The sequence below is a fragment of the Oncorhynchus keta genome, chromosome 28 (genome assembly GCF_023373465.1).
Source record: "Oncorhynchus keta strain PuntledgeMale-10-30-2019 chromosome 28, Oket_V2, whole genome shotgun sequence".
NCBI classification, from domain to species: Eukaryota; Metazoa; Chordata; class Actinopteri; order Salmoniformes; family Salmonidae; genus Oncorhynchus; species Oncorhynchus keta.
The window spans coordinates 35230854-35350817 of NC_068448.1; the positions used below are offsets into that span (position 1 = coordinate 35230854).

Below are 119964 nucleotides of genomic sequence, written 5' to 3' on the forward strand. Positions count from 1 at the left end.
CAGGTTATGCTGATATAGAACTCGTTTTACTGTGGATATAGATACTTTTGTACCTGTTTCCTCCAGCATCTGTTGTTCTGGGATTGATTTGCACTTTTCGCACCAAAGTACGTTCATCTCTTGGAGACAGATTGTGTTTCCTTTCTGAGCGGTATGACAGCTGCGTGGTCCCATGGTGTTAATACTTGTGTACTATTGTTTGTACAGATCAACGTGGTACCTTCAGGCGTTTTGGAAATTGCTCCCAAGGATGAACCAAACTTGTGGAGGTCTACAATTTTTTTTCTGAGGTCTTGGCTGATTTCTTTTGATTTTCCCATGATGACAAAGAGGCGATGACTTTGAAGGTAGGCCTTGAAATACATCCACAGGTACACCTCTAATTGACTCAAATTATGTCAATTAGCCTATCAGAAGTTTCTAAAGCCATGACCTACTTTCTGGAATTCTCCAAGCTGTTTAAAGACAGTCAACTTAGTGTATGTAAAGTTCTGACCCACTGGAATTGTGATACAGTGAATTATAAATTAAATTATATGTCAAACAATTGTTGAAAAATAACTTTTGTCATGCACAAAGTAGATGTCCTAACCGATTTGCCAAAACTATAATTTAACAAGAAATGTGTGGAGTGGTTGAAAAACGAGTTTTGATGACTCCAACCTAAGTGTATGTAAACTTCCGACTTCAACTGTAAGTACTGTAACGACCCTGGGTTTATGTTACTGCTAATTGGTCAATGGAGTTAGTACTTCATATGATCAAGACCATTCTTCTTGCATGCTACATATTTAAAGTGCACTCAAACAGATATTTATCCTATTTCAGTCTTTGGGAGCTAATGTTAGTTCCTCTTAAAACACTGACAGCAGATCACGATTTCATGGTAGGCTGTGTTTAAATTTTAGATAGAAGCAGGCCATTGGCTGCCTTCATCACGAGGGGTATATACGGGAGTTCTGATTGGTTCCAAGTTTAGCAGTTTGCAAGTTTGCCTGAGCAGACAGTTGACATATACCTTTCTGATGAAATTTGCAAGAATTGAAGGTGCCAACAAACTTACAGTAATTATAATATTTAATTGTCATATAAAAAAGAAACAGCTCCTCCCTCGACGTAGGTCGATCAACTTCCTGATTTTTCAGCTTCAGCCCACCACCTACTAGATGTGTATTGCAACTTTTCAAGACGGTGCATTGTTTCACGATCTGATCCAAATACTTTTTTTCTTGTTACAGCACCGAATGGACTTCGGTCCACCAGAGGGAATGGTCCTCGCCTCAGAGGGAATGGGACTCGGATGAGAGGGAAGGGAATTGTGGAGCAGTGTTGCTTAAAGGCCTGTGACTTGCAGCATTTGGAGAGCTACTGCGCAAAGCCAAAGCGGAGCCGACGACACGCTCCCCTCACGCCTCAGCAAGTTACGGTAAGAGACCTCACTTGGGTATCAACCAGTGGCGGATTTAGGTATAAGCGGCATCTTGCCCGGGCCGCCCGCACATTTTTTGTAATGGTGTCATGTGCGCGATCGGTTTTCTATCGCTCATTTGCACGTTACGTCAATGATATCATGTCACAGTGTGGGACTGTTAGTCAATTAACCTTGTCGGATTGGGCGCCCTGATTCTAATTTGTGAGCTAGGCAGCCTGTGAAGGTCTCCCACTCAGAAGTACGAGGTGGGCGGGGGTTGACCTCAGGTCTCCCCACTGAATGCCTGAGGTAGTGGAAGTGGGGGAGTCTGTCAAATAGCGCACCTCTAACTTTGTACAGTACTAATGCAATTAGTAAAATCAGTCACACTACAAAATGCTACCAAATAAACCACAATTCATTCATAATACTGTGAATATATAGTTTCACAGACATGTTGTTGCCTTTTTTTTGTGTGAAATCGTTATTATATTATTAAAGAAAAATATAAAACCAGTCTGCACACCACCAGGGTGAATCGGTTTCGTCTTGACTCTTGGTTGACAGTGTTGGGGGGGGGGTTAAATGTATTGATGCTCCAGTGCCAAATCAACACGAATGTTTTTTGTTTGTTACTACTTTTTGATATTTATGAGTCTTTTTGTATATATTTGTATTTATGGTGTTCCAAATGTCTGAATAAAAAGGGGGGGGGGGGTTCGCCCAGGGTGCCGTACAAGCTAGAACCGCTGCTGGTATCAGTCCCATAGAAATGTTAAGTCAACCTCATTCTAAAGCTCTTACTTGGAAGGCCTTGGAATTGGTGTTTGAAAAGTTGAATCCAACCATCTGTCTAGCATGTCCATTAAGTTTAACACATGCACACACATACTAGAGGGGACAGCACATCCACAGGGTGTGGCTACAATTTGAAACCAGTAGCTTGAATGTAAAACAACCTGTTTTCTTTGAAATTTCTAGGAGGAGCAATTTCAGACTGTTTTTCGGAGGAGAATAATGAACCACTGGAAACTTGAGTCAAGTCATGATGAAGAGCGGCAGATCCACAGTGTGCATCATGAAAATAAAGTGCATTACGGACACCGGAGACCTCAAAGGGTTAGTGCTGAGGGGAACACAGCGAAAACGCCAGACACGGACTCCCTCAGACTCAAGAAATCCCTTCAAAGCAGCAGCAACAACACTGTGGCCATTGTGATCTTTGACCTTTTTTGAGTCCAGCATTTCAAGAAACTGAGATGAACAGTCTGAACTGGGCGCAAAATATCTCTGATCCTTTTATTATTGGCTGTGAGACTGACAAGTCAATCCAGTACACCCAATGCACTTTAAAACTCTAGGCAGAGGAACTGAGAGAAAAAAATGCAATGATCTAGTTCTGCTTTGTCATGTTATGAATTCAACATTATTTTGGGTATATAATAAATTTTGCTTAAGTTGCAGGACTTGTCCTGGAAATGTTCAGTACCCCTGATGTTCTTTAGCAGCATGCCAAATAGTGTACATTTGTTTAAATTCTTGCATTCTAACAATAGCACAATTATGTGAATGCTTTATAAATAAAGGGGAAGAAGTTATCGAAAATAACTTACATTCCAGAAGTAAAAGTTATTAACAATAAAATTGTGGTATCATACCTAGAATAATTCAACTCAATCAATAATTACAATATATAGTTCCTTTATGAAAGAAGCAAGTAATTCACAGGTTATTATAATGACAATTTCACCATGTAAGCCAAATAGCCCCATAATGTCAAAGATCCACCACCATATTTGACAGTAGCTATGGGGTTATTTTCTGCTCATGCGTTTTCATTTTGATGATAAACCCACCACTATTTTCATGTCATCTGACATCTGACAATCCAACTGCTGTTTCGCATGCTCCAGGTGTTTACATTTGTTGTATGATGTGAAAATAGAGCTCTTTGGCCACACACACCAGTGATGGGTTTGACATGTATGAGAATCAAAGAGCATAAAATAACCCTATACCTACTGTCAAATATGGTGCTGGATCTTTGATGTTTTGGGGCTATCTTGCTTCCACTGGTCCTGGGGCTCAACGGCATCATGAACTTTACCCAGGACATTTTTGCCAAAAGCTGGTTGCCTCTGCCAGGCGCCTGAAACTTGGCTGCAAATGGATCTTCCAGCAAGACTATGACCCCAAGCACACATTAAAATCCACAGAGAAATGGTTAATTGGCTGCAAAATCTCATTCTCTGGACTTGAAACCAGTTGAAAATGTGTGGTTTGTGTTGAGGGCTGTCTAAAAGCACAGATTAATATCAAGGATCTGGAAAGACTTTGTATGGAGGAATGGTCCAAGATCCCTCCCAATGTGTTCTACAATCTTAAACATTTTAGATAAGGCTCAGTGTCGTTATCCTCGCAAGGTGCTGTATTGAAAACGGGTGTCCATTTTTACCCCTAACTTTGAGAAAAAACTATTACTTAAAGTTTCTCTGATCAATTGTATTATAAAATGTAAATGTACAATATACAGTAGCTCAGTATTTAAATTATTTATTTTATACAATCATTTTTGCTCATTTAAGGGTGTCAATCATTTCAGACCCCACTATAAATCATAAATTAAAGCACTACCATTATATTTCATATGCATATGACTTTTGTATTGATAACCTCACTTTATACTAGTATCACCACAAGCACTGCAAATAGCAGCACTGGGTTCCAATTTAAACAGCATCAGTACACTTGATTTGCCTTTAACCTGTATTTTGTCTCACCATGTCTTTATCTTTGAATATGAATCGTATGTGCCTTATGTACAGGCCCCTTCTGTGACTTGATGACTTACTATAATTATTTACTGTTGCCATGCCTCAGGCCAGGGCTAATGTTTATGAATGGAGACAATCTTTTTTTTAACTATTTATTACAATATATCTGCTTTAATAGCCAGAGTGTTTATTGGATGAATGAAGAGTGAACCAGTATGCTGCTATGTATTTGAATGCTTTTTTTTTTGTTTACTTTTTTTTTTTACATGCCTTTTTCTCCCCAATTCCGTGGTGTCCAATTGGGAGTATAAAATAATGTCAATGTACAATTGTCTTGTCTCATCACTGCAACTCCCGCACAGACTCGGGAGAGGCGAAGGTCGAGAGCCTTGCGCCCTCCGAAACAACGCATTTGAGTGCTTGACGTATACAAAAAGTGTAGATTGCAATTTGTTCAACGCTTATTGTTTTGTACTTTGACTACATTGGAAGTGTTCACAATATTTGATGTAATACAATGTATTATTACATATTACATATATGCCACCACCTGACTTCTGGCTATTTGTGTCTTGTCATTCAAATCCTATTTTATATCATTTGCCAGAGGCTAGTACAATTCACAAGTGTCACAATAACTACATTCATTATTAATCTTTCCATTACCTTCCTCCTGTCTGAAGGCTGTGCAGGGCAGAGAACTGTAATTTGCTACAGTCAAGAGCCCGACCCCCAGTAGAACTCCATTGTACCATAAACAACTCCAAATGTTACTTTGAGTCAATTAGAATATAATCTCTTTAAGAAGCATCAATAATTGTGTCGAGTGGAATGTAGAGTAAATGTCCAAAATAGGTTTCTAAGGATCACAGGTCACCACACAGACAAGGATTAAATGTTTATTATTATTTACTTAAAATCTCAGAAGTACACAATCACAAACCAAAATCAAAGGTTTGTGCTACTGGAGGAGTGTCCAGGATGGCCACAGCCAACTCCCGTCGGTTGCTCGTCTGCCGTTGGTTAGTTTAACTGTTGTTAGTTTGGCAGTCGCTCCCTGTCATCTGTTGTCATCAAGCCTACACACTTCATCAAGCCTACACACTTCTCACACCTCAGAATCTCCCTTTAACATACTGCTGCAACAAAACCGTAAACTTGGTACCTGAAACATCATAGTGGGTTTGGCTACCACAGGATAACTTTTATTTATTTAACCATTATTTAACTAGGCAAGTCAGTTAAGAACAAATTCTTATTCACAATGACGGCCTACACAACTTGTATACCCTAGCATGACTTTATCCGGCAAACACTTTGCACCAAAACTCAGAAAGACAGACCTGGTCAGTCTCGGAAGCTTTCACCTCACCTGTTGGCGGTTTTTCCTCTTCATTTCTGTCAGGTTCAATTTCTGAGAGTTCACTGTCTGTCAACTGCTCAACATTTTCAGGAGTGGAACATGTAATTATCTCTCCTGTACTTGACTCAAAGGAGAAAGTACTCAGCTTGTATTTCACAGATTAACCTTTGAACCTTGCACCCTTCTTTCTGCCTTGTGTCATCTCACCAGCTGCCATCTTGCCCACTGGCACCTCCTCCAGCAGCAGCTCCAGAACTTTAAGTTAGTTGATCAGGCCCAGGTGTGACAGGCCTGAGCCAACTCCGGTCTCCAAGGAGACCAGCCAAGGGGGAGGTTTACAATAAATCAATTAGAAAGTTCATTTGGAGGGACCGACACAGCAAACCATGGAAGTTCATGCAAATTAGAATAAGGCACGCAAACTATGTTAAATAAAAGGTCACTGCAAACTCAAAATACTGACTGTCCAAACAGTAAGTTACAAGTGACCAAATCAGATGTGTGTGTTCAGACAGCAGTTATTTGCCGACATGTCTACGCTAGTTGTCATAGTAATGACGGGTGTGCACAGTGGTGTATGCTGATTGGTGGTGGTGCTCATGCTTTCTATCACTCAGCAGTTATGAGGCAAGCTAAGGTGACAACATTCCTGCCCATGGTCATTTATCAGTTGCTTTGAATGTTCAAAATCATAGTGTAAGTACACTTTTAAAGCCTCAAAGGATAAGATGATCCAATTTTCAAAAACAAGTCATTTTTGGCTAGCCACATCAGGCAACTAGCTAGCTAGGCACTGTAGCCGTTTATCTTTCGAGCACATTCACACAATTGTTTGTAAACAATTAACAAGCTAGTTAGCTACCATATGTTCTTGTCAAAGCTGTCAACAGAGTAGCTATCAAGCAGAAAGATATGACAAATAGTCTAAAAACCACTTGAGGGCAAATAAATCATATTTCACCATTTGAAGGTGGTTTTAAATGTGGCTTAAAATATCTGATTCCAAGTGCTGTTTGGTGTTCAGACTGCAAGAAAAAGAACAGATTCGAATCAGATATGCAAAAAAAATGATTTTTTGATTTGATTTGAGTCACTACACCCCACTACGCCAGGGTGAACAAGGCTTTAGCTGCGCTTGAGTTGGGAAGGTTTAGGGTTTACCCTGATCATTTTCCATAAAGAATAGGGTGCTATCTGGGGTTTCACATATGAATAAGCAAAACACTCTCCCTTCCTCCCAGAGCAAAATTGGTTGATCACTGGTGGCAAAAAGAGAGCCAGAGGAAGGGGATGCAGAGCGGAATGACACAAATGTGTCACATAGTGTAACTGTTACAAATCATTGTGTCTGTAAGGTTTTTGGTGCTATCTGCTTCATGGCAGTCCATTGTGGCAAATCTGGTCAAATTTGATGGCAGCGGGAAATTGACCTAAAATGAGGCAGAGATGGTTTAACTTGGATGCTTACAGCAGTCCAAAAGTGATCCATGTACACTTGAATAGATCAAATGTCACAATAATTGTATTTATTTTTTATACCTTTATTTAACTAGGCAAGTCAGTTTAGAACTAATTCTTATTTTCAATGACGGCCTAGGAACAGTGGGTTAACTGCCTTATTCAGGGGCAGAACAACAGATTTTTACCTTGCCGCAATCTTGCAACCTTTCGGTTACGCAGGTCCTAATCCAGGCACTTGTCATCTCCCGTCTTGATTACTGCAACTCGCTGTTGGCTGGGCTCCCTGCCTGTGCCATTAAACCCCTACAACTCATCCAGAACGCCGCAGCCCGTCTGGTGTTCAACCTTCCCAAGTTCTCTCACGTCACCCCGCTCCTCCGCTCTCTCCACTGGCTTCCAGTTGAAGCTCGCATCCGCTACAAGACCATGGTGCTTGCCTACGGCGCTGTGAGGGGAACGGCACCTCAGTACCTCCAGGCTCTGATCAGGCCCTACACCCAAACAAGGGCACTGCGTTCATCCACCTCTGGCCTGCTGCCTCCCTACCACTGAGGAAGTACAGTTCCCGCTCAGCCCAGTCAAAACTGTTCGCTGCTCTGGCCCCCAATGGTGGAACAAACTCCCTCACGACGCCAGGACAGCGGAGTCAATCACCACCTTCCGGAGACACCTGAAACCCCACCTCTTCAAGGAATACCTAGGATAGGGTAAGTAATCCTTCTCACCCCCCCTAAAAGATTTAGATGCACTATTGTAAAGTGGCTGTTCCACTGGATGTCATAAGGTGTATGCACCAATTTGTAAGTCGCTCTGGACAAGAGCGTCTGCTAAATGACTTAAATGTAAATGTAAATGGTTACTAGTCCAACCCTCTAACCACTAGGCTACCTGCCGCCCCACTAAACAATGACAGGGGATTTGTCCAAAATCGGTCCTGCCTACTACTTACTAAAACTACATACTGTACTAATAGTACTACATACTATTTGGAACGTACTGTTTAGTAAAAACATATGCAGTATGCATAGCTACAGGAAGGGGGTGGGAGATTTTTATTTTTTGCATGCTCTACAGATGGCTATGTCAGTCCACTCAGAAGGACTAGTAAAGGCCCAGTGCACTCCATTTGTGAAGAAAAACATATTTTTTATTCTTTATTTTTTTTAACTGATTTTTCAAGGGGTGCTGCAACACCCCGACTTCCCACGGATATGGAAGCATGCAAATAAATATCAACATACTACTCATCCATACTGAGAAGGCGTCATACAATACACAATCCCGCTTGTTCCTCGCCATTCATACATTTTTGTAGAGCTCGTCCCCTATTCGTATTAACAGCTGTTGTCAAAACACACGTGAGTGTGACAAGACAATTCTCTTCCTCAATAGTGTGCAGCGAATCATACTGGATGAAAAGCCTAAATCAGATAATGCATGTCAGCAAAGGATGCATGTCAGCACCAGATATAAACAGGGCTTATAAGACCTCTGCACCATGCTGGGTAGCATTGCGCCCTTTCTCCTCAGTAGGTTGTTGGTAATCTCAGTTGTTTCTGAGTTCCGGTTAGGAGTGCAAAGGGCAGTGAAGCTTTTCTCTAAGAATTTATGGTGCTTCTACTAGATGCACCTAGTGTGGAGAGTGGATTTTCTGCAGGATATTAGTAGGATTTTATGGGAATATTGTATGGGCTGGAGGGCAACATGTTGCACCTTAAAAGGCTGAAAGCAACAACAGCAGCCTGCAAAATACTTGGTTTATTTCAGAACTGCAGGTGCAGAGCAAGTTGAAATTATATGTTAAACATGTTCAATTCAACAGTGTTAGATTATTGTTGAGCACCCAGGTATTGCTTCCTTCTTTTACATAACTGTGACTACTGCATTTCACACACTGTCGCCAATGCAAACTGTCGTCTCACATAATATTCACTGAATTCCCTTCTCCTGACACCGACATGACACATCAACAAGACTGGTCCAAACCAGACTTCACCCTTTCATTCAGTTTGAAACATCCATTTCCAGCACAAGGAGATGGAACTGGCCTTTTTAATATAGCGACTGAGTAACAGCTGCTCAGGCACTTGATAACCGCTTAAGTAAAGAGCCTGTTTCCCTGTGCCTGCCTGCGTCATTAGGCTACTCCAGATAGGGCCGTTCACTCCCCTATTTCACTTCGGTCCTCTTCTCTGATAATGCCCACAGTTATATTTGATCTCCATAGCCAGGAATGAACCCAGGTTCCCAGGGCAAAAAACAAGAAGGGAAAGTGTGCACTGTCACCAATGGCTACATAGTAATAACTCTCTCTCAGTAACCTGTTGCACAACAGACAGTTGAGTTTTGCCAAGCTCAGCAAATCTAAGATCTGACATTTAGCAGTGAGGCAGAGTTTGTGAGACAGTGGGCTTGTGCAATGGAATAAGTCAATGCATGACTTTGATGGTGACATACAGTGCCTTGCAAAAGTATTCATCCTCCTTGGTGTTTTTCCTATTTTGTTGCATTTGGATTTTATGTAATGGACATACACAAAATATTCCAAATTGGTGAAGTGAAATGAATAAAATAACTTGTTTCAAAAAATAAAATAAAAAAACTTAAAAGTGGTGCGTGCATGTGAATTCACCCCCTTTGCTATAAAGCCCCTAAATAAGATCTGGTGCAACCAATTACCTTCAGAAGTCACATAATTAGTTAAATAAAGTCCACCTGTGTGCAATCTAAGTGTCACATGATCTCAGTATTGTTCTGAAAGGCCCCAGGGTCTGCAACACCACCAAGCAAGCGGCACCATGAAGACCAAGGAGCTCTCCAAACAGGTCAGGGACAAAGTTGTGGAGAAGTACAAAAGAAGTACAAAAAATACCAGAAACTTTGAACATCCCACGGAGCACCATTAAATCCATTATGGAAAATATAGAAAGAATATGGCACCACAATCAAAACTCACGGACCAGGCAAGGAGGGCATTAATCAGAGAAGCAACAAAGAGACCAACGATAACCCTGAAGGAGCTGCAAAGCTCCACAGAGGAGATTGGAGTATCTGTCCATTGGACCACTTTAAGCTGTACACTCCACAGAGCTGGGCTTTACTGAAGAGGGGCCAGAAAAAAGCCATTGCTTATTAAAGAAAAAAATAAGCAAACACATTTGCTGTTCAACAAAGGCATGTGGGAGACTCCCCAAACATATGGAAGAAGGCACTCTGGTCAGATGAGACAGAAATTGTTAGTAGTTACTCGGGAGAGATGAAGGTCGAAAGCCATGCGTCCTCCGAAACACAACCCAACCAAGCCGCACTGCTTCTTAACACAGCGCGCATCCAACCCGGAAGCCAGCCGCACCAATGTGTCAGAGGAAACACCGTGCGACCTGGTTAGCGTGCACTGCACCCGGCCCACCACAGGAGTCGCTAGTGCGCGATGGGAAAAGGATATCCCTACCGGCCAAACCCTCCCTAACCCGGACGGCGCTAGGCCAATTGTGCGTCGCCCCACGGACCTCCCGGTCGCGGCCGGCTGCGACAGAGCCTGGGCGCGAACCCAGAGTCTCTGGTGGCACAGCTAGCACTGCAATGCAGTGCCCTAGACCACTGCACCACCTGGGAGGCAAGAATGTAGCTTTTTGGCCATTAAGGAAAACACTATGTCTGACGCAAACACAACACCTCTCATCACCCCGAGAATATCATCCCCACAGTGAAGCATGGTGGTGACAGCATCATGCTGAGGGGATGTTTTTAGTCGGCAGGGACTGGGGAAACTAGTCAGAATTTAAGGAATGATGGATGGTGCAAAATACAGGGAAATTATTGAGGGAAACCTGTTTCAGTCTTCCAGAGATTTGAGACTGGGACAGAGGTTCACCTTCCAGCAGGACAATGACCCTACGCATACTGCTAAAGCAACACTCAACTGGTTGAAGGGGAAACATTTAAATGTCTTGGAATGGCCTAGTCAAAGCCCAGACCTCAATCCAATTGAAAATATGTGGTATGACCTAAAGACTGATGTACACCAACGGCACCCATCCAACTTGAAGGAGCTGGAGCAGTTGTGCCTTGAATGGGCAAAAATCCCAGTGGCTAGATGTGCCAAGCTTATAGACACATACCCCAAGAGACATGCAGCTGAAATTACTGCAAAAGGTGGCTCTACAAATTATTGACTTTACGGGGTGAATAGTTATGCACGCTCAAGTTCTGTTTTTTGTCTTATTTCTTGTATGTTTCACAAAATATATTTTGCATTTTCAAAGTGGTAGGCATGTTGTGTAAATCAAATGATTTTAATTCCAGGTTGTAAGGTAACAAAATAGGAAAAATGCCTAGGGGGATGAATACTTTCGCAAACCACTATCTACGTTGTGCTGCAAAGAGTATTTCAATGTGGTTGGAAAGAATCCTTTGGAAAAATTCAAAACAGAGGCACTGAGGACATGCCGCTCTCCCCTTCCTGCTACAATCTCAGCCTCACCTCAGTTATCAACCTGCAGACCAGCTGCACAGTGCACACACAGTTCGAATGGCCATGGGCCCTGCCTGCCAGTGCTGCCTTCAACAGATAATTTGTTCCTTACCCCTCTCCCTTAGTCCTAACCATTTGATGTTTACATACTTGTGTGTATGTATACACTTGTGTGTGTATATACACTTGTGTGTGTATATATATATATATATATATATATATATATATATACACTTGTGTGTGTATATATATATATATATATATATATATATATATATATATATATATATATATATATATATAAGTCTATGTGGACACCCCTTCAAATGAGTGGATTTGGCTATTTCAGCCACACTCGTTTCTGACAGGTGTATAAAATAGAGCACACAGCCATGCAATCTCCATAGACAAACATTGGTAGTAGAATGAGCTTACTGAAGAGCTCAGAGACTTTCAAAGTGGCACTGTCATGGCACCTTTCCAACAAGTCAGTTCGTCAAATTTCTGCTCTGCTAGAGCTGCCCCGGTCAACTGTAAGTGCTGTTATTGTGAAGTGGAAACGTCTAGGAGCAACAATGGCTTATCCACGAAGTGGTGGGTCACAACCTCACAGAACATGACCGCCAACTGCTGAAGTGTAAAAATGGTCTATTCTTCGGGAGCAACACTCACTATCGAGTTCAAAACTGCCTCTGGAAGCAACGTCAGCACAAGAACTGTTCGTCTGGAGCTTCAGCTGGCACTCCGAGCGATGAATCTGGGTTTGGCGGTTGCCAGGAGAACACTACCTGCCAAAATGCATAATGCCAACTGTAAAGTTTGGTGGAGGAGGAATAATGGTCTGGGGCTGTTTTTCATGGTTTGGGCTAGGCCCCTTACTTCCAGTAAAAGGAAATCTCAACGCTACAGCATACAATGACATTCTAGACGATTCTGTGCTCCCAACTTAGTGGCTACAGTTTGGGGAAGGCCCTTTCCTGTTTCAACATGACACTGCCCCCGTTCTTCCACACTGAAATGGTGTGGAAGAACTTGACTGGCCTGCACAGAGCCCTGACCTCAACTCCATCAAACACCTTTGGGAGGAATTGGAATGCCGACTGTGAACCAGGACTAATCGCCCAACATGAGTGCCCGTCCTCACTATGCTCTTGTGGCTGAATGGAAGCAAGTCCCTGCTGTAATGTTCTAACATCTAGTGGACAGCCTTCCCAGAAGAGTGGAGGCTGTTATATCAGCAAAGAGGGGACCAACTCCATATTAATACCCATGATTTTGGATGTAGATGTTTGACGAGTGGGTGTCCACATACACTACATGACCAAAAGTATCTTTAAGGTGGAAGAAAGATGGTGTAAGCTCCACCACTGCACGGATTTTACCCGACTGCTTCGATCTGCCAACATCCAAGGGTTTGAGCCAATGGCAAGGGCCAGAGAGCAATTTGGGACCAGCTGTCAGAATCCTCAAAGTCAATGGGCACGTTTAAGTACAAGTCCTGTGTCTGGTGTCTTTGCTGCTCCTATACTACACATCATTTATCTTCAAGCCCTTTTTCTTGTGTTTTTAACATGGTTTTTTTCTCCAATATAATGAAGTACTGTTTTTACATATCACTGTATTTCACCTATTGTAAGATGTGCACAGGAATGTCCAATGTATTTGTCAATGTGCAAGTTCTGAGATATCAGGATGTAAAGGTAAAAACATTTTCTTTATCTGGAAATTCCTGTGGATGACACTTTCAAAAACCCCATTCACGCGCACATCAAACGCAGTCCCAGAGAATACTGCCCGTGCTGCTGGTGGGTCATCAAGATGGCCACTACCACCACTTGACGATCCCTCCATTGGTTGGTTGGTTCATTCGTTCGTCAGTAGTCGGTTGCCAGTCTTTCTGCATCGTCCGTTGTCATCAAGTGTATATGGCACTCAGACCATGAGCCAGGCCCATGCAGGCGAAAGAAACATGCATGAGCAGGGAGTTAATCTGACCACAAGTATTCAACCACACGTTTGGTCCCCCTCTGGATGCAGGTCATTGGCAGCTGTGGTTCTGCATTGGTGTTATCCCTCCAGCAGCAGGCCGAGAATTAACTGGAAGCTCCATTTTAAGGAGCACAGCTGGCTCGTTAGTTGATTAATTCTCATCAGGAGTCTACAATAAATCAATTAAGAAAACAATGAAGAGAAACACAGCAAACCAAGGTAAATCATGGAAAGTAACAAGGTACTCAATTTCTAAATGAAAATTCACTGCAAACTCTCAATACATATGAAATTCACACAAAAAAGGTCTGGCCTGCAATACTAGGGAGGAACATATCATTCTACTGACTTAGAAATAGGCTTGCATGCTACAAACCATTATTTTTGCTATAGGATGGTACTATTTCACAGAGGAATTCAATTCTACCCATATGAATAATGCTTACTTGAGTCCACACAGGCACAATATAACATGAGTCGGAAATTGGATTTGAACAACTTGAGTGTGAACACAGCCATGGTCAACTGAAACCCACCTGGTCCTGATAAACGCACCTGCTGTGTCACACAGCTGTGCTTGTTGCAATGGGAGTTTTTGTCAACAACTTTCTAATTGACCCAGGACAGTGGGAAAAGCTGGCCATTCAAAACCAAAGACCAAGGGTCTCTATTCAATCTGTAAAGTGTTACAGATTCCGCTATATACATTTTAAGGTAATTTCCGATTGAGCCAACATATGCAGCATTTACCATGAATGCAGTCTCTGCTAAAGCTGAAACATTGCCTTTAAATTCCAGTCATGCTGTAAAGCTGAACTTCCACTTTGTCGATTGAATAGAGCCCCTAATCATCTTTGTATAGTGTGACAGGGCAAAACAACTACATGTCCTGAATAGGAACATACTGTAGGAATTCTTCAGGGGCATCTGATTGAAACATATTTGTTTGTTTTTCTGTCAGTCTGACTGTTGATATGTTTGTTTAACATCAAGTCCAAAACAAAACGTCTTGGTTGGTTTACCGGAGAAACATGACGAAATGCTTGAAAAAAGGACAAGGACCATTCGCTGTTGATTAGATGGCGGTTAAATTCCAAGTCTAGACATTGACCTTTTCTGGGGGGAATGACCAGACTTAGTGGCACTTGCAGAACGCACAGTGACAGACGTGGTATCTCTGTTATCTAAAACAGGGCCTGAAGGGTAAGGATGATATGAGTGACAGGATGAGCAAGACCATTGAGATTAATTAAAGGAGAGGGAATGAAATGAAGATCCTAAGGACAGAACAGACATGACTGTGGTCCTATATGTGTTTTCACCAGTCAATCTGGTCTCATTTAGTGCGTTTTAGGACATTTTTGTGCCACTAGTTTTTGCGGGATGTATGATTAAAGCTTGTTTGTGAAGAGCTCGATCTCCTTGAACAAGTAGAAAAGACAAACATGTCTGAGATATTATCAGACATGGACTAGGTGTGTGTGTGTGTGTGTGTGTGTGTGTGTGTGTGTGTGTGTGTGTGTGTGTGTGTGTGTGTGTGTGTGTGTGTGTGTGTGTGTGTGTGTGTGTGTGTGTGTGTGTGTGTGTGTGTGTGTGTGTGTGTGTGTAAGGATGTTGATGTCATTGTATATCTTCATTTCTGATTATTTCTAAACATTCATGCTGCAACAGATTTACCCTGAGCATCCGAGTGATGCACTTTGAAATTGTTGCGTTTATAGTTTTGTTCAGTATATTTTATTTTTTATCAGAGTGGTGGCTGTTTCCCTTTACATTGGTCTAAGATTTTACTGAGTTACGGTTCATAGAAGCGAATCAGTCAATTGAAATGAATGAATTAGGTCCTAATCAATGGATTTCACATGACTGGGCAGGGGCACACCCACTTCACATGTTTGCTTTTATATTTTTGTTCAGGATATATGGAACAGGTTAAGGGTTTATGGATGCTTTTTTTCTCTGTATAGATTTGATGGATTTATGCTGCAGTTGAGAAGAATATATAATGTTTTAACGTTTCTCTACTTCTAACAGGATGTAAGTTATATTCTATTCTGTTCTAATCTATTGATGAACTAGAATGAAATTAATGGCCTGGTTGCTTCAATTATCAAATGATACCATGAAAGACACATTGATAGGCTAGATTGAGACTATGCATCATGTACTGCAGCTTCTCCCGTTAGAGAACGTGCCACACATGTCCACTAGATGGGGGTCCTTGGCCATTAACTCCTGTTCATACGACAGAGTCGTTCATGAATTGTGGTGGCATTTGCATCTCTTGTCTTTGCAACCATGAAAAACACTTTAAAATAACAAAAATGTCCATGTTTTTGTTTATATTGAACTGTTTATCAATGATAAAACATAATGCAAGTCCTTTATACTGCAAAACTTTGTTTATGCATGGTGTAAAGTACTAAAGTTGTAGAGACATTTAGAGATATCTATTATTTTGAATGCTAGAAAGTGAACAAAAGTATTTGATATATTGCATAGTTCAATAAAAACAAAGACTTTTCAGATAAAATAAAAATACTGGTATGGCGCTCATTGAAAACCACTCACTACAAACATATACAACGACCTTGAGCATTTCCTCTGGGAAGAGGTCGATATCAAATTAAATCAAATTGAATTATTAGATAATCACACCTGTCATAAATTTGAGGATTCCATTGATAATTTGCTGTTACTCAATTTAAATGAAGGGAAATTATATTGTGGGCAAAATTATAAATCATTGTCACGCCTGCTCCCGCTCTTCCTCCACTGGCGCTCGGGGACGCTAGGATTCCCAGCATTGTGCAGTCAAAGCCATCATCAGTACGCACACCTGCCTTCCCCCCTGCCACGCGCATCAGCGATCATTGGACTCATGTGGACTCAATTATTTGTGTCATTACCTTCCCTATATCTGTCTGTTTCCTAGCTCTGTTCCCTGCTTCAGGATTAATTGTCTCATGTCCGTGTTACCTGTGTTCCGACACTGTTCCTGTCTTGTTTCCTTGTCTGTTCCCTTGTCTGTGCCCGAATAAATGTCTGACTCCCCTTACCTGCTTCTCCTGTCTGGCGTCGGTCCTTACAATCATATCACTTTAGTAAATTATTATTAAGGGTTAATGACCTTAGATGTGAGCATCTGTGACCTCATCAACAAACTAAAATGTCTCATTAGTGTTACCATCATTGGTGTTACTATTCCTACTGTTGGCACAATGTTTTCATAATGGTAAGAAATCAATAGTTGCTACAGACATTTTTGGACATATAAATTAATATGTACCTATTGGTTCTTGAAAAATATAACTTATAAATGCCTTATGACCTTAGTTGAACTGTCGTACCCCATCAGAACCCAAAATATGTGACCGGTTTCAGGAAACTTGGCCTGTGTCGCACGTCACCACCTCACAGGAGACACGTGAAGATAAAAAAACATTTTTTAATCAAAATGCATCTTTTGGCAGAAATTCCTTCTGGAATATGTGAACTTCATGTGCTTTAATAACAAACTTGTATGCTATCTGTAAATATGAATAAAATAAAAAAGGTCTAAGAAGAGTCTTGGTGGTTCTAAACTTCTTCCATTTAAGAATGATGGAGGCCACTGTGTTCTTGCGGACCTTCAATGTGGCAGACATTTTTTGGTACCATTCCCCAGATCTGTGCCTCGACACAATCCTGTCTCGGATTTCCACAGACAATTCCTTCGACCTCATGGCTTTGTTTTTGCTCTGACATGCACTGTCAGCAGTGGGACCTTATATAGATAGGTGTGTGCCATTCCAAATCATGTCCAATCAATAGAATTTACCACAGGTGGACTCCAATCAAGTTGTAGAAACATCTCAAGGATGATCAATGGAAACAGGATGCACCTGAGCTAAATTTCGAGTCTCATAGGAAAGGGTCTGAATACTTATGTAAATAAGGTATTTATGTTTTTTATTTTTTATAAATGTGCAAAAATGTCAAAAAACCTATTTTCGCTTTGTCATTATGGGCTATTGTGTGTAGATTGATGAGGGGGGAAATTATTTAGAATAAAGCTGTAACGCAGCAAAATATGGGAAAAGTCAAGGGGTCTGAATACTTTACTAAGGCACTGTAATCCTTTCTACCGCAGCTTTTTTTGAAAGATATCATGAAGAACTGAAAAAGGCTTGCTACTGCTCTCAACATTGCTGCGCTGAATTTAACAGGCACTATCGACAAAGATCAGTGGGAAAAAGTTGTGATGGACTACTTTCTGGAGGACGATCTTGCATAAAAAAATGTATCAGACGATGAGGAAATCCCTGGATTAGGTCAAAACATTATAATTGAACCAGACATTGTAGAGTCTTCTGTTGACAATGATGGGGAAGAAATGGCAATCAACAGTGTTGTTGTCACAGAAGAAGTTGACTGAGTTTTGAAATCAGTGGAATACAAGGTGGAAGCAGAGATATGATTGCCAAATGTGTAGAGTCGAAAAGAGAACAGAAGGCATTTTAATTTGTATTTATATTTAAATGGATCCCAATTAGCTGCTGCCAAGGCAGCACATACTCTCTCTGGGGTCCAGCAAAAATGAAGGCAGTAATATACATAATATACATTATAATAAAAAAGTAACATTAAAATACATTTTACAACAGATTTCCCAATACAATGTGCGCCTTCCAGCCACTACTCTACTACAACACACTCCATGTGTGTATAGAGTGTATGTTGTGTGTTTTTGTACCTGTGTGTGTGAGACTCTTCACAGTCCTGCTGTTATGTTCAGTGGTTCTTCCTTTAAAAGTTTTGAGCTTGTGCCGAGACCGTTTGTGGTAGATGGTGGAACATTGCGCAATTCTGGCAACAATGGCTGACACATGAGTCTCACTAGTGTTGAGTAATAAATTGTGTAGGTCTTATTTATTTAAAGAGCATATTGAAGTTAGAAGCAATAGCCTACAACTCTTTCAGACCGTTTCGCACTGCTCTGAGACAAGCATGGGGACTGGTCTTGATAATCAATAAGATTGTTATTTTCACTGAATCTCCTTTTGGGAATTGATTAGACTACAATTATACAATTAGTGTGTAGAAATGTTATGCTCTTCGTGTAACCTTTATTTAACGAGGCAATTCAGTTAAGAACAAATTCTTATTTACATGGACAGCCTACTCCTTCCTACCCAGTCTCACGCATGCCCACACAACACAGGGATTCTTTAGCTAAATTGCCCAGTACTGTCGCCTATTCCCGTTGTCACGTTTTCTGTTCCATCCTAATGGCAACCCAGAGGGTTTTTAGTTTTTATTGGAATAGAAACACCATAATATGAATCAAATTTATTTAGCAAAATTTCTTAAAATCAGTCCCATATACTATGTTCTTACAAATAAAGGTTTTAAATTCTCTAGTACAGCCACTATCGAAGGCTATCAAATGCTTCTCAAAGATGCCCGCCTCTGTAGTATGAGTTGGGATTATGGTTAATTGTTTAGCCAGCTAGCTACATGTCTAAACAAAATACTCCACTATGCAAGTAACCATTTTGATGTACTGTTTACACTTTCTGTATCCTGTGCATGTGACAAATAAACATACATTTTACTTGATATAGTGTGTGTTTACCAGAGACGGTAATGTGAAGAACAACATGACCTGCACCAAAGTCAGATTAGGATATAGGCCAAATCCTAGATAAAGTGTATTTTTTACAACTACTTTTTGCTACTACTTTCACCAGTTTTAGTTTTGAAATCTTTGCTGGTTTACTACACTACCACAGTGGTGACCCGTCATTCAGTCTTAAGCCCTACCTGTTTTGCATGTTATTTTGTCATTAATATGTGTCAGTTTGCAAACAATGTAATTAAAAAATTAAGTTAAGTTAATAAAGCTGCATACAAACATGATCTCTCTTTTGCTTTCTTGAGTAAGGCTGCTCCAAAATGCAGGGGTTTCAGCCTGGCTCAGTGCTTTCAATAGTGGTGTGGCAGCCACCGGAAAATGCGGAGCGGAGGGGTTGGTAATGTTCTTTAGTTGCGCCGTGATTGGCTCAGTCTTCTGTCACTCATGTGGACACTACATCACTGCAAAATCTATGGGTAGAGATAAAAAATTAAAGTCCCTTGTGTGCTGCCATAGAGTTGCATTACAAGTGCCCATCCAAGAAGGCTCAAGGTCATTGGCCACAGATAAAATTACATCAAATCACGTTATAGCTACAGTAGCTTTGATTGGACTGATCATGTCAACATCATACTTTCAAAATCTTAGCTAGCAAGCTAGCAGTCATCATCATGAATCAAGTCAACAATCTACTGACAAATCCTTTTCAATCCTTGTCATATGAAGAGAAATGTGCTCATCGGCCATTGGACATACACAATACACAACAAGTTGGAAATCACAAATTCAGCAATGAGTGGTTGGAAGGAATCATATTATATATATTGTACGAGCTTTCATTGTCTGCTTATATACCCCCTTTATTTATTCTATGGTTCTGACTTGGGAGAAATCTGTATGAACAGCCGATGTTCTGAATTCTGCCGCTGTACATTTCAAAAGTGCTGAACAAATAGTTATATTGTCTACGTCCTTCCTTGCTCGCTCATTAATGTCTTAAATCTAAATGACGGATTGCCTCTTTTCCGCTAGTCATCCCCTAATGCCATAGTTTGTACATCTCAATTGTCAGTAGAAACAACATTTATTTAAGCAAGTCAGCCATATCAGCTATGCTTTTTTAAAAGCAGTAAATTAAACTGAATTAACTTTTTTGCGGATAGCCAGGTGTAGCAGTGGTAAGGTGTTGGGACTCTGCTGTTGGGACAGCTTTATGTAGGCCTCAACAGTTTGTGGGCACCGTTTGTCACCGTTATAGTGCAATTAATGTATTGTTTAGTGTTGTGTTGTGGCTTTGCTGGCATTCATCTAAAACATTAAATTGTTCAGCTAGCTTCCGCCCTCTGGGTACATTGTCTTCAATACAAAACCTAGGACGCTCATCGTTCTCACCCCCTTCCGTAAACTTACACAGTAATTATGACTTCCGGAGGGACGTCCTCCAACCTATTTGCAGCATGAACTGACATGTTGTCCACCCAATCAAAGGATCAGAGAAGGAATCTAGTACTGAAAGCTTAAGCTACAGCTAGATAGCACTGCAGTGCATAACATTTTATGAGTAGTTGACTCAAAGAGAGAGAAAGACAATAGTTTAACAGTTTTGAACAAATTAATTTAAAATGAAGGAGAAGCAAGAGACAGTGAGATATTTTGTCATTTATTTTCACTTTCACCTGCTCAAACACCTGGCTCAAACAGAGGGATTCTATGTTAGCTAGCTGGCTATGACTATCCAACACAACACTGGAACTCTTCCAAGGTAAGCTTTTGGTTTTACTAATTTATTGCCACCAGGGCCCGTTTGTGTAACTGCTAAACTGCTTACTAACTGTACACTGCGCTGCATGATTGTAGCGGGTTTAATAATGCATTTGTTCTATTAGCTATATTGACTATGACGTTACCTTAGCTAATATTGTGACAACGATGTAGGCTGTGTGTTGCGGTTATGATATGGTTTGGCTTGGAAAAGTTTTTTCATCTGGTCATATACAGCTGGTGTGTTATGCATTGAAGTCCACAAGTGAAGGGAAAAGGTGAGAGGAGGAGAGTGTGCAGATGCGAGAAGGAATACAATGTGGCTGCTATGAAAGTGTCACGAATTCCACCGAAGGTAGTTCCTCTCCCTGTTCGGGTGTCGCTCGGTGGTCGGCGTCTCCGGCCTACTAGCCATCACCGATCCTTTTTTCCTTTTCTGTTTGTTTTGTCTTTGGTTCTTTCACACTTGGTTTCATTTGCCTTAATTTCTGTGTAGAATTAACCCTGTTGCCTGCCTAGGTTTGTGCAGGATTATGTATTGTGATGTTGCTCGTTTAGGTTGTGCCCATGTTGCTTCACATATTTTATACTGAGTGTGTATATATTTTGGAACTTTGTTTGTTCCTCCTTTCGTGAATAACGGGTTTATCTGTTGTCGAGGGCGTTTGATTTTGGTATTGTACATACCTTACCTGTATGTTGGTGGACTTGCCCATTCAAATTACGCATCTCGGACATCTCTGCTCTCCTGCGCCTGACTCCTTCACCCACCTTTAAACACAATCTTTCACAGAATCCCGCACCATCGATGGAGTCAGCAGGAGCTGACACGCTCCCAACGTCTATGGAGGAGCGTGTTCAACCCCACCGGTGCTACACCGGCTGGGGACCGCAATGGATCAGGTGATGGCGACGATGGAAAGATGAGAGAGAGGTGGCCTTTCTACACCTCCACCAGCCACACTCCAAACCAGTCCCACAACCCTCTCCTTCGTTGCCTGGTCCCAGTGTAATTTGACTCGCGCTCCCGAGGGAGTACGATGGGACCGCCGGGTGCCAGGGGTTCTTAATCCAGATGGAGCTATACCTGGCAACCGTTCATCCGGCTACTTTAGGAGGTGAGAGCGTGAACGCCCTCATCTCCTGCCTCTCAGGCAAAGCCCTGGAGTGGGCCAACGTGGCGTGGAAAGATACAAACTCTGCAAGGGACCACTACCCAGAGTTCACCCGCCGTTTTCGGGCCGAGTTGAACGTCTGTTCCATCTAAGGCAGGAGAAGAGGAGCGCACAGGACCCCAGAGTTCGGGACCTTGGCCACTGGCGCGGGATGAAACGACAGGGCCCCGATCAATCACTAAAGGTGCAGTTTGCGTCCGTAGGGAGCTAGCCTGTAGAGACACCACCCTCTCCTTGGACCAGCTGATAGACATGTCCATTCGGCTGGACAACTTTCTGGCGACCCGCGTACATCCGGATCGGGCCCTGTCAGTTTCATCCCCCAGCCCCTCCGCTCCAACGCCCATGGAGCTAGGAGGTGCTGCAGCGAGGGCGACCGGAGGAGGAGTCCTTTCCTGTACCAGCTGTGGTCGCAGAGGGCACACTGCTTACCGGTGCTGGGGGGGGGGGTCCTTCTGGGAGTCGAGACGCCAGGCCGAGCACTGCTCGGACACCCCAGGTGAGTCGGTACCTGGCTCACCCAGAGTCCCCTGTTGGTCACATGTATGTGTTCATTTATTTTCCCCTCATTCCCGGCATAAGGCGCTAGTAGATTCAGGCGCAGCAGGGAATTTTATTGACTGCGTTTATGCGCATAGTTTTGGGATCCCCCTGGTTCAGATTGATAAACCCTTCCCAAGTCCACGCCTTAGATAGCCGACCATTAGGGTCAGGGCTAGTCAGGGAGGCCATGGCTCCACTGGGCATGGTTACGCAGGAGGGTCATGAGGAGAGAATGTCTCTTCATCATTGATTCTCCTGCATTTCCGGTGGTGCTGGGGATCCCCTGGTTGGCCCATCACAACCCCAAGATTTCGTGGCAACAGAGGGCTCTAAAGGAGTGGTCCGAGGAGTGCTCAGGCAGGTGTGTAGGGTTTTCCATCGGTGCAACGACGGTGGAAAGTCCAGACCAAATCTCCACCGTGCGCATTCCCTCAGAATATGCCGATTTGGCTATCGCCTTCTGTAAAAGGAAGGCGACCCAATTACCACCTCATTGACGAGGGGAACTTCCCAGGAATCATGTGTATCCCCTGTCACAGGAGGAGACGGTAGCTATGGAGACATATGTCTCTGAGTCTCTGGGGCAGGGGTACATTCGGCCCTCCACATCACCTGCCTCCTCGAGTTTCTTTTTTGTGAAGAAGAAGGAATGAGGTCTGCGTCCGTGCATTGACTATAGAGGTCAAAATTCCATCACAGTGGGGTATAGTTACCCGCTACCTCTCATTGCCACGGCGATTGAGTCATTTCACGGGGGCACGCTTCTTCACAAAACTGGATCACAGGAGTGCATATAACTTGGTACGTATCCAGGAGGGAGATGAGCGGAAGACAGCGTTTAGTACCACATCCGGCCATTATGAGTACCTCGTCATGCCGTATGGGTTGAAGAATGCTCCAGCAGTCTTCCAATCCTTTGTAGACGAGATTCTCAGGGACCTGCATGGGCAGGGTGTGGTGGTGTATATCGATGACAATCTGCTCTACTCCGCTACACGCGCCGCGCATGTATCTCTGGTGCGCAAGGTACTTGGGTGACTGTTGGAGCATGACCTGTACTCAAGGCTGAGAAATGCTTGTTCTTCAAACAATGAATTCTGAGAGTCCTTACACATTGCAACTGAGATCCTTTATAGCAAAGACACACATAGCCAGACAGAATTGGCTATAAATTATCGTTCAGCTTTGTCTCCTAAACTATGTTCTTATCTCGCTCTCAGGACCATAAAAAACCTCAACAGGCATATCAAATACACCCCTCCTGGACAAGATCACAAAGACACAGTGACTGGCACACAGACATTGTGGAGCCAAGAGATAATTGGTTTAAAAGATATGTTTACATAAGACAAGCTTGACCTCTCCCCTCTCTTCGGCCCAAGTAACTGAAACCTGACAAAGAACTGCAACCGGCCAACAGTATTATCCAAAAGTAGACATTCTAATGACATATCTCACATAAGCATGCAATAAAAAATAATAAAACATATTATTTATAAATGTTACCCAAATAATTCTGATTCCGCCACGACAGGTGTGAGAAACAGTCACTTAGCAAACTGAGCCACTAATAGTCAGCAGAACCCAGGAGAGGAGGCAGACAAAGCAGTACTTGAGACGGTGTTTTAATAAAGTAAAAAGGAAAGTACTTCAAGCAAAAATATAAATCCACAACGTCAAAAGTAATTCCAAGAGAAAAAGGTAATCATCCAAGTGAAAAGGTAAATCTACAAGGTGGTAGGTACAGCAGGGAAAAAGCCTCAAAAGATAATCAAAAATAAATAAATGAGAACAAAAACAGTACCACAAGAGAGTCCAACTGGAGTAACAAATGTTCACAGCATCGCTGGGGCTGGGTGCTAACATTCAAACACAGAGCAAATAACTGAGGAAAACTAAGGGTTTAAATACATTCAAGGGAAACGAGGCACAGGTGCAAATAATAATCTGGAAACAGGGGAAAACAAATGGGTCAAAAAAGCACAATGGGGGCATCTAGTGGCAAAAACCCAGAACAATCCTGGCCAGATCCTGACAGAATCCCCCCCCTAGGAACGGCTCCTGGCGTTCCTACCAACTTTCTCGGGTTGGAGGGCCCTGAACTGTCGAATGAGATCAGGGTCCAGTATGTCTTTGGCAGGAACTCAGGAGTACTCCTCGGGACCGTAACCTTCCCAGTCCAACAGATACTGCCAGGGCCGCTGCACCCGGCGGGAATTCAGTATCCGATGGACGGTATAAGCCGGCTGTCCTCCGATGACACAGAGCGGAGGGGGAGGTCTGTCTGCCGGGACAAGGAGAGAAAAAACAACAGGTTTTAATAAGGAAATGTGAAACGTGGGATTAATCTTAAGGGATCTGGGTAAGTGCAGGTGATATGTAACGGGGTTCACTCTCCTGGCAACCTTAAAGGGACAGATGTATTTCTGGGACAGCTTGCAAGACTCCACCCGTAGTGGTAAGTTTTTGTGGAGAGCCAGACTCTCTGGCCGGGGCGCAGGGTAGGCCCGGGACGGCGACGTCTGTTGGCTTGTCGTTGGTACCGCTGTGAGGCACGCAAAAGATTAAGACGGGTCTTCCTCCACGTAAGCCGACAGCGTCTGATGGACTTCAAGGCTGAAGGCACTCTGACTTCTGCCTCCTGGTCCGGGAACAATGGAGGGGCATAGCCAAACTGACTCTCGTGCGGGGACATACCAGTGGAGGAGGAGCACATGGTGTTGTGTGCGTACTCGGCCCAAACAATGAAGGACGACCATGTGGACGGGTTGTTGGAGGCCATACATCTGAGGGCGGTTTCCAGCTCTTGATTCCTCCTCTCGGTTTGGCCGTTGGACTCCGGGTGGTACCCTGAAGATAGACTGGCAGTGGCCCCTGTGAGTTGGCAGAAGGCCTTCCAAAACCTTGAAGCGAACTAGGGACCTCTGTCGGAAACCATATCTTGAGGAATGCCGAAGACTCGGAACACATGGTTAATTACCAACTCAGCCATTTCCTTGGCAGAAGGTAACTTAGTTAAGGGAACGAACCTGGCCGCCTTAGAAAATCTGTCGATGATGACTAGGATAGTAGTATTGCCATGGGACGGAGGAAGGCCAGTAATAAAGTCCAACGAGATATGGGACCAGGGTCGGTGGGGAACAGGCAAAGTGTGAAGGAGTCCTTGAGGGCGGAGGTGAGAAGATTTTCCCTGGCAGCACACGGGACAGGCCTTGACGAAAGTGGTAACGTCTTCCTTTATGGTGGGCCACCAGAACGTTCGCTGGATGAACTCCAAGGTGCGACCTACGCCCGGGTGACAGGTGAGGCGAGAGGAGTGCCCCCACAGAAGGACCTGAGTCCTCGCTGCCTTGGGGACAAACAACCGATTGGCAGGACCTCCTTTCGGACCTGGTTCGATAGCTTGAGCTCGTCTCACGGTATCCTCAACTTGCCACGAGATCGGGGCCACGATCTTAGCGGCAGGAAGGGCAGGCATGTCAGTATCTTCTCGAATGGCAGGAGCGTAGACTCGGGACAAGGCGTCCGGTTTGAGATTCTTCGACCCGGGCCGATAGGGGAGGATAAACTGGAATCGATTGAAGAAAAGAGACCATTGAGCTTGTCTGGAGTTCAACCGCTTCGCCTGCTGGATATACTCCAGATTTTTGTGGTCCGTAAGCACTTGAAACGGTTGAGAAGCCCCCTCGAGCCAGTGTCTCCATTCCTTCAATGCCATCTTAACCGCTAGGAGTTCACGATCCCCCACATCGTAGTTCCTCTCGGCCGGGGTAAGCCGATGTGAGAAGAAGGCACAAGGGTGGAGCTTCTTGTCTTCACCCCTCTGAGACAGGACAGCTCCAACACAAACCTCTGATGTGTCTACCTCCACCACAAAAGGTTCATCCGCAGTCGGTAGTGTCAGGATGGGAGCAGAGAGGATGTGCTGCTTGAGTCCTTGGAAGGCCGTCTCAGCTTATTTTCCCCACAGAAACCTTGCGTTGCCACCCTTGGTTAAGGCTGAAAGAGGGGCTGCCACCAAGCTGAAGTTCTTGATGAACTTGCGGTAAAAGTTTGTGAAGCCCAGGAAACGCTGAACTTCCTTAACGGACTTGGGGGTGGGCCAATCCACTACCTTCCTGGAATCCATTTGGACTCGACCGTGTTCCACTACAAATCGCAGGAATTGTACTCGGGAGGAATGGAATTCACATTTTTCCGGCTTAACGTACAAATGGCTGTCTAGGAGGCGTTTGAGTACTTGTCTGACATGCTTTGTGTGTTCTTGAAGGGAGCTCGAAAAGATGATGTCATCCAAGTAAACGAACACGAAGATGTTAAGCATGTCCCTAAGCACATCGTTTATGAGCGCTTGGAACACAGCCAGGGCGTTGGTCAGGCCGAAGGGCATCACCAAGTATTAGTAGTGACCAGTAGGCGTGTTGAAAGTAGTCTTCCACTCGTCACCGTGTCTGGCCCGCACAAGATGGTATGCGTTCTGCAGGTCAAGCTTAGTGAAGACAACTGCTTCATGAAGCAGCTCAAATGCTGTGGCCATAAGGGGTAGCGGGTAGCAGTTACGGACGGTTATGGCATTGAGTCCCCGGTAGTCGAAAACCCTGCTCCCGCGGGCGAGGTGGACGGACGAATGAGGCCTGCTGCCAGAGCATCCTTGATGTAGGTATCCATAGCAGCTCGTTCGGGAGGAGATAAGGAAAAGATCTGACCCCTGGGGGGGCAGGTGCCCGGAAACAGGTCGACGGGGCAATCGTAAGGTCTATGGGGTGGTAGCATGGTGGCCCTCTGTTTGCTAAATACCAGTTTGAGGTCATGGTAACATTCGGGAACTCGGGACAGGTCGATGGATTCTAGAGACTCGGGAGGAGAACTCGGGGAACTCGGGAAGATACAAGTGGCTTGGCACGTAGGTCCCCACTGCTTAATGATGCCCACAGACCAGTCGATGTGAGGGTTATGGCTGTGAAGCCAGGGGTAGCAAAGGACGAGAGTGAACTCGGAACAGGGGATCAGATGAAAGTTCATCACTTCCTGGTGTTGGGAAACTGAAAGTCGCAAGGGGGTAGTGACGCGAGTGACAAGTCCAGATCCAAGAGGGCTTCCATCCAACATAGTAACCCTCATGGGGTCCCTTAGAGGTTCAGAGGGGACGCCATTCTCCTTCGCCCAGATACCATCCATGAAGTTTCCTGCGGCTCCAGAGTCTACCAGTGCTTGAAGGGGAAGCTCGCGGTTGTCCCAGGAAAGGATGACTGGAATGAGCAGCCGGGAGTTGGACGGATGGAAGGAGGTTATGTTTCCCGTTACAGTCCCCCCAGGCCTGCACGGGACAGTGCGTTTCCCTGAAGCCCGGGACACGTGGAGCAGAAATGGCCCGGTTTGCCGCAATATAGACAGCATCGCTCCCTCATCCGGCGGTCTCACTCAGCCTGGGAGATGCGTCCAATCTGCATGGGTTCCAGTGGAGCCAGCGAGGATAAAGGTGGGGACGGAGCTGGGACCGTTAGGAGCTAGGGCGAGAGGTCTACGGTTGATTTCTGTCTCTCAGACGCTGGTCTATTCGTGAGGCCAACTTGATCAGGGACTCGAGGTTGTCCGGTGGTTCCTGAGTGGCCAGTTGATCTTGGATGGTGTCGGAAAAACCCTTCAGAAAGCACACTGTGAGCGCCTCGTCGTTCCAGCCACTCGTTGTTGCCACCGTGCGGAACTGGATGGCATAGTCTGTCACGCTGTGCCGACCTTGGCGGAGAGTCAGGAGCTGTTTGGCTGAGTCAGGCCGCTGGTTGGACATTGAAACACTCGCTTGAATTCCTCAGCAAAGGCAGAGTAGCTGGCACAGCAGGGACTTTGGGCATCCCACACAGCAGTAGCCCAGGCCAGGGCTTTTTCCGACAGCAGGGTGATGATATATGCGATCTTGGGGGTGGGAAACGAGGGAGGGTTGCAGCTCGAAGGAGAGAGAACATTGGGTGAAAAAACCCTTACAAGCACTCGGATCACCTGAGAACCGTTGGGGAGGTGGAAGATGAGGTTCAGCCAGGGGGTTAACTGCCACGGGCACTTGAATCTGAGGTACTGGGGTGGGAGCGGTTGCCGGGGGAAGTCGATCAGATATCTGCTTTATGGAAGTCAGCATCTCCGACAGAAGTTGAGAATGTCTAGCCATTTTAAGGCCTCTTGCTGAACCAGAGGGGCTTCGTGGCGTTGGACAGTCCCCTCGTGAAGAACAGCGTGGCAAAAATGTCCTGAGAACTGGCTGCCTCTGGGTTCATTTTGGCTCTGTGTTTGTGTCAGGACCCGGTTACGAACTCGGGTCTCCGGTGTGAGAAACAGTCACTTAGCAAACTAAAAGTCGGCAGACAAGTAAAAAGGAAAGTACTTCAGGCAAAAATATAAATCCACAACGTCAAAAGTAATTCCAAGAGAAAAAGGTAATCCTCCAAGTGAAAAGGTAAATCCACAAGGTGGTAGGTACAGCAGGGGAAAAGCCTCAAAACGTAATCAAAAATAAATAAATGAGAACAAAAACAGAATACCACAAGAGAGTCCAACTGGAGTAACAAATGTTCACAGCATCGCTGGGGCTGGGTGCTAACATTCAAACACAGAGCAAAGAACTGAGGAAAACTAAGGGTTTAAATACATTTAAGGGAAACGAGGCACAGGTGCAAATAATAATCTGGAAACAGGGGAAAACAAAAGGGTCAAAAAAGCACAATGGGGGCATCTAGTGGCCAAAACCAGAACAATCCTGGTCAAATCCTGACAGTTAAATCACATTATCTGGTGTAATAATCTGTAGCTATGAGAACTGGTGATCAGCAGATGATGGGAGAGGTAGTCATGATGAAATTGCCATTCACAAAGAAAACAGAGTAAGAAAATACAGTATGATCAGTGCAGTAGAGTTCAGGGAATGCTTGTACAGCTGTGGCAGGAGTGTTGTCATGATCAAACTGTCATTCAGCTCCTCGAGTCATCTTCTACCTGAAATCCAGAATAATGTTCAATCCATCGAGAGGGATACAGTTCATGGAATACAGCTACAATGACACATGCAGGCAAAGGAATTCTCCATCTAAAACCCACTCCACGAAAAAAACCCAGGCACCAAACAGTATTGTCTGCAAGATAAAAAAATATATAATAAATTATACTCTATTGTACAGTTTGAACGACAGTTGAACTGTGCCAGCATAACATCAACATTAGGGTAGAACAGTTGAACATGCATAAATGTGCACAGACATTTAAAACAATGTCTAGCCTAATAGAAAGAAATATGGCGTAACCCTCAACCTTTGCACAGTGACCAAACCGTACAAATGTACCTAGGTACACTACATGAGCAAAAGCTTGTCGAACATCCCATTCCAAAATCATGGGCATTAATATGGAATTGGTACCCTCTTTGCTGAAATAACAGCCTCCAATCTTCTGTGAAGGCTTTCCACAAGATGTTGGAACATTGCTGAGTGTAGTTGCTTCCACTCAGCCACAAGAGCATTAGTGAGGTTGTGCACTGAGGTTAGACAATTATTCATTTATTTCTAAAGCCCTTCAGTCAATGTCAAGGCTCTGTGCAGGCCAGTCAAGTTCCTCCACACCGATCTCGACAAACATTTCTGTATGGACCTCGCTTTGTGCATGGTGCATTGTCATGCTAAAACAGGAAAAGGCCTTCCCCAAACTGTTTTGGGAATAGAATCATCTAAAATGTCATTGTGTGGGCCCACTGTTGTTCATTTTGTATATCAACAACATTGGGGATCTTATTGAAACAGCGGATGTTAATTTTTATGCAGATGATACTGTTCTTTATTCAAGTGGTATTAGTTTATCTTCAGCTTTTGAAAATGCCCAAAGAGGATTTAACATTTAGCTGGTTCTAAACTCAGGTAAAACAAAATGCATGGTATTTTCAAATGCCAGGCATGTTACTAATCATGTCATTGCTACATTGGCTGGACATACTATAGAGCAAGTTTATGTGCAAAAATATTTGGGTGTCTGGGTTGATGATTAGCTGAACTTCACTGTGCATGTAGAGAACTTGATAAGGAGGCTCAAGCTGAGAATAGGTTTTTATTACCGGCATAAGACTTGTTTTTCTTTTGAGGCCAGGAAGGAGCTGGTACGATGTACATTACTGGTGGTTTTAGATTTTAGTGATGTTATATATATGTATGCCTCAGCCACTACCCTGAGAGCACTTGATTCAGTGTATCATGCAGCCCTCAAAAACGTCTAACACGTCATTGGGATCTCTACAGTGCTGTTGGCTGGTCGTCATTGACCTTAAACACTGGTATACACTGATTTATAAGGCCATTGGGTAAAATGCCATTTTATCTCTGTTCTTTTTTAGTCAGGTTGGTAAATGAATAGCAATTACGGTCCCATTCTCATTTGCTTCTAACAGTACCAACAATTAGAACAGGTCATGGTAGAAATAGTCTGGCTACTTTTTTTTTTACTATCTAGCTACAGCCATGTCTACCAGGCATGCTTAGGCAAATATTTTTATAGTTAAACCAGCTTATCAGTTTCAGATTTAAACAGTAAATTGTTGTATTATTGTTTCTCATCACTGTTACCTAGTAAGCCAATAATTGTTATTTACATCTGTTTGGAATCCTAGCTTGCCTAATGCCTATAATTATGTGAGATTGAAATGCATTCACAGTCATAATCATAACCAATGTCAACCCTCGTCAATTATGTTACACATTTTCTAACAAGTTACAAACACGAGGCGTGGCGCATAACAAGTTACCCTGGCGCCTGCTAACTAGCTAGCCAACTCCAGTCAGGTGCTAATGTTTGCTGGTAAACCTAGCTTTAGGTGTCTGGTTGTAATGTTGTAGCTTGCTGTTTAGTAGTCATATCTAAAAAGAGAAGATGTTTTTTAATCAACATTCAATAGATCTCAGATTGTAAAACCTCTTCTATTTTAGTCATAGATATAGTTAAACAACCTGTAGTTGTTTAGCTAACTTAGCTAGCAAGTTAGCTACCTAAGTTGCAAACAGAAAAAAATAATTAGATTTCCCCCCCACTGTAACACAGTAGTATGTTAGCCAGCAATACACAATGTGGGGTTCAGTAAATAAACTGAAGTTAGCTAGCTAGCTAGCTAGGTGGCTTGCAGGAAATACGACTTAGCTAGCCACCATATTTTTCATACAGCATCGGCTGTAGCTGAGCTTCTAGCTAAATCCAACTCGGTTTCGAATCCTCTTCGCTATATTCCAGTTGAAACATGTATGGTTGAATGTCACCACGTAGCTAATAGAGCATCCAAAAATGCTCTATTATCAAATTCGTGTTGATGAGAGGATTGACTCGAAGCCATTGTGGTCTGGTGAGTTCTTTCAGTTTTGCCCAAAGGATTGTTATTAGTGTCCGCCTCGCTTCAAAAAAGCCTGCCTTTGGGTAGGGAAAGGGCCAGAGCACGAAGCACCGTCCCACACAAGTTTTAGTCTTTCAGAGACTGGAAAAAAATTGTCAGCTTGTATATTAAAAAATTAATCCGCTGATAGGAACATCACTGAAAGACATCCAATGGCTCTATCGAACAACAACAACCATATCGACACGCACAAATGTATAGTGTGATCAGTATCACATAGAGCCTTTTGCGAAATGCCAGAAAGGACTAATTTCTTTTCAGATCCCGCCCCGTCAATACACCAGAAGCAGTCATAGGGTGTACCATTCAGTGCATGAAGCCCAGACCTGCCACCAGTATAGTTATTGCACACACACACACACCTGATTGATACTCTATCAGAATTGTCATGTGTCATTCCAACATACAACAGCTGAATGTTAAGAGATGTGCTTAGCTGAGATGCTTAGTAGATGTTGGCACGGGTTATATAATATGAAGACACTAGGGCGAAAAGGATGCATTGTTTATGCATAGTGAAGCATACTTTGCTTGGAGTACTTCGGGCTAGTTTGCACTTGGTCACAGATCAATATTGTATAGCCGCTCTCCTCCTCCCCAGCAACCCTTTGGGTTAGATTGGTGCCAGGAAACTGCTTCTTGGGAGTTGGTGGACATTGGTCTTATCATATACAGTCGAAGGAAGACAACAACAACATGCAGATGACTGAGATAACAAATCGTAACACACTCTCATATAGAAGAGAACCAGTATGCGGTGCAGTTTAGTTTGTCTACAGCTACTTCCTGTAGGTTACCATTGACCTATATGTTGACCCAGAAAATATAAAAAACTATCGGCCTATATCGAATCTTCCATTCCTCTCAAAAATTTTAGAGAAGGCTGTTGCGCAGCAACTCACTGCTTTCCTGAAGACAAACAATGTATACGAAATGCTTCAGTCTGGTTTTAGACCCCATCATAGCACTGAGACGGCACTTGTGAAGGTGGTAAATTACATTTTAATGGCATCGGACCGAGGCTCTGCATCTGTCCTCGTGCTCCTAGACCTTAGTGCTGCTTTTGATATCATCGATCACCACATTCTTTTGGAGAGATTGGAAACCCAAATTGGTCTACACGGACATGTTCTGGCCTGGTTCAGATCTTATCTGTCGGAAAGATATCAGTTTGTCTCTGTGAATGGTTTGTCCTCTGACAAATCAACTGTAAATTTCGGTGTTCCTCAAGGTTCCGTTTTAGGACCACTATTGTTTTCAATATACATTTTACCTCTTGGGGATGTTATTCGAAAACATAATGTTAACTTTCACTGCTATGCGGATGACACACAGCTGTACATTTCAATGAAACATGGTGAAGCCCCAAAATTGCCCTCGCTAGAAGCATGTGTTTCAGACATAAGGAAGTGGATGGCTGCAAACGTTCTACTATTAAACTCGGACAAAACAGAGATGCTTGTTCTAGGTCCCAAGAAACAAAGAGATCTTCTGTTGAATCTGACAATTAATCTTAATGGTTGTACAGTCGTCTCAAATAAAACTTTGAAGGACCTCGGCGTTACTCTGGACCCTGATCTCTCTTTTGAAGAACATATCAAGACCATTTCGAGACAGCTTTTTCCATCTACGTAATATTGCAAAAATCAGAAACTTTCTGTCCAAAAATGATGCAGAAAAATGTATCCATGCTTTTGTCACTTCTAGGTTAGACTACTGCAATGCTCTACTTTCCGGCTACCCGGATAAAGCACTAAATAAACTTCAGTTAGTGTTACGGCTGCTAGAATCCTGACTAGAACCAAAAAAAAAAAAAAAAATGATCATATTACTCCAGTGCTTCTACACTGGCTTCGTGTCAAAGCAAGGGCTGATTTTAAAGGTTTTACTGCTAACCTACAAAGCATTACATGGGCTTGCTCCTACCTATCTCTCTGATTTGGTCCTGCCGTACATACCTACACGTACGCTACGGTCACAAGACGCAGGCCTCCTAATTGTCCCTAGAATTTCTAAGCAAACAGCTGGAGGCAGGGCTTTCTCCTATAGAGCTCCATTTTTATGGAACGGTCTGCCTACCCATGTCAGAGAAGCAAACTCGGTCTCAACCTTTAAGTCTTCACTGAAGACTCATCTCTTCAGTGGGTCATATGATTGAGTGTAGTCTGGCCCAGGAGTGGGAAGGTGAACGGAAAGGCTCTGGAGCAACGAACCGCCCTTGCTCTCTCTGCCTGGCCGGTTCCCCTCTTTCCACTGGGATTCTCTGCCTCTAACCCTATTACAGGGGCTGAGTCACTGGCTTACTGGGGCTCTCTCATGCCGTCCCTGCAGGGGGTGCGTCACCTGAGTGGGTTGATTCACTGTTGTGGTCATCCTGTCTGGGTTGGCGCCCCCCCCCACTTGAGCTGTGCCGTGGCGGAGATCATTGTGGGCTATACTCAGCCTTGTCTCAGGATGGTAAGTTGGTGGTTGAAGATATCCCTCTAGTGGTGTGGGGGCTGTGCTTTGGCAAAGTGGGTGGGGTTATATCCTTCCTGTTTGGCCCTGTCCGGGGGTGTCCTCGGATGGGGCCACAGTGTCTCCTGTCCCCTCCTGTCTCATCCTCCAGTATTTATGCTGCAGTAGTTTGTGTCGGGGGGCTAGGGTCACTTTGTTATATCTGGAGTACTTCTCCTGTCCTATTCGGTGTCCTGTGTGAATCTAAGTGTGCGTTCTCTAATTCTCTCCTACTTTCTTTCTCTCTCTCTCTCGGAGGACCTGAGCCCTAGGACCATGCCCCAGGACTACCTGACATGATGACTCCTTGCTGTCCCCAGTCCACCTGGCTATGCTGCTGCTCCAGTTTCAACTGACCTGAGCCCTAGGACCATGCCCCAGGACTACCTGACATGATGACTCCTTGCTGTCCCCAGTCCACCTGGTCATGCTGCTGCTCCAGTTTCAACTGTTCTGCCTTACTATTATTCGACCATGCTGGTCATTTATGAACATTTGAACATCTTGGCCATGTTATGTTATAATCTCCACCCGGCACAGCCAGAAGAGGACGGGCCACCCCACATATGCTCTCTCTAATTCTCTCTTTCTTTCTCTCTCTCGGAGGACCTGAGCCCTAGGACCGTGCCCCAGGACTACCTGACATGATGACTCCTTGCTGTCCCCAGTCCACCTGACTGTGCTGCTGCTCCAGTTTCAACTGTTCTGCCTTGTTATTATTCGACCATGCTGGTCATTTATGAACATTTGAACATCTTGGCCATGTTCTGTTATAATCTCCACCCGGCACAGCCAGAAGAGGACTGGCCACCCCACATAGCCTGGTTCCTCTCTAGGTTTCTTCCTAGGTTTTGGCCTTTCTAGGGAGTTTTTCCCAGCCACCGTGCTTCTACACCTGCATTGCTTGCTGTTTGGGGTTTTAGGCTGGGTTTCTGTACAGCACTTTGAGATATCAGCTGATGTACGAAGGGCTATATAAATAAATTTGATTTGATTTTATGTTAATGAAGAACATTCTGCATTCATGTTGTAATCCATTTCAAATTCATGTTGTAGCCCATTTTGCAAAAATAAAGTAACCCTATTTAGCTGGCCGACATAACTTCCCATAAAGTAGAGTGCTGTGTGTCAAATGGATAGGCAAAGGTGTGTCAGAAATGATTAGGTTAGAGAAAGGGATAGCAACTTTTAGCAGCATTACTTGGTTGTCAACAATATCCTGCGAAGGGAGGATAAGGGGTGAAATTGAGAGATTGGTGATACATGATACACACCTGTCTATGTATTATGCATACAGATGCATATGCAATAGTCACAACTCCTATTGAAAGAGGAAATTCCCCTGGGCCTGGGTTAAAGTCGACTTCTACTAACTGAGGCGTGCATTGTACACACTGTCAACATGCACACTTCCTCATAGTGTAGGGCACCAGCAACCTTTGGAACTGCTAAACATACAGAGACAAGGAGAGTACGAACAAAAGACTTGAAAGTGAAATAAAAATAAAGGAAATAAAAAATATAGGTTGAAAGTAAAGAGGCAAGTAAAGACAGAATTGAGAGAGTGAGAGAAAGTTATGGGGACTTCAACTTGACCGAATGATCCGCTGCCATATCCTCTAGCAGTGGTGTCTGCCTGGGTAGAGGTGAACTGCAAAACGAACCAAGCAGTGGATTGTTCTATCAAACACAATTGGAGGACACGATCAGTGGATATACCTACAGGTTGATTCTGATTGGGCAAGAGATTGCACATTGGTGAGTACCGGTATGTTAGTCGGTCTGACTAACATGTGTTCTACATGTGTTGAGTTCAAGGTTGCACTACGCAGCATTACCTGTGGGATTCTGACCTAGGCCTATGATCAGAGGCACAGAAATAATGTTGCATCAGGCAAAGTAAAGCTAAATGGATATTGGTAAATACACTGTAAAAGTAAGATAAATACCTGATAGAGAAAGAGGACAAAAACCTGAAAATAATCACTAAGTGTATAAACCATTGCACAGTTTGCGGGGGGGTTATTAGATCAAGAGAAAGTGTATTGTCTATTCTGTTTTTATCAAAACTTGATCATTTTTGCCATAGCAGATTTCTTTCGAATCATCTCAATAGTTGTGTAAGAGGCACATTTAAAATATTTCCCGTCAATAAACATCACATGATGGGAAGGGTGGAGAAATATGTGATCTACTTGACAGGATGCTGGTGCTATCAAACTAACACAATTTTACTTTTACTTCCTGTGGTTAGTGGTAACAGCACAACAACTGTGTTTGGTGACTTCCTCTTGTTATAACGAAATCAAGACATCAGACTTGCCATAAATACAGTCCTTTTTGAGTACAGTCCTATTTGAGTATAAAAATGACTATTTGTGCCACAGGTGGTTGTGACTGAAACACAAGGCTGTGCTTGTGTTTCAGTGCCCTCCATAGGTTTGGGTTACACTCTGCAATGCTGATGGAAAAGGGAAAGGGGGATACCTAGTCAGTTCTACAACTGAATACATTCAACTGAAATGTGTCTTCTGCATTTAACCCAATCCCTCTGAATCAGAGAGGTGCGCAGGGCTCTATTAATCAACTTCCACGTATTCGGCGCAGGGAACAACTCACTATATACAGCAAAGAGCAATACTGTACTACATTGCAGCCACTGTAAAAACCCAGTATATAGACTTGATTAATTGTTAGCTCAACCGAGTTAGCTTGTTTAGCTTGTAAGCTATTTATGAACACATATGATCAAATAATACAATAAAAAGGTAGGTAATAATAAAATAATACATGACAGAACAATATTGTGTTAGATGTGTGTCTTCTTTCCTAGTGTTCTAACATTGCACAACCACGAGCTGCAGCATACGGAAAGCACAATATGTCAGATTTGAGATAAGCTTTCGAACCTAATATTCAGTCAGATTACCAGCAACTACAATTACTTAGGAGATGAGGTAAAAGAGAGAGAGAGAGTTAACACCAAGTCAGATATTTTATTTGCCCTAATACATTTCAGTGGGGGAAAAAGCAGGTGTTCATGATACGTAGTAACCTGTTATTGAGATAATGAATGACATCGACACTGGGACTAGTAGGGGCTTGTCAGTTGGTGAACTCTGGCTTTTAGGAGGGTAGTGTGTATGAGAACAGGACACAGAATCTGACCAAAGTGAATTTCACACAATCTGGAATCGTCCCAAATGTTGAGTCTGGGAATAGGTGCAGTACCTACAGTAGGCTACTGGTTAGATTCAAAGTGAACAGTGGACAGAGAGCCCCAGGTTGGGCGAATGTGTACAGGCCAATCCAGTCATTGACAGTTCAGACACACAATGCCCAGCCCCCGAGTTCCCAGAGGCTTAAAATACCCCCTCAGTGTTTGCACTTGCGATGAGGGGTGGTCCTAGTTGTACACCAAGTCACATTTCACTGGACAGGGGATCCCAAGAGGACAGCATGACCCAAATCTAGAATGGGCGGTTAGGAGCAATTCCCTCTATAACTCAGAAGAGCACGGATGCAGATTCCATACTGATCAAAAATGGAAACGCAACATGTAAAGTTTTGGTCCCATGTTTTATGAACTGAAATATGCACAAAAAGCTTATTTCTCTCAAATTGTGTGCAAAAATGTGTTTACATCCCTGTTAGTGAGCCTTTCTCCTTTGCCAAGCTAATCCATCCACTTGACAGGTGTGACATATCAAGAAGCTGATTAAACAGCATGATCATTACACATGTGCACCTTGTGCTGGGGACAATAAAGATCACTCTAAAATGTGCAGTTTTGTCACACAACACAATGCCACAGATGTCTCAAGTTGTGAGGGAGCGTTCGATTGGCATGCTGACCGCAGGAATGTCCACCAGAGCTGTTGCCAGAAAAATTAATTTCATTTCTCTATCAGCCCAGAAACTCCACGTCTGGCTTCTTCACCTACGGGGTCCTCTGAGACCAACCACCCAGACAGCCGATGAAACTGAGGATATTTCTGTCGGTAATAAAGCCAGTTTGTGGGGAAAAACTCATTCTGATTGGCCGGGCCTAGCTCCCCAGGAGGTGGGCATATGCCCTCCCAGTCATCTGAAATCCATAGATTAGGGGCTAATTAAAATATTTCAATTGACTGATTCCCTTATATAAACTGTAACTCAGTAAAAAAATTGCAATTTTTGCGTTTATATTTTTGTTCAGTAAAGTTATTGTTTTGACTTAGGTGTCAGTAGAAATAGACCTGGATCTATCATTGAAGTGAAGGGTTTGTGTGTTGGCATTCACACTCTATTAGCCTCTGATTTAGCCCACAATTCAGAATCTTCAAATTATCACATTATGACAAAGATTAGGAAAAGACACTGAAGACTCTGTCCACCTGTTTATGATGTTTTATAGGCCTACTGGGCCACTAAATATTCCATTACCATCACAGCAATGAAAAAAGTGGTAGTGGAACCCAAACTGTCATTCTTAAGCTACAGCACACAACATTCCTACAATGTTTCCACAACCACGCTAGTTTTGGAAATCCCAGACCCTGGACCAACGTAAGCTAGACAATGGCACAAGGTCTTGGGACGATGTCAGATTCTCATTTCAAAAGGAGAAAACATTTTGCAGGGAGGGTCCTCTTCAGACAACTCTCAACAAATCACGAGTTTGGTTGAAACGGGTTTAAAATGTGGTGCTCATGTTTAGCTAGGGCAACAAGCGGATACGGCAGTGACGGCACCGGTGACGCACAGCCCATTTCCGTCTCGTCCTCTCTGTCCCAACTGACCCCGGAAAAAAAACAGACATGTAAGCCGGAACATCGGGGGAGGCAACCCATCTGTCTAGAGACTACAACCAGGCCATAACGTTAGCGTCCCCTCCCAATACTGTGGGGTTGTATCATCAGGGAGATTTCCCATGGGGCATTCCGTGTCCTGTCATTTTGGTCAGCTATAAATAGTCTAGCTAGATGCATTCCCATCCAGATCCATGATGTGCACATACAGCCTGTGTCTCTGGTAAAGTACGTAAACTGACAGGCAGACAGATGGGAGAGCATGAATACTGGATAGTAGTGATACAGGGATGACCTTCACGAGACAGGGAATCAGGTGCTTGAGGTTCAGGTGTGATGCTGCTATGACATTCATGGACGGTATCTCGGACTAAAATCAACAACCAAAAAATGATCAACGCAAAACAATCTTAAGTAGTTGAGGTTTGGATGTTGACATTTGAGTCATTCCTTTCAATTAATTGTATTCCTTAAAAAAAAATCTAAACTATTTCTCCCCCTCTCTTCCAGACAAAGAGAGTTAGGATGGAGGGAGAGAGTCCTCAGAGAAGAAGCTGGAGCTTTTCCTCTTTCTATCCCAAACGTGAGCATCCATTACATTACATTTACATTTAAGTCATTTAGCAGACGCTCTTATCCAGAGCGACTTACAAATTGGTGCATTCACCTTATTACATCCAGTGGAACAGCCACTTTACAATAGTGCATCTAAATCTTTTAAGGGGGGTGAGAAGGATTACTTTATCCTATCCTAGGTATTCCTTAAAGAGGTGGGGTTTCAGGTGTCTCCGGAAGGTGGTGATTGACTCTGCTGTCCTGGCGTCGTGAGGGAGTGTGTTCCACCATTGGGGAGCCAGAGCAGCGAACAGTTTTGACTGGGCTGAGCGGGAACTGTACTTCCTCAGTGGTAGGGAGGCGAGCAGGCCAGAGGTGGATGAACGCAGTGCCCTTGTTTGGGTGTAGGGCCTGATCAGAGCCTGGAGGTACTGAGGTGCCGTTCCCCTCACAGCTCCGTAGGCAAGCACCATGGTCTTGTAGCGGATGCGAGCTTCAACTGGAAGCCAGTGGAGAGAGCGGAGGAGCGGGGTGACGTGAGAGAACTTGGGAAGGTTGAACACCAGACGGGCTGCGGCATTCTGGATGAGTTGTAGGGGTTTAATGGCACAGGCAGGGAGCCCAGCCAACAGCGAGTTGCAGTCATCCAGACGGGAGATGACAAGTGCCTGGATTAGGACCTGCGCCGCTTCTTGTGTGAGGCAGGGTCGTACTCTGCGGATGTTGTAGAGCATGAACCTACAGGAACAGGCCACCGCCTTGATGTTAGTTGAGAATGACAGGGTGTTGTCCAGGATCACGCCAAGGTTCTTAGCGCTCTGGGAGGAGGACACAATGGAGTTGTCAACCGTGATGGCGAGATCATGGAACGGGCAGTCCTTCCCCGGGAGGAAGAGCAGCTCCGTCTTGCCGAGGTTCAGCTTGAGGTGGTGATCCGTCATCCACACTGATATGTCTGCCAGACATGCAGAGATGCGATTCGCCACCTGGTCATCAGAAGGGGGAAAGGAGAAGATTAATTGTGTGTCGTCTGCATAGCAATGATAGGAGAGACCATGTGAGGTTATGACAGAGCCAAGTGACTTGGTGTATAGCGAGAATAGGAGAGGGCCTAGAACAGAGCCCTGGGGACACCAGTGGTGAGAGCGCGTGGTGAGGAGACAGATTCTCGCCACGCCACCTGGTAGGAGCGACCTGTCAGGTAGGACGCAATCAAGCGTGGGCCGCGCCGGAAATGCCCAACTCGGAGAGGGTGGAGAGGAGGATCTGATGGTTCACAGTATCGAAGGCAGCCGATAGGTCTAGAAGGATGAGAGCAGAGGAGAGAGAGTTAGCTTTAGCAGTGCGGAGCGCCTCCGTGAGACAGAGAAGAGCAGTCTCAGTTGAATGACTAGTTTTGAAACCTGACTGATTTGGATCAAGAAGGTCATTCTGAGAGAGATAGCGGGAGAGCTGACCAAGGACGGCACGTTCAAGAGTTTTGGAGAGAAAAGAAAGAAGGGATACTGGTCTGTAGTTGTTGACATCGGAGGGATCGAGTGCATCCATGTCATCCTTCTATTCACTGGCCCAGGTGTTCAAAACAGGCAGATGGCACTTGCCTTGACAAAAAAAAACATTTTTAACTGTCTTGACGGTGTGTCAGTGTTATCATTTATTAAATCATATTTATTCATGTATTATTATATTATTTTAGCTAAGTTGATACATACAGTACTTGCATGAACATTCATCATTACTGTCCATTTTTTCGAAACTGTGATAAAACATTCCTTCATATACATGTACATCACAGAAGTTTGGTGTAAATTCCAAAAGAGGTTGAAGTAGAACTTCTTGATGCTTAATGTCAATCCAAGGTAAACAGCTAACAGATGGCCAAGAGACTGGATTTAGACGGAGAGGGCAGCAGTTCTACTCCTCGGTGCGCGAGGCCTCAAAAAACGGTGAGTGGCCCGTCACTTAAACATCTACCATTGCTCTCTCTTTCTCCTTCTCTCTCTGAATATGAACAGTGTTATACCGAACATGCAAGTAAAGGATGAATTGCTGTTGTGGTGGTTCTTCTTCTTCTAGAGAGGGTTCTAGAGGAGAGGGAGGAGGTTGATGCTCCTGTGACGGGAGCCTCAGGAGGACCCACCCATCTGGTCCAGCTGAGACCGATGGCTGACCGGCTAAAGAGTAAACATACCTTACTATTCACCTAACTATTCTCAACATCATGGATGCTATGATCAAATCAAAGCAATGTTATCTGTCACATGCTTCATAAACAACAGGTATAGACTAACAGTGAAATGCTTACTTACTGGCCCTTCCCAACAATGCAGAGAGAGAAAAAAAGAAATAATAGAAAAACATAATAACACAAGGAATAAATACACCATGAGTAACAATAACTTGGCTATATACACAGGGTACCAGTACCGAGTTGATCTGTAGGGGTACGAGGTAATTGATGTAGATATGGACATATAGGTAGGGATAAAGTCATAGGCAACTGGACAGATAACAAACGGTAACAGCAGAGTATGTGATGAGTCAAAAGAGTTTAAAGGGTCAATGCAAATAGTTTAAAGGGTCAATGCAAATAGTTCAATAGTTAACCAATAGCTACGTGGGCAAACTATTTAGCGGTCTTATGGCTTGGGGGTAGAAGCTGGTCAGGGTCCTGTTGGTTCCAGACTGCATCGGTACCGCTTGCTGTGCAGTAGCTGAGGGAACAGTCTATGACTTGGGTGGCTGGAGTCTTTGACCATTTTTAAGGCCTTCGTCTGACATTGCCTGGTGAAGAGGTTATGGATTGCAGGGAGCACGGCCCTAATGATGTACTGGGCTGTACGCACTACCCTCTGTAGCGCTTTGCGGTTGGATGCTAAGCAGTTGCCATACCAAGCGGTGATGTAGCCAGTCAAGATGCTCTCAATGGTGCAGCTGTAGAATGTTTTGAGGATCTGAAAGCCCATGCCAAATCTTTGCAGCCTCCTGATGGGGAAGAGGCAGTGTTGTGCCTTGTCCACGACTGTGTTGGTGTGTGTGGACCATGATCATTCCTTAGTGATGTGGACACCGAGGAACAAAGCTCATGACCCACTCCACTACAGCCCTGTCGATGTGGATGGGGTGTGCTCGGCCTTCCATTTTCCTGTAGTCCACGATCAGCTCCTTTGTCTTGCCAACGTTGATGGAGAGGTTGTTGTGCTGGCACCACACTGCCAGGTCACTGACCTCCTCCCTATAGGCTGTCTCATCATCGTTGGTGATCAGGCTAAACACTGTCATGTCGTCAGCAAGCTTAACAATGGTGTTGGAGTTGTGCGCGGGTGAACATGGAGTAGAGGAGGCGACTAAGCACGCACCCCTGAAGGACCCCCGTGTTGAGGGTCAGCGTGGCGGATGTGTTGTTGCCTACCCTCACCACCTGGGGGTGGCCCGTCAGGAAGTCCAGGATGATGCTTCACTGTATGTGTTGAATAATGTCACATCACTAATCTGTATAGAATAAGTGTATAGGACATGTGTATAGGATAGCTTGTGCATGTAGGATCTTGCGTTAAAAAGAGGAAATGGAGAGAGGGAAATTCATGGTGAGAACCATCATTATGGAACTATTGGTGGCATTTGATTGTGTAGGCTACTACCAAAAAACAAGTTACTACCAAAATAAAAGTTCAAAATACAAGTTGATAACATCTAGGAATGAGTTTGGAGACCTCATGTTGGTGTGTTCTTCAACTTCCTCTCACTTGCAATTCAGTCATAATTCACTGTTTTTATGTGCACTAGTATGCCTACATAACTACTGAAAACAAGAAGTGTCACTTTATTTATGGCTGTGAACCAGTAATATTAGGCTATTTGAGGAAGAAAACTTAAAGAATAGGGATGAAATATGTTTTGTCTACTTTTCTTTAAAAGAAAACAACAGTGTAATTTCTTGAATTATGAATCATTTGCACCCAAGGTCATGTGCTTGATGATTAATCATTGTTTACCTGAGTAGGAGAAGCACACCTGTAAATGTATAGAGGGGATTTGATTCAATTGGCCCGGGTTGCACTTGGTTATGGCCCATCACGTGACTGGGGCCAAACCGGAGAGGGAGGCGCGCCCTGCTCAAATCGAACCATAATCTTTCCATAACATTTATGTTTGAATTTTCAAAATAGTGAATGCCTTCATAAAAAGGCATGTGCAAGACAAACAGCTAACATAATGAGGGTCACGTTCCCCTACTCAGACGTTGCATGCATCAACCAATGCCACGTCATCGACTGTGCCATCGAGCACCAGATTGCTATAACATATGGGTCGTGCTCCCCTGCTCAAACTTTGCTGACACATACCATATCTTACAACGTCTGGATAAGTATTTTAAGTAACTGCTAACCACATATGTTATAGCAATCTGGTGCCCAACGGCCCAGTCAATGATGTGGCACGCAACCATTGGTTGATGCATTTCACATCTAAGCAGGGGAACGTGACCAACATGTGGTTAGCAGATATGTAAAATACCTATCCAGGCGTTGTAAGATTTGGCATGTTTCAGCAACACCTGGAAAGAGAAACGCGCCGAAATCTTAGATAACATCCCAACATGAGGCTCCGCATATACCCATTTTATTAGGGCTTCACATGAAACCTATTTTTATTCTTAGAATTTTTTTTTTTTTACAATGTCAACTAACTCATTCCGCTACCCAAGAATAGTAAACCCCCCTTTACAGGCTCAAATAGCCGACCAGAAAGCCTGTTACCAACCCTTAGTAAACTTCTGGAAAAAATTGTGTTTGACCAGATACAATGGTATTTTACAGTAAACAAATTGACAACAGAATTTCAGCATGCTTATAGGGAAGGACACTCAACAAGCACAGCACTTACCCAAATGACTGATGATTAGCTGAGAGAAATTGGTGATAAAATGATTGTGGGGTCTTTTTAGACTTCAGTGCACCTTTTGACATTATTGATCATAGTCTACTGCTGGAAAAAAAAAACGTATGTGTTATGACTTTACACCCCCTGCTATAATGTCGATAAAGAGTTACTTGTCTAACAGAACACAGTGGGTGTTCTGTAATGGAACCATGTCAAATATAATCCAGTTAGAATCGGGAAATCCCCAGGTTAGCTGTTTAGGCCCCTTGCTTTTTTCAATTTTTACTAACGACATGCCACTCACTTTGAGTAAAGCCAGAGATGTATGAGAATGATTCAACACTATACACGTCAACTACTACAGCGACTGAAATGACTGCAACACTCAACAAAGAGCTGCAGTTAGTTTCAGAGTGGATGGCAGGGAATAAGTTAGGAACTAAATATTTCTTAAACTACAAGCATTGTATTTGGAACAAAACCCTAAACCTCAACTAAATCTTGTAATAAATAATGTGGAAATTAAGCAAGTTGAGATGACAACACTGCTTGGAGTAACACTAGATTGTAAACTGTCATGGTCAAAACATATTGATGCAGTAGTAGCTAAGATGGGGAGAAGTCTGTCTATAATAAAGCGATGCTCTGCCTTCTTAACAACACTATCAACAAGGCAGGTTCTACAGGCCCTAGTTTTGTCGCACCTTGACTACTGTTCAGTCGTGTGGTCAGGTGCAACAAAAAAGGTCTTAGGAAAATTGCAATTAGCTCACAACAGGGCAGCACAGCTGGCCCTTGGATGTACACAGAGAGCTAATATTAATAAAATGCATGTTAATCTCCTGGCTGAAAGTGGAGGAGAGATTGACTTCATCACTACTTTTATTTATGAGAGGTATTGACATGTTGAACTACTGGCACATAGCTCGGACACCCATGCATACCCCACGAGACATGCCACAAGAGGTCTCTTCACAGTCCCCAAGTCCAGAACAGACTATGGGAGGCACACAGTACTACATAGAGCCATGACTACATGGAACTCTATTCCACATCAAGTAACTGATGCAAGCAGTACAATTAGATTTTAAAAAACAGATTAAAAAACACCTTATGGAACAGCGAGGACTGTGAAGCAACACAAACATTGGCACAGACACATGCACACACACACACACACACACACACACACACACACACACACACACACACACACACACACACACACACACACACACACACACACACACACACACACACACACACACACACACACACACACATAACATACACACTATACATACACATGGATTTAGAAATGTAGATATGTGGTAGTGGTGGAGTAGGGGCCTGAGGGCACACAGTGTGTTGTGAAATCTGTGAATGTATTGTAATGTTTTAAAATTGTATAAACTGCCTTCATTTTGCTGGACCCCAGGAAGAGCAGCTTCTGCTTTGGCAGCAGCTAATGGGAGATCCATAATAAATACAAATATAAACTCAAGCATAGATTGGTAACTTTTGTTCTAATTTGGCACACAAAAACTAGAGGTCATGCGTATCTTCGATCAAAAATAATGTCACTGATCATCCTATAGGTGGCGCTGTTATAAGCAGTCTCACTTAAACCCTCATATCCGCGTCCCTATGTTTGTAGGTATCTTTCCTCATGCTGGCCAAATTTGCCTTAATGGGACTTAATAAGGTCTGTCAGGATAGATTTTTGTCTGTATTGAACTTCTTTTTTTTGTGTGAAAAATGTCTTCTCGTGAACCATATGTCCAAATATCTCCAAGTGGATTGGTTAATAGATGGCTGAGTTATTTATAAATCAGGAAATCAGATATTACATGTCCATGTAAGTCCTTTGTAATTCCACTGCATAATGGCCTATTACCACGATGAACCATGTTAGGTTTGGCATTGATGTCTTATAAAATAAGGAACCTATTAACAATTAACTTTTTGGATTATGTAATGCTAATGTTTAAAAAATCATAAAAAATATTCATCTCATGGACTAGAAGTCAGATTCACTCCAAATGTTGTATCATCACAATAGTCCCTAAATAGTTTGAGAAAATAGTGTTACTGCATTCAAAGATGGCCACACCATATCAGTAGATTCATATTAGCACATATGCTAATATGAAGAAAACAATCAACTTTAGAAATCTTCTTCTCATGAACCATAGGACGAAATTACAGCATGGCACATGTCTTAACTTCTTTGGGATAGGGGGCAGTATTTTCAGGTCCGGATGAAAAGCATGCCCAAAGTAAACTTCCTGTTTCTCAGGCCCAGAAGCTAGGATATGCATATAATTAGTAGATTTAGATAGAAAACACTCTAAAGTTTCTAAAACTGTTAAGAACATGCCTGTGGTACAACAGAATTTATTTGGCAGGCGAAACCCCGAGGACAAATCATCCGGGAATTTTTTGTTGTAGAGATGACTGTGTTTTCAATTAGTTTCTATGGGATAATAGATTTATGAGGCATCTGTTTGCAGTTCCTATGGCTTCCACTAGATGTCTAAAGTCTTTAGAAATTGGTTGATGTTTTTCCTTTGAGAAATGAAGAAGAAGCCTTTTCTTTTCTGGGTATCAAGCCTAGTGGACTGTTTTGTTTGGGGCGCGCGACCTGGAACTCGCTCCACATTAATTTTATCCCTTATTGAACGCAGTATATTACAGTCTTAAATTTGATCGATTATTTACGTTTTAAAATACTTAAAGTTGGATTAGGAAAGTTGTTTGAAATGTTTGGACAATGTTTTTTTGTTAACTTATTAGATAATTTGTAGTCATGTTGGGCAAGTTGGAACTGGTGTTTTTCTGAATCAAATGCCCCAAATAAATGGACATTTTGGGGATATAACAAAGGAATTAATCGAACAAAAGGGCAATTTGTGATGTTTCTGGGACATATTGGAGTGCCAACAGAAGAAGACCTTCAAAGGTAAGGCAAGAATTATATTGTTATTTCTGAGTTTTGTGTCACGCCTGGCTGGTTGAAAAATGTTGTCATGCATTTGTATGATGGGTCGCTGTCCAGATAATCGCATGGTTTGCTTTCGCCGTAAAGCCCTTTTGAAATATGACACGGTGGTTGGATTAACAAGAAGTTAAGCTTCATTTGGGTGTATTGCACTTGTGATTTTATGAAAGTTAAATATTTCTAATAATTTAATTTGAACTTGGAGCTCTGCCATTTCACCGGATGTTGTCAAATTGATCCCGCTAACGGGATTTGATCCATAAAAAGTCTTTAACTTAGTTTGACAAAATCTAAGTGTTGGCTGAGTTATTGACAAATCAGAAAGTCTGATTTTATGTGTCCATTTAAACCACTGTAAATCCACTCCAGAGGGGCCTATCAACTTGAAGCTTTTCATCGCTATCATGAATGTCCTTAAGATACATTTGGTATTGTGTCTAAAAACAAGGAAACTATAAATAACTCATTCTTCATCTGCAATCATCTTCTCCTCTTGAACCATAAGTCAGATTCACTTCAGATTTTGTATTTAAACTCATTACATCATCTTTAATGGTTTTGAGAAAATATTTTTGCAGCATTCAAATATGGCCACACTGTACCTATAGATGCACTTTAGCACATATGCTAATTCAAAAAATACTTTAATCTTCTAATAATGTCATCACTGATTGCACATAATGTAAGATAGTTCTTACATGATAGAGTGCTTGCTTTGTTATCCAACTGATCTTGTGTCCTTTCTGTCATCCTGTGAACCCCGTTCATTGCTGCTCGCAGCTATATTTTTACTATTGTCTTCTTGACTCACGAGAAGCAACGACCTGTAATTCTACAGTTACTATCAAATGAATAGTTATACACATTGGTAGCGCGTAATTGTATCCGATGAAGCACATCCACGTGAAGGGAAAAGGGTGACAATTGCTAAAACATAGGCGCGCGCATGCGCACAGTTACAGTGTAACTCGACATCCAGCGAAGCCAACCCGTGAACAGCATGCGTTGTGTACTCTCCTTACGCTACAAACGGAACGAGGTCGATAAAACAAATAGTCTGCGGAAACGATCCAGAGAAATAAGATAACATTGAGTGTTAAACCTGTGAGAGCCATGAGTGGAGATGAGGTGCAGAGGAGGATTCGAAAAACACATGGACTAAAACATACGAAGCAGAGATGGAGTGAGTAAGACTATCATTACATCAACCTAATGTATAGTCTTAAAAATGTAAATTGTTTACATCAACTGTTAAAGCTGTTTCAATGAAGTCACAACTCGCGGTCCGACTCCGCCAGTGCCAACAAGTGATAGGCTAGCGCAACATTGTAGTCATTTTCGGCCTAAAAGTTTATTTGCCGTGGGAAAATGTTTTTCAATGACGATCCTCTTGTTAAGAGAGGCAAATAACCTGAACAGCTTTTCTGTTGACTTAACATGGTGTGGCCACTACGCATGAAGCTGGGCTGAGTAGCCTATAATGTCGCGTTCAAAACAACTGGGACCTCGGAAATCTTCGACTTCAGTGCGTTCAAGACAACTGGGAACTTGGGAAAAACGAGCTCTGACTGGGAAAATCGCTTTGAACGGTCATCCAACTATGAATTTCAAGTCGGGAACTCGGGCATCCTTCTAGAGCTCCGTCTTTCCAACCTGCACATCACTGACGTCATGATTTGACATCGTTTTTACCTGAGCCGAGTTCGCAAATGGATTGAAAGCACCATTATTGCACCTTCCCACATGATCAGGACACTGCAAGATCTGGCATGAGAAAGCCTTGGGAAATGTACCTCTATCCATCGACGTGTGAGGGCCCTGTACTCCTCTAATTATACCATTATCCAAAATTATATATGGAGAAGATTGAAGTACTGCAATTTTTTTATTAAACTGCTGTTTTTGTCATTTGGCTAGCTAATGTTAAAGCAACCCATTGGATTCAACAACACTTCCTGTAGCTACTAGCATGCTGATGGAAACATCCAGTTTAATTTTTTTTAAACGATCAGTATTCCAATCATCTCGATTCACCATTCATCATTTGAAAATAATTAGGAGTACAGTGACATATTCCACCCCTGATTTAAGGCATGTTTCCCCAGCCATATACCACGCCAGCCTCTGACTGTCCACATTTTGGTATAGCCTAAAACTGTTCAGACTGGAGTGAAGAAATACATTTAGGTTGAGTAGACCTAACTATATGTATGTAACAGCACTATATTTGATGGGGGGGTTCTTCTTTCTAACGTTGTAAATCACTTCCTTGTTGAAACATACATTCCATATGTTTCCACCTCACTTGTGATATGTCTTAACTATATTGTTCTATTTGTAGCCCTGTCTGCTAGTTTTTTTGCCTAGATTTAACAAGGGTGGTGTAAAGTACTTAATTTTAAGTAAAAATACTTGAAAGTACTAATTAAGTAGATTTTCAGGGGTATCTGTTCTTTGCTATTCATATTTGTGACAACTTTTACTTCACTACATTCCCAAAGAAAAGAAGGTACTTTTTACTCCATACACTTGTTACATTTCGAATGCTTAGCAGGACATGAAAATGGTCCAATTCACACACTTATCAAGAGACATCCCTGCTCATCCATATTGCCTGATCTGACTGACTCACTAAACACAAACGCTTTGTTTGTAAATTATGTTGGAGTGTGCCCCTGGCTATCCATAAATAAATAAAAAAACAAGAAAATGGTGCCATCTGGTTTGCTTATTATAAGGAATGTGAAAGGATATATACTTTTTCTTTTGATACTTGAATTCAATTTACTTTTGATACTTAAGTATATTTAAAACCAAGTACTTTTAGACTTTTACTCAAGTAGTATGTTACTGGGGGACAATTGGGTACTTTTTCCACCACTGCCTATGCTACAGATGATCCCTCCCCTTTGAAGGCCATTGCACCTTTCACATAAATTGCAGTTGGTCGACTAGTATGGCATTACGGGGACCTTTAACAGCTGACTGCACATATTAGGGACTGGAATGTGGCTGTTGACACAAAAATGAATTAGAGACGAGTGAGACTGTTTTGGTGTACATTTTTCAAGCCGCAGGACCAAAACCATGAAGCATGGACTTTAGCGAACTATTTTGGTCATATCTCAAGTGCAATAATACTTTAAAAGATGACATTCAGGTAAAGGTTTAGGGAAGCAGAGAGTGAGTTTGAGAGAAAGAGGGAGTGAGAGTCATGCCAGAATAAAGTTACCTATCCCTCTTTGGATGTAGTTGAGGCTTGCTGGCTGCCAGAAATGTTGTTGTAACATGTTATATAGCCTGAGGGAAAGGCAGCACGCCCTGTGATGGAGAATGGCTGTTACACCTACGCAGTATGTAAGCGTTGCTGTTCATATATTCTTCTAGTGCAGTGTTTCCCAAGCCTCTTTTCGAGTAACCCAGACAGTTCCACTTATTTTATGAATTCCTGAACTATCCCATCTGATTCAAATACTGAAGGGCTTGGTGATTAGTTGACTAATTGAGTTAGGTGTGCAATTTTAGTTTAAAAAAAACAACCTAAAGTCAGTATTTGTTCAGTGTTTTTATGTCTGAACGAAAAACCTCCTTGGAGGTCCAAGTGTGTTTCCTGTATTTAACTTTGAAATTGGTGGTAAATAAATATGTAGAACAAGGTGGTTGGACCACATCCAATTGCTGGACAGAAAAAAGCAAATATAGGTAAAAAGTAATTTCCCAACTGTCATGTTTCCCAGCAATTTATTTCCCAACTGTGTCAGGTTCAAATGATGTGCCTAGTAAATGTGTCTGCAGTGCAGCTAGCAAGAGAGCCATTTGAATTACTGTGAGAAGAGGCGTAAAATTGTCGAGAAACGTTCGGTGTTCTGGTAAAAATCTGTTGAGTAGGTATGTGGTAATGATTAGGTAATGTTTAATCTCTTTCTGCGTGTTAAAACATTTGTGATCATACTGAGACTGTTGAACCTAGATCAGTATGGATAAACGTAGGAGCTGTGGTAGGTTTAGGAATTAGAGCACGAGTCTCTAAAAGACAGCGTTTGTTTACATCTTTCTTTTGGCAGCTCAGGAACTAGGAAAGATAGTTAAGGTATTCATTTGGTGGTTGGAAAAGCAGTGGCATGTATACGTGAATGCCAAGGGAAGCCAGGCTTCCCCCCAAAAAATGACCAAGGAAAAAAACGTGTAAAATAACTTATCTTTCATCTGTGTTTCATAAATGTCCTTCAATAGGCTGAATGTATCTCACCGGAGAAAGCATCCAATCAAACAAAACACCACCACTCTGTCTTAGTGTAGCCCATCTATGCTGTCTGGTCAAAAAGTGTATGACATTGCTGTCGCCCTTAGCATTGAATTCAAAGGAAGCCAGCGAGCATTTGGCCTCCCTTGATTAAAAAAGAAATCTAAAATAATAGCTCAACTGAGTGAGCTCAGCTGTGAATGGTCCTTGCGCACCAAAAAAAGTGTCACGGGGAGGCAGTTTGGAATTGGCTTCACACCAATCACATTTGAAGCCAAACGTAATTTACATTTGAAGCCAAACGTTACATCTTGTTGTGTCATTGTCCTCCTGTGGCTAGCTAGCTAAAATCGCCCCTTTCCTAAATTTGGCATGGATGGAGATGGTTTTGGACTTGTGTTTTTACTTCTCCGTACTGGCCAATAATTATAATGGCGATTCTGATTCAACCACCCTGAAGAAGGCACAGTGATGCCGAAATGTTGGTGTTTTACCCAATAAATTACTGGAAGTTTATTTATATGGCCTGAGAGGATGGAAGTTCAATATGTAGCTAGATGTAGTAACGTTAGGCTAATGTTAACTAGCTGGCCTGGCGCATTGTTGCCCATGAATGGAAGTTGGGCTAGCCAGCAAGCAATTTAGCCAGGAAAGCATATATATGGAAAGCATATATAACAGAGTCATAGACCGTTTGTTTAGGCAACATGTAAGAGGAGGCTGACATTGGCGTTTCTCTACAAATAGTGTGAGTCAACATGTTTTTTCTACTTACACACAGTACCATGGACAGCCACATCATATTTAGCTTACGCTAAATGGACTAAATCGTTTTTGGTATCTTTTAGTTGTCACTGTATTAGACTAAGATTAGAGGATGAAATGGTGCTGGAATAGTGGTAGCAGCGGCTATTTTCTTTGACATGTGGTTCTAAATCAATAGTCCGAAAAATGTTTTGCTTGACCAAATTAACTTGCTTGACTGTTTGTTACATGCAATATGTTTTATGGACTTCACCGGACAGATGTTGCTCTCCGGTTTTGTGATGGGCTCAGTGCTAGTGAATGACACTCAACCTGTCTTCATCATAAGGGAGGTTTCTGAGTCAAAGGTGAACAAGATGATTAGCTCACTAAAGAACTCTAAAGCCAAAGATGTGTTTGGGATGGACTCTACCTTTCTTAAAAACTACAAAGAGTCACTCATTGGCCCCATTACTAAGGTCACCAACACATCTGTTGGTCTCGGTGTGTTTCCAAGGGTATGGAAGTTGGCCATAATAACGGCCATCTTTAAATCAGGCGACCCTGCTGACGTGAGTAACTACAGGCCCATTAGTATACTACCTGTGGTGTGAAAGGTTGTTGAAAAGTGTGTAGCAGAACAACTGATTGCCCACCTCAACAACAGCCCCTTCACATTACACTCCATGCAGTTTGGCTTCAGAGCGAAACACTCCACAGAAACGGCCAACTGCTTTCTTCTGGAAAATGTGAAGTCCAAGATGGACAAAGGGGGTGCTGTTGGGGCTGTGTTTCTGGACCTAAGGAAGGCTTTTGATACTGTTAACCATGAGATTCTCATCACAAAATTGTCCAAGTTCAACTTTTCCCCTGATGCCTAAGAGATGGATGAAATCATATCTTGAAGGCAGAACTCGGTGTGTCAGAGTGAGCAATGAGCTGTCGCCCACTCGTAGCTATGATGTGGGCGTGCCCCAAGGGTCAATACTGGGGCCCCTCCTGTTCAGCCTGTACATTAATGATCTGCCTTCTGTCTGTACTGGGTCTGAAGTTCAAATGTATGCAGATGATACAGTGATATATGTGCATGCAAAGAGCAAACAACAAGCTGCACAAGAACTCACTACTGTAATGGTCCAGGTTACAAAGTGGCTCAGTGACTCGTGTTTGCATCTCAATGTGAAAAAAAACTGTTTGCATGTTCTTCACAAAGAGGGCAACAGATGCTACTGAGCCAGATGTCTATGTGTCAGGGGAGAAGCTCCAGGTGGTATCCGATTTGAAGTACCTTGGCATCATACTTGATTCCAACCTCTCTTTTAAAAAGCATGTGAAAAAGGTAATTCAAATAACTAAATTCAACCTAGCTAATTTCCGATTTATACGAAATTGTTTGACTACAGAGGTAGCAAAACTGTACTTCAACTCTATGATACTCCCCCACTTAACATACTGCTTGACTAGTTGGGCCCAAGCTTGCTGTACAACATTAAAACCTATTCAGTCTGTCTACAAACAGGCTCTCAAAGTGCTTGATAGGAAGCCCAATAGCCATCATCATTGTCACATCCTTAGAAAGCATGAGCTCTTGAGTTGGGAAAATCTTGTGCAATACACCGACGCATGTCTTGTATTCAAGATCCTTAATGACCTGGCTCCCCCTCTACTCAATATTTTTGTTAAACAGAAAACCCAGACATATGGCAGCAGATCCACAAGGTCTGCCATGAGAGGTGACTGTATAGTTCCCCTAAGGAAAAGCACCTTTAGTAAATCTGCATTCTCTGTGAGAGCTTCCCATGTCTGGAATACACTGCCATCAGACACACATAAGTGCACCACATATCACACTTTCACAAAATGCTTGAAGACATGGCTAAAGGTCAATCAGATTTGTGAACATGGTCCCTAACTGTGTGTTGCCGCTTTCCATGTTGTCTGTTGTCTGTAGCTTGTAAGGTGTGGAAACACTTTGTTGCTTTTATTAATTTTGTCTTGCTGCTTTTTGTTCTATGTTGCTCTGTCTGTATGCTATGTCTTGCTTGTCCTATGTTGCTATGTTTTGCTTGTTCTATGTTGCTATTGTCTATATTGTAATTGTTTTTAATAACCTGCCCAGGGACTGCGGTTGAAAATTAGCCGGCTGGCTAAAACCGGCACTTTTACTGAAACGTTGATTAATGTGCACTGTCCCTGTAAAAATAAAAAATAAAAATATTTAAAAAAGATGTGGTTGAATTTCTTCTTCCACTGTGTCTTATTATATAGGCCTAAGGCTGAGACATCAGTCTTAAGTCATATGAACAGGTTATAGAGAAAACAACGTTATTATCACAACACATAGGTTGTAATACAGTGCCTTTGGAAAGTATTCAGACCCCTTGACTTTTTCCACATTTTGTTAGGTTACAGCCTTATTCAAATTTTTACATTTTCTACACACAATACCCCATAATGACAAAGCAAAAACAGGTTTTTAGAAAATGTTGCTAATTTATATAAAACAGAAATATCACATTTTACATAATAATTCAGACCCCTTACTCAGTACTTTGTTGAAGCAACTTGGGCAGCAATTACAGCCTCAAGTCTTCGTCGGTATGACACGACAAGATAGTCACACTTGTGTTTGGGGAGTTTGACCCATTCTTCTCTGAAGATCTTCTCATGCTTTGTCAGGTTGGACGGGGAGTGTTTTTTTAGGTCTCTCCAGAGATGTTCGATCTGGTTCAAGTCCAGGCTCTGGCTAAGCCACTCATGGACATTCAGAGACTTGTCCCGAAGCCACTCCTGTGTTGTCTTGGCTGTGTGCTTAGGGTCGTTGTCATGTTGGAAGGTGAACCTTCAACCCAGGGCCAGCCGACTAGAGCATACAGGTCGCATTGGTGGGTGGTATAAGGTGATTTGGTAACACAACAGATGGCACTGTGATAGACTGCATCCAGTTTGCTGAGTAGACTTTTGGAAGCTATTTTGCAGATGACATCGCCGGAGTCGAGGATCGGTAGGATAGTCAGTTTTACTAGGGTAATTTTGGCGGCGTGAGTGAAGGAGGCTTTGTTGTGAAATAGAAAGCCGATTCTAGATTGGATTTTTGATTTGAGATGTTTAATATGAGTCTGGAAGGAGAGTTTACAGTCTAGCCAGACACCTAGGTATTTATAGTTGTCCACATATTCTAGGTCGGAACCGTCCAGGGTGGTGATGCTAGTCGGGCGGGCGGGTGCGGGCAGTGAATGGTTGAAAAGCATGCATTTGGTTTTACTAGCGTTTAAGAGCAGTTGGAGGCCACGGAAGGAGTGTTGTATGGCATTGAAGCTCTGACATGCACTGTCAACTGTCGGACCTTATATAGACAGGTGTGTGCCTTTCCAAATGTCCAATCAATTGAATTTACCACAGGTGGACTCCAATCAAGTTGTAGAAACATCTCAATGATGATCAAGGGAAATGGGATGCACCTGAATTTTGAGTCTCATGGCAAAGGGTCCTAATACTTATGTAAATAAGGTATTTCTGTTTTATTTGTAGTAAAATTGCGAAAATTTCGAAAAACCTGTTCAGTTTTTCATTATGGGGTATTGTGTGTAGATTGCTGAGGATTTTTATTTTTTGAATCCATTTTACAATAAGGCTGTAAAGTGGAAAAAGTCAATGGGTCTGAATACTTTCCAAAGGCACTGTATGGCTTTTCTTTAATGGCTTGGCTTCCCCAGTGATTTTACCCAAGCACCACTACTGTGGAACAGCCCAAGTCGCTGACGAGAGCAACTGCATAACTGAAAGCTACTTATTATATAGCTGAGGTGTGCATGTATTTGACCTTGTGTTTCCACAGTGCTGATCTGCAACCCATAATGATGAGCAAGCATGGAAGTGAAATGTGCCACTTGTTCAGTCAGTTGGCTGGCTGTGGCACTAGTGTCCATTACTGGTTTAGCTGTTACACACACATAGACACTAGTTAATGCCTATTGTGTGACAAGACACATGAAATGGCAAACCATATGGTAATTTTGGCAGTAAGCCAATGTCTATTACATCTTAAGGTAGTGGTGTTGGATCAGTATCTATGATCCGTATTGAAATAACGTAGAACATCTGATGTTGTGGAAACGTTATGACAACCCAGTTTCACTGCATTCACAGAACTACCTGCACGAGTTGTGTTTTGACCTGCGTGTCTTTTCTCCTGTCCAGGTGAGCAACCTCAAAGCGCCGCCAATGGGAAAGAGAAAGACGCCCTGTCATTTGACCTCAGTGAGTAGCCCCATTGTGCACGGTACACCTTTTCAATTGTGACTTTACCCATAGCTCTAACAGTGTGTTCAAAAGTGTGACGTCAGAGGAAAATATACACTTTAGAGATGACATAATGATAACTCTGGAGGAACCCGTGGAGAGAAGCATCTAGCTGCAGTTTATGCGGGTTTATACCGCCTGGTCTGCGAAACTCAAAGGGGATGTTTGTGTGTCTCAGATGGTATCTTTGCATTTCATATGGTATGTGGGTGCGCAGCCTGAACTCGACATACCAGTCTGTGCCCTAGCTCTGGTCCAGGGCATTATGTTAGTGCGTTAGCATTGTAGTGATCAAAGTTTGGAGAGTTAGTGTTCAGGATTAATTTAGTTTAGCAAATTTTTGGATGCAATGTTGATGCCAAATCACTGGGCTCATACCCTATTGTCCATGAGGAGTTTTGCTACTTGAGCCTAGACTAGTTAGCTGATGATTAAGCTATAAGGTCAGAGGAGCACAGTCCAAATCGTTCCATTTGGTGCCTAATGAACGCGATCCTTAGGAGGTACTAATGATCTGTTGGTCCTGTGGTCCCTTCTAGGCACCGTCCAACCCAGCGAGGGTGAGAGAGGTGCCATCAAGAGGCTAAGCACCATGTGGTCCTCATTCCGGGGCAAACATGACAAAGACCGTGAGTATAAGGCTAGGGATGAAGAAAATGCGTTACATTTTGCTGGCGACTAACAGACCCTTATTAAATGGTCAACAAATAGCCCCCAAAAAATCTAAACAGTCAAATGACCTGCCCAACAGAAAATACTATACAAGGAATTTACATTTTTCATTAGGAGCTTAATGGAAACGTGCAACAATAGCAAGCCCATAGAACAACATTTTAAATTGATATTTTCACTGAAAACATCACCTTTAGCCAATAAGCATTGGATGCATCATCACATTTGCAGACTTATGTAAAACAACTAATATTCCTAAGGTGATAAATAGACGATGCGTTTTTTTCCCTTTGCACAGCCCCAGCTAGAGGAACATATTTTAGGAAGATCTGTCTTTTTAAAAACACATTTCATGCAATTCTACAACACTTTACATCACAAGGTAGCCTACTCTGCTGACAATGACAAACTGACATCAATAAAAACGACCTTGTCTTGAATGCAACCATCTAATCTCGGCCCACGAAATGGTGAGGTACACATTGTTCAATATGACGTCCAAATTATATTGTCCTAAAATAACTTTCCAGTAGCATTGACTCACCCAATGATAAAGACAGTGAGTATGCGCAATGCTCTCCGATAGTGCTAATAACATAGGCTATAGGTCGCTATTGTTCACTTTGGGAGTTGAGAATTTTGATAACAAAATACATATTGGAGTTGTTTTTGTCTTTTCTCGTATGTGTTTTTCCAGCGATTGTTATTTTGAAATATTTTAATAGGCCTAGCACTATTTTAGATGCGTTTCACTGCCTGCCGCAACGCAACAATCAGCTCTGAAATGTTCTGCTTCCAATATTGCGCACTTCCCAACTGAAGTCTATGGGCTTGTGATTTAAAACAAACCACAGCTATTTCTTAAAATAAGATAATGATCCTCTATGCCTAAATCATGTTCTCTGGTGTAATAATTTAAATTATTTAATTTATTTCTGTATAGACGGGAGTAGCTTAATTATATAATTTTGGCTAATTCAATTGACTTTTGGGGAAGCTAAGCTAAGACAATTGGACGTGCCACATATTAACGATCTTATTATTGAAAATAAAACTCCTGTAACGAAGCAGCTAATAAAACGTAATTTTCAAACATTTGCCAAAATGCAATTCGCGGGAAAACACTGTTCTAAACAGCGTACCTAATACGAGCGGATTCCTATGTGACAGAGAAGAAAAATCTCTGAAATGTAGAAAGAGGGGGGATCATATAGCATCAACTAGGAAAGGTTGCTAATATTTCTAGGACTGTGCCTTTGGCTTCTAGACAATGAAAAAGTTGATAAGAAACCATTATAACAATAGGGAAATGCTGCTTAATGGCATGAGAAAGTTCATTGAAAATAATTGCCACCACGTTTCTATGGTTGGATTTTGGCTAGGCTACTTTGAAGCAAGGTAAGACATGCTTCATTATTTGATGGATGGTAAAAGGTTCAGTGGTGGGTGACGCGCTGATCGCCTGCTTAATTACGAGTTGAGATTGAGAAATAAAAATAGTAGTACTTTTTAATCATGGCCATCAAAACAGTTTAACACACGATTGCATTTAGGTTATTTGTTGTGCAATGTCTAGGTTTACAAAAGCACGTTTCACTCCAGTAGCAGCTTTTTAAGGAACTGCTTTCATGCTGTCTGACAGGTGGTATAGCATATTCCGCTCCTCAAACTAGGCTCTGTATGCTATGCGAGTGTGATAAATAAAATCCATGAGGACTAATGACTAATACACACGCTCCAATTTAATTCCACAAAATTATGCAAATGAACCTATAGACTGATAAGCATGACTGGTCAAATGTATTTTCAGTGGCTAACCGATTCATGGTTAACCATTAACATCACTATTTAATGCTCCACAGAAACGCTTTGTTACTTAGAAACACTTCTTATTTTCTATTAAGTACTTCCTATTTCACACACAATACTTCCTAATTTACCAAGACCAAGGCCCTGTCCAGAATAACCCCTACCCACCTAAGGCATAGGCATTTGTGTATAGTAGATCATAAATGATTGGATGAATGTAGGCTAAACAGAGGTAATGGCCTCACCTTACACTCTGTCTAGCTAGGTGTCATTTGTTTAGACAGGACCAACAGGTTTGCCTAACTCCAAAGTAAATTAGATCTTTGACTAGTGTGACACTGAATGAGAATGGATAGGCTGGTGCAAGTCAATGGTGTTGACCGCAGTCAAATTCCGTCTGACCGTAGTCAAATTCCGTTTGACCGTTTAGTTACTGCAACTAGGATTTTCCAAGCTCTGATGCTGCTGATGGTCATTAGCCCACCAAACTTGCTTTATTTGCCTTGTACTCTATTGTCCCTCTGCTCACTCTGACATCAATGCAAATGTTTTGGAAAATCAAATCAAACACTTCATGAGAGTTGCGTGAGAAAACCTCAATTAAAAAGGAGGATCCCATCAGCTTTCTATATGCGAGGCCTACTTTATTTATGAACTTTCCTAATAATAAGTACATTGCTTCGCTTTACAACAGGAGTATAGTCTACCTGGCTGGCATGAAAATGAACCATGGGAAAAGTGTCCTCCATTCGCTATTTAAGGGCATAGATTTTTTTTCCAATGCCCCTGTTCCTAGACAGTTTTAATTTGACCTTTATTTAACCAGGCAAGTCAGAACATATTGTTATTTACAATGACGGCCTGGGAACAGTGGGTTAACTGCCTGTTCAGGGGCAGAACGACAGATTTGTACCTTGTCAGCTCGGGGTTTGAACTCGCAACCTTCCGGTTACTAGTCCAACGCTCTAACCACTAGGCTACGCTGCCGCCCCAGTTGCATGATAATGGTCCATTCTTAATCCAAACTAATTTCACACATATATTATTTAGTACATGTAAAGACAATCCATTTAAGAGTAGTCTGATGGGTGACAATATTAGCCTATCACTTGTGAATGATGTATTGTCACTTAATGATACAAACACGCTGGGCATCATTCACAACTAAAGTGTCCAAATAACTTTAATCCGCTTTACAACCAGTGTAGAGCCTAACTGGCATACATAGGCAGCACGTGAGTTTCAAGTTTGGGGACGATTAAAAAAAAAGGCACCTTTTTATAATAAAGCTTTAAATGCATAATCGCATTTGCGGTCACTTTTGAGAACAGTGTATTCCCTCTAATTGATTCCATTTTGGAACATTTGCGCTTAGAGCCAGCTGTGGGCGCATTGCTGCACTTATAATGTGAAGAAATAGGCTAATAGTTGATCAACATTTTTAAGCTAAACGTTCCGATCTAGTACATCAGCCTCATTGCTTTAAAAAAAATGTTTTGATGTGAGTGGTTGTATTCATTTGGGATCTATCGCATCCCACAACTGTCCCAGAGTATGTTTGGAATATATATTTATTGCACAGAAGGACAAGTTGTCTAATAGAATAGGTCAACTTTTTAACTATGGGGGGGTAGTAGATTGACACAGACTAGTGCTTTTGCTGTTCATTAGGCCTACTCATCTTTTGTTGGCTGACAAAAAGTAGGCTAAATGTGGACAGTCCATCTAACATCTTCAATATGCACCTCAGAATTAGATAAGAGGATGTACGCATTTGCGTCCCCGATGTCTTTGTCTTCACTTGTAGCCTACTTCATAGCTGAGATGCCTGTGAGAAGGACCTGGTCACGTGACAGGCATTGGCTAATAAAAATGGAGATATCTGAGAGAGCCATGTGAGTGAGAAGTTCTTCGGTGCATGGCAGCCAGGAGAAGGGAATTATAATTATTATATTCAGCCCAAGGGTACAATGGCCACTTTGGTTGCAAAAGGCATGGATTCTTTTGGGGGCATTATGGCCACGCAAGGGGGATGCCGCTGGGAAATTCGAGGGCTGGTGAGAATATTATCAAGTGCTTGTCAAATTGTGAATGAGAGACTGATGAAGTGTGTGCAGCCTGCACAAGAAACAAGTCAGAGCTCATGGCTTTCATGCACATTTTTTTCAATCTCATCATGCAGACTGTACTAATATATTACATATCAAATAAAGTTGCATTGTTAACTCTAAATGAAGCATATAGGAGAACCTGTTTCTTTGTTAACCGCTCAACACAGAGTAGCCACATGCACTACCTTGGAAATATCCTTTCGATTTTATTCAGCTATGTTCATTTGTCTTCTTTATACTCTAAAATAACGCCACAGAATTGTAAGCAAATCTTGTCTGCTAAATGAACTAATGTAGCCCACAGCCAAATGGTATAACCATATCAGGGCCTAGAAATAGACTACATTTTCTTCACATCATGTTTCTTTAAATCTGTCGAAGATAATGGGTTCATTGTGATGATGAAGGCTACAGTATATTCAATGAATTTGAACCTTTTTAAGGTGTGCATCAGTGGCGAGTAGACTATGCGTGGAAGCCAAGAGATGCTAAATGTGTTTGTTAATTAACGGTCAATTACCACGAGACTGGCAGTTACTTGCTTGACAATCACCGGCTGACAATTTCATAACCGCCACAGCCCTAGTTATGATTGATTTGGTTTTCCAGTTGTGCCAATTAGTTGTAAGTTATTGCAGACCCAGTAATGCATTTGTTTAGCTTAGCTTTATCACTGGACTGCAGAGTGAAGGAAAAGCAGCCAACAAGTGCTCAGCATATGTGGGAACTCCTTCAACTCCTTCTTTAAGACTGTTGGAAAAGCATTCCTGATGAATCTGATTGAGAGAATGCCAAGAATGCGCAAAGCTGTCATCAAGGCAAAGGGTGGCTACTTTGGAAAAATGTCAAATATATTTGTGATTTGTTTAATACTTTTTTGGTTACTACATGATTCCATATGTGTATATCATAGTTTGGATGTCTTCACTATTATTCTACAATGTAGAAAATAGTACAAATAAAGAAAAACCCTTGAATGAGTAGGTGTCCAAACTTTTGTCTGGTACTGTACAATAATGTGGAGTGTAATGGGTTAGTCATGCCTTACACAGGGACTGTTGCCATGGTAAAAGCAGTTGGAGGTGAAACCTGTCACAGTAGGCTGAGTCACAGAACGGTTCTTTTGTGTGTGTGTGTGTCCGTGCGAGAGACAGACTGAGTGTGTGCGGCAGTGCAGCATAAAGAACTTGTCTGGGCAGCCCGGCTCTACTATTATTTCTAAGGAGCAATGGAAAAAAAAAAGCAAGAGACCCGTAACATTTTCACAAAACCCTGAGGAGAGAAAAGATTAGCCAATATTTATCTTTGGTGTTGTTTGCTGTTCAGCAGGTCCTCTGTCAAACTGCAGGGTTTACCCAACTGTAAACACACCATGTGGCAGAGGTTGGTGGGGGATGGGCATGTCCTTAGTTTCTAGACATTAATAAGCAGATTAAGAACCAAATGTGTCATCATTTCACATCTCAGAAACATCTTGATAAGAATCTTTTAAAACAGGCTGGTGCTCATATACTTAGAAACCTCGCAAAACATTCCATTTGTATTTATTTTGGCATGGTGTCTGTTGCACCTGTTTTCACTTTGCTGGTATGTGGTTGTTCTCATTAATACTGCATAAATAACATGCATGTATTATAAGTATCTCAGAATAATATGTGTCTTCTGGCTAGTAATGATAAGTACTTTCAATTCATAGTGGTAATAAATGTAATGTACATTTTTTAATATAATTGTATACGTTGTTGGAAAGACATACGCCTATCATAGCTGTTGTTATATTCACACATCCTTATGGCTGGAATCACATTGTATGGTGCACATTGTATGGTGCAACGGCAGCACAGGTATTAGTCAGTCGACCTGTATTGAGTTTTGCAAATCTCAGCCATTGTGCTTTTTGATTTGAGGTTGTCAGCACCAGCACATGAGTTGAGTTCCATTCAATATTCCGTGTTGGAAAAGTAAGAAACAAACCAGATAGCATTCTTATTGGCCACATTCCTGGGATTCTCCCTCAGGCAATGAGCAGCAATACCTCTTCTATTGTAACTGATACTGTATATCTGCTGCTGCCTAGGAAGCACAGTGGAAGAGATAGAAAGGGAGAGATATTCAAAAGGATTTGTTTTCACCCTCAAGTGGATATTGTATTTTCAAATATTTCTTTCAACAGAGATGTATTGAAAAGTACTCAAATCAAATGATCAGTAAGATGTAATGTGTCCGGTACAGGGATAGAACCTGCTGCCTTATCGCTGCTGACACCATGGTCTAATCAGCTGAGCTATCCAGACCATAAGCCTTTTGTTTTACTATATGTTATTAGTGAGCCTCTGCCTTAACACTCTGTTGTCCCGACAGGGGTGATGAAGGAGCCACCCCTTCAGGAGTCTTTGGAGCCAGCTCCGGTGGACACCCCAGCCAAGGAGCAGCGCTACATGAGTGGGCAGTACTTCTTTGAGTACTTGGTTGTGGTCAGCCTCAAGAAATCCAAAGAGGGGGCCTACGAGCCACAGATCACCTACCAGTTCCCCAAAGTGAGTCCGCTAGTTAGTAGAAACTCTGCATGTCTCCCAAAGGGGATAAAGAAGAAAAATGTGGATAAGAAATGAAAAGCGCAAGGGAAGTCATTGAATGGTCAGAGGGAGGTAGGAGAGAAGAATTCAGGTAGGCCTTCAGCACGGAAGATTATTAAGATTTTGTTTAAATTCCAGGCTTTATTCCATTAGATATACTGACGTTTCAACGTCACATGACATGTCTTCTTTGGGCTCTATTTAAATTTGTCTTTACGAGATTCCTCGCTTCCCATCTCCTCGGCCTCCTCAACTGTATTGGAGGAGAAGGTCTAAGGTCTCTCCCCTAGGACCTTCTTGTGTTTTGAGGCAAGGAGAGAGGAATTGAATAAATATTAATTGAGAAAGAGCCCAAGTTACATCCCTCCGACAAATATATTGGTCTTTCTCTCCATTTCTCTGTTGCCCTCTCTCTCCCTCTGTTAATCTCTCTCTTGCTCTTGCTCTCTCGCACTCTCTTTCTCAGAGGGATGGGATGGTGAGATTCCAAAGAGAGGAGGAGGAAAAGACCCTGAAGGCCATCACACTCTTCTGTTTCCCTGAGGGCATCAACTGGGCCCCCCTAACAGAGTACCACAGGTAACACTGCATCTAATATGAAGGATCATCATCAATGTGGGAAGATGGGTGTATTGTTGAGTCATTCCAATGTTGATGTCTTAAAGCTACCAATAGACTTACTTTCTCTCTCACTCGCTCCCTCTAGTGAGACATTCTCATTTGTCTTGACTGAGATCGACGGCAGCAGAAGGAACGGATACTGTAGGAGGCTACTGGTATGTTTCACTTTGGGTTTTCACTTGAGATTATTTATAGTGCGGTGAATGCCATGCCCATTATCTGTCTCTCTCTCTCTGTTTCTCCATTGTTCTCGTCTAGCCCCACGGCAACGGCGCTCGCCCACCTGAGGCCTACTGCATCATTAGCAGGTTGGCTTGTTTCGGACTGTTCTCCAAGGTAACACGCCTCGAATGTCATTGGCTTTTGGCTGTCAGAAATGAGTGTTTTACCCAGAGACTGGGTAAGTTGAACTGGGTGGATCCCTGGCTGTAACGATGCTTCATACTTCTGAGTAAATCTCTCCCTGGGCCTTCAGTTAGGAATCATGCTGACAACATTGTGCACGTGGTAAAAAAGGAATTAAGCCAACATTGGATAACACCACACGTGCTCAGATTTCAAATGGATTACAAGCCATTTCCACTAGCATTTCTACATGCTTCAAAAATGCTAGCCAGGATCTTCTGGCCTTTCTTAATTAACCAGCTAATAAACTTAAAAGCATTCTTGAGGAAATGGCAACTCTTGTCTTTCATGAAGTGTACTTTCTCTTTAAAGAGAAAAGATAGCTCTCACTTATCCCAGTACTCCCTTGAAAATGTTAACAGCTAATAACTTCTCTACAATCTCCCATATCGAGAAAAAAACGACTAGAAGAAGACACTCCTCCCTCCACTGACGTGGAACTGAAACACAGTCAAGATCAAGAGCTTCATCCCCGACAAAGGCACTGAGGTTAGCGCCCTGATGTGTCCGATGTAGCCACATGGCTAAGTTGGCATAGCACAATGACATGCTGTTCCTTGAGACCTGGGTCATATTAATTTGGGAACACTGTAGCAAAATGTTAGGATTGGAATAATTGGTTGTAATTAGATGTCATGAAAACCAGCACACACAGTTCCACGAGTTGAGAAACATCCACATTGATAGCACTAGCGGTCAGTTTCATTTAAGATGAGGGAGGATGATATTTTTTTTATTATGAGCATGGCCTAATTTCTGTTACAGCATATTGGATGACTGTTATTCATATTCCATTCACCCAGTTCAATGTAACATATAGGTTTAGGCAACTACATGATACTCTAATGTTCCCTATACCCATCATGAGGTTGCTACAACCTAGCCTATGAATGAAAGTTTACAACGTACAGTAGGTGCACACAAGTCCAGAGAGATTTGAGGTGACCGACAGTGACACATTCAATACCGCCTTGCACACTCATGCCTGCATCTAGCGGATCTAGGGCGTAATCATTAGTCCAACAGTTGCAAACGAGAGTTTCTATTGGACAAATGTGGGTATGTTTATCCCAGTTTCATTACGTTTGTGAAACGTTATTTTTATTTATCCGTTATTTTACCAGGTAAGTTGACTGAGAACACGTTCTCATTTGCAGCAACGACCTGGGGAATAGGAGGGGGATGAATGAGCCAATTGTAAACTGGGGATTATTAGGTGACCATGATGGTTTCAGGGCCAGATTGTGAAATTTAGCCAGGACACCAGGTTTAACACCCCTACTCTTACGATAAGTGCCATGGGATCTTTAATGACCTCAGAGAGTCAGGACACCCGTTTAACGTCCCATCCGAAAGACGGCACCCTACACAGGGCAGTGTGCCCTGGGGCATTGGGATATTTTTTTTTAGACCAGAGGGAAGAGTGCCTCCTACTGGCCCTCCAACACCACTTCCAGCAGCATCTGGTCTCCCATCCAGGAACTGACCAGGACCAACCCTGCTTAGCTTCAGAAGCAAGCCAGCAGTGGTATGCAGGGTGGTATTTTGTCATAACAAAATCAACAGAATGAATACACCCCTGATTACACGTAAACACAGTTCACTTTCATAGCAGCCACGTTGTATTCCTTCTCGCATCTACACACTCTCCTCCTCACCTTATCCCTACGCTTGTGGACGTCAATGCACACGTCAGCTGACCAGGCGGGAAAAGAAATCCCAGCCAAACCATATAACATCATACTCAACATAGGTAATAGAACTAACCCGGTACAATCATTCATTACAGTGAGTCAGTAAGCAGTTTAGCAGTTAGACCGGTGGGCCCCAGTGGCAATACGTTTGTAAAACCAAAAGCTAACCTTGACTTGGAAGAGTTTGTGTTGGATAGTTATAGTCAGTAAAAAGTGACAAAATATAGCTCTCTTGCTTCTTATGTTTGAAGAAATGAAGTTGTTCAACTATTGTCTTTCTCTCTCTGAGTCAACTACTCACCACATTGTATGCACTGCAGTGCTACCTAGCTGTAGCTTATGCTTTCAATACTAGATTCATTCTCTGACCCTTTGAGTAGACAACATGTCAGTTCATGCTGCAAGAGCTCTGATGGGTTGGAGGATGTCCTCCGGAAGTTGTCGTAATTCCTGTGTAAGTCTATGGAAGGGGGTGAGAACTATGAGCCTCCTAGGTTTTGTATTGAAGTCAATGTACCCAAAAGAGGACGGAAGCCAGTTGTCCTCCTGCTACACCTTGGTGCTACCCTGCAGAATGCTGTTGAGGCTACTGTAGACCTTCATTGCAAAACAGTGTGTTCTTATAATACATGATTTGGTGACGTGAATAGATTTATCTCAAAAGGAGAACTTTTTAAATTATTCACTATTTTTATGAATGACAGGTGGGGTGGGAAAGCACTAGGGTAGACACCTACCCAGGCCCTGTCACTAATGTGATCATCCAGGCCAGGAGAGGAGAAGGGCTGGGTGTATTCAGTAGGAACCAAAGGGAAGGGGAAGGATCCTACAAAAAAATTGTTTCTGTTGCAAAAAGTAAAAGGTTTTTCTATGGTGTGCGAGTAATGAATACACCCCCTGGGTGAAGGGTACTCGCCTTCCAAGCTACAGAAAATAACGATAAGCACACCACTAGAGAGGGGGGGAGACATTAAAGTGAGGAGACAAGACTAACAAGATGCACAAAGCTAGTCGGACACAGAGCAAGACAAGGAACACACACAGCTAGTGAAAAAGAAGACACAATGTCATCAGTTGAAGATGTATTTACTGAAATGAAAAGGAAACATCGTATTTTCCTGGAATAATGCTGGTGACACACACACACAGCGAACATCAATGTTAAGCCGGGAAGACATCGTCTTCATAGAGCAGGGTTCCCCAACTTTGGGTTTTCACTTGAGATTATTTATATTGTGGTGAATGCCATGCCCATTATGTCTCCCTCTTGCTCTCTGTTCATGCTGCAAGAGCTTTGATAGGTTGAAGAACGTCCTCCGGATGTTGTCATAATTACACACACACACTGCATTGAGATAGGAGAGGTATTACTGAGGTGAGATGTTCCAATCCTATCCTGCAACATTCCATTTCTCAGGCCCTTTTTTCCCTAGTTAACCCCCACGCACACTATTTGTTTAGTGGTTGCTGTATATTATCTGTATGTTTAGGTCTGATTACTTTAGTTAAACTGCTATATATTTCAGCAAGCACACTCATTCTGAAAAATAAACTGTGTCTCAAACTCCGCCAGGACATACTTTCAATGGTGCTATCCCACTTCTGATACCGTTGTAGTTAATTAGGGTGCAATGTCTACCGGCACTCAAACTCTGGTCCATGTGACTTCCATTCCAAAACCCTAGCCATTATACCAAGAGTCAACCCAACATTATTAAGAGACTAATATCTGGGGTCAATTATTTTCCCTGCTCGCTTGCCTCAATTTTCATGAAATTAAATCCGTTAGTAAATCAACTTTGTATTGCTTTGGTGTATATAACAAGTTGGTGACGGTGGTAACATTTACTGTACATAACATGTTGGCAACAATGGTGACGTGTAGATAAGAGTTGACTCTCTCCCATCTAGATCATCAGTCTGACGCGGCCGCTGGACTCGTGGCTAGAGCATGTGGACTTCCGCACACTCTTTCGCTGCTTGACCGATGAGGATTGTCCTGCTCGTGTTCGCTGCCGCCGTTATGGAGCGACGCATCGTCTTCATAGCGGAGGAGCTCAGGTACTGCACGCACAGACACACAGGTTATTACTTACTAGTCAAATCAACATAGTCGTCTGAGACGAATGCATCAACTCTGTCAATGGGAGCCTATTATAAAAACGTCATTGCATATGAATCGAGATGCTCCTTACACGTTGAGGACCACTCAGAAATAAAAACTTAAAATCACAATGAGAAGCTTCAAGGGGGTATTAGAAGTTCACATTGTTCCCACAGTGACACACATACCAGGGGTTGGAACAAAATTATTTTTCAATTGTCGTTTCATTTTGAACAGAACCTCTATTTTTGTCGTTCTGTTGCACTATTCCGACCAGCGAAATAAAGTAGTGAACCGGTTAAGTACTGTTTTATATCGTTCCTTTTTTAACCTGTGATAAAGTTTTTTGTTTTGTTTTACATTTAGCTTGTTAAATTACTTTACCAAACAGTGAATTATACCTAGGAGGAGCGGCTTTTATGGACGAACTTTGAATGTCCTTTGAGCTAGCTAGCTAACAAGCGTGCTTGTCTTACCTTTTTTTTTTTTTTTCCCAACATGAAACGTGATATCTAGGCCTATGGTGTCCTTTTAACTAGCTTTTGAAAAAGTTAATCCATTCATCTCAAGCTAATAAAAAAATCTTGATCTTCTGAATAACGCTCGTAACGTCAGTATAGTAGCCTATGCTTTGGATGGGGAGGGGCAGGTAGTCTAAGCGTACACTATCAAAGATTTTCAACTGGTAGGCAGACCATGGAATACATTTCTGAGTGACAGAGGGAGGGCTTTGCATATGTGCTTTTTTTTGTGGGACTAGAAAAATATGCTTGAAACTTTAAAATAACGTTGTTACCCGGTTCTCATGCTTTTAAAATAACATTTCTGTTCTGGAACAGTATGGGTGACTTTTGTTTTCGGTTCTGTTCCTTGAACTGGTTCCCCTGACACATACACACACGCACTGAATAACTTTAACTTCTGTCTCTCCTCAGCACCCTGTCCCAGGTGATCCACGCCGTGGTCGCCCTGCTCTACCCCTTCACCTGGCAGCACACCTTCATCTCCATCGTCCCCGAGATCCTCATTGACGTGGTCATGGCCCCCACCCCCTACCTGCTGGGTGTGCAGAAGCGGCTCCTGGAACAGGTCACGGACCAGAGCGACGTGAGTCACCCCCACCTGTGATAATGTTACAGAAATGTTGGCTTCGACACACCAGCTTCGCTCACGTTCGTTACGAAAGCCTGGGGAAGTTGTTGGCAGGAAAACACACAAAAAAGGGGTGGAGTATGGTAGAATCTAGATGAACTCTAATGATGAATTCCCACTTCTCAAACCAATCACATATTTTTGCATTGGTCAAACTCCAAACAGAGGTGGTTTCTGAACATTTGACTGACTTGCAACAAGGTGCCTAACATAAAATACAAATAACCCAAAGCAACAGTAAACATGTTGTCCCCCACGAATGATGCAGCCCCCTCCCCCTAGGCCAATTGAGTTATGTGACGTAACACATTTCAGTTCATTACCATAGCCACTGCCTTAGGCCGATCCGTGTCATTTTGTTAATGCCGGATCTCTATGGCATCATTCACCTAAGTTTCGTCAAAATCGTCCCAGTGCTGTCTAGAGATATCGCGTGTGACTAAGATAGAAACGGACGGAGACAGATTCACAGTCCCCTCCCCGATTTCATCGTGGGGGACAATAACACTGCATAGGCTACTAAAACTTTTGTCCTAGATGGTAGGAAAAGATGCATGGACAAAACAATAAAAGTGAAATGCCTCTACAGAGGGGATATGGCATGTCTTCTCAGAGCCAATCAAATGTGAGTGTTAACTGCCAGACATTAAAACACAAAAATCCAATAGTGACTTCTAATAGTTGCGTCAACGAGACGAGATTTGGAAGGATGGCCCTGTGATTGTTTTTGATTTATTTAATTTCCTAACAGTTAAATTCATACTTAACAATCATAACAAAATACGTCTTTCACCTTGTCACACACTACACAAATAATACAATTCTTCTCCCCCAGGCTTTTAAAATAAATAGTGAGACTACAACAAAGTTAGCACATTACCAGTTAAATGTCAAACGTAAAACTAATGACATGGGCCCTGTCCAGAAACAACACCTAAACCCCATGTATATATCTGAAAAGACTGGATAGAAGTCTGCTATCCTATTTGACTGAAAGCACAGGAAGGGGTAGGGGCAATGGGGTTGTTCCTGGATCAGATCTTGACGCTATCTCAATTGATTTCCTTGATTCCTCACCTCCTTCACAATGTATTGGAGGAGATGGTCCAAGGTCCCTAGCCTCAGACCAATGCATTTTGAGGAGGAGGCGAGGAATCAAGGAAAGATTGAGAAAGAGCCCCTGAATGACTGGATGAGAAGTTTGGGAGTCTTGGTAGTAATAGTGATGGATTGGTGTTGGAATAATGATTGTAGGCTCTGTTTTCCCCAACACAGCTGCTTGTTGTGGACTTGTCAGAGGATAAGGGGGACACTTTCCTAGTTCGAGTAAGTGTGTAGTCTCGAGAGTGGAGCAATGGCCTAAATGTGCGTTTTAAAAAAAGTCAAATTTTATGCCTTGTATGCTCTTTTGAATTAATTCAGTTTATTTGTACTGTTTTGCACTTAATACTATGGGGGGAAATGGGAATTTTGCTTTGTCATACCATTGAATATTGTAACTGTTTTATAGAGCGGAGATGAGAAGTCTATTCTGCCCCCTAAGCTCCAAGATGAAATACTGCAGGCACTAAGAAATAGGAAAGAAGAAGCCAGTGAGTATATTTTGATATCAGCCTTTGAAACAAATGCCTGAACAAATGTGAAAGGGAAAACCGCTTTATAAGATGTTGTGCATTTTAGTTTAGTTGATTTCACAATTGGGAAAATAGGTTTTCCATCAGATGTTTTTGCAAGAGGAAAAAGAGCTGTTGCATGGGTTATTTTATTTATTTATTCTAGAGATTGCATTGCTCTTTTTCACCTACAGTACCACATCAGGTGTACAGATGGCCATACTGATGAATTAACTGTAACCTTTGAATATAGATTGTTTTATGCTCTATTCGATCCTTTCAAAGTAATGTGAGGTTTAGGAAAATTAGCATGTCATCATAAGAGACTGGTTGATCACACTCAAGGTCGAAGTTATGGCTCTCGAGCACGGCCAAATAACACACCTTGGTTGAAACCACCTGGACTGTGGCTAAACGTGTGTGTACCATTTCCCACGCAGCTGTGGAGGAGCTGAACACGGTGGTCTCGGAAGCCTTCCTGCCCTTCTTCGTGAAGACTGTCGGCCATTTTGCCTCATACGTGACGCGGAAAGGAAGAGGGCAGCCGGGGGTGTTTCAGAGCAGGGCCTTCTACAAGGCCATCGAGTCCAAGACCACGCGGCACTTTGTCAAGAAGTTCCTCCAGACCCAGATGTTTGACCTGTTTATCCAAGAGTTGGAGCAGCAGCAGCCAGCGAGCCCCCAGCAAGGTGAGAGCTTTAATACATACTTGCATAACATGAGAATTTGAAAGCTATATAACATATCTAAAGATGAGGCCGGGTTGTTCTTGGGTGATAACATGCCTCTTGTTCGCTTATCATTAATTTACTCATTATCACCCCCTCATCTTTTCAGGGATTTTCCACAAAAAGATTGTTGAGTACCAGGAAAAGAAGAAAAGAGAGAAGGCAAAGAAGAGATAGTGTCTTGTGAATACACTGTAAACGAGGCTGATTGTGTATATAAGGGATTTACTGTAGATGTGATAAAATAGATTTGAGATGTAAATATTGGAAGTGAATCATTTGTATTTATAGTTTTATGTGTTGGGGTAACAGTGGGTATTTTATGTGTTGCTACTGTATATGATAGACGGTTGACAAGACCACTTGTTAGAATGAGTGTTGAGCTCAAATCTGTCACCATCTGAACCTGCTATTATTAAGCAGAAAAAAAATTCTAATAAAGACTGAATCTTTGAACCTTTACGCCAACTTTCCTGTTTTTTTTTCAGTCAGGTTCAAGAATGAAGTTTCTAAATAAGCACGTGTGTGCATACATGCACAAGAGGTCAGTCAGAGTGGGAGATTTTGACAAGTCATTAAAAAACAGATTTATTTGTAGAAAAGTAAAATACCAGAAATGTTTCCAGCAAACTGTACAATACAGATACAGCAAAGGCTAACTCATGGACCGTAAGTCAAAGCTGATGCATCACACTTTCAATTAACATTTTGACCCACTAAATATCTTTACTTGTGTTCATTAGGCACCACACTGAAGCAGGGAAGGACTGCCTGGACTGGTCCAATAAGTAAACACATTTTCCATTGTGTGACGTAATGAACACAGTTCAGTCAATGAAGTGCTGAGTCCAATGGCATCCTCTTGCCTCCTTTCCTTAAATCACAGACCCCAAATCACGTGGGCAAATACATTATTGTTCCAGCCTATTCAAACCTTCCATTTAGCAAGAGATGAAGGGAAGTCATTTCGGGGCACAGAGATGCTTTTCCTGGGGTGGGACTGCAGTGTGGACACAGAAAGGGGCAGTGTAGTCAGATGCTCCCAGCGAGCAGTGGCGAATGCTCTCCATGGTGGGCATGCTCTCTCACGTCGTAATGGGCGTAGTCGTACAGGTGATTACTCTGCATGACAACTTGTACCCGCAACTGGATTTTCTGGGGAGCAAAGAACATGAATACACCTGAAACTTCTATGGTGAGAGGCCATTCAACCCATCTTCCTTAGCTGATGAAACAACTGAGAATGAGCTGTAACATATTAAATGTATCACATTCAGCTCTACTCATACAAATGTAATTTGTTATACAAAACAGATCTGAGAATGAAGTCTTGCAATGGTAGTGTTTATTTTGCTTTGCCATTGGGGAGAGCAGGAAGACCGTACCTGGAAATCTCTGATGTAAGTGAGGAAGAAGCAAATAAAGGAGAAGGCCAGGCACCACTCAGCCACAGCACTGACCAGATGGGCTGTGTAACCCTGCAAGATATGGCACCATTGACCCCAGAGGAAACCATTAGAAACAAACTCAAACAGTTGACAAAGGTAATTTGAGCAACTATGATTTAAGTTCAATTAGTAAAATACCAACCAATATAGTAGCATTGTTATGGAAATGATAATGGACAAAGGGATATTATGGTCTCTTGCTGAGCCATATTAGACAATATATTAACAAGGAAAGGATCTCCATGTTCTAGTATTTTAGTAGGAAGTAGCATTCCTACGTGCCTCATGTATTTGTACGTACTTCACATTGTACTTGGGTGCTGCTGGACAACAATCTCTACATAGAACAAACTAGTAGCCACTATTTCCAATCTTATAATATTTAGTAGGATCACAGTGTAGAGGACCCTGATGTTTGCCCACCGTTTCTTCTGGTCTCCAGCGTATTTTTCTGTCCACGTCCACGCCTGGTAGGTCATCATACAGAATGGCTGACGACACAAACGCTGAGAGAGGGCGAAGGGGTCAAGGGCTAGAACTGCAGCAGTGGAAGATGTAGTCATATTATTGAGGGACAGACATAACACTTCAATACAGTATCAGATTTTAAACGAGGACCGAGTCAGTTTTCCCCAAACCAATGAGCATGCTTTTTAGTCCAGGAGTAGACTTAATTTGAGCCCAGGAAACTGGTCCTACAGGTGGTCCAAGTATCCCCAAAATGCAATGGTTTCTCACGGTTGTTTTCATCCAAAATCCATTCAGTTCCCCACTGTTGTATCCCCTTCTAATATGTCAATGTCTGCAACTTCCCTTTGTACACTGCTCTGCGTGTGCTCCAGAGTCAGACTAGTATGGTGAAGGATACAGATGATGACGCTGGCCATTGTCCACAGCCCCACGGCGGTGCGCGCCCACAGGATGTCTCGGCCGTGGAAGCGAGGCTGCATGTGGTATGACACCCCCGTCTGAACCAGGATGTAGAGCACCCCACAGCCAAAGGTCAGCCCCGCCCCCAGCAGGTGCACTGACATGATGGTGGTTTTCTGCAAAAGGGCAGAGGTGGTAATGGATTTCATACCCGACCCAAGCTTTCACACTTTCCAGAAGGAATAACATCGAAGGTCTTTGACTCAAGAGGTGAGAGAGGGAGCAAATGTGATATGTCCATCATCATTCAGAGAACAGTGAAGAGTTGAGAACACTGAAATGTGTGTGTGTGCTCCTTCTCAACACTGACAGCTGGCTCTTTCGTCCAATTCCAAATCGACCCATTCCTTACCCCCTATGCTAGATCTGAGAGGGTTTGATAAGTGTAAGCTATATGGCAAAATGATTGCTTATAAGGGTCAGGGTTGATTTGGAATTGGGTATTTATATAAGAGGATAGTTATAATGGAAAAGTGGGGTAGGCAACGCTGTATGTACCTGGAAGTTGGCGACGACGCACATGCCCACTGAGCTCATGATACCCAGGACCATGCCAGCACAGTTAAGTCGATGCAGTTTAAGCTCGCCCCCTAGTGCCAGAGCCTGGACCTGCTTGTATCGCACATAGACAGTGGCTACACCTGCAGGGTCAACCACATATAGAGGGATGGACACAAGATTAATGGGAAGTGTGTGCTTTAAAGTAAATGTCCAGTGTCTCCAGATTGATAAAATATTACCAATTACAATGAGTGAACGTTTTCCTTCCCAAAAAATGGCAATTAAAGCTGAAATAAGTAACTTTTTGGGTGACCTGACCAAATTCACGTGTTATAGATCATTAATTGAAAGTAAGTCTAAGAGGCAATAGATCTGTTCTGTGTGCTATTTCTATGCTTCACATTGTTAAGTTTCGTTTTTGCGTAATTTACTTCCGGCCTTGTACACCAGTTTCCGACAGCTGGTTATGGAAAATATGTTTTAGATGGTACAATGATTTATACACTCTACTTGCTTTGTCACAAACTACAATTTTTGCAACCAGGAAATGGCGGAGCGATTACAACATCGTCATCTTAAGTAAATTCAAAACAAGATTTTGTTGGAATGGTGTGGGCGTATGAATCATGAATAAAATGTATGCGAGTAGTCCACTGATTGGCCAGATCATGAGGAAATGGCAAGCATTTTTTAAACTGTCTGTTTTGAGGTGGAGTTTAATTTTGACCACAATTACGACCAGCGGATGATTCAACAACATTATTTGGGTAGGAGGTAACAGAATATGAATTTAAGTGATTCTTACTTGGTCTTTCATGTGTGAACCACTGACAAAAATCCCCACTTAACTGATTTAACAACGAAACCACATAGATCACACTAATTCGTCCACAATCCCCTGCGAGGTCTGACAGGGCCAACACATACTTCTTGCTTCACAAATAACATCCATGAAACTAGATTTGTATGTAGCAGTCATTTCATTGGCTGACATTCAAAGGCACTCTTTCTCCAACCATGACAAATCCCTGGAAATGTTGAACCTGGAATACAATCAAGTCAGTGTTTGAGCAGTGTGTTGAACTAGGTCACAGAGGAGACGTAGTCGTCCTGCAAACTGTCACCCACTTTAATATTTTCAGCCACTAAATTCTAGTCAAAGGAGTTTGCATTCCCCTTCTATTTTGGGACCACTTAACTATTATACCTGATATGGTGTGTCCATTTTGTTTTACCTAAAAAGGAAGAGATGCTCAGCATGAACCCAAAGACACAGCTTTCGGGAACCACTGCGCTGGCATCACTGTAAGGAAACACACCACAATCATCTCTGTTATACACAGGAACAAATGGGCAACATTTTAGTCATTTCGCAGAGGCTCTTATCCGGAGCAATTAGGGTCAAGTGCACATTGTCAGAATTATCACCTAGGTCTGCTCGGGGATTCGAACCAGCAACCTTTCCGTTACTGGGTAAACATTTTTTTTGCGTTCTTCAAACCTTTTGGTATTGGAATCATCCTGTAATTATTTATAGCACAAACCAGAAGTTGTCCAAAAACATCTCATCTTCCTCTCATAGGAGCGAATCCCAACTTCAGACATCAATGCATGACTAAGTGGAAGTTAGGATTCGCCCTACACACACACAGTTTGGCAGGCCCTGGTCCAGTACCTGATGTAGGGCACTAGTAGGTCGACGTGGCCCAGCAGCACAGCGGTGACATAGCTGACGACAAAGGTGGACAAGGACCAGGTGACCAAGGCTGCAGGGAGGGCACATAGCCCCCTCTGGAACCACCACATACCCCCTGGGACAGGGGGAGGAAGGGGTCCTGTCAGAGCAGTCCCTAACACATACATAAGTGAATACATAGATCACATAATCATGTCCAAATTCCACACTTAGTCACTAAGTGAACCTCCTGTTCAAAAAGCCCCCCCCACACACAACCACTATACAAATCAGTCTTAAAAACCCACGCGTTCTCAACCAAACAGATTTCTACATCCTACTACACACACTAACCCATTACTGACACCATAACCATTCACAATCTTAGTCCCACTGTTTTCATTAAATCGCAGCACATAATCTCAATGGTGGTATCACTCACAGTAGTAGGCAGAGCGAGAGACTCAGGACGCCATTCAACGCAGCAAGAGCAGTATAGCTCTAGATAGACACGGGTTTCAAGCGTGAGAAAAGTTGGTCCGTCTCTGTGAAACCCTGCTTTTATTAGTCAGTTGGGAAACTGCTTTGATGGGAGATGAAGAGAACAGAACTGTGTGTGTGAGAGCAAGAGAATGTGTGTTTGTCTGTTCCATACAGACAGTCTAAGAACTCAAGACACACCCCTCCCCTCAAACAGGACTTGTGACTAGTCTCCTGTTCTTTGCGCAGCCTAAAACCAGCTGACTCCCAGACAGTATGACTTTCATTTAACTTAGTGCTGGCTGACCCCACACGCACGCATGTGCCAAAGAGGCATACACATTATGACAAAAAAATACTTAATAACAATTATCCCTAATAAGAGTTAAAATATTGGGGCAGTTCCCCAGATCCAGATTAAGTTTAGCTTAAATCCAGGACATGGCTTAATCTGTGTAAGGGAAACTGCCCCATTATGGCACTTATACATATGTTAATTAAAACACAAGTAGAATATCACAACACTACACATCAAACCCAAAGTCTGTTTCCAATTTTGCGGAGTCTGTCACAAGTCAAAGGACTGCATAGGATCATTAGTCACTTTGTCCATCTTCATCACACTAATACATTTGTACTGGAGAACAATATTGCAGAATACTAAAGAAGAGGTCATGATAGACACAAAAGGCTGCTAGCAATAGACTAGATCCCCTGTTATAAATATAGCAATCTTTATTTTACATAGGCTTGTTTATTCAAAAATGAATGGTTTTCTTTAACAGAAAAGTAACAATTTTGACCAAACAACAAATTAAAACCATTGAACATCTTTAAACACTAAAAAGCATTTTTTTTTTTTTTTTTTTTTTTTTACACTGACCAATGATGCACCCTTTGCAAGTCATCTTAAATCTCTGCATTGCACAGAAAATAAACAATCCAAGGGAAAATTAGTTACGCTTGAGGCGGTGTTTCAATTGGTTGAACACTATCAGTTACATATCCATGTGGCCATTGACTAAACATTACAGTGGTTGTAATGCCCATCCCATGCATCGGATACAAACATTGACAAGCTCTTGTTATGAAGAGACATTAAACGGTAGACATGTTAATACTCTGTGCATCACTGTTTGATATTAGCTAAATTGGTAGGGTAGACATTCCTTAATTTTTGCTTTAAAAAAAAACATTCCTTATGTTTGACCATGGACGGTACTGCGTCCCTACAGGTATAGTTAAATACTTGGTTAATGATAAGACCCCATACAAAATGGGTGGATTGAACTGTTCCACACAGGAGAGATAACTGATGGGCTATTGTGTAACAGACCAAAGTTACCAACTATGAACAGAGAGAAACCTAAATGGGGATGCAGCTGCCATGGCACCAGTGTTGCTCTGGGGGAGTTGGAGTGGCTGTAGGGGTAACATCAGGGAGTGAAGTGGAAGAGAACATCTAAACATACCCTTCATTGTATTCATCAGTTACTAATCAAGCATTTATAGCACAACACTTAGGTCTAACACTAGCCTTTTCAGGCCGTAGTTTTGAAACCTTCCCATCTAATGCAAATACTTAGCATTTAAGGCAACTGCTGCATAACGACTAATGCATTTTTCACATACATCCCCACTTGGAGGAACTGATTAACACGGGTGCCAGCCTGATCGACTCCTATTTCATCAACGCTACAGTATAACCAAAGCTCAACTAAAAAGCAACACAGTTGAATTCATTTTAAAAAATATATATAAAATGTTTGTTTTTTAAAGAGAAAAAACAGATGAATATTGTAAAAGGAGTGTGAGGAGGTTGGAGTAACACCTATCACTAAAACATTCCAAACAAATTTTTTTTTGTCATCCATGGTGACAAAAATGACTTGCGGTGGACAGAACACATACCGGTACTCATAACTGTTGCTTGAATATCATAATGATGAGCTAGATTCCTAACAGTTAAGAGTCTGAACGCATGTAACAGATAACGAGAAGTGCTCCATTTACTTGCATCACATATGGCACAAGTTAACTGGAAGCATACAGCAGGAACTGTGTTCCATCTCTCAGAAACAGTAGTATTAATGCAGGTCCATTTGTACTGCAATCACATGGGAGAAAATGAAGTACATAGCCATATCATGTAAACATGATGAGACAATGGTCCCCTTGTTTGGGGCTTATTGAACATAATACAATTCAGCGTCATAGATCATGCAGGCCCCTCAAACTCAACCCTGGAGCTTGCAGCCAGTTCCAAAGCTTTTCCCCCTATTGTTCCCCTCTAATCAGAGACTGATTTAGACCTGGGATACCAGGTGTGTGGAATTCATTATCTGGTAGAACAGAAAACCAGCAGGCTCTAGACCTCATAGGGTAAGAGTTGAATAACCCTGATGTAGGCTATACAGGATAAGGATGACATAGGATCAACAACAGAAATGCAAGGCAGTCTTCGCTCATGACCATGTGTTCTTCCACAATGCTATTCGCAATCTCTAATGACAGCTTTTCAGATGGTTCAAACAGAATGCAGAAATACTATAAAGAAATACTCTGTGCTACACCTTAAACAGAGAACTAGCATTTTTCTCTGGAGTGGAATACAGGTGGGAATTGTATGTAGATGTGCTGAACAAGTACCATTACTGAAAGAACAGACCGGCATTTAAGTCATATTGCTCGGACAGAAACACGCGAATACACTAAGCGTTTTTCTCATAGCTAAGTATATCATTTGGTTAGGTATAACCTGCTCCTTCCTATGGATAACATTTTATTTCCAGTGCATTTGGATAGTGGTAGCATGGTTATAATAAGCAACATTAACCCCTATCCACAACCTTTGGTTAGATAACTGATAAATCTCAAATAGTTTGTCACCAAACAACCAGGTTCTTCTTTTATGACAAACTACACCTCAACAGAAAACATATTCCTCATTCTCCTCTTCGGCTAGGTACCTTTTACACCACACATCTGCAAAAACGTATCACTATTGCACACCAGACTGAAATAAATTATCTTCAATAAAAAAAATCTCATTTTCCCCACCCTCAATGTATTCATAATTGAATTGGCTAATACTGCGTTCATAACCAAGTGGGAAGGTAGTAATTATCAGTTGGGTGTATTCACGTTTTGAACTGGGAAATATTATCAAACTTGGGAGGTCATTAGAAGGCTTCTGATTTTTTCGCTATTTTTTGCCCATAAAAATAATATCCATATTTCACTTTCTAAATCTAAAGGAAGATTAACAGAATCAATTTTGTATTAACAATTTGTATTTTGTTCTTACCATAAACAACTGCTGAAAATACCGGCAAGCTTGCTGTCTCGTTTGTTGACAAATGACGTCAGAGAGGTGCAAGTGGGAAACTGAGCACAGGAAGATAGTTTCCCACTAGTAATTACCAGTTGGAGGGGCATTCATGTAGATTTTTCCCAGTTGTATGCTGGTATTTACGAAATGACGAGATGTTGTGAACGCAGCATTATACATTCGTAGAAAGACTGCCTCCAATTCATCTCATCCAATGGGAACCCTGTGGAGACAAGGGGGAGGCGGTTGAGGTAATTCCACCAGCTCCAGCCGGACGGTGTCACCACCTGTCAGTAGTGTCACCAGACCAGTTACACCAGACGTCTTTGCCTGACCGAGAGGCAGAGGCGGACCGTAGGTTGGGGGGTTTGATCTTGAACACGAAGATGTGCAGGTGAGAGGCGATCTGGTTGCAGACGCTAACGCAGTAGCGCACTAGATCAAAGATGGACAGGAACTGGAGATAAAACAAGAGACAGAATAGATGTCAAATAAAGTACATTTAAGGCTCTTTATTCACAGAATTTGTTGAATGTCAATCATCTTTTGCCCCTGAAAATAATTGCATGAATATACTCTAGGCAATCTACACAACAGTGATGGACTTTGGTATACTACTTTACCACTCAACTATGGGGTTTTGACATCTTACTTTGGCTAGAATCAGTCTGTGAAGTCAAATGTTTATCTGCAAAATGACAATTTCCTTGTCATGTTCATGAAATTCTATTGTGTGTGGTATGACCGATAGGGTGCAATGAAGTTCTCTCGCAGTCCTACAGTAGGCTTAGGCTTCTGGAATCTGCTTTGAACCTGCCAGGCAACAGTGTGATTGCGGGGCGTTCCTGCATGTGGCTATTCCTGAATCTGCAGGAACGCACCCCTGATTGTCTATGCAATTTAAAATGTGGGTCTAAGGGAAATAAAAGCATCAGAGTTTCAGGCGTGAAGGACATAGTGTCCTAGCTGGCTAGCTACCGGTGTCACTCCAGTCTTCCAAGCTACTGAACAAAAATATAAATGCACGGTGTCAGTCCCGCCTCCCCTGCTATGTACCGGAGTCTTCCTAGCTACCGAACAAAAATATAAATGAACCATGTAAAGTATTGTTCCCATGTTTCATGAGCTGAAATAAAAGATCCCAGAAATGTTCCTATACGCACAAAAAGCTCTCTTTTACCTGTTAGTGAGCATTTCTCCTTTGCCAAGATAATCCATCCACCTGACAGGCGTGCCATATCAAGAAGCTGATTAAACAGCATGATCATTACACAGGTGCACCTTGTGTTGGGGACAATAAAAGGCCACTAAAATGTGCACTTGTATCACACAACACAATGCCACAGATGTCTAGTTGATGGAGTGTGCAATTGAAATACTGACTACATGAATGGCCATCAAAGTTGTTTCCAGAGAAGTGAAAGTCTAAAGAAATTAGCTCTGGAACATTTAATAGAAGACAAGACAAAAATAAGTTTGGAGATTTGCATAACATATTTGATTAATCAAATTTTATACTAAGCTAAGATATGGAATTGTTTTAAGATGTTCATACCATGGATCATTTAGCTATTTGATTTGGAATTTTAGGACCCCTGTAGGTATTCCCCACAAACATGTTTTATATTATTTGATCAAATATTTAATTTGGCCTTTACTACTATAGCCCATAGAAACACATTGAATAACACAATCATAAATGGTGTCAGTCAAAAATAAATAATAAGGAATAATGTTGATGTGTCTGTACCTATATCTACACTAAACAAAAATATGAACACAACATGCAACAATTTAAATGATTTTGCTGAGTTAAAGTTCCTATAAGAAAATCAGTCAATTGACAGATATTCATTAGGCCCTAATCTATGGATTTCACATGGCTGGGAATACAGATTTGTATCTTTAGATACCTTAAAAAAGAATGGATCAGGAAACCTTTCCGTATCTGGTGTGACAACTATTTGCCTCGTGCAGTGCGACATCTCCTCGCATAGAATTGATCAGGCTGTTGATATGGCCTGTGGAATGTTGTTCCACTCCTCTTCAATGGCTGTGCGAAGTTGCTGGATATTGGCGGGAACTGGAACCTGCTGTCGTACATGTCGATCCAGAGCATCCCAAACACACTCAATGGGTGACATGTCTGGTGAGTATTCAGGCCATTGAAGAACTGGGAAATGTTCAGCTTCCAGGATTTGTGTACAGATCTTTGCGACATGTGGCCATGACAACCGTTTATCATGTTGAAACATGAGGTAATGGCGTCGGTTGAATGGCATGAGAATCGGTATCTCTATGCATTAAAATGTCCATCGATAAAAGGCAATTGTGTTCGTTGTCCATAGCTTATGTTTTCCCATACCATAACTCCACCATTGGGCACTCTGTTCACAAATTTGACATCAGCAAACCACTCACACACACACAACGCCATACACAATGTCTGCCCGGTATAGTTGAAACCGGAACTAATCCGTGAAGAGCACACTTTTTCAAGATGCCAGTGGCCATCGAAGAGCATTTGCCCACTGAAGTCTGTTACGACACCAAACTGCAGTCAGGTCAAGACCCTGGTGAGGACAACGAGCACACAGATGAGCTCCGAGACGGTTTCTGACAGTTTGTGCAGAAATTCTTCAGTTGTGCAAACCCATAGTTTCCTCAGCTATCAGACCCACATTTGAAAATGCTGGATGTGGAGGTCCTGGGCTTATGGTAGAGAAATGAACATTCAATTCTCTGGCAACAGCTCTGGTTGGCTTTCCTGCAGTCAGCATGTTAATTGCACTCTCTCAAAACTTGAGACATCTGTGGCATTGTGTTGTGTGACAAAAAAAAGAAAAAAGCTCACTAACAGGGATGAGAAAAAAGCATTTTGTGCATATGAAAAGTTCATGGGATCTTTTATTTCAGCTCATGAAACATAGGACCAACACTTTACATGTTGCGAGTCTCATCTTTCCATAGAGTGTCATTCTATAGTTAGTAAGACAAATATTTGTGGGGAAAAGTTGAGATTGTCCCGTCTTTCAAGAATCTCTGAGCTCTAAATACAGCAACATTTTCACTCAGCCTCATGGCAAAATAGCTAGCTACCTATCCCACCCACCATGTACTGGAGTCCTAGCTTGCTAACTAGCTAGCACCCAGTGTATTAAACGCCTGCCTTACAACTGCCCACATTAACAGAACCCGACCGACCGTTGTCCTAGCAAGCTAGCTACCGTTGTCACCCCGGCCTCTTCTTCTGTTGGTTGATATCCAACGTTATGGTGCATTACCGCCACCTACTGTACAGGAGAACCCTTGCCTCCCGCCTGTGTACCGGCTTAAAAATTGATCAATAAAAGTATGTAGAAGGGCTCCTGCAGATGCAGGAATGCCAACATGTAGAAACACGCCAAATTATGGGCCACAATTGCACCCGTCCTCCAGGCAGGTGAAATTTTGTCCCGAAGACAAGCGTTTAATTCACACTAGTGTTCTTTCCATTTGTTACATACATTAGCGACTCGCAACAAAAAAATAAACCTAGCCAAGTTATCACAGTTCTTCTCCTTTACCTCCGTTACGCGTTTCTCACCTCAATTCCGATCCGACCGCTCCCTCTACACACACACGGGTGCTGCGAACACAAGCTCCCATTAGGCCTATAGAAATTAGTGCCTATAAAAATGTACCCAACTGATGGGCTACACAAACAACACTGTAAACAAGCTACATTCCTTGCTAAATCATGACAGCCTCATATCAAATTAAAAACGGACTGGTTGATTAAAGTAGGGAAACGTGTTCCAACTATGAGCTACAGTTTAGGAATAATATATTTGTCTCGTTTATTTTCTGTTTTTTTGCGAACTGCTATAGTGTCCCATTTAGAAAATGGAGTAAATGGTGAACAGTGATATTGACGAGAACGAGGCAACATTTTCAGTAGCGCGAGTCGCGGCTCAAATGGAGCTTGCAGTCTTTCATTTAGGAAATGACCTCACAACTTAAGTAGGCCATTGACAATGACTGCATATCAACTGCAGCAATTTCTGTATTGAGTGTTTTTTAAACCCTAACTGTTAACAATGATGACGTGCAGAGCACTTCATATCCGTGGCAAATAATTTTAAAGATGCATATCCCCCTTAATAAAGTTACAGCATTGATGCGTTAGGTAGGCCTATTTGTTACATTTTTCCCTTGATGATGATCGGGACCTGTTAGTGTTAGTTTTGTGATAACTGCACTGTGATTTCAATTCTGTGGCGAAAACCGTTTTTTTCTTAACATTAACGGTAAAATGTTGTTTAAACGTTTAAACAATCACACCCCTACTTGGCACATACAGTGCCAGTCAAAGGTTTGGACACACCTACTCATTCAAGGGTTTTTATTTTTTTACTATTTTCTACATTGTAGAATAATAGTGAAGACATCAAAACTATGAAATTACACATATGGAATCGTGTAGTAACCAAAAAAGGTTAAACAAATCAAAATATATTTTATATATTTGAGATTCTTCAAAGCAGCCACCCTTTGCCTTGATGACAGCTTTGCACAATCGTGGCATTCTCTCAACCAGCTTCACGAGGTAGTCTTCACTATTATTCTACAATGTAGAAAATAGTACAAATAATTTAAAACTTGAATGAGTAGGTGTCCAAACTTTTGACTGGTACTATACATGCACATGGATGAAGCTATTAAGGGCTATGGTGACTTACCAGTGCCACCCAGAGGACCAAGTACTCATCTATGAAGCTGTTAAAATACTGGTCCAAGAAGAGCAGCCCTGGCCCCAGGTAAGCCAAGTCATGGAGATACATCTCACTTTTTGTCATATGAGCTACCTGTAAAACAAAAAACGAGAGAGAATCAGCAACGTATAATAGAGTAAATAGAGTAAAGACCAAATAACTATATTGAGTCCAATTAAAGACATTGGACTAGGGCTGAAATTCAATGCAAGGTACGTTATAGCGCACTATAACAGACTTAAAAGTAATTTACCCTTGAGCCGACAGTTATACCAAAACAAGTGGCGGGTGTGGATACTGGAATGTATACTGGCTTTTTCAGCATTTCATGTTTCACGGTCATGTTCAGTAGGCACAGAATGGAAGAAATCTATGCGAAACAGAGGTACTATCTGAACTTGTCCAATCAAAAAACGTTTGTGTTCCGTTACACAACACTTCGCTACAGTGTGCCCTAACGGACACGATCCAGGTCACCTGGTTCCTCACCACTAGCTTGTTGGTGATCTTGGCCGACACAAACCCAAAGGCCAGGACATAGAGACAGGGGTGCTTCTCAAACAGCTGGGACGCAGACTTCTTGTAGATCATGACTGCCAGAATGATGACTGACCCTATGTGGAAGAACGGCGACAGGACACTTGTTCCCTGAGGAAGAAGGGACATGGCTGTCACAATCACTGTACAGCTGAAAATTCCACTATCCTTATCTGTCTCTAAAGTGATAAATAAACCACAAGGTAAAGTTCTGACTAGTAGCTTGGCTGATATCAATGAAACAGGCATGATAGTCATTCATGTCACTATTTTATGGAGGCCTAGAAATGAAGCATCCAAGTGCTTTGGTATTTAAGCAATAGAAAAGACTGGCTACTTCACCCAAAATTGTAATATGTAATATGGATCATATTATAAACCAAAGTTGAAATAACCAATCGTACGGTTTTGTGACAAATTCCCACGCACTGTATACTTCCACACAACAAGTCATCTTTTATCAGCCATACAATTCAACCCTCGTTAGTCAGGACGGATCACGTCATCCTCACCGCTATGGTGGACCCGTTCTTTCCTACTCCTCCCGTGAATATGACCCGGAAGTAGTTGGTGCAGGAGAAGATGGCTCCCGCCACAGTGAGGATGGCTGGAATGAGCTTAATCTGGATGTTCACCACAGGGATCTGTGTGTTTGGGGGATTTAGTAGTAGCATAGCCCTTTTTCAATATTTTAGAAACACATCCATTTCCTACCTTCCTTAAAGTAAACACAGACCTCAATTGGTGGGATTGGTGGAAGTAATAGCGCGGCAACTGGGCTTTCACCTATCCAATACCTTATAGATCTGTGCTTACCTCCAGGAAACAAGGAAAGGATGCATTCAGCAAAATCGGCAACAAGGACGCGAGTCTTAACACGTTAACCAACATGCTATAACTTCCCTACATGACATTCTTGAGGCTATAAATGTTTAACTGCATGTATAACAGTGTATTACACTAGATTCAATACAAGGACAAAAAAAGGATAGAAAATGCATCAAACTACAACTACAATGCATGTAACAATTAGCATTAAGGTAATTTCTTTCATTTCCAAGCAGTAGGAACAGGCCATAATTTGCTGAATCAAATGGGTTAAATTAATTACCAAGAACTGCCAAAAAGCTGGTCCTCCGATGGCAGCCAGCAAATACATGATTATAATGAAGAATTGCACTTCAGTCACATCAATGCTGCACAGGCAAAGAGACAGAGGAATCATATGCAAACGGTTAAGTGATTTCACATTTCACACAGTTATCAAAATCAACATGCACATAGCACCCCCTAGCAGGTCCTGCACAAACACCATCCATTCCTCTGGGTTGTGGGTTAGTTGTGTAGTTGTGAATGTGTGTGGGGGGGGTGTAGAGAACATGTCCCTCAAAAGGCTGAGAGGAACCTGATCTGATAAGGTTGATTTTTTTCTGGCGGACAACCTATAACTCTTACTCTGTCAAGGGCTTACATCATATCAAATCAACCATACTCCCAGGACATTTGTCCCTTGTCCTTGTTGTGGCTGTTCCCGAAAGCCAAACAGATAAGCAAATGTTGATACACACCCGGTCAAAAGTTTTAGAACACCTACTCATTCAAGGGTTTATCTTTATTTTTTACATTGTAGAATAATAGTGAAGACATCAAAACTATGAAATAACACATATGGAATCATGTAGTAAATCACAAAATATATATATTTCATATTTGAGATTCTTCAAAGTAGCCACCCTTTGCCTTGATGACCAGTTTCATGAGGTAGTCACCTGGAATGCATTTCAATTAACAGGTGTGCCTTGTTAAAAGTTAATTTGTGGAATTTCTTTCCTTCTTAATGTGTTTGAGCCAATCAGTTGTTGTGACAAGGTAGGGGTGGTATACAGAAGATAGCCCTATTTGGTAAAAGACCAAGTCCATATTATAACAGCTCAAGCTAAGCAAGGAGAAATGACAGTCCATCATTACTTTAAGACATGAAGGTCAGTCAATCGAGAAAATGTCAAGAACTTTGAAAGTTTCTTAAAGTACAGTCGCAAAAACCATCAAGCCCTATGACGAAACAGGCTCTCATGAGGACCGCCACAGGAAAGGAAGACCCAGAGTTACCTCTGCTGCAGAGGATAAGTTCATTAGAGTTACCAGCCTCAGAAATTGCAGCCCAAATAAATGCTTCAGAGTTCAAGCAACAGACATGTTAACATCAACTGTTCAGAGGAGACTGTGTGAAATCAGGCCTTCATGGTTGAATTGCTGCAAAGAAACCCCTACTAAAAGGACATCAATAATAAGAAGAGACTTGGAAATCTGTCCTTTGGTCTGATGAGTCCAAATGTGAGATTTTTGGTTCCAACCGGCGTGTCTATGTGAGATGCAGAGCAGGTGAACGGATGGATGATCTTCGCATGTGTGGTTCCCACCGTGAAGCATGGAGGAGGAGTGATGATGTGGGAGTGCTTTGCTGGTTACACAGTCTGTGATTTATTTATACTTCAAGGCACACAACCAGCATTCTGCAGCGATATGCAATCCCATCTGGTTTGCGCTTAGTGGGACTGTCATTTGTTTATCAACAGGACAATGACCTCCAGGCTGTGTAAGGGCTATTTGACCAAGAAGGAGAGTGATGGAGTGCTGCATCAGATGACCTGGCCTCAACCCAATTGAGATAGTTTGGAATGAGTTGAACCACAGAGTGAAGGAAAGGCAGCCAACAAGTGCTCAGCATATGTGGGAAGTCCTTCAAGACGGCTGAAAAAGCATTCCAGGTGAAGCAGGTTGAGAGAATACCAAGTGTGCAAAGCTGTCATCAAGGCAAAGTGTGCCTACTTTGAAGAATCTGAAATATATTTTGATTTGTTTACATTTTTTTGGTTACTACATGATTCCATATGTGTTATTTCATAGTTATGTCTTCACCATTATTCTACAATGTAGAAAATAGTTTTTTTTTTAAATAAAGAAAAACCCTTGAACGAGTAGGTGCGTCTAAACTCTTGACTAGACTGTAGATTAAAGGAAAGCTCAGACGGGGTGCCCACCCACTCACATGCCAAAGCGCAGGGTTCCTGACACGTAGGTCTGCCAGTGAGCACAGTAGAACATGAACATGCCGGCGAAGCAGCAGAAGAACATCCAGTCGGGGTTGGTTCCAAGTTGGACGGCGATACAGGTGCCCAAGACCACAAACACTAAGAGAGGGGAGAGAAGTCAGAGACAGAGAATATGAGAGAGAGACAGAAACATAGAGAAAGAGAGCGAGAAAGAGAGCAGGTGGGTGATAGAAAGTAAGAGTTAAAGAAGCAGGTATATTCTGATTCCTCACTTTGTCTTAATTGTGTGTGGAAATGAAAAAAATATTAGTACCAGTGACATCAATGCATGCAAAAGAGGGAGAGAGAGGGAGAGAGAGTGATAGAGAGAAAGTTCAATTACACAACATGATGTTTCTCAGTCTTAAATCATTAATGTTGTTTACATCTGTAAGTGTGTTGTGTACATTTATGTGTATATTGTGTCTGTCTTTAGGTGCATATTTGTTGTGTCCGTCTTCCATGTAATTTGTAGCCTGTGAGTGTTTTGTTTATGGTAGTTTGAGACGGTATACACACGCTCCAACACACACACCTGTTGAAAGGGAGTCACAGCCATGGTCAAAGAGCTCTCCCAGTGGGGTGCTGCTATTGGTGCGCCGTGCCTGTTTCCCATCGATGGCGTCCAGTGATTGGTAGATGAAGAGGCCCACTGCACAAGACAGGTACACCCACAGAGGTGCCTGAAAGGTAAAGGGAACAAACATTCAACATTTACAATAGACGCTCTACTAGTGCTCCTCGACTTCCACAGAAAAGTATGGGTTTCGGCCTTTATGAACACAATTTCTATGTTTGGGTTATAGGATGTTATGTCCAATCCATAGGTCAAATTGGGCTTGGGAAGTCCCTACTAGTTCATAGCCACACCCGGGGGGGTGGAGCTTTTCATTTTTGGGAGAAAGACAGGTCAGTTCAGGTGACTTTTAAAAAAAGACATTCTTCTCCAAAATGAATTAAAATAAAATGATACTGAAATCTAAAATCTAATTTCCCCCTCTAGAAATAAGTCCCATGGGGCTCCGCTCCACTCATAGAACTGGAGTTACAACTCTGGTAACTATCGTTCTATATCGTGGAACTCCGCCCCAAAGGGGAGCACCGCTCCTAGCGGTTTAAGGCGGAGCGGAGCGCAACGCTCCAAAATGTACTCCTGCCGAGCCTAACACTTCCCACTTAATGAAAAGGTCGGGCTCAGCCATGGCTGCGACTAAGTCCCGCAGTACTGTAACACACTGTCCCAATATACTGCGTCCTCAGTCCAATCCGCCCTACTCAGTCTAAAGGCATTGCCAATGACTAGTGGGCAGATAAAACACAATATCAGCCATACTAATCTGTACAAGCAGATAGATGATACTTCAATATTAAACAATTGGTCTAATAGTTTTGTAATACCAGTTAAAGAAACTATATCCCTCATCCTTCCACCCAAACAGTCATAGACTTGTGGGCAGGTTAGAAAACATGACTCTACTGTACTAAACCTTCAGCCAGGAGGCATGCTATGTAGTCATTCTAACAGGAAAAGGCAGAACTGATGGAACCCTGTCCATTGGTCCTCTCCATTTAGTTCTAGTCCTCCCATCAGCAATGCTGAGTGCAGGCTGAACCAAGTAAGACATACTCGCTGATTCCTCAGTGTAACCCACCACACTCAATCCATTAGCCAAAGCCAATGATTAGTGGGCAGATAACAGAAAATGGGCCAACCTTCGTAGGGCTAGCAACAGGGCAGCATGTTGAGGATCCGAAATTCAAGCCTTCATAGTCAGTGGCTAGCTGCAGACCCAGGTAGACAATCCGATGACTGGGCCATGGTCTGCTCTTTTCCCTATTCACAGCGAACCCCAGAAGCCTGAGATTAATCACTGTCTGTGTTGTGTGTGCGATTGCCAGCTCTGCTGACGGGGCGAGAACCAGTAGGTCGTCTAGGTAGGCCAAGACCCTTATCCCTTGACGATGCAACGGGTCCATTGCCGCCTCCACGCACTTGGAAAAGGTGCCAGGATGTACCCGAATGGTATTCTCGCATACTTGTACGCCACCCCTTGGAAGGCAAAATGCAGAGACTTCCAGTGATGCGGCTGAACCGGCACATGGAAGAACACGCCATTTAGGTCTATGCTTATACAAAAGTCTTTGTTGTGGACACATTCCAGCAGATGTTCTATCGTAAGCGTTCGAAAGGGCCGTTTGGCTACGCTCTCGTTGAGAATGCGTAGATCCAACAATGACCTCATACCCCCAGTCTTTTTTGGCACTAGTTAGTAGGGCGAATATAGCCTGCTGTTCCGTTGTTCTAATCGGGGAAATACTGTGACCTCCTCCTTCAAAGGTACCGTAATCTCTTTCACAAGAGCGGCTACTTTCTCTGCCGATTTCATCACAGTTTCCACCACGGTCGAAAACGGTGGAGGAGTCCAGTAACCCTTCTCCAGCGTCCAGCTTAGCCAGTGAGAGGGTGAGGGTGCAACTTCACTGCCACTCCCAATAATGATCTGAGAGCGGGAGAGAGTGAAGTTGTGGTGCCTTCAGTAGGAAGGACCTGTATTCCTCTATGGCCCATGCCGCCGCTGTCCTCCGACATAGAAGTGGTGGCACAGCCCAGGGTGGGCCCCCCTCAAAAGGGGGAGGAAATATTAGTGGAGTGACAACACGGTTACACTCGTAACCTTGTGGTTCCAGCCCTCCGTGAACGCAGCACGGGTCTGAACTGCACTGAGGCTATTGCCTGAGTTAGTGAGCAGTCTCCAACAGCGATTGAGTCATCAACCCAACACAGGGTTGTGTACACAGGCTGTTCTTTAAACCCTGAGCCACATTACTCCTAGGAGTCTGGGGTCTAGGGTTTTTATGAGGTATAGCATGGTGGCTCATCAAGAGTGTCCGCTTTGCTGCCCTCTTATCATTGCCATTCATAGCGTCCTCATGTGTGTGCTTAGCTACGCACCCATGGTGGGCTGTACTACACACAGAGTGGAGAGAGAGAACCTGAACGATCTCTAGTTTGTTATGGAAAAGAGGTTCTCGTGACAAATACAATTGGAATCTAGTCTTTATTCAACAAACACGTTGGCTCCCCCATCTCTTTGCAGGGGAGCGGGGGGAATAGTAGGCGCTGTTGAACAGAGCGTTACGCTGTTCCCCCTCTTCTCCCCCTCGTCCTGTCATGGTCGCTTCTGGCTGCCCTTAGGTTGTCGCCAGGGTGAAATCATGACCACCTCTCTCGCCGGTGAAGCGGCTGCTCTCTCTGGCGCTGCGGGAGTGGAAAGGCCCACTCTCTGTGAGCTGGATGCTGCTGTTCCTCGGGCTATCCGTCTGGCCATAGACCAGGGTCTACTGGAGACAGTGAAACTAGGTGGCTCTCTGGAAAGCGATCTAGATCCTCCTGCCAATGGCAGGTGTCTAGATAATTGTTCCCTCCCCTCCTCCAGCTTTCCGAAACGCTTTGTTGCCTCTTTGAGACCGGCTCCAACTCCAAAGAGGCCGGCTCCAAAGAGGCCGCTGTTAGATGGGGGCATTCAACAGGGTGGCTTTGTCAGATTCCTTCATGGCCGTCAGAGACAACCAAAGGTGTCGTTTCCCAACCTCCCCGCATACACAGCCGACTCCTGGGTGAGATGAAGTACAGCTCCTATCTCCTCGCATGACAGCTCAGTCTTGTCCGTGGTGAGACGGGATAGAGAGGCTGCCAGGATATTGTTTGCAATATTGTTCACTGCTGCTACAGCCTGGACACCTAATGCAAAGGACTTCTCTACCATCTGAGCTGTGAGCCTGTCCTTTGTAGTAGGTAGAGTGGGCTTTTTGGATGACTGCCAGGAGCTCAAACCAGGACGAGGTACGCAGCCATGGCGTGCCCGAACCTGGGGATCCCCTGGGGCCATCTGCAGTCCCTCTGGTGAATGGGGTGTTAGCTTTTACCGGCACTCTCACCCTCAAAAGGTGATCCCCATGAACCTTCCACATATTTTCAGAGCGAGGGCATAGCTGGTGCCAGTGGCACCGCCACCCTTCTTGTTAGAGAGTACAGCAGCCCTACATCATGTCCACTTCTGGGTTGGAGGGCAGCATGATCTCAAGCCGACTCGCAGCCCACTCAACGAGCCCTGGAAAATCAGAGCGCAAAGAGGCGGTTGCATAGGAGAGGGCTGCTGAAAATTCAGAGTCCGTCTCATCCTTGCACTCTCCATAGGGAGTTTTGTTTTTTTTATGATCAAAATCGGTCAGTGGGTTAGACTGTTCCGGAGAAACATCCACACACTTCCCAATATCCTCATCTTCTCTAGAGGTGGCATCATCATATGATGCCTCAGAACCTGAGGCTAGCACAGACACGGCGTCCTCGAGGGATATCCTCCCGAAAGAACACCAATCACTGTTTCCTCTCCTTTAAAAGATAGGAGGGAGCAGCTTGGGCATTCCGGGGGTCTGTGAGATCCTAGACACACGAAACATAAGTCGTGTGACTCCACAGCCGCCATGGTGGGGCAGCGACACTGAGCTCAAGAGCTTCTGAGTTAGGTGGAAAATCTGGAATGCTCATTCTAGAGGGACGACGAACACTTGGATATCGACGGCGGGTTCGTCCTAAGACTTATCTTCCCTTCTCGGCTTCTTCAGTCTAGTCCAAGTCGCTGAAAATAATGGGAGGCTGACTGAGGGGAAGCATCCCCTTATATAGGGACACCTGTACTCTCATTGGCTGCAGGTGTGTGCATAGTTCTCTCTCAGGCTATTCACTGCCTAGGCAGTGGGGTAAACCACTAGCAGCAGAGCTCCCCTATGGGCCGAAGCTCCACGATATAGAACATAACTACAAATTTAACTGCAAACATAACTACAAAACTGCAAATTGACCACAAGAAGCTAAAACACTGAGGTAAATCTTCAGTGAAAATTGGATATATTTGACTAAGGGCAATGTTGTCCGGATGGTGGAATTTATTCACATGAGCGAGTACTCGGTTCGGACTCAATACTGTGTGCCCCCGTACGCGCACTGAAATCAAAGCCCACCGTGATGTATAGTATCTCCCACCAGGCGGAATGCTGTGAAAAGTGTGTCCCGGGTCTGTTTGAGTTGGGTTTTTTCCCCAATGTATGCTTTGGCCACAAATACAAGTATAGGATGAGTTGACAACATTAACTGGGTAGGAGTTAACAGAATATTAATTTTTCCCATGTACAGTTACTTTAATGTAGGCCTGCCAGTTGCACCTGACTTGTGTTACATTTAGCCCCAGTCTACCCTATACATTAAAACGACATTGGCAAGCGCCGACACTGTTAAAACTCTAGTTCTGAAAAGCTGCGGTTCACAAATGTTGGGGATTTGAGAAAGAAAAAAAGTGTAGTAACACTAGAAAGTTCTCAGGTCCTACAGTGGCCATCAAAACTGCTATCAGAAGGTTTGTTCTCTTATGACTGCATTAACAATGTTGTGCAATGACTGGGCATGCATGTTTCTCTCCCTATGCGCTGTGCAGCAATCACTGTTTGAAAGCACCGGAGAGAAACGTAAGAAATGTAACACTATGGAGGGGAGGTTGAGTCAATTGCAGATTAAACAATATCCTCAAGTTCTCATTTTCAGAAACAAGATAACTTAACAACCTTGCCTATATTACAGTCAAGCATCCAGCTCCAAAGCTTTAGACGATCAAAACAAACCCATGAACTTGATTTCTCCACTGATCCTGTGTGGCTCAGTCAGTAGAGAAAGTGTTTTGGGTTCGATTCCCAATGGGGCCACCATTATGAAAAATCTCCACTCATGACTAAGTCGCTTTGGATGAAAGTGTCTGATAAATGTCATACAGTGCCTTCTGATAGTATTCAGACCCCTTGACTTTCCACATTTTGTTGCAGCTCTATTCTAAAAAAAAAAGTGTTTTTATTTTTTTTAATCCTCAGCAATCTACACACAATACCCATAATGACAAAGCAAAAACAGGTTTTTAGAAACATTGCACAATTATTTAAAAAAAAAAAAATATATATATATATATATATACAAACCTTATTTACGGAAATATTCAGACCCTTTGCTATGAGACTCAAAATTGAGCTCAGGTGCATCCGGTTTCCATTGATCATCCTTGAGATGTTTTTACAACTTGGAGTCCACCTGTGGTACATTAAATTTATTGGACATGATTTGGAAAGGCACATACCTGTCTATATATATGGTCCCACAGTTGACAGTGTATGTCAAAACTAAAACCAAGCCATGAAGTTGAAGGAATTGACCGTAGAGCATCGAGACAGGATTGTGTTGAGGCACAGATCTGGGGAAAGGTACCAAAATATTTCTGCAGCATTGAAGGTCCCCAAGAACACGGTGGCCTCCATCCTTCTTAAATGGAAGAAGTTTGGAAGCACCAAGACTCTTCCTAGAGCTGGCCGCCCAGCCAAACAGCAATCGGGGGAGAAGGGCCTTGGTCAGGAAAGTGGTCAAGAACCCGATGGTCACTGACAGAGCTCTACAGTTCCTCTGTGGAGAATCTTCCAGAAGGACAACCATGTCTGCAGCACTCAACAAATATGGTAGAGTGGCTAGACGGACGCCACTCCTCAGTAAAAAGCACATGGCAGTCCGCTTGGTGTTTGCCATACAGTACCTAAAGACTCTCAGACCATGAGAAACAATATTCTCTGGTCTGATGAAACCAAGATTCAACTCTTTGGCCTGAATGCCAAGCGTCACGTCAGACCTGGCACTATGCCTACGGTGAAGCATGGTGGTGCTAGCATCATGCTGAGGGGATGTTTTTCAGTGGCAGGGACTGGGAGACTAGTCAGGATAAAGCCAAAGATGAACGGAGCAAAGTACAGAGAGAACAACCTAACAGAACTTGAGAGGATCTGCAGAGAATGGGAGAAAATCCCAAAATACAGGTGCCAAGCTTGTAGCATCATACCCGAGAAGAGTCGAGGCGATAAATCGCTGCCAAAGGTGCTTCAACAAATTACTGAGTAAAGGGTCTGAATACTTATGTAAAATGTGATATTTCAGTATATTATAAATTAGCAAAAATGTATTTTAACCTGTTTTTGCTTTGTCATTATGGGGTATTTTGTGTAGATTTAATCCCTTTTAGAATACAGCTGTAAGAAACATAATGTGGAAAAGGTCAAGGGGTCTGAATAATTTCTGAATGTACTGCATGTATGCATGTATGTATATGACTCAAATACTAAAGACCATGCGACTGTGTAGCTAAAAAATACATAACAACCCACATCCGATTCTAATCGATTCACAATTAAGCCAGCTTGAGTAAGCTAGTCTGAGGGAGACCATTCTAAATGCCTATTCCTACACTCTACGGCTCGGGAGGCAGGAGAAGGGGCCTGAGGCTAGATGTGAAACCTGAGGACGGGGACACGGGTGCCTGTCCCCAAGAGCCCTGTAAGGCATCCCCCACGTACTGCAGCAAAACAAGCACACATGACATGAAGCATTGTGCAAGCCTGGCCCCAGTGACCAAGAGAAAGGAAAAGCAAAATGTGTCTATTGTTAAATATTGATAAACTAACAATAATTGGTCAACCTTTTTCCATTCACAAAGTCATAGCCTAGTCATATCTACTTTGTTAAAATTGACAGCCTTAAAATGCCCTTGATCTATTCTATAATGTTGCTTAAATCATTTTTAAGCACAACACTTTTTGTGGTGACACATACATCCTGCTGTATCACATCTTCTAAGCAAAAGCATTAAGGCAAGCAAACTGGTTTCGCAATTGACAGGCTACATTCCTAAACAGAAAGGAAAACGGCTGCACACTGCTGCTAGTTTCAATATGTCCAAATTGTGTTGTTTTATCCTAATTGAGTATTGTATGTATATTACTATAAATATTGATCATATTCCTTGTGTATGATCATATATTTTGATACATTGAATGTTAATATTGTGAACTTATGTTATACATTTTTTCCCTCCTGTTTCAGGAAGAGATGTCACAGAGTACTGCCCCTATATATAGGGCCTTCCACCACCACCTGGGATATGGATGCCTGATGAAGACCTTGGGGTCAAAACGTTGTCATAAATAAATATCACCTGGGAGCATGAGCAGCAGCGTTCAGCGCTTTCCTTTCTGTTTTCCATGGGTTTGCCTACAACTCCAGCACCTACGGAAAGTACCTGAATGTGTGCATGTTCTACAGCTTTTGTACACTCATAAAACACACATCCTTTCATGAACCGATTGATAATCTACAATCACTCGTAGTTGAAATGTCAATCTTTAGACATTCATGAGGCCAACACAACAACATGTTACGTAGGGGCAATTCCACAGTAACAGAGTGATGCTGAAACTGATTTTTCACTTGAAAATGTCAAACAAAAAACAAAGATTGGCAAGCTAAACAAACCATAAATCTATGCACAATGACTAATTTTAATCATTTCCACAGAATTTTTACAAAAACACATTTATTGAAGAACAGTGCAAATGCTAAGTTTGGTAACAGAATGACATGTTGTGCTGTTGGTGCCATCATTCTGTTACCAACACTTGCCTCTGCACTGTTCAAGTATATGTGTTTGAGAAAAAAAATGAAGTGAAAAATCATAGTCTTAGCATCACTCTGATACCGTGGAATTGCCCGTATTACAACGTGCAAAACCCCAGAAAAAGAGTCATAACTCTTCAACAGGTCAGATTCCAAAAACATGTCACCAGTACCAACTCACACACTTTTGTCTTAGTTAAACCACATGGGTAGTGTTGACATTAGACCTCCATATGGAAGATCACAGGTAAGACTGCATGGCGGCCAAAACACCTACACCTGCTCTTTGTCTGAAAACCTTAGCTGGTGTCAAATCCTTGCATCCTGGTTTCCTCAATTCCTCTCAAAGCGCATTTAGAGGAGAGGATCCAGGGTCCCTCCTGTCAACCTCCTCCAATGAGCTTTGAGAGGAATTACAGAAACTTGGATGGAGGGAGGGAAGATTTGACAGCAGGTAACGTTTTCAGACAGCCAAAGAAGTGACATTCAAATTCAGTGAGTTGGTCCTGTGTAGCTCAGTTGGAGCATGGCACTTGCAATGCCAGGGATGTGGGTTCAATTCCCACAGGGGGCCAGTATGAAAATGTATGCACTCACTACTGTAAGTCGATCTGGATAAGAGCATCTGCTAAATTACTAAACTGTAAATGTAAAAAGTCAATGTTTGTGGCATTCTGGTGTTTTACCATAACACCATGTTCATCAAATACTGTTACTGTAAGATGGTTTAGAATAGCTTGATTCTCAGAGACAACAAGGACAGTAGGTATAGTGTAGCATTCTTATCTACAACAAATTGTACCCAACATTGACAAAACAGAGACAGACATTTTGATAAACCTTCGCTTTGAGAAGGGAAGACTATATATGACAATTACCCAATCGATACTATTTTTTTACCCTGTTTTCTCCCCAATTTCGTGGTATCCAATTATTTTAGTAGCTACTATCTTGTCTCATCGCTACAACTCCCGTACGGGCTCGGGGGAGACGAAGGTTGAAAGTCATGCGTCCTCAGATACCCAACCCAACCAAGCCGCACCGTTACAACAAACATTGACCTAATAATCCATGGTTATTACTTAGTAGGAATACCTGCTGATTAATTAATTAAAATATGCATACTCAGTGGGAGGGAGGGCCATTTGAGTGGCCGTGAGTTAAAGAGATCCAACATCAAATTCTTTCCAGGGCCTAGAATTCCCAGTGATGCCCCTGCATGGACCTACCTGTTCAGTGGCAGTGGGGCAGTAGTACACCAGCACCAATGTGGTGAGAATGTTGATGGCCAGGCCCACAATAGTGATGAGGTTGGGGGCTATCCATGCTGGCACACATGCCACTAGCCACTCCCAGTAGTGCTGCATGAAGGGCTCCAGAAGTGAGCGACCTGCACTGCTGTATCTGTGCTCCTCTAACTTCTTCAGCTGGTGGCGCGACAGTGGCGGAGCCGGCAGTTGGATGAGCTTACTCAGGACACAGGAACTCCCCCCACCACTGCAGGCTGTAGTTGGACCTGCAGTGGTAGTAGGCCTGTATGAAGGGTCCACACTCTGGTCCTGAGGGGTCCATGTCGTTGTCCCCTGGCTTGCCTTCGCCGCCCGGGTCCGTGGTGCTCTCTGACCGGTGCTGCTACTCATAGGGGAAGTCGAAACCGCACTTCACGTGGCGCCTGCTCTGCCTACGACTGCCTCCGCCCCGGTCCAATCCAGGGAATCCACAGTGGGGCCACAACCGTTTTACTGGGTTGAAGCCTAATGAGGAGAAAGAAATATTTATATTTTATTTGACCGTAATGTTAAGCATAATTTGACTGAGGCAGCACACTGAGCACAAGCTGCAGCGGGAGGGCTGGTAAAACAGGAACTCATCAACCATACATGCTTATCATATGTTTCCTGATAGATTCTGCTAATACTGAAAACAACAGTCAGTGAGACAAAATAAATAAATAAATGCAAGACTTGCATAGTTAAAGCATTGAATTACAAGGGTATATACCTTGGGTAGATATGTGTATGCTTACTCATAGTGAATAATAACCTAATCATGTCTACGAAAAATACATTTTTTTTTAAACAATGTTGAATAATTAGTTAGGAGGTTCATGTCATGTTGCCCTACAATACTTGTTAGGTAACGTCGTTAGCTAGCTACCAACAAAATCAACTGGCTAGCTAGCTAACGTTCCCTTGCTAAGCTAGCTATCTATCAATATTAGCTGTAGCTAACTAAAGGCAACTGTCACAACATATATTTTTATCATATTACCATATGTATAAAATTTAAAATAGGTTGTCAACACAATAATGTTATAAAGAGCTGAGTTGACATGCAGTTGTCCTTCGGAAATCTCTTACCTAGCTTGATTCCGTTACACGGAAGCGGTGGCCTCTATCGTTGTCTGGCTAACAGCTAGTGCCTACTACACTACGGCAACCTCGGCCTCTTCTGTCAGCTTATATGTAGCTAACAAGAAAACAAGTGCATAGAGCAGCGACAGCAGTCTAGTTCCCAACGAGTTAGAACCGTTTTCGGGAAGACTAGGATCAGCTGATGCAAGTGAATATCACGAAACTCGACCGCGGCTTTGAGAAAGAGCGGAAAGATTTTTGACAGGCAGGCGTAGGGATTTCCCACTTCCGTCGCACAATTTAAAAATACCTGCTCCTTGACTGCATTCAATATCTTTTTATGATCATTTAGTATGACATACAATATATTACAATAATATATGAATAAACCATTGCGTTAGTTTAATATCAAAATAACTTAAATGAACTGTAAATGGAATGAACAGTGGTATGTCAAATGAAGACCTTGTGGTATTATGGACTCTTATTTTGAAATACCCAAAGTCAACTACTTTGTACCTTAATCCAAATTGCTTTTGCTTTTGGATTGAGACACAACATCTTTGTATAGATACACTACATGACCAAAAGTATGTGGACACCTCCTTGTCAAACATCTCATTCCAAAATCATGGCTATTAATATGGAGTTGGTCCCACCTTTGCTGCTATCCCCCTTTGGGTTGTGCCGTGGCGGAGATCTTTGTTGGCTATACTCAGCCTTGTCTCAGGATGGTAAATTGGTGGTTGAAGATATCCCTCTAGTGGTGTGGGGGCTGTGCTTTGGCAAAGTGGGTGGGGTTATATCCTTCCTGTTTGGCCCTGTCTGGGGGTGTCCTCGGATGGGGCCACAGTGTCTCCTGACCCCTCCTGTCTCAGCCTCCAGTATTTATGCTGCAGTAGTTTGTGTCGGGGGGCTAGGGTCAATTTGTTATATCTGGAGTACCCCTCCTGTCCTATTCGGTGTCCTGTGTGAATCTAAGTGTGCGTTCTCTAATTCTCTCCTTCTCTCTTTCTTTCTCTCTCTCGGAGGACCTGAGCCCTAGGACCATGCCCCAGGACTGTCCCCAGTCCACCTGGTCGTGCTGCTGCTCCAGTTTCAACTGTTCTGCCTTATTATTATTCGACCATGCTGGTCATTTATGAACATTTGAACATCTTGGCCATGTTCTGTTATAATCTCCACCCGGCACAGCCAGAAGAGGACTGGCCACCCCACATAGCCTGGTTCCTCTCTAGGTTTCTTCCAAGGTTTTGGCCTTTCTATGGAGTTTTTCCTAGCCACCGTGCTTCTACACCTGCATTGCTTGCTGTTTGGGGTTTTAGGCTGGGTTTCTGTACAGCACTTTGAGATATCAGCTGATGTACGAAGGGCTATATAAATACATTTGATTTGATTTGATTTGATAACAGCCTCCACTCTTCTGGGAAGGCTTTCCACTAGATGTTGGAACATTACTGCGGGGACTTACTTCCATTCAGCCACAAAAGCATTAGTGAGGTTGGGCACTGATGTTGGGGGATTAGGCCTGACTATCAGTCGCCATTCCAATTAATCCCAAAGGTGTTCGATGGGGTTGAGGTCAGGGCTCTGTGCAGGCCAGTCAAGTTCTTCCACACTGAGCAGAGAGCAGGGGTTTGGGTAAAGCCCTATTATTTTAACCTAAAAGCCAACAGGTCTAGCCACTAGTCTCTAAAAGGGGGAAAGGGGTGTACTAAATAAACGTTATAACTGAGACAAATAGCCTATAACGTAGACGATGCCCCTGATTTGGGATAACCTATGAATCCTTCATTCCTCCCATCCATAAAGACCGATAGATGGATAGTGAAGTGAGAAATTACGCTAGGCCACGAACCAAGTCATGTCAGATCAGTTATTATTTATTTATAGCCTATATAGCCTATCATAATTTATCTAATAGGCCTGCAGTATATTTAGATCAATGATTATTTCAAGAAAGGGAGAATGCATCCATTAATATATTGTAATGAAACAAGCAAACAGCGCCTCATTTTAGCATTTTAGCTGCGCATGCAGGAGTGGTCGTTGAGTTGCCTCTCCTCCCACAGACACATGCGTAAAACCCCTGCTTAATTGTTCATTTCTCCCGCAGCCGTTGGATAGGCCTATAATTTACTTTCACTTTCCCACTGTAATTTACAATATACCTACAGGTTAAGGTACTCAATCTAGTTGGCCACTATAGTTTTATAATGGGCTGCAAAATAGTGGCGTTGTAGCGAATTTGGAGGGCAGATTGACAGGGACTGAACCCCAGTTTTCTTAGCATTCAGTGACAGTTCCAATAACGTTTTTTTTGTTTGTTCTCTTAACGCACAATGTAGGTTAGAATAGTGTATGCGTATAGTCTGAAATGTCCAGTTATTAGATTATTCGATTGATAAACGTGAGTGCGCAGTAACGCCTGTTTGAACGAGTGTACTAGATCATTATAGGGATGGGAAATACTTGCTCTTTTAGAACATAATAACCATATTATTAAAAAGTAAGGGCAAAACAATAACATGGTTATTACTACCGAGTTTCCTTCTTAAAAAAGCCAATTCTAAATTATATTTTCACCAGGTCATCTAACTCAGGCATTTCAAAGTTGACGCACACAGCAACAGCGAAACAGATTCCCGTTGTCTGTGACAGTCGCTGTTTGGTGCAACGCGGATGAGTTGGAGTGCTTGGGGAAACGAAGATGTCTGTTCTGTTGAGTTTTGATTTAGAGTCATATGGTAGGAGATGTGAGCATGATACGAAGGAATGTGTAGTTTCGGTGGAGAAAGTTGTGTGTTAGTTATGGGGGTACCCATGGGGCTGGAGATCAGAGGTGTCCGTTGAGAGAAAGTCATGTTGAGGTTGCTAGGGTCAGGTAGTACAGGATGTGTTGTATGCTGAAGCAGTGTAGAGAGAGGTAGAGGAAGATGGGTACAGGGTGAGGATTAATGTGAGTAGGCAGAGACTAATAGAGAGAGTGACCGGAAGAAGAAGCGGTGTGGCAAATATCAAATCGTTGCGCTTTGCCTTGTTGGCCACCAAGCGTCATGATGAGTTTAAAGCGAAAGGGAAACACAAGGTTGAGCCACACACAGCCGAGCAGATAGAGCGAGGAGAGACGTTCATGCGAAGGTAAGATAACAGAAGACAAACTTGCTGAGAAACCGAATATAATTTCTATACGATAACACGTCTACTAGTTTTGTGAAATTAAATGTTATGGTCAATATGCCCCCTCCCGTCTTATCTTCTAGTTGTCTCTTGGGCTAGTTACGTTACAGTAGTGCCAGCCAGGCATCAATGACTAACTATCAGTTGTAGTGTAGCCAGTGATATTTTCCCACTTTTACGCTGTGCTATTTTAGCTAGCTACCTTGGTTGAAGCTATGCCATCTAACCTTAGCTAGATTAAGCTAGCTACCTGGCTGTGATTAGACAATTTTTGAAATGCATATACAATGTACTTTGGTGTGGAATTTAGTACGTTTGTTTGCTAGCTGACATTACTAGCTATGTTACGTTCTGATTGGGTTTGCGGAACTAGTTAACGTTACCTGGCAGCAGTAAACTGCTAGGCTAGTTAGCAAGATGTCTTTAATGCCACAACAACACAAGCTAGTTATATACCGCTAACTATCCAAGCGTGTTCCCTCAACTCCACGATGTACATGACATCAATAGACCTACAAACGTGTGCAAAGTAAAATATGGGTTTTGATGGCTTGGTCTAAGATACTGATAGCTAGCCGGGTGGACTGGTTGTAGGCTGGTCTCTTAGCTAGCTAACGTTACCTAGCTAGACACGCTTGCCTTGTTGTGACAAGTTTGATAGTGTTGGTTAACTTCAGCTATTTAGCCAATTTTCATTCATATGTTGATGAAGCTCTCCACTTTGTACTTGTCATTGAGCGAGCCAATAACTCTAAACGGCTAGCTATTTACATGCAGCTAAAGTTAACGAATGAATCTATCCAGGGCAGACAGTCAACCTAAACCAGACTAGCTAGCTAACTAGTTAGCTAGTAGATTCATAGCTATTACATGACAGGCTAGCTAGCTGCAAGTCTATTTTATTTGTATATATTAAGTAGCTATTTGTGAGTAAGGCATACTTGAGTTGTTTGCATGTCTTGTAGGACTTTCTAAACCGCTTGGACAGACGAGGTGACGTATCCTTTCTGCACAGTTTACACTCCATGATTGTGCACACAGCCTACCCGTCTGAGTCGCAGTAATGTGCACGAAGTTTATTTACACACCATAATTTTAACTGCTCTGTCACAATATTATTGACCAGGCTTTAGTGTAGTACTATACACATGGCAACTTTAATTCTCGTTTTATAGGACACGAGTCATTCCTTTTAATGACATTTTTCAGTGCCAAACGGAATGTCTGACAGAATTGAATTACCCTGACCTTCTAGCCTCCAAATCAAGGGCTTTGTATATGCTTGGAGCTCATAGCCAAATGGCAGACTCTTTCCACGTGCCCATCCTCATGCTACCTCGAGGGTACAGTGTCCCTGTTGCTCAGCCATGCAGAATGTGCTGAGTGGACATTGAATTACAGTACAATGACTGAAAGAGACAAATTGTCTTTAACTCTTCTTGGCACCTTGTTTTAGAAAGAGCTGGTCCCAGCACTTTGAAAATGTTGTAGTGAAAGTTTAGAAGCAAAGTTATGACCCAGTGAAAGTGTTTGCAAGGGTATGCCTATAGGCATGGTGTATGTGAATGAAAACCAGCACAATTACAACTTCCTTTGGATTTGAAGTTAATCATGCCAGTGTATGCCTATTTGCAGTTCTTTCTGTCTATCATGGTTGGCAACAGGTGGCTGACGGGCTAAAACTGGCCTGCAAGTGAGCCTTTTTGGTTGAGAAAAAACTAAAATCACCAGGAATTAAGCAAAAATGACTAATTTAGGATTTCTTTTCCCAAATATTATCTAAAATAAAATTGTCAATGTAAAAGGTAATAAAAAAAACACAGCAGGATATTATTTTTGATGATATAGGTATAGTTTTGACAAGTTCACAGTATTGTTTTTGCGATAGTTGACTGTACCTGCACTAAAACTCCAGTTTTTTTTTTCATAGCTTGTTCTCAATCTTTTTTTAAGTAGGGAGCCAATTCGTTTTCAGCACTTATTTCCCTGACAAAATTCATTTTCTCATGTTCTCTCATCCTTCTGCAGCAGACATATGGTGATCAATATGTTTGGAACATCAAATCGCAATAAAATCACAGTATCAAATCGCAATAGATATAGTATCGGCACCTAAGTATTGTGACTATCATATCGTGAGGTCGGGGTAAAGTCCCCCCTTTCCTGTGCATCCCTTAGGTAACCATGGCAATGATGGGCCAGAGTTCCTGCTCCTCGATGAGTAACCACACCAAGGAGCGCGTGACCATGGCCAAAGTAACCCTGGAGAACTTCTACAGCAACCTTATCGCCCAACATGAGGAGAGAGAGATGAGGTAGGCCTCCGACTGCACACGCATGCATCCGTCTGGGCTGAGCCAATGGGCAACGTTCTACCAATGCTTTCCACCGACAGCCATCATTTCCAATTTCTCTATTGCTACATTCTTCTTATGCCTTATGACATTCAAGGTGGCGGTTGCTAACTTTGGTATTTGTGCTTTATGAATGTGTTGGCTGATAAATTAGACTAAGAAATGGTGGCCACTGCATTATATCTGTAGAAGATATTCACATTTTAACAGTAGCATTTCCCTCCCCTGTCATTATTTTTTTTTATATTGGGCTGATGACACTTGTCTGTCTTGCTTGGTAGGCCTCTATGCTCTTTCTAATGCAAATTGTCTGCTGTCTTTCATGTTACCTCCCTGGCTCCCTTTGATGGAAACCACACCCTGTCTGTGTGCGCTCTAGCACACTGAGGTCATTTCAGTTTTGAGATAAAACAACTGATGTGTGAAGAATGAATGTGGCACTGACTGGGGCTTTTTTACATTTTTTATATTTATAACTTGTGATCTTGAAAAAATTAGGCAGAGGTTGAGTGCAATAAACCAGAATGTTTCATACACTTTGAAATCATGTCAAGAATGTATGTAAAGGACCATTTCTGTTCAAACACTGTCACCTGAGTAATGATCAAACAAGCAGCTGATGGTGGAGACATGACAGTTGGCTACTGTCAAGTAGCGGTCTGAGTCGGTTTCACCCTCATGGCCACAGGAGGACCTTGTTTGTGTCGACTTCAAGAGGAAACTGATAAACAGTGAACATGACACACAGTGGCACCAATCCAACCCCTACTAGCACTTAGCCCTATTAATATCACTGGAAACCAAAGGTTACGCGGTGGTCTCTTATCTCAGCGGCTTCAGAGCAGAGAAGGAAATGACACTACTAATATGTAAGTCCCTGGGTCACATTCATTAGTGCACACCGTAGCGAATAATTTTGCAACGGAACACTAAAACAAACAATTCTTATGTCCATAGAAAGCATGTGGGCATAAGGATCGAACGACACCTGTCTGTTTTTCTGGAAGGATACTACTCAATGACGCTATAAACTCTTTGTCCCTCACACATTTTGCTAGATGAGCCAGTGAGGGTTACTCTTTCTCTCAAGGTAGATATGTGTGGCTGTGTTTATATGGTGCACTTAATTGGTGTTAAAGGAGAATAGTTAAAGGAGAATAATTATGCGGCTCAGCTGGAACCAATCTCCACTCTCAAAGCAATGTCAGTTCTTGAACAAAGTATCAACCCAACACATTAGTTGAATGAAAGTGAATTATTTTTGCATTTCTGTTCCAGGCAGCAAAAGTTGGAAAAGGTGATGGACCAAGAGGGCTTGGTTGATGAAGAGGTGAGGTGTACTCGCGCGCGCGCGCACACACCCGGGTTTCCGTTATAAAAATGTGTTGCCGGACATTTGACCGGGAACATGTAAATAAAATGACAGTACATTTTAAAAATGTACTGGACCCATATGCATTGAGTGCATAACTTTTTAGCAGGGTGTCCACCCTCGGTGACATCATATTTAGGATATGGGAATTCATATTAACAGAACATGCAAGTCAAGGTTGCAATGGTGTGCCGTCCTTACTGAATTCTGATGTGCACTTTGAACATGTAAGAATTTACTTTTCCTCAGCCAAAAAGATGAGTAACTAACAGCAAAATCACTAGCCAATGTCAATCTACTACAGTACAAAAGTTTAGGCTACATATTGTATTGGTCAGCTTATCGAGAAATGGTCTATTCCAAACACACTGGGACAGTCATGTGACGATAGATCCTAAATTCATACAACAAGTAGACCTAGGCTACATAAAAAAATAACCTGAAGCTATGAGTCTGCTGCAACAGATCAGAACATTTAGCTTAATGTTGAATAACTATTTCTTCACATAAGCGCAGCAATGCGGGCAATGCAGTAGACTCCAGTCGAATGGTAGTTCCATAATGCAATTAGCAGGAAAACAATTAAGTATATGTTTTCAAAATGCATACTGCCTCCAGCTCAATGCAAAGTGATGTGACGTGCTGATGAAGCCTGCCTTCCATTGCCATTTGATGCCGTGTTCAAAACAACTCAAATCGGGCTTCAGTGCATTCAAGACAACTGGGAATAAAAACGAGTTCCGACTGGGGTGGAAATCATTTTGAATAGTCTTCAACTCGTAGTTCCAACTCTGGAATCGGGCCTCTTTCTAGCGCTCCGATTTTCCGACCTGAAGATCACTGGCATGATTTGACTACGTATTTTCGAGTTCCCAGTTGTCTTGAAAGCACCACAAGATGCTGCGCTTACGCTGTCTGGCAGATTTCCCACTCAAAGGCTCTCTGCTGTAGGCACGTGATAAGGTAACGAATATGCTGTACACACGGGCAAATAACCTATAGACTTTTAAGCCTCACCAGTCAAATGTATTTCCATCAATGAATAGGCTAAAAAGCATTATTTCACAATGGGATTTCTTTTCCTTCTCCCGGACAATTTGGCTGGTGCCAATTTTATCTGCTTTCAATATATTTTTCAGACAAAAGCCGGCTAATGGAAACCCTGACAGACAACAAACCTTTTGACACTAACCATTGCCCCTTCTACCTGTGCAGAAGTGTATCCGGCGTTCTCAGCACGCCATGAAAGAGACCGACTTCCTGCGTCTCAAACGAACCCGCCTGGGCCTGGAGGACTTTGAGTCCCTCAAGGTGATTGGCCGAGGAGCTTTTGGAGAGGTAGGCATCATCCCTTTTGTATAAACGTATTTTACGTAGCCTTGCAGAGTTTCAGCTTATTATTCAATACACTTGGCACGTTCTGGTCCTCTTTGTCCCCAGGTGCGTCTGGTGCAGAAAAAGGACACTGGCCATGTGTACGCTATGAAGATCCTCCGTAAGGCTGACATGCTGGAGAAGGAACAGGTGAGAAGGAAGGAGTAGGGGAGGTATACATCGATGGCCAGCAATTTCTCTCAAATATCCAAAGCAGTGTCTTTGATACAAACATGAGTGCCTGTCATGCAATTGAGAAAATAAATGTATGGTGCCGTGCGTGTATTCGTAGGTGGGTCACATCCGTGCCGAGCGAGACATTCTGGTGGAGGCAGACAGCCTGTGGGTGGTCAAGATGTTCTACAGCTTTCAGGACAAGATGAACCTCTACCTCATCATGGAGTTCCTGCCTGGCGGTACGACCCCCCCCTCCCTCTCCCCGATAACCTGAACAGTCTCCACACTAAGGCACTATTGTCCAGTGAGCAACTCTCAGATTAGCGAGTCTTGCATGTGTATTTAGTCCTTGGGGCTTGTATTCATAGTGTTTCAGAGTAGGCATGCCTACTCGACTCAGCCAAAACTCGGCACTCCTAATCTGAGACACTTTGAATACGATCCCAGTAATGGGAAGCAATGTTGCAGAAAGACCCGTTTTGTATAGAATAAGCAACCTGCCATTGTCCAAAATGCACAGAATTGTTTAACACATTTCTATCTGAAATTCCACCAAAACAAACTAATGCCTCAAAGTCCAGTTGCAATGTGGTGATTTCTAACATGCCCGCTGCCCTCTACAGGTGACATGATGACCCTGCTCATGAAGAAGGATACTTTGACTGAGGAGTCAACTCAGTTCTACATCGCTGAGACAGTGATAGCCATCGACTCCATCCACCAACTAGGCTTCATCCACAGAGACATCAAACCTGACAACCTGCTACTAGACTCCAGGGTGAGTTTGAGCACGGACTTGGAGACACACAAATATGAGCTCAGACTGGTGGTTTGGATAAGGTGAATTTGACCCAGTTATGCACAAGGCACCAAACTGAAGAAAACGGACTTGACTTCTCCAAAAAGAAATGCTTGTTTTCATTTTGTGGTGCAGAAAGTTTTTGCTTTGGTGTGTAATAATGAATATGATCCTGTACTGTATTGTTCCAGGGCCATGTGAAGCTGTCTGACTTTGGTTTATGCACGGGTCTGAAGAGGGCCCATCGTACGGAGTTCTACAAGAACCTCAACCACAGCCTCCCCAGTGACTTCAGTAAGCAAAGTCAGGCATCTCCAATCAATCCATTACTTTACATACTAACACCCTCTATCACTTTGTTTGCAAACATTCAAATGACAATGATGAAATATTTGGGTTGGGATGGAGTAAAACTGATGCACTAAGCTCAAAAGGAATTTATAAATTCTATTAATTAGAAATGTCCCAGATTGAGCCTTTTTAATGTTTCTCTAACAAACCTGGTTCTGATTTCAAATGTGCTTTTTTTTTTAAGGTAAGAACTTAGATTTGTTTTTAGCTATGTGATTATTATATAAAAGGTGTTTAAAAAAAATAAGTTGTTGCATTTACCAGTGTGTACATATTTGTTGTTGCATGTTTACAATCCTTACTAACAGTCATTGAATATACCCTGATTGTAAATCACTGGATTAGAGCTGATTAATGACAAGGCAAAAACAGGTTTTTAGAAATGTTTGCAAATGTCTAAAAATATCTTAAATATCACGTTTTATGTAAGTATTCAGACCTTTTACTCAGTATTTTGTTGAAGCACCTTTTGCAGCGATTACAGCCTTGTCGTCTTTGGAATGGCGCTACAAGCTTGGCACACCTGTATTTGGGAGAAACTTCACATTCTTCTCTGCAGATCCCCCTCAAGCTCTTTCAGGTTGGATGGGGAGTGTTACTATACTGCTATTTTCAGGTCTCTCCAGAGATGTTCGAACGGGTTCAAGTCAGGTCTCTGGCTGGGCCACTCAAGGACATTCAGAGACTTGTCCCGAAGCCACTCCTACTTTGTCTTGGCTGTATGCTTAGGGTTGTTGTCCTGTTGGAAGGTGACCCTTCACCCCAGTCTGCTGTCCTGAGAGCTCTGAAGCAGGACTTCATCAAGGATCTCTCTGTACTTTGCTCCGTTCATCTTTGCTTCGATCCTGACTTGTCTCCCAGTCCCTGCCGCTTAAAAACATCCCCTCAGCATGATGCTAGCACCAGGTTTCCTCCAGACATGACGCTTGGCATTCAAGCCAAAGAGGTCAATCTTGGATTCATTAGACCAGAGAATCTTGTTTTTCAAGGTCTGAGAATCCTTTTGGTGCTTTTTGGCAAACTCCAAGCGGGCTGTCATGGCTACCGTCTGGCCACTCTACCACACGCCTGGCCACTCCAACTTTGGAGCTCGTTCAGTGACCAATGGGTCCTTGGTCACCTCCCTTGCTCAGTTTTGCCGGGCGGCCAGCTCTAGGAAGAGTCTTGGTGGTTCCAAACTTCTTACATTTTAAGAATGTTGGAGGCAGCTGTGATTTTTGGGGACCTTCAATGCTGCAGAAATGTTTTGGTACCCTTCCCCAGATCTGTGCCTCGACACAATCCTGTCTCGGAGCTCTACGGACAATCCCTTCGACCTCATGGTTTGGTTTTTGCTCTGACATGCGCTGTGAACTGTGGGACCTTATAGAGACAGCTGTGTATGTGCCTTTCCAAAGCATATCCAATCAATTGAATTCACCAAAGGTGGACTCCAAACAAGTTGTATAAATATCTTAAGGATGATCAATGGAAACAGGATGCACCTGAGCTTAATTTCGAGTCTCATAGCAAAGGGTCTGAATACTTATTTACATAAGGTATTTCTGACTTTTTATACATAATAACAAAGCGAACAGTTCTTTTTATGGGTTATTGTGTAGATTTAGGTCGTTTAGTTTTAAAAAAAATAAGTTATCCATTTTAGAAAGACTAACGTAAAGTGTAGGTCTGAATACTTTCCGAATGCACTGTATCTTAACCTGAAGGTGAATTAAACCGGTTGAACCACTAAGTTGCATCATTTTATAGAACTGTTAATTTTTCTTTACAGCATTCAATAACATGAACTCAAAGAGGAAAGCAGAGACATGGAAGAGGAACAGGAGACAGCTGGTGAGAAAATAAAGCTAGATGGGAAGGCAGCATATTCTACACCGACACACTTGTGTTGGTGTGGTCTTATAGTCACATTTATACAATACTATGAAGCCTTGAATCAAGTTTTTTAAAAGTTTTCTGCTCTCTCCCTTTAGGCCTTCTCTACTGTGGGCACCCCTGACTACATCGCCCCAGAAGTCTTCATGCAGAATGGATACAACAAGCTCTGTGATTGGTGGAGCCTGGGAGTCATCATGTATGAGATGCTGATAGGTGAGATCTCATTGACATGTTCTACTTGGAGCCTCCTCAAAGCCATTGATGGTAGTATTTGGAAATTGTCTTTCAAACATACACTACATGACCAAAAATCTGTGTACACCTGCTCGTCGAACATCTCATTCCAAAATCATGGGCATTCATATGGAGTCGTTCCCCCCCATTTGCTGCTATAACAGCCTCCACTCTTCTGGGAAGGCTTTCCACTAGATGTTGGAACATTGCTGCAGGGACTTGCTGTTGTGCCTGAATAGAAGCATTAGTGAGGTCGGGCACTGATGTTGGGCGAGTAGGCCTGTGTCTCAGTCGGTGTTCTATTTCATCCCAAAGGTGTTCGATGGGTTTGAGGTCGGGGCTCTGTGCAGGCCAGTCAAGTTTGCCACACTGATCTCGACAAACCATTTCTGTATGGACCTCGCTTGCTGCATGGGTACATTGTCATGCTGTAACAGGAAAGGGCCTTCCCCAAACTGTTGCCGCAAAGTTGGAAGCACAGAATGTCATTGTAGTTTCAGAAGGGAAATCTTAACGCTAAGGTGCCTAGCCTGAACCATGAAAAACAGCTCCAGACCATTATTCCTCCTCCACTTAACTTTACAGTTGGCACTGTCCATTGGGGCAAGTAGCATTCGCCAAACCCCGATTCGTCTGTCGGAATGCCAGATGGTGAAGTTTGATTCATCACTCCTGAGAATGTGTTTTCACTGCTCCAGAGTCCAGTGGCAGCGAGCTTTACACTACTCCAGCCGACGCTTGGCTTTTCGCATGATGATCTTAGGCATGGGTTCGGCTACTCGGCCATGGAACGCCACTTCATGATGCTCCCGACGAACACTTATTGTGCTGACGTTGCTTCCAGAGGCAGTTTGGAACTCAATAGGGAGTGTTGCAACCGAGGATGGGATATTTTTACACTCTTCAGCACTTGGCGGTCCCGTTCTGTGGGCTTGTGTGGCCTACCACTTTGCGGCTGAGCTGTTGCTCCTTGTTGTTGCTCCTTCACAATAACAGCACTTACAGTTAATCGGCGCAGCTCTAGCACAACAGAAATTTGACCAACTGACTTGTTGGAAAGGTGGCATCCTATGACTGTGCCATGTTGAAAGTCACTGAGCACTTCAGTAAGTCCATTCTACTGCCAATGATTGTCTATGGAGATTGCATGGCTGTATGCTTGATTTTTATACACCTGTCAGCAGCAGGTGTGGCTGAAACCGCCAAAGGGGTGTCCACATACTTTGTGTCTAATATAGTGCATATTATGAATGTCACAAAATGATGCCATTCCTATGCATTTGGCCATGCCTGGCTTGTGTGTTGATCCCTTGTGTGTATTATGCTCCAGGCTATCCCCCGTTCTGCTCGGAGACCCCCCAGGAGACCTACAGGAAGGTGATGAACTGGCGGGAAACGCTGACCTTTCCGCCGGAAGTGCCCATCTCCGAGAAGGCCAAGGCCCTCATCCTCAGGTTTTGCTGTGAAGAGGAGCACAGGATTGGAGCGACGGGGGTGGAGGACATCAAGGGCAACGCCTTCTTCGAAGGGGTGGACTACGACCACATCAGGTAGGAGGGCTTAAAAGAATAGTTCACTTTTCTTTTTTCTTTGTGTGTGCAGACCTGACAACATGCATGCATTTTGTATACCATGCATGCAATTTGAGGTCAAAGTACTCTGGTATGAAAAACTACCCTATAATATGTAAAAAATGGTAATGTTGTGTTTTTTGACTCAACCGTCTGAAGGTGGAGTCAGTACTTGGGTGAGAACATGGAGATCTGAAACCAGCTCATATAGGCCAAGTTCAGTTGTTTCATATTCCAAATAGCCTACTGTAAGCTAGACTACTACATTCCACCAGTAATTGAAATATTAAAAAATGTCTCCCCAAACAAAATTAGACAGTTTACATTTTTCTAGGGGCTAACCACATAGACACCTATTTAATTAGAATAATCATTACCCCTAAATTTTACCAAGGAAAAATATGCAACTGTCATTAAGACCTACAATTTAATTTTCAAACCCAAAACTTCTGTGTTGGCTACATTTTTTAAATATAATTTAAGACTCTAGGTTTCAGAAAATGTCAGTTACATGTTTTCAAATGCAAAATTCTCCAACTTTGTAAGTTGACTGCCCCCCCAGAACTCTCCAATATCCTGTCAAAAAAAAGCCCTGATTGTACATATACTTTCTAAAATGTTGATCGAGTTAGACTTATGGGTACTTAAGCAGCCATCTGTACAGCCTACTATTCCTATGGAGGCAGTCTTCTGCCAACATCATTATTAGGCAAAACATGAATTAGCATGTTCCTATTATTTGAGCATTGTAGTTGCGTGTGCTGTGAATTGGTACTTGTAAAAATGATTCAAGGTTGACCGGTCTTTGTATTTTCATCCAAACAATTAAAAACAAAAAGTTTATTAGCTGGTTATTTACCAACCTCCATAATATCCTAGCTAGCATTTTCTGACAATGTAGCGGTGCATTTAAAAAAATGGGTGGGAACAGTCCCTTTGTAAAACGAGTCCCGTGTTGTCCCTACAGAGAGAGGCCTGCTGCCATTCCCATCCAGATCAAAAGCATCGACGACACGTCCAACTTTGACGAGTTCCCAGACTCCGATATCCTCCAGCCAACGGGTAAGTTGCTTATTGTCACAACACCAGTGGCTGTCAGTAGTCAATAGATCAACAGGATCATGTTCATTAGGTCCCTCCATGTTTTCTGGTTCCTTCTGTTCTGTTTGGTTCCTAGAGTAAACATTTTCCCTTGCAAAATGTTTTGCAGTAGTCTGCGACTAATGAATACACCCCTGGTAGTCCCTCCCAGGTTGTCAGTTCTCTTTCATTTGGTACCTTTTTTATCCTTTACTTTTCCTCCTCAGCGGCCCCTGTGGTGTCTAACCATTCTGAGGCAGACCTGAAGAACAAGGACTGGGTCTTCATCAACTACACCTACAAGCGCTTCGAGGGCCTCACAGCCCGAGGGACCATCCCCTCCTACATGAAGACAGGGAAGAGATGAATCATTTCTTTGTTCACTCACTCACTCTACCTGCCCCTCAGACTGGCATTCAAAAGGAATACACCATGGAGCCCAGTGACCACTCCTCTAGCTCCAAAAGACACTAAATTAACCTTGTTTTGGGCCCTTCCTGCTGAAGGGACGTTCCTCCTTCCCTTGCATGGGACTTGTTGAAGGGCTCTGTGTAGAGAAGTGTGGCCTACTCCAACTCTAGTCTGTGTCGATCTAAAAAAAAAAAAAAGCCAGTACAGTGCTGGAAGATAAGGACGGTGTTCCCATTATACTGTCTGCAAGCTCAATTCTTCATGGAATATTTTTTGTTTTTATATGGAAACTCACATGCTGTTCCACCCCAGTATTTAATTTCCCATAGCTTTTTTTTCAAGTGGGATCCACCAAAGAGCAGTCTTGGAGATGTTATTTCCTTAGTTTGGGGAACATCTCTCAGATCTCCACTAGCATCGGTCCAACTCGGCCAAGACTGATTCTCTATGCTTCCTTATTCCACAGGAACGAACCAAGATACCAGCATAACAGGTCACCCTTGGGGCCAGAGCCTGTTGTCACACCAGCAGACCACACTCAACTGGCTATACCCGCATTCCTGCACTTCTCCCGTCATAAACGGGCTTTGAAGTCTTAGCGGAGCGGCCAATTATCAAGGGCCTGGGATCCAATATGCCTCGCTTTTCTGTCAAAGGGCTAGCTTTTCTCTCTTCAGTCCTTTTTCAACAAGAGAAAAATGCTCCACACACAATCGAATTCTCCATCTTTAGAAATTAGGTCCCCCTATTAAAACTATTAGAAATGGAGTGTCATTTGATGGGAACTAATGAGTTTTTAGTAAGCTCTCTGAAGCATCTTGGGTGCTAGGCCTTCCAACAGGTTGCCTGTTGCAACAAGGCAACTCTTAACCAAATATTATTATTTTAGGGTTTCAATGTAATTGCTTTGTCCCCATGTAATTGTCACTTCAATACCATCAATGGTAGAGCTGTTTTTATACATGGATTTATGCAAGTGTTTATAGCAATATAATCACCTCTCTGGAATATGATTCCATTTGAAATGGAACTACACCTCCCAGAAGCCCACTTGTTTAGATTCATTCTTGATTTGACAATCATCCACTTTTGAAGAGTAGCATTCATGTTGTCCTGAGTTTTTATTTTTCGCCAATAATCTGTTAGCGCTATAACTTTATCCTTTAGCTGGAGCGCAAAGTCGAATGCAAAAATGTGCATGTACCGACCATTTCTTTGGTTTACTTTTCAATTTACCTTTTTGTGGTAGGGGAGCTAGAAGTAAGGCCAAGACATCAATCTTCTGTTTGTTCTCTCCTTCCTTCTTGTTAAAAAACTTCCTGACCATTGGTCTGTAGGGGCTTGGTAGGTGACGTGGCAGGCAGGGCAAGTTGGTTCAGTGGAGCTGGAAGGAACGGGGAATAGAAAAGGAGCACCTTTTTAGATTGAGGTACTCTGACCCCAGGTTCGGATCATTCACGTCACCGTTCACTTCTTGTCTTGTCTATAGTTTCCTCTTGCTGTCGCTTGTTTTTTTTTCTTAGCAACTGAGCTTTGAGTAACATTTTTAAACATTTCATTTGTCTCAAGTTTTGTCAAGGATATGTCACCTGGAAGTTCCTTACTTTTCAAGAGGTGTGAGGGAGAAACTCTGACCTTAATTCTACCCAGGGCTATATGTGACTGTCCTTGAAACAAAATCCCAAATGCTGTGTCATTTGAATCGAATGTAATCCCCAAGGTGTAGTGGCAGATTAATTTCATGCCATGTTAATTCCAAAATGCTGAATGGAATGTAGCCACAGCCACCATTAGTGGTAGGTTTCTGTCACTCAGGGAAGATGTCATCTGGTCTTTTCTTAAATCCCTGTATGGTGTTCTGGGTAGTTTAGAGTACTTGCTGAAATTTAATAGCCAGATTATTTATTTTTTACAACTGAGCGACAGCTGATTCGAGACGGGTCTCTAATCATTTTACTGATGCTTGATGTCCAAATGATTCTGTAATGCTGGGTTTAAAAACTATTTGGGCGGATGAGGTGGGAATGTGCATATGACTTTTTAAATGATTGTATTGTTAATTTATGCTGCTTGGTGTGTGTGTGTGATTTGCTTGTCTTCAGAGGAATGGTTGATATGCTCAGTAAAAATGAGATGTTTGATTAACCCACACTGATAACTTGAGGTTATTTTCTAGATGTCACCCAACGATGTGTATGCTGTTCTTTTTCCCCAGGCATACATTGTGTGTGCCAGTCAATAGTTTGGACACCTACTCATTCAAAAGTTTTTCTTTATTTCTTACAATTTTCTACATTGTAGAATAGTAGTGACAGCATCAACTATGAAATAACACACGAAATTATGTAGTAACCAAAAGAATGAGATTCTTCAATATGGACATTCTTTGCCTTGATGACAGCTTTGCAGTCTTGGCAAAACCAGCTTCAACTGTAATGCTTTTCCAACAGTCTTGAAGGAGTTCCCACATGCTGAGCACCTTTCGGCTGCTTTTCCTTCACTCTGCGATCCAACTCATCCCAAACCATCTCAATTGGGTTGAATTTAGCGATCTGAGTGAGTGGTGAAGCTGGTAACTAATGAACGTATCCTCTGCAGCAGAGTTAACTCTGGGTCTTCCTTTCCTGTGGTGGTCCTCAGAGCCAGTTTCATCACAGCGCTTGATGTTTTTTTTTTTCTTCTCAACTGCACTTGAAGAAACGTTATTCTTGGTGTTCTGTATTGACTGACCTTCATGTCTTTAAAGTAATTATGGACTGTTTCTCTTTGCTTATTTGAGCTGTTCTTGACATAATATGGACTTGGTCTTTTACCAAATAGGGCTATCTTCTGTATACCACCCCAACTTTGTCACAACTGATTGGTTTAAACGCATTAAGAAATTCCACAAATTAACTTTAATGATGCACACCTGCTAATTGAAAAGCATTCCAGGTGAAGCTGTTTGAGAGTGCCAAGAGTGTGCAAAGCTGTCAAGGTAAAGGGTGGCTACTTTGAAGGATCTAAAATATATTTTGATTTAACACTTTCTTTGGTTATTACATGATTCCGTATGTGTTATTTCATAGTTTGTCTTCACTATTATTCTACAATGCAGAAAACTGTCAAAAATAAACTCTTGAATGTGTCAACTTTTGGTGTGTGAACATTTTTTAATCAAAAGTAGGGGGTTGTAATTTAATGCGTGTGAATATTTGACAATGAATAACTAACCCTGCACTTAATGTCTGTCTGATTTGTACAGCAAAAGAATGGGCACCTCTGAAATCTTCCGTCTTTAGAATTTTGTAGTGAGTGTTTGTTTTGATGGACCAGTGGAATTAATGCCATTTTACTGGTTGAACAAGCAAGCTAGCCATGTGCAGGACTTATACATTTTCTTCTGGAAATTGTTTTGACTACAAACTAACCACAACTTAAATTGGCACTTTTCTGTAGTTCTGAGGTGGAATTATGGAAACGCTGTGAACTAACAGCTTGAGGCAAAAGGCTAGAATATGAATTATTCCTAATTTGGCTTCCACATTTTGCTACTCAACCGATTCACTGTTAAGTGGAACCAGTTAAAACTTTTTTTAAAGTAATTCCCCCCAATCCGAAAAGAAGGGTGAGGTGGGCGTTCTGTTAATTTTGAGTCACCCACCATGCATCCTTTTTGAATATGGTAGCCACTTAACATTGGGTTAAAAGTGTCTGTATGATCAATCTGACTTCTGCATTGGGCCATGCAACATTTACGGGGATATGGTCTCTGCAGAAGTCAGGGAATTCATACTTCTTGCACTTCGCCGAGCAATGCAGAGCTTTTGTTAAGGAAGTGAGTTTGTTTATACAGAACGTGGAGCTATACGGAGCCCTCTGCATTGTTACAAAATTTGAGGCACAAGGCGATGCACTATGGCGCTCAATTTGGCCTCTGCATGCCTCTGGAGGCTCCGCAATTGCGTCACACAATCCATTTGTTGCCTCCGACCATGTTTTCGAATCCGGCTTAAATGGGCTTTTAGTTATATTGTTTCTCCCTTCAAAGAGCACATTTAGCCAGTCAATGGCAGTCTGCTTGTTTCACTGATGGTAGCATTACTGACCTGCTATGTGTTTTTTTTTTTTCATTCCTTGTCTTTTAGGGGTACAGTTGGTTTAGATTAGTGAAGAAATATCAGTTTTAGGGTCTCCCCCCCTAGATTGCAGTTTTGTAACTGCAGTTGACTGGTATTTGATGCAGAACAACTGCAGTGTAAAGATTCCTCGCGAAGGATGCTCCGGTGAATCCTACTGTTTTGAAATCAGCCACAACCCCTCTGAAATAGCTCGTATTCCTCAAAGTATGTACACATTTTTTTTTTTAAAGCCACCTTTTTCTCTATAGAATGTCTAGCACATCTAGTTAAATGTATTGTTACGACTTTACCCATGTATTTTTGGATTCCACCCCTCTAACTGTAATTTGTCTGATACTATGAAGAAGGACTTGTAAGAAACAAGTGTATTTGTTTCCACATTTCCTCTTAGTTTCCATCCCTCTGAAGGTTTCAAAGATAGGGGGTGATGTACAGTGCGTTCGGAAAGTATTCAGACCCTTTCACTTTTTCAACATTGTTACGTTACAGCCTTATTCTAAAATTGACTAAATTGTTTTTGCCCTCATCAATCGACACAATACACAAACATCTAAACCGGTTTTCACTGTCATTATGGGGTAGTTTTTGTGTGTGTTGCTGAGGATTTTTGTTTTATTTAATCTGTTTTAGAATAGAGCATCCAACCTGGAAGCCAGCCACACCAATGTGTCGGAGGTGCACGGTGTTCCCTATCGACCTGGTCAGCGCGCACTGCGCCCGGCCTGCCACAGGAGTCGTTAGTGCGCGATGAGACTAGGATATCCCTACCGGCCAAACCCTTCCTATGGACGTCGCCCCATGGACCTCCCGGGCACAGCAGGCTGGGACAGAGCCTGGGCTTGAACCCAGAGTCTCTGGTGGCACAGCTAGCGCCTTGCGCCACCCGGGAGGCCTACGACACTCTTTAACACCCTTCATCCACCTCCAACCTAGCTCCCTGGAGCCAATTT

At 42.7% G+C, this 119964-nt stretch overlaps 4 protein-coding genes and 1 pseudogene across 6 annotated transcripts in view; 3 read left to right on the plus strand and 2 right to left on the minus strand.

Annotated features, from left to right (window-relative positions):
* igf3 (insulin-like growth factor 3) overlaps positions 1 to 4739 on the plus strand; it is a 9456-nt gene extending 4717 nt beyond the window's left edge. The window contains exons 3-4 of the mRNA XM_035740909.2: positions 1239 to 1426; positions 2393 to 4739. Of these exons, the coding sequence (XP_035596802.1) occupies positions 1239 to 1426; positions 2393 to 2647 (443 nt within the window). The 3' untranslated portion in view covers positions 2648 to 4739. The remainder of the gene's footprint in view (positions 1 to 1238; positions 1427 to 2392) is intronic.
* A 31128-nt stretch (positions 4740 to 35867) lies between these two features.
* LOC118361201 (DENN domain-containing protein 2D-like) lies at positions 35868 to 72939 on the plus strand (annotated as a pseudogene).
* Positions 72940 to 73052: 113 nt separating this feature from the next.
* Positions 73053 to 78085, minus strand: LOC118361207 (DNA damage-regulated autophagy modulator protein 2). 2 transcript variants are annotated; one of them, XM_035740947.2, is made up of 8 exons: positions 77474 to 78085; positions 77032 to 77167; positions 76592 to 76659; positions 75354 to 75496; positions 74794 to 74971; positions 74349 to 74431; positions 73863 to 73955; positions 73053 to 73632 (listed from the first exon to the last, which is right to left on the minus strand). In XM_035740947.2, the coding sequence occupies exons 2-8, from the start codon at positions 77160 to 77162 to the stop codon at positions 73510 to 73512; spliced, it is 819 nt and encodes a 272-aa protein (XP_035596840.1). In that variant the 5' UTR covers positions 77163 to 77167; positions 77474 to 78085; the 3' UTR covers positions 73053 to 73509. The 2 variants fall into 2 exon arrangements, with proteins under 2 accessions (XP_035596840.1, XP_035596842.1); XM_035740949.2 differs by having other exon boundaries at positions 77032 to 77206.
* Positions 78086 to 78223: 138 nt separating this feature from the next.
* On the minus strand, positions 78224 to 100397 carry LOC118361206 (choline/ethanolaminephosphotransferase 1-like). Its single transcript, XM_035740946.2, has 9 exons — positions 100119 to 100397; positions 98988 to 99512; positions 89761 to 89908; positions 89183 to 89324; positions 87245 to 87329; positions 86646 to 86777; positions 86086 to 86244; positions 85564 to 85689; positions 78224 to 81299 (listed from the first exon to the last, which is right to left on the minus strand). The coding sequence occupies exons 2-9, from the start codon at positions 99396 to 99398 to the stop codon at positions 81123 to 81125; spliced, it is 1380 nt and encodes a 459-aa protein (XP_035596839.1). The 5' UTR covers positions 99399 to 99512; positions 100119 to 100397; the 3' UTR covers positions 78224 to 81122.
* A 2455-nt stretch (positions 100398 to 102852) lies between these two features.
* Positions 102853 to 118024, plus strand: LOC118361209 (serine/threonine-protein kinase 38-like). 2 transcript variants are annotated; one of them, XM_035740951.2, is made up of 13 exons: positions 102853 to 103253; positions 105471 to 105607; positions 106925 to 106976; positions 108234 to 108356; positions 108459 to 108542; positions 108685 to 108808; positions 109193 to 109347; positions 109560 to 109671; positions 111491 to 111552; positions 111693 to 111810; positions 113162 to 113381; positions 114370 to 114464; positions 114710 to 118024. In XM_035740951.2, exons 2-13 carry the CDS (start codon positions 105477 to 105479, stop codon positions 114847 to 114849), a joined length of 1416 nt encoding a protein of 471 aa, XP_035596844.1. In that variant the 5' UTR covers positions 102853 to 103253; positions 105471 to 105476; the 3' UTR covers positions 114850 to 118024. The 2 variants fall into 2 exon arrangements, with proteins under 2 accessions (XP_035596844.1, XP_035596845.1); XM_035740952.2 differs by having other exon boundaries at positions 102855 to 103253; positions 109560 to 109662.
* Positions 118025 to 119964: the final 1940 nt, after the last annotated feature.

Coding starts and splice junctions, on each gene's coding strand:
- LOC118361206 (XM_035740946.2), bottom strand. CDS start 99,398: ATGAGTAGCAGCACCGGTCAGAGAGCACCACGGACCCGGGCGGCGAAG. Junction 89,909..98,987: donor GCCCCACTGCCACTGAACAG/GTAGGTCCATGC, acceptor TTTACCTTTCAG/GCACCTCTGTGGGTGTACCT. Junction 89,325..89,760: donor CTGTGACTCCCTTTCAACAG/GTGTGTGTGTTG, acceptor CCCCTCTCTTAG/TGTTTGTGGTCTTGGGCACC.
- LOC118361209 (XM_035740951.2), top strand. CDS start 105,477: ATGGCAATGATGGGCCAGAGTTCCTGCTCCTCGATGAGTAACCACACC. Junction 106,977..108,233: donor AGGGCTTGGTTGATGAAGAG/GTGAGGTGTACT, acceptor CTACCTGTGCAG/AAGTGTATCCGGCGTTCTCA. Junction 113,382..114,369: donor GTGGACTACGACCACATCAG/GTAGGAGGGCTT, acceptor TTGTCCCTACAG/AGAGAGGCCTGCTGCCATTC.
- LOC118361207 (XM_035740947.2), bottom strand. CDS start 77,162: ATGTGGTGGTTCCAGAGGGGGCTATGTGCCCTCCCTGCAGCCTTGGTC. Junction 74,432..74,793: donor AATGGCCAGCGTCATCATCT/GTATCCTTCACC, acceptor GCCCTCTCTCAG/CGTTTGTGTCGTCAGCCATT. Junction 73,956..74,348: donor GCTGGAGACCAGAAGAAACG/GTGGGCAAACAT, acceptor CATATCTTGCAG/GGTTACACAGCCCATCTGGT.